Genomic DNA, 108,776 nt, shown 5'->3' with positions numbered 1-108,776 from the left:
AGCAGCAGTTGGTTTCAAAGGAAAGTCTTCCAGAAAGACTACTCTGCTTTGCTAAAGTCACCCTGCACAGCAAAGAAAAGATGGAAACAAGAGGAATTAAGCCCTCCGGTTCCCCACGCGATCTCCTTCTGACTTGGCTGAACTCACGTCCCTGGCTTCCCTAAGAAAGAAGAGAAATAAATGCCTTTTGAGACACCCGAAAGGGAGGCCACGTTAAATTTTCACTGGCCCGTTTTTATCAGTGCATCCCTCGTGAGGATTAAATGAGCTCACTCAGGTAGAACAGTACTGGCTGTGAATTCTATAAAAGTGTTAGTTACTATTTGCTTTATGTTACCTCTTTCATCTCTTTGTTTCCTTGAATATTTTCTTCTTGCCGCACCCACCGACAGATGTGTGGCTGTCTTACCTTTAAAATGATAAAATTCCATTAGACATTACATAGGGATAAAGTGTAAGTGTGTGGGGATGGTGAATGAGTTGTTTTTTAAGAAAATGAAATTCAGTGCTTTGAAAGACTCGATAAAAGCAAACTTTAAAAAAAAAAAATCTGTCGAATGGTGGGCATGGGAAGAGAATCATAAAAATTGAGTGTGATTCTACATTGAGCTTGTTTTTAAAATGCTTGTTTCCCCTTCATTTTAAATGAACCCGAATGAGGAAGCGTAGAAGACAGATTGTCAGAGCAGAAGAAGTCCGAGGCAGAGCTGAATCAGAGGACCCACACCCCAGCGATGGTCCTTGGCCCTGCAGATGTGCATGCAGTACACGAATAGGTATGGTATTAAAATGTTGTCAGGGTGGGGGAGAGGATGGCATTAGGAAAAAAGTCTAATGAAGCTCCTTAGGGGCATAATAAAAAAAAATAAAGATTGAGAAACAGTGCTTTACAAGTGATGTTTAAAGTATGTATCATTATTGTTATGATCCCAGATTTCGTTGGTTTTTCAAATAATCCACCAACTACTATCCTGGTCTGGCGAGAAAAAGAGAGATCTACTGTATGACAAAGGGCGATGGGCACTGAGGAGAAGGGACCTGAAAACACCAAGAAGGAGTCAGAGAAGTCAGCACGAGGTAGGCTTGGGGGACCACGTGTGAGAATTTACTGAATGTGAGCAGTACCACAAGTAATTCAGTTTCGCTAAAGCTTTAAGTATAAAGAAGACAATGACGATGCATAAGGATAGACAGAGAGCCAAAGGCCAGATGTCGAACATCTTTCTTTAATAAGCTCAGGCATTGTAGAATTTTTCTTACAGGTGAAGGCGAGACATCAAAAAATGTCAGGTGTGGTAGTGACATGATCAGATCTACATGTTAAGGTCACTCTCGTGGTTTGGAGCTGATGCGGGCCAAAACTAAAGGAGGAAGAGCAGTAAGATAGTTACTGCAATTCCCTGAGTAGGAGGCATCGAGTCCGAAACTAGGGCAGTGGCAGGACATGGCAAGTTGGGGTACAGTGACCTTTACTGGTTGTCTCCCCAAATTCAATCCCTCCCGGCCTCACTCAACAAGGACCCAAGGATTGACTCTGTCCGCTGCTGTCAGGGTGGACCCTAATGGACCTAAGACGACCACTGGGTCTCATCATTCCAGCCACGGTGTTCGTTTTACAGAGGAGCACACAGACCTTCCAGAGCAGGCAGGTCAAAGGACAGGTTTGCTGGGCGCCTCCAGTCTCTCTTCAGCTAGACGTGAACTGAGAAGCGTGAAGACTGTGGTTGGCAATTGTTTGACAGCCATGAGCTAAGGTGACTAATTTATCATCCAAAACTAGGTCACATTTGAATGAAAGATAGTGCCACAAATAATTAGGACAACGGGTGTAACTGCAGCTGCCCCGGAAAACTGGGATGCATGGTGCCCCTGCCATCGGAAGACGTGGCCTTAGGGGAAGCAAATGCCATTTAAAGCCACGAAGAAATTAAAACATACGTGTGAAGTAAACATTCTCCTTATTCGAATCTTTTATTTTAAAAATCTTAAGCATTTAAAAAGTAGAAAGAACAGTATCATGAACCTTTACATACCCAAGATCCAGCTCAGCAATCGTCAAGATCCTGCCAAATTTCTTCTGTCTTCCTTTTTTTTTTTTTTTTTTTTGATGAAGTATTTTAAAGCAAATCAAAGCACCATGCCACTTCGCTCTGAATATTTCGGTCTGCATTCTTGCTAAATATGGACATTTTCTAATGTATCATGCCGAGGTGACATCTATGAAAAAACAAAACTCCATTGAGTAAATACGATGGTCTATTTGGTTTTATTAAGTGATTCATGAATCAGGCAGCATCCTAATCAGCAATGAGAAGGGTGCTCCCAGGGGCTGTACAAAGTGGAAGGATTTATAGATAGAAAGAGGGTAGGACTAAGAAGCAAGAACATCTTCCCTTAGGCGAAGGCAGGGGGTCTTATGAGGAAAATGCTACATTACTGTGAATCATGAAATTCCAGACTGATTTAATTTAAAATTCCACTCATAGGAGAGGCTGAAACCGCTGTTAGGTAATATATGAAATGTAGGTTTGGAATCAAGGGCTTTTAGCGTAAGTGATATCGTTTCGGACCTGTGGCTTTTCTTTTTAACACACCCTACCAAAATTTTTAGTAACTTTCTGTGTCATCTAATATCTGATTCTTATCCAAATGTCCCTGATTGTCACATAAAAATAAATAAATAAATAGCTAGATAAATAGCTAGATAAATAGATAGATAGATAGATAGATAGATAGATAGATAGATAAATAGATAAATAAATGCTTTAAATAGCTGGTTTGTTCACAACAGGATCAAAAGTCCACACATAACCGTTGATACTTATGTCACATTAGTCTCATTTAATCACAAAAATCCCTTCTCCACGTTTTTCATGTCATTGAGTTTTTGAAGAAACTGTCTCCTGATATTTAAGCCATGTTTTAGTTGGGTTTCTGTATATGCAAACAAAGTGTTCTGGAGAGAGAGAAGAGACAGAAGTCAGGAAGGGGCCAGGGTCATGAAAACCAAAGAAATTTCAAGAAGGATGAAATTGTGAGAAATGCCAGATACCTACAGATAAATCAAGTAAGATAAGGATGAAATATGCCTACTGAATTTGGCAAGTAGGTGGTCACAGGTGACCTGAGCAAAGAGAGTTTCATTCATACCATGGAGATAATGGGCATCACCCATCCCACATTCTAGAACATTCTAGACTATACTCTTTTTAAAAAAAGTTTAGGGAGAGTAATATGTAATCTTATTTCTCTGTGTATAGATATCAGAGAGTTTACATAGCAAGAAGAGGAGGGAAAACTAGCTAATTTGGATTTTATCATCAATCAGATGATTAGGTTTTGAAAATGACTTGCTTACTCTGTAATTGCTTGGATATTTGCTAAAAATGTTCATCTCTTGGAACTGAAAGTAGGAAGACAGTAAAATGCTCTGCCTTCTTCTAAATAGTTCACTAAACTGCCTACCATGAAGAAATACAGCCGAGGAGTGGTTTCAGGTAGGACTGTCTTTCTAATCTAACAGGAGATTTAAAAAAAAAAAAATGAACAAAAGGAAACTTAAAGGAAGTCACTAGGAGATAAACCAAAAAAAAAAAAAAAAAAAAAAAACAACACAACAGAAAACAAAAGTGTTTACTTCAACATGCATCTTCAGGTTCAGTTGCCTGACTGCCAAGAGCTGGCAGGCCGGCTTTGGCTCGTGTCAAAGGCAGCAAATAAGTCCCATTCACGAGGGTGTCTCGGAGAATGGGTGTCTACATTATGTAGATTTGTCTGACGGTCATCCAGAGTAGCATGTGCAGCTCAGGTGCCAGCCGGAGATAATCCCATGAAAGAAAAGCTGGCACCAGCACACATGTTATTTTCTGGAGCCAATTTACATTTTGTGCTTTTGTCCATCAGAGCCAAAACAGCATAAACCGGTGCCAAACCCGGTTTTCCGATTATTTTCAGGCTGATTGAATCTGGCTCATGACATGGTTTTATCTAATTAACCCACATGTGGTACAAAACAAAACAAATTTGAAATGGAAAGCTCTTTCTGCTTTCATAGAAAGACCAAGGCGAATATATAATTATTTTGTCCTTGTCTCTCAGCCAAATTTATAGTCGAGAGAGATTTTTTTTTTCATTAGCGAGCAAAGCAAGTTCTGTATATAATTATAATTAAAATTATGATTTATATTTTCTTAAATCCAGGCTTGTATTTTCACTCTCTGTTCCAAAAAGGAGGAAAAATGTGTAGAAGATATGTTCTTAATTGTAGTAAAAAGTATATTTCATCTTCATCCCTAGTTCCTGGCACCAAGTTCCTAAAACCCTTGGAATTTCGTGAGTGACCTGAGTGTCTTTTGTTACTCCTTGGGAGCTCCTCAGGTGCATGGTTTATGCTAGTGAGGTGGCAAGGCGGGGCCACTAGACAGCCTCAGGATGGGGCTGTTGGCCAGGAAGATTAAGTGATTAGCACTTTGAAACAATGTGGAGTTTGTACCTTGTTCTGGCTACCTGCTGCACACGTAAAAACACTACAGGAGCAGAAACTGGATTATAAAAGGTCACTCAACAATTATGTGGCTCCAGGGAATAAGAAAAGATGACTCACTGTCTGAGTCATGCAAACCCAGCTCCTGTCTCATTTGGCTTTGATGCACACAGGCAAAACAAACCTCCTTTATTTCGGTAACATCACGATATTTGTAGATTTGCTGATTCTTTTTGTGACAGTCAAACTCACAGCTGCTCGTAGTAAAATTATGGTGGCTCAAAGAATAGAAATGATCCACCAAACCCTACTTCCTTTTAATTCAAAATGATTTGAACTCCTCTGCTGCACATAAATTGCTTGGGTATCCACTTGGATCAAGAAGATACATTCTAACTAGGCTCTTAAGTCTGATTGCCTTTTGTCAGTTATGCTTGATTTATTAATTAATGCCTGTACCTTACCTCGACAAGGTCTGTAATCCATTTTAATACAAATGGAATCTGAAATGACTATGAAACAGTGTCCAGCTATAATGCGCACAGAAGCCCAGGCCAAACATCTGTGGGACTATAACAGCGCCCTTGGACTTTGGAAATTTTTAGATGAAAAATGCAACTTATGATGCTGTATTTTAATAGCTCAGGCACCCCAGCAAAGTCCTGAACTAAGATTCTCAATAGTTCGAAGGACCAGTATAAGAACTATTCCTAATAAGATTCAAGTACTTCCAATAGGAAGAAAATGAGCCATATTTTTTTTTTAAATGACAGTATAAGGGAACCCATCTGATTGTCATATTATGAAAATCAAAGAAATAAATACCTATGCCTTCACAATATATGAAGTTACAAATTCACCCATATCCGGCTTATTTTATCTACCCCAACAAACAATACTATATGGTACAAGGGAAAGGGATATATTTGTTGGCAAGGATTAAAGAATTCCTCTGTTATTCTATATAACTTCTATCGCAATGACACACAACAGTACCTACGTTAATGTTTGACTAAATGAGAATCAAGAATCTTAGGAAAGTTACCTTTAGAATTTTGTCTACCACACTATCAATGAACAGAGATAGAAATAGAGATACAGGTGCGTGTGTGTGTGTGTGTGTGTGTGTGTGTGTGAGAGCGTGTATATATATAGATATATCTATATAGATATATATGTAATATATATGTAATATATAGATCTATAGATATATAGATATATATATGTAATCTTCAGAAATCTTAGAAGCCATGATACCTGAGTAAAAATGAGCATACCTTACACTCAAATCCTAAATGTTGGCTCCTAAATATCAGTCTCCACTAAAATGAAACAGGGCTCCTTGGAGAAATGGATAATTCCATGGCCGAAGTAAGGAAAATACAAGACAAGCTTGAAACATCTTGTTATACCAAAAAGTGAGGAAGGGCTCAAAGAATGATGAAGGCATGTCCCTAAGATTCAGGGGCTAGCATGAAGGGGCTGTCATTGGCTAGATGCGACAATCAAAATAAATAATGACGATAATAGATTATAGCTCGCTGCCTAAAATAACTATCCATGAATCTTATTTGTATAAATGAATACGGAAGGGAAAATGGAAAGCTCTTCTTTAAAGCAGACTGCCAACTAATAAATGAAGGAGCGATAGGGTTAGAAATTACTATTTTGCACTCATAAATGATTCAGGCAAAGAATACCGAGGGACATGAAAACGGGTGAGTAAAAGTTTGATGAGGAATAGCATATTTGCAGTCTCAAAGTATCTCCCCACGAATTGCATATCGGTTCCTTATTAATTATTCAGCAACTATTCAGTGGAGAAACCCAGCATGTACCGTCTTAACCAAGTGGTAAGAGTCAGCACTGACAATAACGGGAAAAACTGCCGTCGCATGTTTCCCGGCGTGACGCCCTGAGAAATCGGAGCGTCTCTTCGGCGGCACTCCTGCCAGAACGCAGAGCTTGGGATGAACCTCGAAGAAACACCCGACGGACTCTTGCAAAGGACGCTGCAAAAGTACAGGCCCGCGCTCTTAAAAAAAAAAAAGGTCGAGGTCACCAGGGACAAGGAAAAACTGGGCACAGTTCCAGCTTGGATGGGATTGAAGATGGAACCACTAAATGGTCCTGGATCGTGAAGGGAAAGGGGGAACAGGGAAAAGTTTGCTTCTTTTTGTTTGTTTTAGTTATGATGGATTTGGGGAGAGAACTGGCAAAATTTGAGTGGAATCCGTGGCTTAGATGGTAGTATGTATGGGTATGCTATGGTCACGGGAAGAGCATTTATTTTTAGGAAATGCGCACCAACATATTCAGGATTAAAGGGGCTGTGTGTCTATGAGTTACATTCAAAGGTTTCAGCAAGAAAAAAAAAAAAACCGCTGTAAAACCCTATTGCAGTTCAAATTATGTTCTCTGAAGAGATTCGTTGGGGTCTAACCCTGTACCTGTGAATGCAGTATTATTCGGAAATGAAGCTTTTGCAGATGTAATCGAGCTACGACGAGGTCATACTGGGTCAGGGTGGGCCTTAACTGCAGTGACCAGTGTCCTCATAGGGACAGAGGAGGCTCGGAGACACACGGACACGAGGACGAAGGCGTACAAGGGCAGAGGCAGACCGAGCGACGCCGCTAAATGCTGAGCACTGCCGAGACTTTTCAAAAACCACCAGAAGTTAGATGACAAGCAGGGAACACATCCTCCCTCAGGGCCCCCGGAAGGAACCAACCCCTGCTGACATCTCGATTTTAGATTTCTAACCAGAACCGGGAGAGAATAAATTTCATAAGCTCCCCAGTTTGCGGTACTTTGTCATGGCAGGCTCAGAAATGGAACACGGGCCATTTGTTTGCTTGCTACGGACATCGGCATCTTACGCGTATGATTTTCTGGACTTAAATATTCTAAAAGGGGAACCAAAAGAGATAGACAGGAATGCGTTGCTACGTACACGTAAGAAAAATGCGTCTTCTCTCAATGTACGTATTTTTCATCCCCATCCCTGTGGGGAGACTCGCGTGTGATTTCACTATATTTTCTATGGTCTGAATGTTTGTGTCTCTCACCCCCAATTCATACATTGAAATTCTAACCCCAGCGGTGACGGTATTAGGAAGTCGGGCTTTTGGTAGGTCCTTGGAATTAGTGCCCTTATAAAAAAGATTTCACAGAATTCCCCAGCCTAGTCTGCCACGTGAGAACACAAGAACTCTGTGACTGGGATTGGGGGGGGGGGGGGGGCTCACTCTACCGGGCTGGCACACTGATCTCGGACTCTCAGTCTCCAGCACTGTGAGCAATGACTTTCTGCTGTTCATAAGTCACCTGGTCTGTGGTATTTTGTTATGGCAGCCCACATGGACTAAAATGATCTTTTTTAATCCTTCCTTCCTTGCTGGATAGCATCTCCTTTAAAATGCCCAAAATGATTAGACAGAGTTATTTAGTGGAGAAATCAGTAGGGAGTTATGTGAATTAGATTTGAAGCCTGGTTTTAGAACTAACAATATGTGACACACAGCAGTAGTCCAGTAACTGTGTGTGTAAATGTGTGTGTGTGTGTGTGAGTGTGGCAAAAAAATCTGAGTTGCTTGTCTTACTTTTAAAATTGAAAAACTAACATTCTTCACAGGTTATAATAAGATACGAAATGTAAATTTTCTTTTTAACCTCTAGACCCTCCTGTAGAGAACATTTACATTACCCGTAAAAATATCACCGTCTCACTAATACATGCTACGATACTATTTGCAGATCCAGCTTATAGAGAATACCATTGTTAACTTGTTAAATAACAGCTATAAAAACTCCATGTAATTCCTAATTTTAAAGCGATCACATTTGGCCCTAAAATTGTGTAAAAGGCAATGGTCAGGACAGGTGTTACAGAGGAGGAAACCGAGGTGGAGAGGACTCTAGTAATTCGCTGAAGGTCACAGAGCTTTTAAGAAACGACAATATGGGTAACTTTCTTGTTTAAAATTCCTAAAACGCCAGCGTCGGTCATCTCTTTAAGACACAGTTTAGCGTCCTGGCCAGAATTAAACATCTGTTTTTAAGCACAGATTGTTGATGCTGCCCACCTATTACCATTTATAACACAATGCATTTGATTGCTTCATTTATTTTCCCAGTGGGTTTAAATAAAACTCAGCCTTGGCATTTCATAGTCCAGAAGCATGTTTTTCTGGGAATGACAGCATGATGACCCCAAGGCCTTTTGCCTCAGAAAAAAGCGTTGTAGGCAAACGTAACTAGGAAATGCAAAACATTGTGTTTTTATTTGGGCTCCTGTTTTATTTTTGTGGTCAGATTCTGCATGAATATAAGAGGTTTTGAGATAAAGTCTGTTGGATTGTTTTACCTAATCTCTATCAATTACTGACTTAATACAAACTGTACTCCTTTTCTAGCATTTAACTTATTCTTCCTACATTATAGCCATGCTACTTAATTAAGAGCAAAAGGGTGATGTGGGTTTATTCTTTAAAATAATTTTATTTTTCATGATGTTTTGCCGCAAAACTCATCTTGTGGATGTGACATACCCATACTCCAGCCACAAGAACTGTGTGATTTTTGGGGGGTCAGCTGCATGGGGTCCAAATGGGGCGATACTCTGACAAATCGACGTACCAGAAATGTGTCCAGAAGAAGTTCTAAAAGCAATGTCTAAACAGTTAGAAACTTCTTACATCAATACACAATTTTTATATCCTTACTTTTGGCACATTCTCCTGAAAAGTGTTAGGCGTTAAATTCATGGCCATAGCCTAGGTTTTAGTACATTCTGTGTACATATTTCATTATTCATCATTCACAGACCAGCTGATATTCTGCTAGTCTCTGCAACACCTGCTCTATCACAAACTACAAAACAAGCCCAAATCGTCCTTCTGCTTGCAAACAGCCTTATGGCCCTAGCTTAACAGTTCGAGAAACCGCCTACTAGAAGCAAGTTACAACATATAGAGAGTATACAGAGATCAAATTATAACGTCGTACCCATGGAATTTATGTAATATTAACCAATGTCACCTCAATACAAAAATTCATTAATTAAAAAATAATACGTATGTTCAAGACTTCCCCCTACATTTCGTCTGTTTTTCAGCCTTCTAAGCTGTCGTTCTGTTACAGCTGGACAGTTTTGTCCAGACCCTGGACATGAGCAAACTCAGAGTGGCTCCCAAAGCTGCCGATAGGGATGACTTGCTGTTTTTTGTGTTCCCCGTCACCAAGGTTCTTGGCTGGGCGTTGGAATCCCTCGCAAGCATTTAAAACTCCCAGTGTCCAGGCTGCGCCAATTAAATTGGAACTATGGTGGGTGAGACCCACTCTTCGGTGATTCTAAAGCTCCCCACGTGATTACAGAGGATAGCCAACGCTGAGAACCTCTGAGTGTGGATATAGTGAGTTGGGTTACCAGCTGCTGGTCATCGGCTTCTCTGCCTTGTCCAGGATCATGTTCCTGATTAGACTTGGGATTTGAAGGTTCCGCTGTGTGTTTGTTCTTGCCCTCTCAGTGCTGACCCCACACCGCTGGCACGTTGGCCGGGTTGGCTAATGTCCACCCCTAGAGACCCATGCGTTCTTATTAACTGGCCAGTCCGGACCTGGAGTGAGCAGGGAGAGAATTCTTGCACTCATTCGATATTTTTTTTTTCTCTTCTTCTATAATGATAAAATCGCTTCTGTAATTTAAAGGTAGGGACGGAGACATACCCACACACTCTTTTTTATCTAAACTCACTCCCTAGGTAATCTCGTCCAACCACTTGGCTTTAAACACACTCTAAATGCTGATGAGTTCCAAATTTATATCTCCAGTCTGGACATCCTCCCTGAACCTACACGCACACTTCAAACACTTAACTCTCCTCGGATGTGGAGAAGGTTTTACAACTAACACATCCGAATGTGAGCTCGCGGCAGTACCCCCTCCTCGCCACCACGACCGGAAATGCCGGGGCCGTAGCCAAGTCCGTATGCTTATTTTTGTTAATAAGAACATACCCCAAACTTTCAGGGACTAAAATCTATGTTCGTTATCTACTGCTAAATTACAGTTTATCCCAAATTCAGGGTAGGAAGCAAAAGCATCACGGGAGTCCGTCATGAAACCCGACTCCCTCGGTACTCAGCGATGTCTCACGTGCTGCACGTTTCACTTATTTCCTTCGTCCGTGGCCTCTGCAGAAGGAAAGCTTCATCGCGTCGGGGCCGTTTGATGGGTTTGTTCACTACTGGAGCCTTAGGGCCTGGAACAGCACCTGGTAGACATGAGGAATTCAATATATATGTTCTGAATGACTGAACTAAGACTGGGTTTCTTGGCTTTTCCTGTAACTAGGTGTGGCCATGTGGATTTTGAGCAGTGAAATGGGATCGAATGCCACGTTGAGGCCGTGCACTGAGAGGGCATGGACTCGTCCTCCAGTGTCCTTTCCTCCCTCCCCACGGGCTGGATTATTTACAGACCACGTGCAGATGACAGACACACGAGCGAAGCCAGAGCCGCATAAGGAAGCCCGGGTCCTTGACACCACAGAGTCGCTCTTCCAGCCCCTGGCCTGCCTCTGCCAGGACCGGTAACAGAGAAAAATTTTAAGCTGTTTGAAACCTTTAAACTTTGAGTCTCTAATATTGTGGATGAACTTAGAGTTTAGTTAATATGTTACGTGAGTCAGTGGGGCTATGTAGAAGCACAATGATCCCTAAAAATAGCCCAAGCAAGTAAGATAATGGCCAACTAGTAGTAAGAGAATGACAAATATAGATCTCCTCATGTACAGTATCACTTCGTAAGGATATACTATAACGTATTCATCTGTTGTTGACAGGTGTGTGAGTAGCTTTTACTTTGACACCCCTATGAATTAGTGCTTTGTGGACATTTTTGCATATGACTCGGTGAACACATGTACAGCGGATTGGCTATATATGAAAATGTCCAGCTTTAGAAAATTCTGCTAGTTTTCCAAAAAGGTCATATTACTTTACAAGCCCACTAGCAGAACAAGGGAATTTTAGTCATTTCACAACCTTGTCACAGTCGTGTTTCTCTTTTCATTTTATACATTTTGTTGTGTGCATAGAGGTATCTCGTTGTAATTTTAATTTGTCTGCACCCCATTAAAAATGAAATGGAGCTCCTTTTCATATACTTATGAGCCACTTGGATATCTTTTTAGTGTGTGTATAAAGCGCTTGTTCTGGTGTTTTGCCCAGTTCGCCTTATTCTTTGAATCTAAGTAATAACGATCACTGCATTCATTGAGTATACCATGTTGGATCTATGGCAGTTCGTGCTACCTGGATGTGTACAACGACACTGATTAGTAGGTCTTATGACTCTTTTTTTTCCATTTTACAATTGAAGACCGAGTCCCTGAAATGTTCGGTAATCCACCCAAGCCTCTCGGTCGTAAGTGGTGAAGCCATGGTCTAGACATAGGTCTGCCTGACAGCCTGAAGTTCCAATGGCAGACCTTTGACAGATGACATGGAGATCACTCACTTTCCTCAGACTGCGTGTAACTTTGTCATCTTAACCATTTTCAGGGACTGCCTTACTGGCACCCCAAGGAAAGTAGCCATGTCGTGGGTGAGCTGCTGAGGACTCCTCAGAAAAGCCTTGAACTCTAACCTATGTGGTCTGTCTCTGGGGAATTCCAGCCCAAATCACACTCCCAGAAGCATTCCAAGGCCGTAGGAATCTCTAATATGATTCTTTCCCGAGTTAAGTCAAATAAACCTTAGATTGTGTCTGTAGAAGTGGAAATGTCGGCTTCCAGAAGATGTTAGGGATGGACCTGTGTCATGAAATGTCTGCGGAGTGCCCAGTGCCTTCTAGTTATGCCTATTGAGTTCCAGCTTCACTAGGGACTGGGTTCCTGTGCCAGGTGTTTATATGTCGACAGGTGAAACTGTATTTACTGTTTTATTCTATTATGACAGGGATTTCAAGATAAAGCACAGAAGGATACAGCTCTATAATGTTTTAGCAATTGAAAGCCAAGAGCTGCTGGAAGCAAAGTTAAGAACTCTGAGGACAAATTTAAGTATTATTAGAAAACACATATATGAATAGCTCAAAAACAAACAAACAAACAAACAAAAACAACTTCCATTTATATGGCATCGAGCTGCAATTTGTGACCCACTTTCACATACGTTATCTAATTTGGCCCTCACACACTCGCTCCTAAAGGTAGATTGGCCAGGTGGTGTCAATATGATTAATATATTTCCATGTTACAAATGAAGCAACCAAAGCTCAGAGATTTCCTCTGCCGGGTCTCAAGGTCAGACCTTCTGCCTCTTCCCCCTGTCCTGCACATTCTCTTACACACCTAGCAATATTAGAAAGGACGGTGAATACTCCCAAAGGAAGTTGGCTTAGAGGTAAAACATCAGAACAATTAGGAGTTCTCTAAGAGAGGGCATTTTTGGAAAAGGCACAATGGTTGGGTAAAAAATGGGCAGGATTGTGAAGAGTTCCTGCTTGATTCATTTATCACAGCTTAAACAACAACACACAACACAGTTTAGGGGACTCTTACAGTCTTCAGAAGTTTTTTCAAAGGTAAGGGAAATTCCTTCATCCCTACAGCCAGAAGAGGTCTTGTGACAGCTACTCCCCCGTGCGAGAACCCAGACATGGCTGCAAATATGTACTCCTCAGATGTGAATTTACAAAGAAATTCGGTCACCTTCCAGAGGATAGAAGATATCATTCGAAGCACATTTCTACATTCCTCATGTTCTCAAGCGACAGTACTTGTTGTCATCAGAAAAGTGGAGGGCACAAATGCACATCTTTCCATTCGTAAGTAGAATTCTTTGTGCTACACTGTAAAGCTCACTGTTTTTATACTGTGGAAGAAAGGAATTCTAAGCAAAATTAGTGTTTGTTAGTTATGAAAATTGACGAGTCCTCTAAAGCAGGGTCATCGTAGAGCTCGTTTGGTCATGTAATTATAGGGATGAATATTGGAGTGTCAAGGTTTTTATTAATATTGATTCTGTTAGGTTCAGAAATGTCAACATAACTGTTCTGGATAGCAACACAAAGCTACTCATTGGGAAACTTCAAACAAATGAAAAGCATTTTGAATCCTGAATTTTGTCGAAAGATTTGTTTTGTCACAACTGTCTTCCAAACTGTGTAGAAAGCTAGACTCAGGAGGCCTAAATTCTAGTTCTGGTTCTGCTACTAATTTTTTACGCAACGCTGGCCAGTCACTCGATGTCTCTACGCTCGTTTTGTCATGTCTGAAATGAGGAGGTCCGATGGACTGAACCACGGAGCTAGAATAACAAGGTTCTGTTTATTCCCCACTTTGGCTCCAGGGTCTGAGCGGTGCATGTTTATCATTCACTCAATATTTATCGCACGAACTTCAGGCAACTTATAATTGTTGCGTTCCGTGATTTTGTGGTAGAAATTCGAAGAATTTCTAAAGAATATGAAATTGTCAAGATACAAATACACACACACATACTAAAATGAGACGATATCAGGTAAGTTTCACACAGCTCCTTTGTTAGAACAGGAAAAAAGCTTTAAAAAACTGTAGTCCTAAATCTTTTGAATTAATTTAACTTTCCGCTACAGAACCGAATTTCAGGAAGCATGACTTTTTAGAATTTTTGAAAGCTACTTTCACTGAGATACTTTATGATGAGAAAAAGCCTAGTCTATAGATCTATACCCACACATATTTATTCACGTTAATGAACAGCTCATCTAAGGCGACTATTTACAACTTAGATATATATATTTCCATTTACTTTCTTGGAAGATAAAGACATTCTTGGATTTTAGCATTAGACCAAATCGGTGAAGGTTCTTTTTGATTTAATTTTATCTTAGCTCACTGGGCGAGCGAAAATGGCTCATTGTAGTCCTGAATTGCCATTTTCCATCAGTGTCTCATTTTACACCATTTTCCTTCGCACATCTTTTTTGAATTCTCCTTTTCTTTTCACTCAGCTTCCCTCTTCCCTAAGCACAACATTTTTGCTGAGATTAAACCCCTTTATCTAAAGGAACGAATAAATGATTATTTCCTGAAGGCAGTTACAGTTTTATATATATATAATATATATATATATATATATATAATTTCTTAAAGAAATCTGTAATTGGCCAAAGATTGGGCAATTTAATAATCTCAGGTGTTCCCCGTATCCCTTATAACACATACGTGATAGTCTAGCACAGTACTTTTTCATGCTTTTAAGGGCACAGAATTCCTGCTTCAGACAAAATCAGGCAGCAGTCCAGTGCACAGAGATGACAGGGAATAAAGTACTCTGGTCGAAGCGGAGATGGGGATCCACAACACAACATTCCCCACTCGCCCTGCTTCTCTCCTCCACCAGTCATCAGTGGAGAGGCCCCCTCTGTCCCCCTGCCATGCCAGCACCTCCCCCCCCCACCCTGTCGCCAAGAACTGACCTGGTAAAAGGCCAGCCCATATCCTCACACCAATGCACATGCCTAAAATAAGAGAATGAGGGATATGCAAGTAGATACCTCACTCTCTAACAGCCTAAGGCTGCCCATAAATGTCTATTGCAATAATTAATCACACTCATATTTTTTTAACACGTTGAGAATGTAGCGATATGAGAGGTGAACAGAATACACAATTGGACTTTGCCTATTATTCTCTATTTCTATCCCACGTTTGAAACTTTGGCTTGTTATATGGTTTTGCTGTATAAAGTAAATCTGGTCGACTAAGTGTATTCCTGAGGGCAGCATTATTGCTACTAGCTCCTTTAATAGTACTGGATTTCCCCTAATTCGGGTTTTCCCACACTCAAACTTTGAATTTCATCCAACCACCAAAACTACTGCTTTCTCCTCTGAAACAAAACTTCCAGTGGTATTTTCCCAGCAGAAAAGACTGTGAAGAAGATGGCCGCCAGAAAAACCACCCAGATTTACTTCGCGCATCTCACCCCGCAGTTCCCAAATCAAACTTTCACTTCCCCGCCCCAACCTGTCCCTCCTCCTGGTTAATGGTTCTGCCACCTAACCCATTCACAAAGTCGAAACCTTGGTCACCATAAAAATGGCACCATTAAATTACTGGAGGCTCCGAGAGGCGTAGTATGTAGATCAAGATTTTCCAACTACAGTCTGGTTGACTTTGGAGGCAGGATGATTCTCTCCTGGGGGGGCCGTCCTGTGCATTGTGGGTGTTGAGCGGCATCCCTGGCCTCTACTCACCTGCAGCAGTAGCTGACCCCCGCCCATTTCTAGGCCTCACGATAGAAAATGCCTTCAGGCACTGCCACATGCCTGCTGGAGGCAAACCAACTATGGCTGAGAACCCCTGATGTGGATTCTGTCTTTATTCTTCACAATACTCCCCCAAAGTAAATCTTGGAACTTTATTCCACGTCGTGCAGATGTGGGAACTGGGCCTCAGAGGAATCGAAAGAGCTGGCCTCGGTCACGCGGTGAGGACGTGGCAGAGCTGGGTTTCGAAGTACTCTACACACTGTCCGGGCCTCTCTCTGGGTTTCTGGTGCTCTGTTGCCCCTCACATCTAGTTTAATCCTGTTAACGTTTCACTCTGAATGTCGTGATTTCTCCCCCCCCCCCCGCTTTCTATTTCCCATGCTATTGCCTGAGCTCGACTTGTATTTTTTAATTGTATTGTAATATCTGGGCTCTTGATTTATCTCCCGGATTTTAGTGTCTCTGTGTTTCCATCTCTCTTTTACATTGCTAACAGCGCTAGCTTTGTCAAACAGACATCACATTAGTGCCTCACCGAAAAATCTTCTGTGCTTTCCACATCACCGACAGCACTAATCTTAAAAGGTGGTCCTGGGACCAGCAGCATCTCCTGGAAACTTGCTAGAAATGCAAATCCTTAGGACTCATTCCAAACTTATTGAATCAAAAAAATCTCAAGAATTAGGGCCCAGAAGTCTGTTTTTATAAACCCTCCAGGTGTTTCTGATGCTCACTGAAGTTGGAGAACCTCTAGCCCACCTGATAGGGCTCTCACACCTCAAGGTGCCGTGGAAACCCTGACTTCCTTTTCTACCAGGTGCCCTTCCTGCCCCTCGCGCTTGCCCATCCTCCAATTTTGCTCTTTCATCAATTCTGAAGCAGGTATTTCTGTTCTAAGTGCCATAAGATAGCAAGACAGTCCAGCTCCTAAGAGGTCCACAGGCCAGGGCTGGGGTGTGGCTCATTTTCAAATGCTCCTTTTTCTTGAATTACTCAGAAGACTAGCTTCTCGTTTTCCTGAGCGCGTTAGCTTTACATGCCCTGTTATTTCCCTTATCCCAAGGCACATTAGCACCTGTTTACCTGTCTCCTAGAACACAGGTTAGTGAGGGGAGAGCCTTCTCTCATCATTGCATGGCCAGCATCATGACAGTGGGTGATCAACCTAGCAGACCATCCCTGAGCATTTAAAAAATACCCCCTAGGGGCGCAGATGTGGAATCTTGCAAATCCATATTTTGAAACACTCCGCACACCTTGCTTGAACCATTGCACAGCGTCTTGCACAGCCCAGGTATTTAAGCGATATTTCGTGACAGGCTGGTCAGTCACCTGACGTAGCACAGCGCCCACCCCTGGGCTCGCTCTCCAGTTTCCTGTTTTCTCTGCTTTTGATTTCACTTTCCACTTCCTTTCACTTGAAAGCGCTTCCACAGCAACCCAAGAGCAGTCCTGACTGATAAAGGCAAATTTTTTGCTTCCACGATTTTTAATCACTGACCTAATCTCTGGCATCTGAAAGTTAACCGATTGTTGACATTCTCAAATACCGTGCAGTCATCTCAGATTGGGGTTACCTGTCACGCAGCCCCTAAAGTAGCTTTCAGGATTCCGGTCCCCCCCACCCCCACCCCCCGAGGCTCCTCGCTCCTTAGGTGTCCTTGAGCTTTCCATCCACACACCTGTATGGGCCTGGCCAGCTCGGCAGGTGGGCGCGGCCACGCCCTGCCCTGCGGTGCTGCGAGGTCAGGGGGCGCGGAGGGCGAAAGGGGAACTCCCCGGGGCGGGCACAGTCGGCAGCTGGTGGCGGGAAATCGAAACCCAGCTGTTAAAACCGCCGCCCCTGCTGCTCGGAATCGCAGCTCGAGACCCGCTCGCCCAGCGACCCAGCCCGCACCCCTCCCGCAGCGCCAGCGCCGGCGACTCGGGCCGCGCGGGGCCTGAGCCATGTACAGCCGCAGCAAGGTGGTGGGCGCCGGGCCCGGCGGGTCCCCCGCCCCCCGGCCGGCCCGGGACCTGGGGCCGCAGCCCGAGTCCGCGCAGGGGGCGGAGGCGCCCCCCGAGGCCCCTTCTGCGGGGCCCAGGCTGTGAGTATTCCCCCACCGGTCCTGGGGGTGCGGGTGCGGGTGCGGGTAGGGGCGGGAAGGCGCCCCGGCCTGGAGCAAACTCACAGGCACCTTCTTCGTCATCAGAGTTTGAAACCACAGGTCCCCTGGGGACAGGGTGTTTGAGAGAATGAAGGCTCATTTGCCTAAATGAAACCACCCCTATACATTCAGTCAAGTCCGCGGTCCTTCCCTCGATGTGGGAGCCCCCTGTCCTTCGAGACACCACCCTCCCGGTTCTGGCGACAGGTTTGCAAAACACAGGTGTGTGGAGACTGCCTGGCTTCTCACTACCTTTCCAGGTATCTCCACAATCATACTCTACCGAGTGTGAAAATTTTTTTTCTCTCCTGTTTTCAAAAATTTGCTGTCTTCAATGCTATATCCGCACATCGGCGGCAGGCTAAGCGGGGAGAGGGCGTGCGATGTGGGGTGGGTGCCGCACCCCAGCAGAACTCCCCGGTAAGCAGAGGGGCGCGGCCGAGGGAGGAGGCGACTCGGCTTCCTGTCCCCGACCTTGCTCAGGGCTCCACGCAGGAGCGGACAGGTACGCTTTACTCTCCACCTTTGGCTCAGGGGTAACCGTTGGTTTCCTGGAGACACTTATTATGCCGAGTGTCGGGGTGACTCTGCTGCCCAGTGGAGTGAGCCTCGTAACCCAACACCCCCGACACCTAGTGTGTGAGGCGTGATGGCCTCTGAAGTGCTGCTCGCTGAGATGGAACTGTCATCTTTAGTTCCCCGTTTTGCTCAACTTCTAGCCACGGGAAAGACTGATGCTGGTTGCTAAGGAACAATCTATAACCTTTTGACCGATAAACAGATTTCCTTTCATCCTTCACTTTTGGGAGAATCTGTGAGTGCCAGGCTTCTTCGATTATTCAGTTTAGGGTTACCTTTATTTGAGGAGATGATCTATCTGGGTGATTTTGATGGGGTTTGGCTGCCTGTCTCTCCCCCATCGTGGTGAGAGGTAGTTTGCCACAACAGCAGCTCATTAACTTCAAGTGACCCACATCTCTGTAAGCTGTAGCATTTAATGTAACCGAGGTCACGGACATGGAGTTTCAGGTCGATGATAAACACCCTCTACATGCCTTGTTTTTCTATCAAAAAGCATCTGCTTAGATACAGTCATTTGATTGCAAGCTCATATCATCTAATAAACCTTAGCAGGTGCATTTGTTTTCTTATTTGATTGTAAATTGTCCCAGAATCTTGCTGGACCGAATTGCTTAAAAGGTGGCAATTTTCCGATTAATTTTCCAGGCCTCGATACCTGAAGGGCTCAGTGAAGACCTCACTGCATACTATTTCGTGATTTCTAGGGTTTGCCATAACAGAGTACGTGGGAGAGTTCAGTTACTATTCACGGGACTCTATTTATTTTTTTACATGTGAACCAGTTACAATAAACAGAGCATTTCTAAGATCCATTGCTTTTCAGGTGTTTAACATCGAACATCCTGTTGGCACTGTGCTGGATTCTCACATCTTCCTTAGTCACTTTCACCTACTGTTTATTCTCACCTGTCTTCTTTAACGGATGTGGGAAACCAAGGAAAGTGATTGAATGGCAAATAACATCTCAGTAAAATCAATAACAAAGTCGCTTAGAAGATTTGAATTATGTTTTTGGAGAGCAATAAGAAGCATTTGCTGGTGGAAAATTAAGAAAAAAGGAAGGATAAAATTAATGCTTAACAGTCAAGCTTCATTTGTCATTTGTTCATTCTCGATGTGAGCTTATTTCCACAACGGAGGGTTGAAGTTTGACCGTGTTTTATGCGAGTCCTTCCATGTTTTTGTTAGGGAAGCCTCTTCCCCCACCCTCCACCCGTTTGGGCTTTGATGCCAGGCGGACTTGGGTTCGAGTTCCGGTTCTGCTGTTACTTGCTCTCTGAACTTCGACAAGGTGCTTAGCTACTTCGTGCCTCAATTTCTCATTACTTAAAAGGAATTAATGTCAACCCCTTGGGGTTTCTATTTTAGTGTGAGTGTACACGAAGCATAACTTCAGGACTAACAGAAAGCAGGTGTCCAGTACAATGTCGCATGCTGATAGCCTTAAATTCATTTAACGTATGTTTATCGAGTGAGTACTGTGCCGTCACCCTAAAGTAAAGCGTTGTGCTTTGTAAAAACACGCCAACTTAAAATACCTACTTACATACAAATGTAAATAAATAGATTTTAAGGCGATCTCTTAAAATGATTCCTGAGACCTCTAACAGACTTCAAGGCAAGATTGAGTTCTTGGCTCTATCTGGATTTAGGTAATTACGAGTATTTTCTAATTCATATCGGCTCTCCCAGTTATTTCTAGTTGGTGATTTTATCTTGTCCTCAACTATCAAAAGCTCTCTATGCAGACTTAAAGAGGAAAAAGCTCACACAAACGTCTAATCCAAAATGATCTTTTACCCTCCATTTTGTTATGTTGCTTGTTTATGAATATCTTATTCACCAATTCCTGTCTAGATAACTAGAAGACTAAGGCTTGGGTTTTTCTGGAAGAAGTTTTTACCTGATTTTGTCCAGTTCTGGGCAATAGGGTTCTGCTGCAGGGTTCAGTCCATTCAGAAACTTGGCCAAAACCAAACCCGGAAGTGGTCCTTTGGATGCTGTTTGAGGGAAATAAAAAAGATATTCTGAGAATGAACCTATGATGTGGAATTTTACCACACAGTTAACTTGACTGTAATGTATATACAAATTCAGTTTACTCTAACATATTTGTGGCCTATCTTTATACTGCAACTTAAAGATGAGCAGTACACTTCATAGCAAACACTTATGTCGCGGTTAGCATGCTAAAGTGCATGACATGTATTAACTCAGTCCTCACGACAGCCTTATAATAAGAGAGGATCTCTAGCTTTGGAAGTTTAATTTAAAATGGAGGGACAAATGACAACTTCCCAACAAAAGACAAGCCATTATGAAGCTCCCAGTCTAATTGATGGGGCAGAGAGTTATCAGAAAGCTACACGAATATGTACTATCTGTGAAGGAAACCCAGGGCCTGAGCTAGTCTCGGGAGCGGGCAAAGCAAGTCTAACAGGTGATGTCTGAGCTGCAGTCCACAGGATAACTAGGAGTTGTGTTGTCTTCTGCTCACAATTGTGTCATTCCAACACCAACTAACTACCATTCAGTTTTATTCAATTCTGACACTAACTACTCAGGGCAGATACCCCGAATCTGTCCTCACTTCAGGATCAAGCCATAAGGAGGGTCTCCTGACTACAGCTGACTACAAATTTGGGGCTCCCAAAACTTCTCTCTGTCCCCGGTTCAGTAATTCACTAGAATGACTTGTAGAACTTGTAGAGCTGCTATACTTACGGTTACAGTTTTGTTATAAAGGATATGACTGAAAGAGCCAAATGGAAAAGAGGCACAAGGCAAGATATTGGGGGTGGGGGGCGTCTTTTTGCACGGAGCTTCCATGTTTTAGCTGGACGGGTCACCCTTCCAGCTCCTCAATGTGTTCACTAATCTGGAAGCTCAACAAAACGTGTCGTTCAAGAATTTTTTTTCGGGCTTCGCTGCATAGGAATAATTGAGTAAATGATCGGCCATCGGTGATTGAATTCCATGCCCAGAGATGGGAGTGGGGTGAGCCCGAGAGTTCTAACCCTCTGATGGCGTGGTTGGTTTTTCTGGCACACGGCTCGCATCCTGAAACTATCTAGCGGCTCCCACCAGGAGTCATCTCATTAGCATATAATCAACACTCTTGTTACTGGAAATTTCAAGGGGCTTAGGAGGAACCGGAGACGAAGACTAAATGCTTCTTTTTTATTAGGCCACGGCAGAGAGGCAGCCCGAGAAGCTTGCTGTTCTGATGTCTTTCCAGAGTTGCTACGAGGAGCGAGGAGCGTAGTCAGGGGACAGCCCCCGCGGCCACCCTTTCGGGTCCATTCCACCCTTTCTGCTGAGAGCACACTCACTCTGCACTCTCCCTCGCCAGGGTCGGAGCGTTCCAGGGTACCGGTGCCAGCCCAGTGCTGGCCCACGTGGGACCCCTCTGTTTTGCCAGAGGGCTCCTCATTCATTGATCTATCCAAATTTCCTCAAAAGTGAATAGCAGGCTCTTTTCACTCAATTCTCTCTCCCTATCTCCTTCGGTAGGTATTGGGCCTCGTGTGCTCAAGGCTTTCTCTGCCTTCGCCTGCTTGTCTGACACCTCGTCGTCCGTGGGCATTCTCCCCTGTCACTCTCTTGCTCGTCTAATCCCGTCTCCAGGATGCACTCATGCCATTCAGCATCTGCAGGCAAAAGCTTATTAGCCCACTCTTGATGTCTGCTTCTTGGCGAACCCAAATTTACGTGACCTTAAGATGCACCATGCCCCTGACCCCGCCAGCTTAGACACCACGTCTGCGTCCTGGGAAGAACCACTCTGTTTTCTTAGTTCCTTCCTTGGGGCCCTGGAGACATTACCCAGCCTTCTTAACTCTAACCTCATTACGTTCCACAACTCTTCATGCTATGGGTAAGGAAATAACTCTAGTAATACTTTTTGTCCCTTAATTCTCAAACTCTCAAAAGAGAGTGAAAGGAGAGTAAAGGATGGGTTGGTAACGCCACTTATTAATGGCCAACCCTGGGGTTTCTCTCTTTCTCCTTAAAGAGCACTGTGGTACGTTAGTATTAAACCTTTTGTAAATGTAAGATGTATGGAATGTAAGGTAGGATGTATGAGAACATAATCATTAAGTTAGAGTGTTCGATCTTTAGAAACATCACCATTTAATCATTGTCATGTATATTCTGAACCCTGAAGTGTAATTTTTATCTAAGACAGATGACCAAAAACTTTTAAAGTCATTCTTGACTCACCTGCTTTGAACCTAAACTAGCCATTAAAATAGTTTTAAATTGAGTGCAAGTTTTTACAGACTCACAAGAGCTCGTGAGAACGGCTTTCACTAGTTCTTCACTGCATGCTCTGTATTTTCCTTCGGTCTCTTCATATGACTGTGAGAAAACAAGCTTTTGCCTGAAGATGCTAAATGACGTGACTGCGTCAGGCTGTTATGCCTTCCCAGAGATGGAGAGCCAAGTCATGCCCAACTTCCTTCTAGTGCTACGGAATAACAGTACATAGGAAGAGAAAGTCCATGATCGAGTCTAATGAGTACTCGATGGCTCAGACTAGATGGCTGTTCATCATGGGTCTATTTAATGTAAGATCCAGGCAAGGCCCCTAAGCAGTCAGAAAGTTTTTTTTTTTTTTAAAAGGTAGTATTTAACAGATACTACTTAATGAATTTCTAACTTTCCGAAAACGATAAGGCTTGAGGAGCTGGGTCGGCAGCTCAATGATTGCCAGATTCTACTCCCAAACTAATCAATAGATCTCTGCCTATTTGACTTATTTTTGAACTGAGAAGTGTGCTTGCACATTGCAATGTTGCAGTGGCGTAAAATGAATTAGTCGTGACCTCAAGTACTCGAACTGGGTACCCTGCGAGACTAGAACCAAAATGACGATTGGTAACTTGAATTCTTAGGTCTGGAACTCTTAACCTGGGGCTAAGCATGCGACATGCATTATTAAGGTCTCTTCACAATAAATACTTTGCCGCTTTGCAGAAAGAGAAACTGAGTCTGGAGAGATTAAACGATATCCTAAGGTTTCATGGCTTTTTTTAGTCGCCGGAGCAGCACTCATCCGCGAGCAAATCTGCAAAGTTAGGATCCCGAACGTGACATGGAGCTTCAGCTTGCTGATTTCCTATCAGAGGCCACATTTTCGCATCAAGAAAATGGAACTTCTGTCGGCTGGTGGTTCTGTAGAAACAGCGAGGTGACATTCGTTTACAGCTTTAAAACGATTTGGGCAGAGGAGTTGTGTGTAAGAGCAAAGTTTTTCTGAGGATCCTTTTTTCTCTGCTGCTTTTGAAAAAATGACAGCGTTAGAGCATTTCTCCTACTGTCATTATTTCTGAGCAAAACCTAAATGACACATTGCCTTCTGGTGATGAGATTTCTGACCGTAGCCTTGAGTAAGTGATTCGTGTGATATTCGTGACCCAGTACACATGTGGGTATATATGAGTTTATATATAACCGAAAAAAATTCACAGAACAGTTTTCAGCCTTGCTGTATGTGATTCACTCTTGGAAGTTTTCTCTCCTCATTCATTAAACATAAATTTTCCATTAGTGTGATACCACCTACAGTTCGAAAAGCACAGTTCTGTACGCGGCGGAAGAGATTATTGGAGTACATGGAAGGAAAAGACATTTCAGTTTGATTAGATCAAATTTACCTTCCAGTTTATGCAGGAGGGTAGAAATTATGGTTCTGTTTATAGTGAATTTCCAACTCTTCTGCGCTAGATTTCACTCCCCGGTACAGTATGCGTTTGCAGTCTGCCAAGTCTTGGGGAGTAATCACTTTTGTTCAAATACAATGTCATCGAAATGAGCGGGCATTTCTCAAAAAGCCTTTGACAGCTGAAACAGTGAAACAATAAATCAATAGGATGATGAAAGCCTGAAAACACATAATACCTATTATAACCAGTAGACACATAGCAGAAATGAGAGAGGAAAAAAAGAAACTTAACGCAATTATACATTAAGGTTACTTACTTCAAAGTCAGCAGAGTGCTGTAAGGTTATACATATCCTTAAGGTTAATTGCATCTATTCAGAATGTATTTGAATCTGCAACAAAAGCTTAACAGGAAAAAAACTGATCAAAGGGAGAAGACTGCATTTGAAGGGTCTGTTCTCTATCAGAGAATCAGCCAATGATGGTTCCTTTGTTCTGTAATATTTGTAATTTCCCCCCCACGAAAAATGAACACATAAAAGGCAATCCATTGAAGTCCTGTAGAAAAACCGAAGACATTTAGCATCATTAAAACCCCAGGTTCGTATTGCTCCAGGGGCTGGTTTATTATGGAATGAGCTAAAGCAGAAATCCTGTGCTATCTAATCTTGTATAGAAATCTGAGCCCTAAATCTTCACTTTAAATATTTCCTCATTAAAAATCTTTGGAATATGTTTCCTTGATTGTAAAAGTAAAGTCAGATCTGCTTTTAATGAACACTCAAACATTGCAAAACCGATACACAAAAAGTCCCCTGCAATTCTGGGCTTTGGGATTAAACACTTCAAACGATTGGATACAAACACTTTTTTTTTTTTTTTTCCCTTATAACGTGTAGGTTGTGCTCTTTGACTGTGCCAAGTAGAAAGTCTGCCGGCCATTATGCCCTTAGATTTTCATCTCCAATAGAAGGTGACAGGTAGGAGAAGACATGTTCTCTTTCCAACCCTTATTTTAAAATGCAATTGCTCTTTATCGTACAGGGAGACACTGTTTTCCACGTTGCCTTATTATTTAGTCATACAAGGAAACGGTGCTTGTTCTGACCGTGACGCTTTTTCCAAAAATGCTTACCTGGATATCCAATCGCGAGGCAAACCCTCATCTCCTCAAATTCAGATTGTGAGGCCGTCTATAAATTCTGTAAGACAGTTTACCTGGGGTGTCAGTCAGGGCTCTTCAGAGAAACAGAACCAACAGTATTGGTGTTAAAAGATCTATTATAAGGTATTGGCTCACATGACTAGGGGGACGGAGGAGTCCCATGATCCGCCATCTGTCAGCTGGAGACACAGGAAGGCTGGTGGTGTAGTTTGAGGCCACAAAGCCAGAAAACCAACGGTGTGGATTCCACACCAGGTCTGACGGCCTGAGATTCTGGAGCTCAGAGGGCGGGTGATCAGCATTTCAGCTCTCCAGTCAGACAGAGAGTGGCTTCAGCCTTGCTCGGCCTTCTCATGCTGTTCGTGAAGGCCTGCAGTGAACCGAAGGATGCTTAATATAACGTACATCACAGAGGGGCATCTTTGTTCAGCGTATTGATTCAAGTGCTTCCGTCATCCAGAAATACCCTCGTGGACATATCCAGAGATAATGTTTAATCAGATATCAGGGCATCCCGTGGCCCAGTTAAGGTGACATGTAAAATTAATCATCACACCTGACATTCAAAAATGTCACTCGTGAAAGGAAGGAAAAAGTCAAGGAAACTGATTAGATTATAAGAGTTTAAAGAGAGATGTCAAACAATGGGTGTGTATGTGACTGGATCTAGGATGAGGTGTGGGTAGGGAAGAATATTAAAAAAAAAAAAATGGAACATGTTAGAAATTTGAATATAGACCTACTATCAGACAATCTTGTATTCACATTAAATTCTTTGGGTGTGATAATGTTGTTATGTTTGAGTAGGAGAATGTCTTTGTTCCTAGGAGACGTGCTGTAGTGTTTAGGGATGGTGTACCGTAACTCCGCAGCTGGCTTTCATGTGGTTCAGAAAAAATTAAGAAGAGGAGAGAGAAAAAAGAAAATGAAAACGCATATACTGTTTACCTATTTGTTAATTACTAATGTGGCAAAACATTAACAATTAGTAATTAACAAATTAGTAATTAGTAATTAACAAATAGGTAAACAGTATATGCGTTTTCATGTTACGTATTTTAATTTTGCTTGTAGGCTTAAAATTAAGATAAAAATGTGAGGAAAAGTAATTTAGATGATATCCTGAAGTTCATCGTGCCTCTCCCTTTTTCTCTTTTTTCTTTTGGAATCTGAAGAAGTTAAAAGAAGGCTTACGATGGCGCTGTGCACTTAAGATTTGTGTAGTTTACCCTAGGTATATTAAGCGTCAACAAATAATATAAGGGCAAAAGACGTTGAAAATGATTTAGTAATCTTCAATGAGATACTATTTATCCACACAATTTTGTTCCATTCAGTGGTTCTCATTACTCCTGGGACACATAACAAGGAAAAGAATCAGCAACAAGGATGTAGATGTTAGAGGAAAGAGCCAGAACCAGGAATGTAAAAAAAAAAAAAAAAAAAAAAAAAGACAATCTGAACAACTAAATTACATATGATATAGAAGATGACGCGGCAGAGGGTCAGTCACAGCATGACAAGGGAGATGTCCTAGCGATTCAGGTTCTATCACTGTGCATACAACATCGGTGCCTGTTATACGCTATGTCATATGTAATTATCGCGTTTACATGTAATAAAATAGACATTCTCAAATAGGTGTCTTAATGGATGGCTTTACTGGTTTCTTTCCCGTAGAGTAAGTTCGCAGGTAGGTAGTCCAGGGCCGATACAGTGCAAACAGTAGGCAACCATAATGGAACATTTACTTCCAAGCATTGTTCTTATTTAAGAATTGAGGAGTGTCAGGCATCAGAGCAGAAATTAATCCTATGATCAAGCTGTCTCTGAGATTTTGGAAATGCAAATGGAGTATCTAAAGAAGACAATTTAAATGTAGTGCACCTTCCTGTTCAAAGGACTGATTTCAGAGGACCCTTAGAGTTTCCTCGTGGGTGTCGTTCTGTGCAAAGCTTTTTGTCTTACATTCTGAACATCCTGCAGGATTGTTTGTAATAGCGAATAATTGAAACAACTGAAATGGTTAAGTGAGTGATTGTATTATGATGCATCCATGCCACGAAATATCACGTAGCCATTTAATATTAAGCTTGTTACACGTATAATTGGGAAAAACACTTATAAATGAAAGCAGGGTATAAAATTGGACTTAAGATACGATCGAAACTGCAATAATATGTACAGAATATAGATCGGAATGAAACGTACCCAGATAAAACTGTAATTGCCATTTCAGAGGGGCGGGATTCTGAATGACTTTTAAATGTTTTAAAAAATTTTTCATTTTCCTCTATGAACACGATTCTTTTAAAATTAGAAATAGAAGGTGAGATTCATTTTAAAATGGTCTGATCAGAGATTTAGATATAATTCCCTGTGTCTTACATTTCTGGTTCTCTCCAGATTACGGATAACCTTAAGGAGCATTGCTTAAGACGTGTGCATAATCGGATCTTAGTCTATTAATAATGATAAAAAAGAAAATGCGTAACCCATTTGCTAAATAAGTGGTCTTTATGCAAATGCCAATTTCTTTATCATTTAGCCAATCTTAAAAGGATGTGAATCCTAAATAATCTGTCGTTGGGAAATGCAGTCTTTCTTGTTAGCTTTTACTCTTCTACTTCTTGCTGAGACTGCACACCTGACCATTCCTTCCTTAACCTGGACCATTTCTCAGGGTTGTTATGTGGCTGAGAACTTTCGAGAGATGAGATGCACTCTCCGTCAGGACAGAGACCAGGTTTGCTCACTACCTGCCGCAAAACTCCCCCAACCCAGGGTCCCTCAGCTGCCATGCAAACCATGTGGGCAGTGCGGCCCCCGTAAGACTCGGGGCCAGAGAGGACAGACACAGGCATGCCAGCGTTCATGCCCCTGGTCTGCCGGGAGTTGCAACCCTTTGTTTCAGATCCAGGAGCCTCATAGTCTTCCGGCATCCATGAAACAGGAACGGGCTGAGGTTAGTTCGTTAAGTTAAAATTAGCTGGTAAGTAGGGTCAAGTCGCACCCCAGACTGACATCTCTACCTTCTGAAAATATGAAATTCTTGTAGCTTTTTTTTTTTTTTTTTTTTTTTTACCAAAGAAGCAATTTTACACACTCGGCAAGTATTTCTCCCAGCCGGTCCCCATCTCTACTCCCATTGTTGGCTTTTGGTGTCTTAAAGATGATAGATCTCTATAATATTGTATTTCATATATATTCTTTGTATCTTTAGAGATTTTTAGAGAATCCCTCCTGCTTTTTTTTTTTTTTTTTTTTCACACATATCTGTGTGTGGGTTTTAAGTAAAGAAGTTTGACATTGTCCGGGTCCACCTTGCGTGGTTGTGGGGCTCGGTACCTGCATGAACTCGCCTCGCTCAGGTGATGATTTGGAGCAGAAGTACAGTTAACCCTTGAACATGGGGAGTAGGGCCCCTGACCCCTCGAACAGGCAAAAATCCACATCTGACTTTTGACTCTACGGTTGGCCCTTTGCATTTGTAGATTGAACCAGTCAAAGATCACAGATGGTATTTTCAATTCAAGGTGGGCATCCATGCTTGGGAATGCAAAAATACTGCTTTTGATTCACAGTTGGTTGAATCCATGAATGCAAAGAGCCGAGGGTACTTATTGGAAAAATCCGTGTGTAAGTGGACCCATGCAGTCCAAACCCATGCGGTTCAAGGTTCAAGTGTGTCTACCAAACCACGTGCCCTAGTGTGGAGTTAACTCGGCCTGAAAGAAGAGACATTTTTTTCTAATTTGCCTAAATTTATCATGTCTCAATAAGCCATGGGCCTGCATGGGGATCCTAGTGTGGGTGTGGGTGTGTGTGTATGTGTGTGCGCGCGCGCGCTGACACGCATGTGTGTGTACTTCCTTCTAGTTTCCGTAAAGGCCTCCTGTGAATAAAGGTTCTGATGCCCTTGTGATCTCTAGTTTGTTCATCTTTTCCCTCTGGTCTCTGTTCGGCTCTGCAACCGAAGCTATGACTTACAGAACTAACCAGCTTCGCATCAGCCTCCCGGGTGTGCAGACAGTATTTTGGCCTCTGCAGGTTCTGAAACCAAAGAGAACCCATGAGCCCCTCCACGCTGGACGAGAGTGCTGGGTCAGGGCTGGTGTAACGGGCTTGGGTGTCAAGGATGATTTATTCAGTGTGAGCATGTCATGGTATGTTTTACTTGGAAACATAGTCTGTTTTCAAAAGAACTTTTGGAAACCTGAGCGCCTCGGAAGTTTTGACCCATGTTGCTAAAACTGCTTAGCTTCCGATTCCTGCACTGAAGGTCATATAGTTAAAAAAACCAATATAGACCATCATATCTAGAAAATGAATCTCTATCCAGTGCCTTTGATTAACCAAAAACCCTTCTCTTTTTTTCATTTTCACCTAAGGATAAGATTTTATTGAACTACGAAAACCTCAAAGCAATTTTTTATACAATAGACTTTACCTGTGTACTCTTCTGCTTGAAATTATGTTTGTAAAAACATAATCTTCTACCCCTTTCTGCATTTTTGCTCATGACTGTGTGTGTTTTTAAGTCAAACCAGTGTTGTTGCTAACTAGAAATTTAAATTGCCTCCGCTGCATTTTTTTTTTTTTTGGACACACTAGGGGATATATTTATGTAATACATGTAGCCAGCCAAGATATTTTTCATAGCTTCGACATAACATTTTTTCATAGAGCGCCATTGATGAGACCTTATAAAAACTGTAAGAATGTGCGCAAGCAGGCGTGTAGCTAAGGAGAGACCTCGCCCCCCAGAAAGATTCCTTGAATATATTTTATTTATTTTTTATGGAGCAGGGAAACATTTTTCGCTTTGTCTTGTGCAATACTTTTGTATGCTCTCCTTTAGAACATATCCTCGCGTATCCTCCCAGACATGCGTTGTTGGAAAGTGAACACAATCTTACAAATTGAGATATTTCATTAAATTTCAATGAGTTAATTAAGGAAACTCATTTTCAAAGATATACATTTATTTCAGCAGCTTGAGTGTTGCTTAATCAGGAAATGACCAGAATACCAAATACTAAAAGGTGGATTGTGCCTGTGCTGATGAGCAGATTTCAGAGTGACTGTCGAACGGGACGATGAGGCGGAGGTTAAAACCGAGGGCCCAGAGGCCCTTGCTGTGGGTGGAAACTGATTGGCTGAACACGTGAATAAGTAATATTTGTTATTCACGACAAGGAAAAACTAAGACAGAGAGGCAAATCCTTGAATCTACCGCAGCATCATGCTCTGTCACATGATATTAAAAAATAAAAAGATTCTTAGACTTAAGCTCTTCTTCCTGTAGCAACGAAGAGGAATGGAAGCTCAGTTGCTTGGCAGTGTTTTCTTCTGAATATTATAATTCGAGTTTGGCACTTGCAGCCAATCGAATATTGCTAATGGAGGTTGCTACGAAATTCTCTAAAGGAAAAGAGTTTTTACTTGGGACTCAAGTCCCTGAGCCTGGGATTATGTTGGAATGATTTCAATTAAAGACCTCTGATTTCAGGGTGACACAGGTCTTCCCTCTTTTCACAGCCCCGAGTGGTGTCTGGGTACCTGTGGCCTACGCACATCAGCCCTGGGGTGACCACGGCCCTGTCCCCAAGACTAAAGATTCCAGAATGGTATCACACTGGAATCATAGATATTGTAGAATAAAACCGTTTACGAACAGATTGATTTTACTTTCCAAACCTTTCCCAAAATCTTTATAGGAGAGACCCATGGAACTTGGAAAATTCCCTGGGGAGCTGCTCTGAGCAAAGTTCTTTTTGCCATTTGCGGATCCTGTCTTTTAAGCCTTACCTTGCTATCCTCTGAAGTTTTCTGTCCTCGGAAGGACCTCTGACTCTCCTTTACCTCCTTCCTTCATCTCGCCTGACACTTGTTTGGATATCCTTGGGGTGTGTTCTAGTGGTTTCGTGAATCGTTCCTAGCTAAAGCATAAGCCCGGGTGAAGTCTGTGCTTTGGAATTGTCCCTAACATGGCAAATCCCTGCAGGTGCTCAGGTAATGACATTTTTTTGTTTGGAAGCCCATCGAGAGGCTGAAGTCAAGGACAGTCATATTTTATGCTTACTACGTGGAGCTGGACCGTTAGCTGCAGACACCCAACTGTGTTCTAAGTCAGAAGTCCTGGGTTCGTGTCTCAGCCTGCCGCTCGATTGACCTGGTGACCTTCGGCATAGGATTTATTCTCTGTGTCTTGATCTGTGGTGGATGAATCCCTAACTTTCCTTTTAGCCCAGATGCTCTAAGTCAGCGTGAGTGGAGCACGGCCGTAGTTTTCCAAGTGTGGTGCCCAGATCAAGAGCACCGGCCTCATCTGGCACTGTCGGAAATGCAGGTGATCAGACCTCGCCCCAGGCTACAGCGTCCAAAACTCCACACTTGAACAAACCCTCCACGTGTCCCACCGCACGCTGAAGTTCAAGAATGAGCGATGTGCAGTGTTGTCAAATCCTCAGTATGGTGAGCCCCTCCCTTCTGTTACCTCAGTGGACGCTAAGGATCGGGCGGTCATTTCGTGGCTGGCATTTAAATCGAGGATCTCCCGTTTCATCTTTAAGGCTCTGCAGAATGGCTCACGGTTGCGTCACATTCAGGTCGACAGGGTGCTACAAACCCACAGGATTGCAGCTCTCGAGCGCCTACGAAGTGCTGGCAATCGAGGGGGTGAAAAACCTTTCTGAGGGTGAACAAAGAATCTGCAGTGGACAAGGGATTAATTTCCAGCAGCGGCCTCCTAATTCTGCATTCATAACACTGTACTGATGCTAGGCTACGCTTGCAAAGTCTGCTGATATACATTAGGTAATTGGGCAGCCGGCAGCCCCATTTGTATGCAAAGGGAGTTGCACACCTCCCATTTACAAGTCTGAAATTAGAGCCACTTTGAAGCCGGCTGAATGCTCCCTGCTAGGGACATAAAGAGATAAGGAAGAAATGACTTCTGTTCATGGGCGCTTTTGGCCTCTACTGCTCAGTCTCTGCTAATTTGTCCTTTGAAATTGTACATTCTGTGTTGAAGAGAGACTTCTAAGAGTACCTGTTTTTAAATTTTTTTATTTTTAAGAAAAACCTATATTTGTAAGCCGTGGTTACCCCAACACTGTAACTACAAGTATGCTGCAGTCTATTACCGGGCTATGTTTTGGGTCTATGAACTATTTATGCTCTTGTGGGACCATATCGATCATCTCAAAGAAGAGACACCCAGCACTGACTCACGGCCTGTGTCTTGGCATTGTTCCATTTCAATTTGGCCCACGTTCATCAGGCCCCGACTTTTGCACCGTGCCAGGGGCTGGGACCACGCAGATCAGCCGAGCACAGTTCTTGCCCTCGAAAGCTCTCAATATTGTAACAGCTGCTTGGTATCTCAGAGTAGAATATTTTTGCGTGAATAAAGTCCTCCCTGATAGCCCATGAATCGAAATGACTCCTTGCTTCTTTGAGCTTCTGATTACACTCAACCCGTGTCCCTAAGAGAACGAGGGACCCAGTGGCTCCATGCCAGGAAGAATCAAAGCCTGAAAGCACAAGACTATTGCCAGTCGGCCACTCAGACGGGTCCTCAAGGGGAGAGAGCTGCATCGTGAACGGCCTGTGTCCCCAGATCGTGCGGACAGAGAATGCATGAGTGTTTCTTGTACTCCCAGGGAGGGTCACGGGGAAGAGAATGCCGGTCTAAACCCGTCTCAAGGAGACTTTCCCGTGATCGCGACCCAGAGGAACAACTTCCCGCAAAGACTGTTTACCAAGAGAGCCAACTGTGAAGCAGGCGCTTGTCACTCCCTATCGACTGCTTTATATTCCATGGTTGGCCATGCACATTTGTTTCCCTTCGACAATGAGGTTGTACGCTTCTGGAGAACAGACCCGAGTCTTGAGAAGATTATCTTTCACAAATACGTATTTGATGGTGATGATAGTAAATACGGTCCATTCACAGGTGGTTTGTAGGCATTGGTAGTTCCTTGTGATAATAAGCATTTTTTTCCCTCTTCATTCTAGCACGGGCGCATACACCTTGATAACACCAAATGAAACCCGAAGAAACCAGCTACAGAGAAGTACGTATATTTAGTCATTAAACATTCAGAAAACTTCTCATTTCCTTATAGAGTACAATAGTTTGTTTTGGTCTGAAGTATTTTTATTTTCTGATTTGAGAATACTCACCAGATCTCATCGAGCTTTTTTTTTTAATTTATTTAACTTTAGCAGTTTTAATTATACCTTTTAAAAGTATTCTATTGTTAAATTTGTTCCTCTATGTTAATAGCAGAACTCACAGCATGATTGTAAATCTTAGATTGGCGCTGGGCTTAAACAATTTCACAGCAGACCCAGCTCGTTCCTGTAAAGTTGGGCTAATTGCAGATGTTTTTACAAGTCTCTGAATACTTTTGAAACAGACAAGTTAAATACTGGAAACAATTATGTACTTGAAATAATTTGTCCCTGTCTTGATATGTTCTATCTTTTCTTAATGGAATTCTTTTTAAGCCTCTGCGCTCTCGTAATTGTTTAACCATTGCAATCTGCTCTTGGCTATTTTATTTGTGTACAGTGAGCAAGAACACTTAGCACTGTTGACAAGTTCTGTGACTTTAAGCAAAATAACAGATAATTAAGCCAATGCTGCCACAGGCCGATTGATAAGAGGGAGAACTAAGTCCTCTGGGCATCTCATCAACATTATAATGAAACTGCATTATTGGGGGACCCGGTGTGCTTCTGTTTCCTGCTCTGTATCACTTCCTTGAGGACGGGGACCCTGCCCTACTCACTTTTGTGCTCCTTGTACCTAGGGGGCGTAGCGCATGATTAACTGAAAAATTACGGTAAAGTAAATGCTGTCATTAAAGTTCCAGCCCCTTACGTTAAGCGTGGGAAGGAGAGCTAACGTTAATTTGGTTCAGAACGAAGTTACGAGACTTGTTCAAGTCCAGTTGTGGGCCCCACCCCCCCCCCCCCCCCCCGAGATCCTGTGTCCTTCTGTATTAGATCTTGGTAGGAAAATTAGTTTTGTAATGATGGACGTGAGGGCACACCCGGAAATCACCTCTGCGAAGGGTCTCCACCGGGCAGGCTCCCCCTGGTGGCGACGCTGGGTCACTGCAGAATGTAACAGTCGCTGCTTTGCCGAGTGGCTACTGTCAGCGGTTGACCAACAGGATCCCACGTGTTTTGGCATTTCACAAGGTTTTTATTTAAATACCGAAGTCTCAGTGTGGCCTGGGTTTTTTGAGGTGTTTCAGAAGGTTCCCCCCCCCTTTAACAATAAAAAGATATTCTACATGGACGTTTGGAACATCGGGTCTAATGGGGAGCCTCGGGTGGGCGATGGAAGTCCAGGACGAGTTCCTCTGGCACCCCCTGCCGGCACCCGCAGTGTAGTTTTGGGGAATGAGCGCTGCCGTCCCAAGGGCCCGCAGCCAGACAGAGCAGTGCCCACCCTCACATCCTAGGGCTGAACGCATCTCGGGGACCATTTAAAATACTGAACATGGGCATCAGAATGGCTTGGGGACGCATGTTTACCGATGCGTGAAAAGTCCCTGTCCACACGAACAGTCTAGTTTCGCAAACATCGTAGCAAACTCTTAACGTTCACCTGATACAGGGTTCTAAGGACGCCAGAATGGGAAGAAAGGCTGAGATCGGCTTGTTTTCCAGGTTCGACCCTCCTGTGCAGACTCTCGGAGGGACAGCGCCCCGGGCTGGGCCCGGCGTGACTCCGAGGGTTTGGGTCCAGATGCTGTCCTTCCCTGGGTCTCGCGTCCACGCGTGCTCGCGTGTAGCTACGCACCCTCGGGTGGTTGCTTCTTAGGCTTCGAAAGGCCCCGTTCCCTGCTTCACATTCTGATCATTGACAATTTGGTGTTTCTCACTTGGCTTAGTTGCGGAGAAAGAGTTGGAGGACCTGGAGAAGTGGAAGGAACTGCACAGAGCGAAGCCGGTGACCCTGGCGCCCAGGCGGCTAGGTGAGCAGGCACGCGGCGGTCTGAATGGGGGGTCGGGGGGTATGGGGCCACGCAGGAACCTCGCCTAGGTCTGCCTTGTGCCTTACGGATTTTTGGGTGGCTGTGCTCCTTGGAATGGAATGCATTTAAAGTCGAAACACTTAACATGTATGCAAGTATACGTGTTGTTTCTGATTTTCTGCAAGTAGCAGATGTATGATGCCACAATTACGTGGAAGTAAAGCCACGGCTTAATTGCTAAATAATTTAGAGCCTCTTAGATGATCAACCGAAGAAAGCTTACCTGGGGTGCCGCACGTGCTGTCTTGACCCTAGTCAGGATGGGAGTAAAAGCTCTCACAAGCATGTTAATCACGGCATTTAAATGCTAATGGAAAAAAAAAAATGAATGGAGAGTTGATTCTGAAACTAAGATGGGAGTGAGCTGGGGGGGAGCCAGTGGTGGGTGTAAAGAGAGCCATCACCCGAGTTTTTGTTCTACAAATAGAGACCGGTGGACCTCTGGAGCCAGCGTGGTGGGTTGTCTGGGCTGCCTCTGCGCAGCGTTGGACAGCAGCCGAGAACTTAAAGGGCTGGGTGCACGGTTTCCACAGGTTGGGCTAACGTAAATACGTCTCGCCTCAGGGGCCGCTTACCATCGTGATAGCTTTCGAGAAATATTTTTTCCAGGACATAGATAAAAATAAGCTAATTTGGAAATCATCTAATGCATGGAAGGCATGGTATTATTACTATCACCCCGCTGTATTTCACGAAAGGGGTTTATCTCAAGTGTCACCTTTATGCTGAATAAGCCAGGTTTGAGGGGCATGACCGGGAAACAGCTTTGTCCTTCCTAACTGGTCCCCCTCAAACTGGCTCTGTGGGACTACTTTTTTTCCCCATAATCTTTGGATGAAATGAGATCCTTTTTGGTCTTTCTCAAATAACGAAGTTGTTCAGCCAGATCTAGGCATAAAGGAGTAACGTTCAGCCCTCACTGCTGGTCCAAACTGTTACTCCCTCCGCGCCCCACTCCAGGCCCGTTTTGGGTAGAAAGCTGGCAAAGGGAATGGGTGGGGTGTACACAGCTGAATTCTTCTCCGTTGACTCCTCTGTTCCCACACTCTGGCCCCTCCAGGGTCCAGGGGAGACGGGGACATGAGAGGTAGGGGCCCGCGGTGCGCTGATCCTTGTTTCTTCAAGGCTCGCATGGGCTGGCTGTGCATTCCCTCCCCCCCCTCCCCCCGTGGGGTGCTTGCCACTCCCTGATGGAGATGGGAGGGTTTCCTGCCTCAGCACTGGCCGCGATGGCAGACTCTCTGTTGGGCTCTGCAAGTGACTCACATGGGTAGATCCCCGGAAGCCAGCTTTCGGTTGGCATCCTCTTTCATGACAACCCGATTGGGAGGACGGGCGACACTCGTTCACCCTTTGTCCCCATGGACTCCGGGAACGCAGGCCATTCGCCGTACAGCCACCTCTTCTTGATGGCCCATTTGAGCAGCCAGCTGACAACGGCCTTTTCGGCTTTGACTTGTCTAGGTGCGGTCCCTCCTCAGTCTCCTAGCAACACAGACTGAGGCCTCCAAATGATTTTCATCGATCCTCCCCCGTCCGTCTTGACGCGAAGTTGCCTCCTTCCCCAAGCACAGAGGAGATGGCATTCACGGAGCCATCATCCCCTGGCCGCTGCCCCGTGCTGACCTGGCCAGCCCCTTTTACAGGCTGAAGGTCCCTGCTAGTCAGGGTTCCCCACATGGGTTCAGTTGCCCCCTGGAAGATCCTGCTCAAGGAGCCGAGGAACTTGCCTTGGAATTTGGAACAGCTGGTGCCTCTCATCTTGGGAACTTAGAAACGAACAGTCTCACTTTTGACAAATCTGGGAATGGCCAAGGATATGTGTGTGGGAAGAGCCGAGGGGGTAGAAAAAAAAAATTCTAGAATGTATTAACCTTTGAGATGATTTTTTAACAAAACCTGTGAATGCTTAGCCATCTGACTTTCTCCGTTTACTTTTATTCTCAACTCTTCCCCTATTCCTCTGTCCCTTAAAATAGTGGGGTAGAGTGAGGAGATGCTGAAAGCGGCTATGACATTAGGTAAAAGCTTGAGTAGCCCTCACTGTTCCTCTCCCATCTGCCACCCGCCACAGCAGAGACTGAAGGGCCGGAACCAAACAGGCTTTATGTCTCTTTGGGGACTCAGGAAGAAAAGACTTCATGGTTCTGTGTGTGTGTGTGTGTGTGTGTGTGTGTGTGTGTGTGTGTGTGTTTTATCAGTTCACTTATAAAAACCGCAGCGAATGCACATTGTTTTAATGCATCTCCTGTGGGAGGGAATCTTTCCGAGAACTGACACTTTTAGTGACCAAAACACCAGAGAATCATTTCAAAGGGATCTTTATAACACATACACCAAGCTTGCTAAACACTGAGAATTCCCTGAACGGCAATTCTTAGATGATTGTCAAGCTGCAAGGATTTCTGGTCCCAAATTATTTGGGGTTTAAGAGAAAGCAGGCAAATAATATGACATTCATATTTTTCTATTGAATACCTAAAAAAAGAGCGATAAGTAGTGTGGACTGACAATCAGTTACTAGCTGGATTAGTCCCATTGTGCTTTTAAAAACTGGGTTATAAAGACTACATGTTTGTCTAGCGACGGGAGCACTGAAAATTTCTTGAGTTTTTCTCTCGAATTTAGGGCAATTGAGTCAGAAGAAGAAGAACAATTGAAGCGTCACTGATCATTATCTCTATTAGGTTAAGGGATGGTCACACCTAAGCAGGAAGAATGTTCTAGAATTTCCGAGACAGGTACTATTTCTTATTATTTAGCATGGACCTTCGGGTATGATTTCAATCTAAATGAAAACTTGAATGCCGACATGACTCAAAAACTTCAGTAGGTTTGTCCTGTCCTTTCATGAATATGGCTTTATCTTTCTGGCTAGCTTTGTTTCTCTTTTAAGAAATTACCATTCTTTAATGTCTTATTTTTTTTTAAAAAAGCTGGTTATATCCTTATTTCTAGAAGTATGAAGATGTTAAAGAAACTCACGGTCAACTCATCAAATATTAATTAGTTTTTGACGGCTGACATTTAAGCTTGACATTCATGTTTCGCCTTCATGATGTGTGTTCTTTGTTGTTTGTTTGTTTGTTTTTGCCTTAGGTGGAAGCCAATCAGAGGCCGAAGTCAGGCAGAAACAACAACTCCAACAGATGCAATCTAAATACCAGCAAAAGGTCAGAATCCACCTTTTTCAGTTTAATTCTGGCAAAGAATTTGAACACCGGCACTTTCTAGTCACCAGGAAATAATACAGTAACTTACCCAAAAGCATAAAACCTTTAAACCAATTGCAGAAGGTAACTCTCAAAACCAAAGAAATTAGGAAGTGGTAAGTGAAGAGATAAATATCTAGAATTCTCATTCGGGCCATATATTAGTCAGCAGGGCCCTGATTAGAGGATTTCTTTTTTTCTAGATTAAGTTAACTCTACTAGGTTTTGAATATTTTGGTTCCAACAACACGGATTTGTTTACTTTACAACAGTCGTGAAAATGGTTCCCCCCCCCCCCCCAAAAAAAAAACCCAAAAAACAAAAACCACAATTTAAGATGCTCAGTGATTTTTACATTCAACTCTCTGAGTTTTATAATCAGGAAAAATTATCTACCCACCCTTTCTTCTCCCGCTACCCCATTTCCTGCAGAGGGTAGGGTGGCCAGGGAGGGAGAGAGAGAGAGAGACAGAGATTGTAGGGGAGATACAAAGAGAAATTTCACGGGCAGGAGAAGAGGCCTGACTATTCCCTGTGATCTGAGTCGCTTGAAGTCCGCACCTGTGATCATGGCGAGGCACAGCATAAACGAGCCTGTAATTTGCCTTTCATTGTAATTTTGTGTTCGAGAAGTTCAGACCGAAAAATAATAACTGTTTTTTTTTTCATTTTTGTCCTCTGTAATCTCAATACAATTTAGCTAAAAAGAGAAGAAGCCGTGAGAATCAAGAAGGAAGCCGAAGAAGCTGAAATTCAAAAAATGAAGGCAGTTCAGAGAGAGAAGGTAAGACGGCGGAGGGGTGAACGGCTCAGAGTCACCGGGGGCTGGTTACGTGCCTGGTTCCTTTCTCGACCCGCTCCATAGCCAGGCTCAGTGAGTCCTCACAGTAACACCACGAGGTACGTCGTCGTATTCTTATATTTGCCCAGGTAGGAAAATGAAGAAACCGACACCGGGGGTAGGCCCCTTGCCGGAGGGCTTGCAGCCACTGCGTAGACGAAGCAGGGTTTGAATCCAGGCCGACTGGCCTCAGCGCCGGGGTTCTGAGTCACCACACCGCCTGGCCTGCCCGGGGGGTGATCGAGGCAGTCACCGCACGTGGACTGCAAGGCGAAGCGGTCACAGTGGCCATCGGTGGGGCACCACAGCCCCGGGAACCCAGTAATGACCGGCTTGTCCAAGGCGATGGGAACTAGGAGACCACCCTCTCTTGCTGATGAGAGAGAAAGAGCGCCTTTGTGTTTAACACTCGCGACGTGGTCCATCATAAGCCTCAAAGGGGTGTTCGTGGTTTCGATGCTCATTCTGGGACTCGGGGGAGAATCTCTTACAAATCCTCATCTTCTAGAGAAGAAGGAAGACTGTCATGTTGTCCCCCCACACCCTCTCCTCCTACTGCCGTTCCCCACAAAATCCTAAGCCGCAACAGGTTTTAAGTGTTGGAGGCCGAGGGACCAGGGGTCGACTCGTGATACTGAGTGCCAGGTACGGCACCTGTGCAGGCACAAGTCCTGGGAACACAATTCTTATGCTGTCTGTCTGTCTGTCTGTCTGTATCTCTATCTCCCTCCTTCCTTTTTATCTTTTTTCCTTTTTTTTTTTTTTAAAGACTGAGTGTTGGTCATGATTTAAAGCTGGTTAATCAAATGACAGATATTTTTATCAGAGTTAACGAAGCCGAGAGCTGCTGGCTTATGGAACGCAGAGGCCGAGTGAGGCCTGTCTTCCTCCGGGCGTGCTCTATCTGTGGGCGAGCAGACTGCGTGTTTCTTGGAAGGGGTCCTGCTGTGCCGTGTGGCCTTGAGCAGGCCCTACCCCTCTCCGAACAACTCCCATAAAACGAGTCTGTCAGCCCACCTCCCCTTCTCCCAAGGCCCAGGAGCATCTACAGACTTAGAGATGCTGCATCTGTAGAGATGTAGACTCTGGGGAAGGAGAGGAGACTGGACTTATACACGTTTTGTAAACTTTGTTTACGAAAGTTGATTGAGTAATTCATTCCCAACGCATTAGCTATTACAACTTCGTTGAAAACAATGATTTTACGATAGCTTTTTTTAACCCGTTTTTCTCTCTCATTCGACTTCTCTATTCCCCACTCTCCTTTTATCCAACAATCCCCACCCCTAATTTTCTCCTTCGAAGGAAGGTTCATATTTTGGTCTGGTGATTGTAGCGATGTGTCCCCCTGCAGAGAACGTAGTTGGTTCGCTTTGCAGGTGGGACTAAGAAAATCACCAAACCACCACCAGGAACTGGATTAAGAGGCTCGCACATCTGAAGAATTACTGTTCAGCGACCTCTTCACCTCAAAGTCACTTATTAGTTGTCATTTAATACCTGTAATTGGCCGGCTTGTGGGTTGTTTACAGCTCACTTCTTCATGGGTCAAATAACATACACGATTCAGCAACATTAGTGGCTGAAACAGTTTTCATTAACATTGAGTGAAAGCATCGTTTCTCTCTTTCCAAGTTATACCGTTAACACTCGCTGTATCACAATGACTAACTATAGAAATCTTAATTGGGTTGGCTTTTCCAGATAACTGTGGCGATTATTGGTATACCCTCGTCTGGGAGAGGCGGGCGGGGAGACCGGGTTGATATGTGGATCCTTTACATCAGCAGCGCAGCTCCCGAACCAGCAGCATCAGCATCACTTGTTAGAAATGCAGGATCTCGAGCCCCCGCCCCAGACTTTCTGAGCTAGGATCCGCATCGCGACAGGCTCTCTGGAGGGTCCTCGTATGCGTAAACGTGTGGGAGCATTCATCTAAAGCTACCTCATGAGAGAATGAGCAAGCAGCCCACCGGGTCCGGCCATGGACTTGGCGTCTCTGGCTACTAATTGGCCTGCATGGCCGCCAGGGCCTGGCTCTTCCTGCTGTGTATAAATCCGTGGCTTTTCATGCTAAATGGGAGCCTGTTTTGCAGCTCGTGTTAGTTAAAAGAAAAATGGACATTAGCCGAAGTGGCATCCCTCACTTGGCCAGGGTGAACATGGCCAAGCGAAGCCATAAAGGCTGTGCTCATGGAGCATCCATCCTCTAAAACACACAGCAGATGCGCACATGGACACCTGCCTGCAGCATCCCGCCCGCCGCCCCAGGCAACGGGTTGCGGTCCGGGAAGTCTCGGGGCCAGGCAGAACCCAGGTGGCTTGTCCCATCCCCTCCCCCTAAACCTCTGGCTTGGCCTCTGGTCTCGACCCCATTTCGGTTTGTCCTGGAAGGGTCACCGGGGGACACCGGGTTTCTTTCCGATTGGTCACCACCTGTGCGTGAATGAGGGGCGAGGAAACTCTATTCCCGGCCACACCCGTGGGTGTTCTTTGATCCTGAATAAACACAGGGGTACGGTTGGCGGCTCGCTCTTCAGCATCTAGTCAGGACGGTGGGGTCCAGGAGGCGTCGGTCCTTTCGGGGAGGACCCTGGGGTGCTTCAGTCCAATCTGCGTTCCCTGTCCCAGAGCGTGTGAGCTCTGTAGCCTTCCGGAGCCGTCACTGGTATAACCAAGATCACCAACGGCGCCCTTAGTTGAAAAACTCAACGGGGACTCTTTCATGCCTAACGTTATTTAAACTCCTTGCACTATTGTAAGTATCAAGGGCTCTGTCTTGTTGTTGTTGTTGTTGTTGTTGTTGTGCTTTTAATTGTTCAGTGACAGTTGACTTTCAATACGATATTAGTTTCGGGTGTGCAGCGAGGCGATTAGACACTTACGCAGCTCACAGAGCCATCCCCCAGTAAGTCTGGTGCCCGCCTGACGCCTCGCACGGGTGTCGCGATGTTTCCGACTGCACGGCTCGCGCAGCGCTTTGCGGCCCTGCGACTTCCGTGACTGCCGGTCCGCGCTCGGACCCTCCCTCGCCTTTTTCACCTGCTGCCTCCCCCACCACCCCCCACTTCCCTTCCCATCTGTCAACCAGTTTGTTCTCTGTATCTACGAGCCTGGTTTTTGTTCTATTTGTTTATTTATTTTGTTTTTTAGATTCCACGTGTAAGTTCGATCATTTGGTATTTGTCTTTTTCTGTCTTGACTTTTATGTCACTTAGCGTAATACCATCGCATATACATTCCACTTCTTCTTGATTATTTGTCCCGGTCACCTATTGATGGGAGCCTTGGTTGCTTCCATAATGTGGCTATTGTAAATAACTCTGCGATGAACATAGGAGCGCAGAGCTCTTGATGAATCAGTGTTTTGGATTTTTCCGTATGAATACCCAGAACTGGAATGGCTGGGTCATATGGCTCTATTTTTAATTTTTTGAGGAACCTCCAAACTCTTTTCCGTAGTGGCTGCACCAATTTACGCTCCCACCAGCAGCGCACGAGGGTTCCCTTTTCTCCATTCTCGCCGACACTCGTTTGTTGATTTCTTGGTGATAGCCGTTCTGACAGGTGTGAGGCGCTATCTCGTTGTTGCTCTAATTTTCATTTCTCTGATGATTAGTGATGTTGAGCATCTTTTCATATGTCTATTGGCCATTCGTATGTTCTCTTTGGAGAAATGGCTATTCAGGTCCTCCGCCCATATTTTAATTGGATGTTTGTTTGTTTTTTTTTATGTTATATGAGTTTTTAAATATACTTTGGATATTAACCCTTATCAGATATATCATTGGTGACTGTCTTCTCCCATTCCGTAGGTTATCTTTTTGTTTTGTTGATAGTTTCTTTTGCTGTGCAAATTATTTCAGTTTGACGTGGCCCCATTTGCTTGCTTATTTTTTGTCCCCCTCACCCGAGGAGACGCATCCAAAAGAAGATTAGTAAGAGCAGTGTCAAAGAGTTTACCGGTTATGTTTTCTTCTGGGAGTTTTTTTTTTTAAACTCCTTATATTTAAGTCTTTATTCCATTTTGAGTTTGTTCTTATATGTGGTATAAGAAGGTGGTCCAGTTTTATTTTTTATTTTTTATTTTTTTTGCATGTATCTGTCCAGTTTTCCCAACACCATTTATTGAAGAGACTGTTGTTCTTGCATTGTATATTCTTGCCTCCTTTGTTGTCTCTTAACTGACCATGTAGACGTGGGTTTATTTCTAGGCTCTCTATTCTGTTCCATTGATCTATGTGTCTGTTTATTTTGTTTTTTGTTTTATTTTTTTGTCAGTACCATGCAGTTTTGTTTACTATAGCCTTGTAGTGTAGTTTGATACCAGGGAGCATGATACTTCCAAATTTGTTCTTCTTTCTCAAGATCGCCATGGCTATTCAGGGTCTTTATGGTTCTCTATATATTTTAGGATTATTCATTCTAGTTCTGTGGAGAATGCCATTGATATTTTGATATGAATTGCGCTGAACCTATAGATCGCTTTAGGCAGTGCAAGCATTTTAACAATGTTAATTCTTCCCATCCATAAGCACTATGTATATTTTCCTTTATTTGTATCTTCTCAGTTTCTCTCTTCAGTGTCTTATATTTTTCCACGTAAGTAGTCTGTCCTTTAAATTCCACCCCCCTGGAATGCCTCTGGATTCCTTTCTCCACCTGATTTTCTGCTATTGATGCTTCATCAAGCCCCAACCCTTGGACTCCTCTAATACCCCTGCGCCCATGTCACCCCATCCTTCAGCGAAAGCCCCCACATTTCCGCATGTAAGGAGTTAGTTATTGGTAGTGCTGATGAGCTCTGAAATCCGTGTCTCCAGGCCAGACCACATTCCTGAATCCGGGACCACGCAATGTTACCGTATGCTTGATATTTCTCTGTCGATGTTTCACAAGTATATCTGAAATCAGTCAGTTCAAAATTGAGCTTATATGTTCATTGTGATACTCTTAAATGAGATTCATTCTGTACTCTTCCCTTTTTTCTTGGTCATCCTGTATTGATGTAGTCATACCTTCTATTTCATTTTTCGTTTTGTTTTATTTTATTTCGTTTTTTTTTAATTTTTTCCCCCCTACAGTTACTTCTGTCTCCTACATTTTTCCAGAGTTCATCCTTTCTTCTCTGCCTTACTGCCTTAATTTGGGGTTCATAAGTTATGGCCCGGATTACTGGGAGAATCACGCCACTGGTTTTTATATGTGTTGCCCATCCTCGGTGATGTTTTTGGAGCCGCCTAAAATAACATAATGGCTCATCATTGCCTTCGATGAAGTCCACACTCCTTCACTCGGCTTATAAATTCTTTAATAATTGCTCCCTTTTCCTTTCTCAGCCTTGTCTCCCGCCTGTCTTGCTATAGACACTTTTTGATTTATCCAAAGGAGTTTTTGGGGTTTTCTGAAACAGCATGTTCTCTTGTGCCTTTATACTTCGAAAATAGTGCGAGCCGTGGGAATAACCTTTTCCAATCCAGGGCCGCTACTAGCCTTTCATGCATATGAGACATGATTCTCCATCCAAGCACTCAGTTCTTCTGAGTATGCCCAGATTGGTGATGGAGGGTACCTTTGTGAGAAAAAAACACGAAGGAAAAGACACCTCTGTCACACCGAAGAATCCCATGCAAGACCTGGTGAGCTGAGAGCTGGCTCTATGTCAACCTTTTCAACCCCGTGGGCAGTGAGCAGCAGGGACAATGCATGCAGTAACCATGCTCCCATTGTCCCCTTCTCTGCCTGGGTTACGACTGGTCTCTATCTCAGATTTCTACCTCTCATTCGACCCATGGTCCTCATCGTCTTATTTGATCCTCAGTCCCCTGGGGGATCTGAGGAAAGCTATGAGCCCGTTCATTGTGAGATGAGATTCCTCCCACCACACAGCTCATCCGTGAACCCAAGGTTAGAAAGCGCATCCCAAGCGCCATGCTCCTGCACCCAGGATGGAGTCTGCCGCTGTAGGCACCGAACGGATGGATGCCTGTGGAAGGCGGAGAGCATCCCCTGACCACCCACTTCTCTGCTCTTTCTGTGTGTTCGTGTTACAGGATTTGCAAACCTCTGTCTCCTAACATATTTTGCTTACTGCCATCGTTGCTTTCTCGTCTGTGTCCCCAGCTGGCTCCTGAAATCTTCCTGAGCAGGCGCTGCTCTCTTCATATCTGTATTTCCAATGTCTAATGTGGTATAGAAATATCATAGGCATTTGATGCACGTGTGCTGAGATTCAGTGATGTTGATGATTTAAGGTCACTCAGTCAGTGATAATGCTGATTCCTAAGGCCGATTCCATGATTTTCCTTCTGTTCTTAGATGATTTATGTCTATATTTATGTATATATGTGTCAGTATCTTTGGGTGACTCCTTAACTCACTGTTAAATGGAAAGGAACAGTCCGATTAGATCCAAATTACATTGGTAGGTATAGAATACAATTTCTCAAATACGCTAGTATTTTGCAAAATACTTCTCCATCAACCTCTGTATGATAAACAGACTTTTGCTGGATAGAAGTTAGTACTATTTTTGTGAGATGAATTAAGCAATAATCTATTAATGAAGAAATTAAAACCATTTTTTTCTTTTTTAAATTTCCAACCTTGCTAACGGAGCCCAGCCTTGGTCTCCAGATGCGTGTGTGGCTTTTCCTCACCGCTCTCAAAGTAGCGTCCCCAGTACTGGATTTTTTCCCCCCTTTGGGGGATCCTCACAATTGGGAGCTCATCACAATTGACCACTTTTGGTTTCATGAATCAGGATTTTCGTCTAGCTCGGGCTCATGTTTATTTGGTTTTATAATTCTCTATTAAATTGCTTCCCAGAACCGGGATTTATTGCTAATCCAATTGCTTTCTGACATAATCGATTTGTGTCGATTATAATAAATTTCCTTTTTTTTTTTTTCCCTGAAATCATCCACTTTACTTTTCAAAATGGGACTAGTCAATAGTTCTGTGTGAATGAAGGTTTTCAAAGAATGGACCATGTGAAGCGTCTCTCCCCTTCTTGGATAGATGGAGCCACTCCCGTCGGGGCATGGGAGAGGCGACCCCGCCAGCCCCTGTCACAGGCCTTCCTGACATGCAGACGGTCTCTGTTATTCGAGAAAACTCAGCTGCTCACGCCTCCCTTGGGTTTATTTGAAACGTCAAGTCTCTCCTGTGTTATAGGATTTCTTTCCATTCCCCATTAAATTTGTCATCTAGGAATTTTACTTGTTTTTCGGAGGCAAGATTTAAAAAAAAAAAAAAAAGAAAAGAAAAAAAGACGGTTGTCATAGTGAGCAAAAAGCGAGCGTTCCTGAGACATTTAAGCTGGATTAAAATATGCCAGAGCCGCGGCGACGGTGACATCAGACATGAAGCAGTTTCTCTCTGGGCTCTCCAAACGGCTAATTAAAAAGAGGAGAGGACTTGTTTCCTATTCGAGCGGATCGCGTTTGAATGGCGTTTGCTGTTCGATCTCCCAACAGCTTTACGTTTCTGCTTCTCGGTCAGAAGGGAGTTGGGTTGGCTTACTGAAAATCTTTTCTTGAATGCTTCAGCGGAACGTGAGTGTGTACATAAATTTCGAATGAACTATTTAACCCTGTATTATAATTTTAATGTAACACACTCGGTGTGGACATTTCGTGGTTCCTTCGGAACCTTTGGAAACACTGCTTAAAATGTGAATGTTGCTTTCATTTAGACTAAGGAATTAAAATGTGAAATACTGATTTTGTGATTATACCGTGGAGAGAACTTGGGGCTCCTAGCTTTCGGGGTAGTACCCGCAGGAAGTGAGAGGGAATCTTCTTGGAGGTTCTGGTATGTACCACGTTGGACTAATGACACCACTTAAGCCTAAGGATAATTTCAACATCATGATTCTGTCTAAGCTTTCCTAATAGATTCCATTTCGATATTTGTCATTTCAGAGCAATAAACTAGAGGAGAAAAAAAGACTTGAAGAAAACCTCAGAAGAGAAACATTTAGGCACCATCAGCAACAGTAAGTTTGTGCTTCAGACAGAGCTTTGTACTGCACTGGCATACTGTTCCCTGTGCTTTTAAATTCCAGGTGAGGGTCACTTTCAAAACATTGGGTATTGGATTATTGGCTGGTATATTAATTATGTAATCGAAGTCTGTCATCATGTAAGTGAGGTTCTAAGGTTGGACACATCTATACTCACAAGCGTGTCGATTAGTAGTCAATGGATTAGAAATAATACTGCTAAATTTGAAGACTTCTTCATTATACATAACTCAGAGGGCTTGGTTGTTTGGTGATGCAGGGCGCTTCTTATTATCTTGACTTCCAAAACACTGGCATAAGGAAGAGGGTGTTTGAAAAGAAGTGCCCAGGCAGAATCTGAACTAACTAGGGATTTATCTGGTAATGTGAGGTCTATTACACATGTGTGTTTATATAGACAAGAACTGAGAAATCATTTAGCTATTATTGGCAAAGCTCCCAATTGGTGGTCATATACCAAGGTCCTTTTTCCAGTGAGATTTGTGAATAACGGCAGCTAATACATGGAGGGCAATTAGGTGCTCTACGACATGGATAATCCACTCTGTTATATAGGCTTTAAAGGTAAGCTCCTGCCCTAACTCTAAGCAACTAGGTTACCTGTACGCTGCTTAAAGAATACACAAAACCAAAAGGGGTTCGTTTCTGGCCCTAGGATAGTTCCAAATGTGGTAGAATTAAAACCAAACAGATCTGGGTTCAAAGTCCTAGCTCCATCTCCCAGGTGTGACCTTGGACAAACTACTAAACCTCTTAGAACTTCAGTCGTTGTTTTTGTTTTTAAATAGGGATAAGGATCTCTCCCTTAGGCCGTTTGAAAGGACTAAAGAAAGCATCTTCTGTCGATGGCATAGAGGTGCCTGAATGAAACTTCTTCTGGAGGTTCTTACTGAATGGGCTCAGACAACGGGCGGCCGTCCTGCAGAGGCTGCTTAGAGATTTCTGGCCCAGGGAAACTAGTCACTGGCCACTCGCTTTCGACCACAGTGTTCGTCCTCTGCCCCCTCTTTTCTCTTCCCACTGTCGTCCCTCATTTTTTTGGCACGATTCGAGATTATTCTGATTTGGGGGTGAGCACATTTAACGCCTGAGGCTTGTTCCTCTTCTAAGTACAGCGTGTTCTGGTTTCATCACTCCACTGACGTTATCCTGGCTCTACCCTAAGCAGCTCCTCCTTGCTTTCAGACTCCGGCAGGAATTGGGAAGGAAGTTCCTCAGTGCTTCACTTTGCCCCTGCTTAGCCTGTTGGGTGCTCGGCTTCTGCTACCGAGGCCAGAAACTGCGTGGGAGATGAACGGGGTTGGGCGGAAGTGCTCATGGGTGACATGATCTTCTTTAAATTAAAATAGGCGTTACCCGGTGACAGTAGGAAATTTGACTTCGGGTGGCGAATGCACAAGGCAGTGGACATCTGACGTGTCATTGAATCGCACACTTGAGAACTATTCGATTTTATTAATCAGTGTCGCCCCAATAATTCTGATAGATAGATAGATAGATAGATAGATAGATAGATAGATAGATAGAAACTAGGCATTACCCGCGTGTGTGTCATCGAATCCATACCCTGTCCTTCCTCCCACTCTTCTTCTAAGGCGGGCATGAGGGGCGAGGGACCTGGTGGGAAGCTAAACACCGGGAGAAATTCTGTGTTAGAGAGAGAGAGAGAGATGGCGGGTGGGGTGGGGGGGGAGGCACTAGATTCGGAGTATAAATGTGATGCGGACACTACCCACCTCCATGGGTGGGGAAGGGATGAGAGTTTATTTCTAGGCAGTGGGGGCGATCGGCACCTGGAGGTACGGTAAGGGCCTGTGTGTCATTCATCCCGGGGCATCCGAGTTTTACTCTGGGAAAGGGAAGACCTGCTTCCCGATGAGGCGTCATAGGTACAGGCCTGGCAGGTCGAAAGAGTCCATTTTTCTGGAAAGTTTTAAATGTGTTAAGGTGAAGGGTGAGAGATCCTTAAAGTTTTAAAGGACGTGGGAGGTTATGTCACCCAATCTTTTTCTCATTGTCTTCGGGCTTCTTCGGCTTGTGTTTTACTTAGTGCGAGAGATCAATCATCCCTTTTCTGACAGAAAAAAAAAAAAAAAAAGTTTTAGCTTCAGCCACCCTCAGTGGCGCCGAATTCAATTACATGCACATTTCACTCTCGGTCTTTCTTCTGCTTATCGTGAAAGTCCCAGTTTACCAGAAAAAAAGAGAAGTTGGCTAAAAATGAGAAGTATCTCAAATTGATTTTTAAAGCCTATTGAGAGACACAAGAAGTATCTATGTGAGTTTTTCTAAAAAGTATTTTTTGAACTACTTTTGAAATTAAAAGGCCAATAGCTCCTGAAATGAATGACCATTGTAAAGCTAGAAATATGAAAGGGACGTTTTAGAAAAGATGGACTCTCTGTGTAACTTTATCATACCTTCTTAGACTCAGTGAATAGGGGAAAAAAATCATCTGGGAGAGCCGTTAGAATTTTAATAGCACAAAGAGTTCACCAGACCAAAAAGGCTGTTACCCATCTCCCTCTCCCGACCTCAGCCCCCCGCAGAAAAATTAGATTCTCCTGAAGCTGTCACACCAGGAAACACAAAATATAAACGCAAGTAAGAAATTCTTTTAAACGAGCCAAAACCTTGGATCCTTGTCAGTTTCAGCATGCCGTTATATGTGGTTTGAATAGCAGATCAGGAATGGTGTTGTTTTGTTTTTTTTGTTTTGTTTTGTTTTGTTTTTCTGTAGAGAAGCGTAACTATGGACTTGAGCAGATTATAAATCCCCGTTGCTAGAGACGTAGCTGGTGACAGCATCCTGGGGCACCACCAGCCCCGGAGTCGTAATGCGCTCTTTCTTAGCACCTCATCTCTGCCTGCGTTCATTCGCTTCCGATTATTTTTAGTTGTTGCCAATTATTTAGCTAACGGGCAGAAAACTAGGCTTTTATCGACATCCAAAGGGACTCTCCTGAGTGTAATCACGAAGGCAGTTTATGGAATGCCTGTGAGGTTGCTTTCTAATTGTACGCATTCATCTGCCCAGGCAAGCTGGCTGCAAATACCCCAGCAGATTGCACGTACAGATGGAGCGCACGGGACGGCTCTCACGGAAAGACCTCTGGAACCTACTTCTGCAGTGCTGTCTTTTCCTTAAGAGTCGAATGACTGTGACTATTCCAATTGGTGGCTGAGAGCAGGCCAGATTAATGGTGCATCACGTCTGTCGCGTTGGCTGGGGACAGACTTGAAATTCACAGTATGGAGTTAGTTTTAGGATTCTCGAGCACGGGAACAAAGGGTAGAAACAGACGACTAAGCTCGGTGTGGTTTTCACTATTAATTTTACTCTCTGTACTTGTTTACTGCTTATAAAAAGGCAAATCGTGATACTTTTCAGGATGGCCTTTTCTGTTAATCAATATTATTGATGTTTTTGAGGATTCGAAGTATCAGTTAATAAACCTTTTCTTGTGAGTGTGTATGTATATATATTATATATAATATATATGAGAGGATGTTGTGATTTAGGTAACTTAAGAGTTATAGTCTTCTTTCTAATCATGTGTTTTTGATGGATGTGGACAGATTTAAATTTTGAGCCTACTTAACCAATGGTAGGGGCTTGGGCGGGATGTCTCTGGATGTGAGGAGAAACAACGTCCTCTCAAGGATTTGCTGGAGAGATAAGAGTTGGGTATCTTTTAAACATTTAAAATGTCAGTTCCTATCTAATAACCATTTACATTTGTATAGTTGTTTAAAAAAATACAAAGGATTTGGCTCTTGTAAGTTAAATAATCAAAGTAATAATAAGCTGCTATGTTATTGAGAAACTGTGGCATGTCAGGAGTGTTCTGTATATAATGTACATTTTTTTTCATTTAATTTTCAGATCAGCCCTGTCAGGGGTGGTAGCATCCTTCTTTTACAGGTGGAGGGGTGACTATAAATCGCTCAAAGTCATGGAAACTGTAAGCAATCCAAAAATATCTTGGTCTAGAGATTTGAAGGGTTAGAGAAAATAGGCAATTTGGGAACATGATTTTTGAAGGTCAGGAATACCTGCCCGGGGTGGCCACACGAGGGACCTGTGGGGAAGACTGGAGGACAGGTGAGTTCGGAGAGGAGGCCTTGGGCAAAGCGGACTCCGTTTCTGCCTACCAAGATCTAAATTTTGTCTAGCAAAGGGAAAACTGAGGAACTCTGTCTGCTTCCTCTGATTTTCATCACGTACGAAGAAATGACACCTTCTTCCAGGTCCAACACCGGCTTAGTACCTGACAGGTACGGGCCCTCCCCTGCCTGGGCTCTACTCCCAGGTGCCGCTTCCAATATCTTTGGTGGAGAAGGGCCTCAGTTCTTAAAAGCCCACTCTGAAAGGCTCCTAGAACCAAGCTCGTTTCCACACAGGACCTGCCTCTTCCCACACCGTCAAGCCCGCCCCACGCTCAGCCTGTGGGGTGCCATGTTGGGCAGCGTTTCTGCCGTGGGAACCGTGCATCTCTTACTTCCATCTGAATAATGGTGCGATTAGCCCCTCCGAGGTCGGTCTTCATCTGTTTCAGTTTCTCAGAGCTGCGGATGTAGGCCGGTCTGCTGAATGTGCACACTTAGGCTTCCAGTTTGCCTGCTAATATGCTCGCAAAAATTTCTAATGCCCTTCCTGGGAGCTTCCAAAAGACACTTAAGGGCTAAATGGATCCCTTATCCATACGCTAGGCTTAAATCCAGCCTTACATTTTATAATCCAGGCGAGGTGAAGCGAAAGTCATCCTATTCATAACTTTCTATCTTATGCTAATGAAGTGAACTTACAGATATAAAAAATCCCCTATCTATTTTGTTCAGTACGAGACCGAACATTTTATGAGAAATCTGCTCTGAGTCTCTGCCTCCTGAATGCTAAATCATGGCGATGGTTGAGGCCGTCTCAGAATTCCCACCCACGGTCAGTCCTCCCTGCAGACAGACACCCTCGTGCCTTTCCATGCCCACCGCCACCACCTTCACGTAGGTATTTGTCACAGCCACCCGTGGGGCGGCGTCTGTCTCCTTGTCACCGCCCGGACTACTGGAATGGCTTCATGACAAGCTTGGCCCAGAGTCTCCTCTTCTCTCGACTGGCTCACAAGTTTTGTCAGATTCTATTTTCTGAAGGACAGCTTGGGTCACGCCGCGACCCTGCCCTAAAGACCTCAATTATTTCCCGTGGCTTGGAAAACGAATTCCAGATGCTTTGGCCACACCGTGGGCCACCTTAGTAAGAAGGCGGTAGGAGTTGGCCCTGTGTCAGGTGACTTTGCGGGGAGGTGGCGGGGTTGAGGCAGCAGGGTCCCCTGCTCGGGGTGGGATGCTACCATCGGTGGTAACTGTGATCAGGCGTCTTAATCGGTCGTGTCCGAAAGGAGAGGAAGACCAGAGACGAAAGCCGTAATCGATAAAGAAGCAGCAGTCGCTCATATTAGCCAGAATTTGGGGGGTGTTTGGTCACTCTTGTGGTTAAGACAAGGTTCATGTATTTTTCTTCATTCACGTATATTAGAGGGTGGTCTTATTCCTGTCATGATCTGTCACAATCACAGAGAGACGTCTTCCGATGTTGATATTGTGGGAAGTTACTTTCGGCAGGGGAACACCCAGGCGTAGCTCACGCCGAGGGCCAGGCCAGCTCCTGCATGTCTGGGACAGCCTCTGTCTTTCTCAGTACGTATTTAGTAATCTAATTAGTAATTGGTAAAAGTAAAAGTTGACTCACGCCTTATTTGCAAAGTAGTTTGACTTAGTGATCTCCTCCCTTTGGCCTGGTACCCTCTGGGGCAGATCTGGGATTAGACAGCCTGCCTGGGGTCAAACCTTAACCTCTCTCCACACAAGTGGAAGAACATTATTTAACCTCTTTGAACTTCTGTTTCCTTACGTTTCACATGGGGTGTGGCTAGCATTTGTGCTAACTCAAAAGAAGATTAATCAATATAATCCATGTAAGAAATCCGGTACAGTGCTTGGACGGCCAAGGGAAGCAAAGGATAAAGGAAGGTCAAACGAGGAGAGCAGAGGAGGACCAGCTGACTCTTGCCCTTGACCCCAGGATAGAGAGCCTAGGAACTTTCTGACAGGTGACAGTTCACCGAGAAGGCCCTGGGGTTCAGAAAGTGCTGCTGTAAACACACCACACCTGGGGAGAATGTGTGCCCCAATCCTGGACACGAGCTATCCACACAGCCCAGTCCGTCACTTGTATGTGAGTTCTTAGATCCTCACTGAAAAAAAATCACCACGAAATGAACTCCAGGCAAACGAATAATGAATAGAAAAAAGAATAGGTAATCACATACCAGAACAATTGTAAACAAAGAAGACAGTGACATTTATGGCCAAGTATGTGATTGTTTTTTTTTCTTTCTTTCTTTTTAAATTAAGAATCAACAGAGTCAGCTTAAAATTATAGAAGATTTTAGTCCTAAAAGAGGCCGAAGGTAAAAAGGAGTATAGGAATAAAATAAGTATTTTTTCTTTGTATGAGCGAATGCTTGCGAATTCCAGATATTCTAATAAAAACACATAATTACTTAGTTTTCTATGTTTAATTACATTATTTATAAGAATAAGACACACAAAATAAATACATTAGGAGAAAAAGATGCAACAAACGAAAATTGGATCATTACAGCAAAGGCAGAAAAGAGGGTGGATGTTTTATAAGCAGCAGTCAGCAATCATAAAAGAGGTATATAGGCCAAATCTCCTCATTAAAAGAAAAGTTCTTTGATTGCATAGAAAATAATAAAAATCTAGCTATATGCATAAAAATAACCTAGCTCTATGCTATTACAGGAGATAGCTATAAAGCAAAAAAGTTACAAATTAAGGCATGAAATGTATAACCATAAATGGTAATAAGAGAAAGCAGATGTAGCAATATTAATGAGACAAAATTGAACTCAAAGTGAAAAGCATTCGACAGGATAAAAGATATCTTATGCAGATAAAATATGTAGTACAAAAATAATGTGAACTATAAATCTTTATCGATAGATATAGATTTGAAATGTATAAAACAAAAACTGCTCAAGCCTGTAATGTAGGTCATAGATTTGTCAGATTTTCCTTTTATTTAATTGTCTCTGTAGAAATTAATAGATCAAGTGAATCAAAAAACGACACAAGGAATAGAGGATTTGAATAACAATGACTCAGCATGATTATATAGACATAGTGATAAGTCTGTATAACTATGTCTATATAACTGGTTATAGTTGTAACCAGTATATGAAAATATATATTCTTTATAATACTGACTTAACTACCGATTGCCATGCCAGAGCTCTCAAAGACTCTCTAGAAGTCTTTCAAAACCCCAAAATCCCAGAAAGCCACCATTCCTAAGAAAAGTATAATAAAATTAGATATTAAGCAATAAGACATTTTAAAGTTTATCCAATTAATTTTTTTTTTCAAATGACCTTATGAAATGAGTATTAGGTAGAAAAAAATTGAAATCAAAACTTTAGGTACAAATTACTTTTGGATAAAAGAATACAAAATTCAAAGTATCTCATGCTAAAATTATAGAATGTGGCTATAAAATGATTTAGAAAATGTAGAATTTTAAAAGCATTTAGTAAAACTGGAAATAAAAGAATGAAGCATTTTTCTAAGATAGGATTATAACCATATAATAAATACAAATAAGTAGAAGGAAACAATAAATGCAGAAAAAAGATTAAAACATGATGAAGTAGAAAAAAAGAAATGATTATCTACAAATTAAACCAGGGTTTTTTGTTTTGTTTTGTTTTGTTTTTCTTTTTTTGAAAATTCTTATAAAATAGACAGACTTTGATTTGTCTGAGTAAGGAATAAAGAACTCCAAGGACAAAACAGGAAGCATTACCAAAATTCCAGAAGAAAAAAAATATGTCCTATTTCTATCTGTTTAAGAAATTAGGGTGGAAACATTATTTCCTGGAAAAATGTATACGACTAGCCTTGAAGTCCGAAAACCATAACTGAAAGAGAAAATGTAGTTTGATCTTGCCTAGAAAAGACACGAGGCCCAGTTGTTTTTTTTTTTCTTTTGGGGTCAGATCTACTGAACCCTCAAGTCAGGCACTAGAAGTCAGCTTTCTCAGAGAAATCGAGACCAGGATGAGATGTACGCTTGCTGTTATTAATTAACCCTGATTTTTAGATAGACAATTAGAAACAGTTGCTATTTCTAAAGAAGAAATAAAGAACTAAATTTTGGAAAAGAAGAAATAAGTACCTCTGATTGTCTGTCTCAAGCATCCCAAAGGACCAACTAAAAAATTATTTAAATGAATACAGATAGTCCGAGTAACATGAATGAATCTAAAATCAACATGCAAACATTCCTGTCTTTCCTATATGACCATTAAAAGTCCGTTATAAAATATCATTGAAAGAAGAATCTCATTTACAGTAACTATCCACACTTTAATACAGGTAGGTATAAGTCTAATAAACAGACCTATGTAAAAAGTAAAATACCTAAAAGAAGACGAAAATAAACGTAGACCATCTATTTAATAGGGAAGGAAAAAACATCAAACCAAAGGCGATAACTCCCCTCTTGTGGATATTCGTTGTCTGTAGGAACGCATGTGTGAATGTAAGAAAGGTTCCTTGCTTGTCTGAACCTCATGGTGGCAAAGCTCAGGTGTGTGAAGCCACGCAAGATACAGGAAGGCTGTATTGTTAGATAGTGCTCGTGCAGGTGGTGCCTAAGACACACCGAGGCTTTGTTTCTAAATGCGTTAGAGAATAAGAATTATTCATAAGTCAGAAGAACGGGGACCCGAGATAGTTACGCATATTAAACATCCATCTGTACTCCTGCAGCAGTTCTCAGTGTCGCCAGGAGTGCTTTCGAAAAACAGATTCTCAGGTCGCACGTCAGACACGTCGAATGAGAAAGTCCAAGTCTCGAGTCCAGGAGTTCCTAAGAAGCACCACAGATGTCTCACGGAGCCAGCCCCACGCAGGTCTTCCCACTGGTGTTTTGGAAATTATTGCTCTGTGGACCCCAGAACGGCGTATGCCAATCCTTTTCCCTAGTAAACGCCACAATCATTAGTGAGATTTGATGCCTTTTCACGTGGCTGTTGCTCGTGCATTTATTAACTGTAGGATCTTGAGCGAGTTACTTTTATAAATTGGAGATGATAATGTCGCCCTCACAAGGTTGTCATGAAGTCAATATGTGGTCTTTGATTATAACGGGGCTTGATACATAATAATCACTACGTAAGTCCTAAACTCTCGTTATTGTTCTGTGTGTTATTACTGTTAGTTGGGCTTCTTCCTCTGTGAAGTTTCTACATGCTTCTACCTTCTGTCCACTTTTCTATTGTCTTTTTCTAATTGATTTATTAGATCTTTATATTTCTCACGTTAATCTTTTTATTGTTTTTCCTTTGGTTATAAGTATTTTTGTGGGTCATCTTTTCATCTTACAATGTCTCACCATTGCTTTTCATGTATTAATGCAAATATATATAGTTATAAATTATAAATGAGATATACTTTAGTGTTTGATATAAATATGAAATATACCTCCCGTCTCCTGCTGTTGGCTGATATGCATAAGATACACGGCTGTTTCTAAACTCTCTCTTCAATACTAGAATCCGACCTCGCTTGTTTTTCCTTTTTTATGAATATAAAAGATGTATAATTAAGAAATACACGAGCCAGAAGAGGCAGTAACAAAATCACCTGGTCGAAATCAGGTGGCCTTTGGGCCACGTTTGATGGAGAGGTGTTCTTGTTTGCTTTTGGCCAGCACAGAGTTGTCCCATAGTGTTTTAAAAAAATTTTTGAATTAATCATCCACCTTCTTCACATTAAAAGTGTTTAGCATTTTGATTGCACCTATAAAAACTGGGACATCTGGCCATGCTGGCCTGTGTCCCCATGGGCAGTGATGGCCCACAGCGGAGTAGCAGATGACTCCTTTACGGCGAGGATCACTCTCTCGGTTGTCATAAAATCCTCTCAGCTCTCTGCAGTCTCCTCAAACGCTGACCTGAGTGGCAGTTGTCATTTATCACTGCGTTCTAGGTCCTGTAGCCCTCGCTCCAGGCCCCCGTCACTCGTCGACGGGCCCCGTCTGCTGCTGGCAGTCGTTGAGTTCGCATGTTGGCGAACAGGGGGCAGGAGAAGGTCCAACTGCTCCCTCCGCTGCCAGCAGGACAGAAAAATGCCAGGGTTTGCAACTGGTATTTTTATCCAGTGAGGTTACTTTCCTAATTTTGTCAGTTTAACTTTCAAATCCATAGTTTAACATTTTTTTTTGTTAGAATATTCTTACGTGTCCTGTCATGGTTCAAAATTGCCAGGCGTGGGTACCCAGGTAAGAAGGTGCTCAGCACCTATGGCCTTGGAGTGCAGTGAGTGGCAGGTGCCTGACTCATAAGCTCCTAACAGTCTCAGTTAGTTTTTTAACTGATTCTTTCCCGAACACCAAAAACCCTAGTGTTCTTTCCTAAGTAGCCACAAAGCCTCATAGGACTTGTATTATGCGATTCTTGGCTATTCGATGAGCCAACAGACGCACATTTCACTCTCTGCAGACTTTCCTCCATTTTTGTCCTTTCCGAAAGGTCAAAGTTTGTTCTTTACTGATGACTCTCCATTAACAGATTTTAAATGTGCCGTCACATCACAGTATAACCAGCCATATCTCTTTCCTTCTGGGACTTTCCCACAATGCAGCTTGTCTTCCCAGACCCTCCCCCTCCCCGCCGCCCATTCTCAGATGAGATGAGATGAATATTGTTATTGTTCGGCGTTGATACGATTAGTGGTATTGAGACACATTTTTGTACTCTGAGCCTAGGTAGCTTCTCAGATGCCGGGAGGTTAGCTCAGGGATGAACAAGCCTTTCCCTTTTCCCCCACTAAGGTTCTGGAGGAGCTAAGATGCCTAGGGGATTCTTGAGAACTCTTTTTTTTCTCCTCCTCTTCAACAGATTTTGGCCTCTTCCTATGTACTTTCGGAACTGATCATCTAAATTGAGATGTTATTCCGTGGAAGATATTACTTTACGTTGTATTATTTGGGTAGGCTAGTCGCTGTAATACAGAGACCTCATATATATCATAGCTTGAGTTATACACACACACACACACACACACACACACACACACACACACACACATTACTTTCTTGCTCATTTGGGGCCTGGGTGAACAAGTTTGAGAGGAGGCCCCCTCCGCCCAGATATTCGGGCACCAAAACCAATACAGGCAGTTCTCTCCCATCTTTACTTTGTGACTTTCAAGTTCACGCTGGGGGTCATCTCTCCCCGGTCAGCCAGAAGGAGAACAAGGTACCGAGGTGCACGCATGGGAAGTTTATAATCTGTGAGTCCCCGAAGCGGCACTGTGCATCCCTTCCATTCACACCCACTGGTCAAGGCTCAACCACGTGGCACTGTACTAACAGTGGGAAAACGCCAGTTAGCTTGGTAACTGGGGACTCGTCTTGTTTGCACAGTTAATTACTTGACAGTAATCCGCACTCTCCATAGGCTCCTCTACTCATATTCCCAGGACAGGCCTGTGGCCCTGTCATTATGAATTAATTCCGCGGCTCCCGTGGGGCCGTGGTAACTGGCATGAGGGCCCAGCCGGCTTCGTGCTGGGACTGGCAGGTAGGAAGCGGCCACGAGGACGCAGCGCAGGGCCGCCGGCCGGTACGGCCCCGAGTGCCGTTCTCCTTGTCCCGTTTCTTTTTCGTCCGTTTTCCTCTACGGTTTGCTCTCCACTAAGGGCATTCAGAAATCTCATCCAAACTTCTGGCAACTCTCCGTTTTTTACACTTTTGACTGATGACTTCATAAAGCCCCAGACAGTGGGGCAGCTCCCAGACTCCGCGACGTCATTAGTCTCCCTGTCTATTCTTGGCAAGATAAGCATCCTAGACAAATGGGAAGGCTGCTCGTCTCGACTGCCGCGGCCTCGTGTTCCTGAGGGTTACGCATATCTCTCGACTTTTCGCTCTTTCTTTCCCAGCTCGAGCTTCTGACCTTGTCCAAACGCCATGTTCCACTTAAGTAATTATTTGAAGCGATGTTGGCATCTCTGTTTAATTTCTGGGTCCTTGTTTCGATTTTCACCCCACGGGATATCATTTATTTTTTACCAGGCGGTTTGTGTTTCCTCCGATGCCTGCGCCCAAAGTGCTCGATGAATTGGATCTTACTTAGCGTCAGGCCTAGAAGATTAGGGGGAAATAGAAGGATACCAGAAGGAAGCAGACGGGGGGCAGGCTGCGAGGGTCCGGCGCAATATCAGTTAGGCCTCAATGAAGTATTTGGTTGTCAATGTGGAATAAAGGGATAAAAAACATTTCCTTCGGTTATAAATATTTTTGCTTTCATCTTACAGTGTCTCACCATTGCTTTTTCATGTATTAATGCAAATATGTAGTTATAAATCATAAATGGCATACACTTTGTGAGAGGAGAAATTGGGGTGATGGTTCGTATCTCTAAGAGAAAAACAAAGAACCCCTCGTTAACGCTGAGAACAGGTCTGGGCTCTTTGTTCACAGCCTCTCAGCGCTGACGTGGGGTGTCAGACACACAAACCGGACACAAACCAGACCCCGTCTGTGGAAGGTACACATCGAACACAAAGATGTGTGTGAATCCGGAGGCAGAGGGTCCATTGCTGCTTTCTGAATCCCAAAGGGGTCCGTGACGCATAAATGGCTAGGAGTTGCTGGGTTGGCAGGTCCACGTACCCTGAACGGAGTCAGAGCCACAAGGGAAATGAGAGGACGAGGAGGAAGGAGGCGAAGGGCCCAGGGCACAGCCTTGCAGCGTGAGGCATTGTGGGGGATCGATGGCCGCCTCCACGGTGAAGTCCGAGTGTCAGGCTTTAAACGTTCAGATAGGAAATTAGGGATCTGAGAGAGCATTTACCTCCATGTCAAAGTGCACCAAGTTAAAAAAAAAAATGAAATCATAGGCTCACATTCCACAAACCTAGTCTTATGTTTTTCAAACTGATGTTTTCCAAGAATGCAATCTTGCAGCCGTAGCATTTTGTTTCGATTTTCCGCTCTACTCAACCTAACCTTTCGTTCTACCTTCAGACACGTTCAGTCACCACCCAGTTACAAGCCCAGGCTAGTATCCAAAGGCGCAATAAGTAATGATATTTTTGTGTTTCATAAAGGCATTAACATTTATTTGTATTCCCGCTAGCAAAACTGCCGAGTTCTTGAGCAGACTGGAGACGGACTCGCCACACAGAAGGACCCATCAGATTGCTCCCCGTGACCCACAGCCTTCGACTTGGGTAGGTGGAATGCCGCGCAGGGTGCTGTCTGGCATTTTTTAAAAGAGGTGTTTAGTGAATGAAGATTAAGGGCGTAGAGTGTGACCTGTACACAGAATATTGGAACTAAAGGCAGATGGCCTGTCCTGAAACTCCAACCTCCAATGCTTGTACTCGTTACGTACTCCATGGGCACCTCGGGTAAATAAACACCAGCCTCAGAAAAGCCTTTGATTTCACTCAGTCATCCATCTATCTATCGATCCCTCAAATTTTTGTGTTTACGTAAGGTCCACCAAGCGCGTACAATTCCTGTCTTTAACGACCTCAGTCCAGTGAAGAAGAAAACTGTCGTTATTAAGCAAAAGAGCGAGTGAGTATAGAAAGAGCATCTAGCTAGAAAGCTGACGTTTGAAAGGTGAGTCAGTGAAGTGAGTCATTCCAGGTGTCAAATTAATCAAGAAAAGCAGAAGCGAGAATTAAGGCGTAAGGTCAAGAGAAAGCATGGCTCGTGCTAGGGAGGATTTGGTGTAGCTGCGTTCTAGAAGGCTGCGAAAGTAGGCAAGGGCTGTGAGGAGAGTTTGTCAATCGTGGCGATCTGGGTGGGACAGGTCATCATGTGGCTGTGTCGGGTGCTACGGGATATTTCGCACTCCTGATTCCCGGCCACAAAATGCTAGTCGCATCCCCGAGACATTGAGACGTCTAGAAATGCCCCACACAGGAAGCTGGTAGCACACCCCTGCAGAAACCCGTGTGTCACAGTGGAGAACTTGGACCTCGTTCTGTGAGGACTGAGGGTATCGAAAAGGTTTGACCGGGGCGGGTTCAAGGTCAGATCTGTACTTCGGCTGGATGGCTCTGGGTGACCACCTGAAGGGTGGATCTCACAGCACGGCGAGGCGCGGCGGCCTCTGAGATGCTTCTGTGTTAGCCTCGGGGAGGAACGAGGAAGACTCGGCGTAGGGGGGTGGGTGGCGGGCCGGAGAGGAGGGTGCAGGTCGGAGAACTGCTGAGAAGGTGAAATTGGCTGGGCCGGTTACCGACTGGCTAACTGGGGACAAGAAAAGAAGCGTAATTAAGGACGACTCAGGGAAAGGGTTGTCGTCATGCAAAGAAAAGGCGAATTTAAGTTTTAAAAAGGCTTAGCGTTTGCCGCGTTTGGGCAGGGAAAGTTATAGAAACCCGATTTCGTCTTCTCCACCCCTCCCCCGCCCCCTCCCAGCCCGCCCCCTTCTCTTTAGCGACCACATTTCAAAGTGTCAGGAAGACATTATGACACTCCTCGAGAAAGGGCCGTTTTTCTCTTACCCACAAACCTTCAAGTGTCTTTTTTTGTTTTGTTTTTCCATGTTGCTCATGGGATGTTCCAAAGTCTGAATTTGCCACTGAAGGCTCCTCGAGTCCGGTCACATCTGCCAGTCAGCTTCTGTCCCTCACTGCAGGGTGCTGGAGGAAAGAGTTAGGCTGTAGGTAGTAGAGTTAGATCATGTGTAGGGACCGTCCCGGAAGTCTGTCCAGGCGCCCTGTGGCGGTGGGGGGGGGGCGGGGGGCGGCGCGCGGTGCAAACAGGCGTCGGATGGCCTCGCCAGCTGGGTGTCTGGCCACCAGGACGGCCTTGGCCTGTGTTTCGGGGTTTCCCGATGCCGAGGCTGGAAACACCTGGCAGAACCGTGCGCTCGTGCTATTGATTTTGACTCAATTCTTCAACTTAACAAGATCATCCTGAATTTTAATACTGTCGTCCGGAGCATTAGCGAGAGCTCCCAGAGCTCCATTTTTTTGTGCGGCGTGATGAGTCTGTCAGTCAAGTGATCTTCGGAGTTATTAATAGCAAATAGGGAGCAGGATGGGACCCAGGATGGTTCCTTATGAACTGGTTCAATAACTGCTCCTGTTTTGACACCAAACTGTTAATAATTTGTTGGCGTGCAATATGTTTAACTGACGTTGTACCCGTATCATCCTCTGCTCATTCTGTCTCATCACATGCATAGAATTCGTCTGAGATTGCATCACAGACCCATTTCTAATGCTCTCGGAAAATCAAATGGGTACACCGCACTTTTGCAAAGCTGTGACCGCTGAGGTTTGCCTGAACGGAAGTCACTGTCTGGGACGTGACCGCTGTGTGGTGTCCGGCCACACGGGGTGTGATGAGCTGCAAAGGTCCAAGGATTTTTTTAAGAAATAATTTTTAATTTTACTACGCAATACAACTTTCCCCCAAATCTGTTTTTCTTATAGTTATTTAAATGTGGATCGATCATCGGCAGATAGGAATTCAATAAATACTGTACAATTATGTCAACGAAAAAGACCAGAAGGAAATTCCTTGAGATGTTACGGAAGAGAACTTTAGACTAAAGATGCTTACATAGCATTCGCTTATACACGATTGATGTAATTGGCTAGTGCGTGCATGCGTGCGTGCGTGTGTGTGTGTGTGTGTACATCTGTACGCAGAAGTACCGGCACCCTCATTCCTTCCTCCGTCATTGTCGCTGAATTTCCAGTTGCATGCTCAGTGGTTCCCAGGCTTGAGTCTGCTACCCACCGCTTCCTCTTCCACAGAGAGTAATAACTGTTAAAACTCTCAGCCTGTCCGCCCGCCGCCCTGGGGGCCCTTTATCTTCAAGGATAAAGTCCAAACGCCTTAGCTTGAGCACCAAGCCCTTTCCGCGCGCGCTCTGACCAGCCCCCCACCCCCTACCCCCACCCCCAAGTTACTTCTCCATAGTCCTGGAGTGTTTGCCATGCCAAGTACGGTATGTGCACCAGCAAGGTGGGGGTCACCTGGGACTTGTAGAAATGTAGACAAGTCTCAGGCCCCACGCCAGACTTAAATCAGAGCCTGCATTTTAACGCGGTCCGTGGGTGATTCGTGCGCACATCTGTGTGCAGGGAGCCCTCCTCCGTCTCGTGTGCCTTTATGACCACTTCTTCTCACCTTCCCTACTCTAAACTTAGCACCGTTGGGTTATTTTCATTTTTGTCCGCACGTCATATGTCCTTTAAAAGTCAGCGCTTACGGACGGATGTCCGTGGCCCACCTCCCATCCCACCTCCGCTCCAGTACTTGAAACACCTTGCACTCATTTTCCGCGGGGATTCAATGTGTGGCATGGCGGCTGCGATGAATAAACGTAGCACCGCACGTGTGAAAGTTTCCGAGAAGAGATCTTCAAAGTTCACACCGCAAGAAGGTTTATTACTGTGTGCGGTGACGGATGTTAACGGGACCGCGACGATCGTTTCGCAGTATATACAAATATTGGATCATAATGTTGCATGCACGAAACTAATGTCACGTGATCCGTCGATGATACCTCGGTAAAATAATTCCCATTGCTGCCATGACAAATCACTGCGAACTTAGGGGCCGTAGAGAACGCGCCTTTATTCGCAGACAGGTCTAGAGTCAGGAGTGGGGAGGCCGCGCGAAGGGGCCGCGGTCGGGGTGACAGGCGGCTCCTTCCGGAGGCGCCCGCGGGTCTGCTGCTCGCCCCAGCCGGCCTCCCGTGGCTGCCGTCGGCCGGGCTCCCTGGCACGTGGCCGAGTCGCTTCCATCCGAGCTTCGGGCCTTGCGTCACTCCCTGGCTTTGTGTTCCTCCCCTGAGGTCCCCTTGTGATCGCCCTGGGCCCACGCGGGCCACCCCAGAGCCCCTCCCCGTCACAGGATCCCTCATCTCAGCCGAGTCCCCTTTGACACATGAGGGAACACTTTGAAGCTGGCAGGGCCCGGGACGTGGGCATCTCTAGGGGGCCCTGATTCGCCCGCCGCCCCCCTCGGCTGCCTGCGTCTTGTGTGATTTGCGCCTGTGACTGTGTATATTGCCATCTCCTGATTCATCGTCGGTTTTAGATCTTGCCGATTTCTTCCCGCCCGTCTCCTAACGCGAATGTTCCGCGTTCCGGGCTCCCCCTTGCTATGGGCACCTCAGCGTTTTTCTCGCCGCCACGTCAGTCAGTGTGCCCTGCGTTTTCTCTCTTTCGCGACATTTTAACACTTCCGTTTCAATTCTGCAGTTTCTTCGCGTCCTCCGAGCGTGCGTCTGCCTCCCTTCCACGTCCACGACTGTTCGCAGAGGGCTCCTTTAGGCCCATCCCGCACGGTTTTCCCTTTCGCGCCTGTCCGTTAAGTGGTCAGTTCCAGGGTTTTTTTTGTTTTTTCTTTTTTTCCCCCTCTCAGAAATGCGTGTCCTGCATCCTTCCGGCCTCCCACTTTCAGCCTGAGCCGGCCGTTGTTCCGGAGGCCTCCTGCACGGCGGTTACCCCGGGACTTTCCTCTCTCAGAATTGTTGTCGACCTCGTCTGCCCCTGTAGAGTCACCTGGGGGCCTTTAAAATTCGCGGATGCCCAGGCCCCGGTCACACCCTCATAGATCCGGCCTGGGTTTCGGGACTTTTAAAGCTCCCCAGGTCCTTCTCCTGTGCAGCCAAGGATGCGAATCGCAACTTCAGCGTCACCTGGGGAATTGCTTTTATCGCTGTTCTCTGTTGGGTCCCGTGATTTCTGGGTTTCATCTATATTCTTGGTTTTATTATTATTATTTTTTTTTTGTCTCTTTGTTTTGTTTTGATGGAACATATTATTTAATAGCTTCCCAAGAGAGGATGTTCGTCCAGGTCCTTGCAAATCTGAAACTATCTTTATTCAGATCTCCGACTTAGCTCACGATTGTCTGGTAACTATTCCACATTGGACATAATTTTCCTTCAGAATTTTGACGGTATTGCTCGTCTAATATTGGGTATTGATTGACTGGTTTCCAAGAAATCTGAGACCATCTGAATTTCAGCCCTTGCATGAGGGGCCTTTCTCTGCTTCCCCTGGACGTATTTAAGTATGTTTTATTGTTTTTAGTATTCTGCAGTTTCATAGTTTTGAGCCTTAGCGTGAGGGCTGTTTTCATTTCTTTTCAGCGTGGAAATTCATCTCTAGCTCTAGATGATTTTCGTGTGTTATTTCTTTGATTTATTTCTCCTCATTTTCTCTTTATGGAATTCTTATTATTCAAGCCCTAGGCCTCCTGGATTTATCCTCTAACATTTTTGTCAAAAAATGTTTTTCTCCTCTAATTTATCTTTGACTACTACTTTTTTCTCCTCCTTCCTACATATTGAGTAATGAAAAAAAAAATACAAAACAGAAAGCAGTCCTTTTCCTCCCGAGCCTCTTCTTAACTCTCACACCACTACTGACACCAGATATGGAGGTCGGCGGGTAGGGGGATCCCCACATCGAGCAATTCTGCGGCACCAGCTGGCTGTTGGACAATTTCACTCAGTCTGCCTGGAGATAGAGTCACTTCCCACAGGTTAAGGGCTCAGTCCCGTGAGACCGCCCCCCGCACTTTAGATGCCAGTCTCGAGAAGTGGCTACGAACTGGCATTCGATTAACTCGCTATAGCAGCGTACAGATCCCGAGGTAACACTTACATTGGTCAGTTGATTAAAGGACACGATAAAGGACAAGATGAACAGCGAGACAAAGAGGTATGCGGGGCGAGGTCTGGGAGAGTCCTGAGGGCGGGAGCTTCCGGCCCCGTGGAGCGGGGGGCGCTCCACCCTCCTGGAATGTGGATGTGTTCATCTCTTCGGAAGTTCCCTGAACCCATGCACTTTTGGGGTTCTTACAGAGGCTTCCGCAGTCATTACCTCTGCCTCCAGCCCCTCTTCCCTCTCTGGTGGGTCGGACTGAAAATTCCCAGCTTCTGCTCGTGGGTGGGTCTTCCAGGTGACCAGCCTCCCGCAGGAGTCCATCCTGGGTCACCACAGTAGAACGGAAGATGCCCCTAGTGCTCTTACCACTTAGGAAATTACAAAGATGTGAGGAGCTTTGAGCCAGGAACTGAGAATGTGTGTGCATACGTGTGTGTGTGTATACACATACGTGTATACACACACACACACATATTTTCCCCCATTACTTCACACGTATTTTCTTGAATTTATCTTCTAAATATTTTACTTTTTTTTTTTTTTGTAGAGGGAGGGGAGATATTTTTAATTGCCAAGAGCTTCTTTTACCTCCGTCGCTGTTTAAAAATAGCCCTCTGCTCTCGTTCCGTGGGTGAAATCTCAGCTTCCCCATCTCAGAGGAACCATGCAGACCGTGAGGAGGAGGAAGAGGCCCCGGGGGCTCGCGGCTCAGTGCGCGAGGGTTTTTGCACGATCCTTCCATCCTCAGCCTGGGCTTTGACCGTGGCTGCCTTCTGTCCCAGGGCCTGGGGTGGTGGAGGCAGAGAACACACTTTCGATTTGCCGTCAGGCTTGAGAGAATTAGCGCCTGCGCTTTCGGGGTGGGAGCCAGCAGAGGCACCTTCCTGTCACCCGTCCATCTTCTGCAGTCACTTCTGCAACTGTCCCTTGGGCTCTCACACGGATCCGAGTGATCCTCCCTCCCCTGCCAGTAAGTCAAGTTTACCATTTCCCTCTCTTAGTCACTCACTGTTTCTTCATCTGCTTTGTCTTCAGAGATACTTTTTTTTTTTTTTTGGTCTGAGAATACAAATACCTCTTGGTTTTTGAAGGTAGAGATTGTTTGTTTCGTTTCCTCCTCTGTTTAGGGTAATTTTCGAGAGAAGAATGGGACACAGACATTTTTATTTCACTATGGGGAAATGGAAACTTAATGCTTATCATGACTGGAATTGTGCACCCCCCCCCCCAAATGTCTATATTGTGGTCCCAACCTCCAGCACCTCAAAATGTGACCTTATTTGGAGATTGGGCCTGTAGAGGTAATAAGGTTAAAAGGAGGTCATCAGGGTGGGCTCTAACTCCGCACACAAGGGGAAGTTTGGATACAGAGACAGAGGTGTACAGAGGAAAGACGATGTCAAGAGACAGAGAGAAGACAGCCGTCTGCAAGCCAATGGGGGCAGCGAGGTCCTTCCCTCAAGGCCCTCCGAAGGCACCAAGCTTGCCCACACCTTGATTTTGGACTTCCAGCCTCCAAAATTGTGAGACAACCAGTTTCTGTCGCTGAAGCCACCCAGACTGTGACGCTTCGGTACGGCAGCCCCAGCAAACCAACGTAATGCTTTTTTTTTTCCATTTGTTCAAACGTCCTCCCTACGCAGCCTGATGCGTACTACTGACTCTTTAAAACACAGTATTGCTGACTCTTTAACACCTAGCGTTACCCACTTCGAGACGGCGTCCTTGACCCAGTTTACTTCAATGCCCTTGGTAGTGTCCGTTAGCACAGCACCTGTCATGCTGCACCGTAATCGTGACCTTCCTGTCTGACGTCCACGCTGAGCTGTAAGCACCTGAGCTCCGGGGTCACGTCTCAGCACAGAGCTTACACGTAGGAGGCTTAAATGTTGTTTATTCAATGAATATATTATAAGCATAGCTTCTGGGAGAGGATAAGTAAAAGTGTGTATTTTAAGTCAAACAACAAAATTTAGTATTAATATTAAATTAGTATTTAATGATAGAGAAATCATGTGACTACAATGACATAGGAATTTCTGAGATTTAGAAGCAAGGGAAAGAGTGACCACAAGTTTTTCTCAACCCTATTTTTGAACAGAGACTTCCCACCCTGCCCAGGGATCCCAGCTGGGTAGGCACGCGTTAGGACCGCAAGTCACTTTGAAGTCTTCGTAGCTAAGGTGCCACATGACTTTCCAGTTTCTATGGCCTTCTAAATGACACTTCATGTGTCTAACTTTTTTTTTTTCCTGAACCAAAGACTAGGACCCATATTCTGTTCAAAGAACAAGTGGTTAAGTTTAAAAGAAAGGTCTACAAATAGACAGAGGTTCCTTACTCAAGTTATCAGACCTGATTTAGCTTAGTCCTTTACTCCTTTTAATCTCTTGATCAGAAGACATGCTCTCTCGCTCCCTTCCTTCCTTTTTGGTTTTACGTGGCGTAGCTGTGAGGAAGGAGCCCTTGGAGAACCACTTCCCACCTTCTGTCTTATCGCAGCCCTCTCTGGGTCCAAGGTGTAGATAAGAAAAAGCCACAGGATGCGTTTGCCTGTCTAACGTAGCAAGGTTCAACAGCTACGGGCTTTCTGAACACACCTGGGGCCCCACTATTCTAATTAGTGCTATAGATAATACAATCTCTTTCTGGCAAGTGCTTTTTATTATTTGATGGAATATGGGTTTTGCAGTGACAGAAATGGGAGAATGAATTAAGAAGTGCTTTAGAAAAATTATAGTAAGAGAAAAGGCGGGGACCAGCCCATGTAAGCTTTATTTATGGATTATTAGTCCAAAGAACTAGGTCTGAAATATGCAACCCGCTGCCATGATGCTGCTGGTAGTTTTATGAGAAAAATGGAATTTCCTCACATTAGCTTATCAGGCTGGTCTCTCAGCCGTACGGAGCTTGGGCTACAAATCAATGTGAGAAACAGAGAGAGGATATGACAAATGAACAGAGAGACTACTTGAAATCGCATCGATTCCAGAATATAGCATGTTCAGTGGGGACAGGGTACGTCAGGGGACTGAAGTCACCCTACTGTGTGCGCTGGCTCTCCTAAGACTCCCCCTCGAGGTCCTGGTCCTCATCAGCCAGAAACGGTGACTCCTGCGCTTCTAAACGGGTCTTGTGTTCCCACTCAGAAAACAAACAAACAAAAAAAGCCTCAGAGACAGGTCAGAGATGCAAAGACTCAGAAAGAAATGCGTCTCTGGAGTCATGTGGCATCTGTCACCGGTCGACAGGCGATGTAATAGAACACCATCGGGGAGCGGTCGGCGGGTCAGGGCGCCATTGGGGAGCGGTCGGCGGGTCAGAGCACCATCGGGGAGCAGTAGGCGGGTCAGGGCGCCATTGGGGAGCAGTAGGCGGGTCAGAGCACCATCGGGGAGCAGTAGGTGGGTCGGGGCGCCGTCGGGGAACGGTAGGCGGGTCAGAGCACCATCGGGCAGCGGTCGGCGGGTCAGGGCTTCTGAAGTCAGTGTCACTGTCGCTGGTCTCTGACACTGACTGATCAGCTAGTTGGAATATTCTTGAAAAGTGTTCAACTTGTCTCTTATGTCAAAGCCTTCTCGTTAGAATATACTATGGTGACTACCTCTGAGGGGATATTTTAAAGCTTAGTTAAACAAACATTTAGATTATCCCTCAAAATGCGCTTATGTTGGCCTTTATCATATGCCCCAAGGGACTTCTTCAGACCTATGCATGAATCACTCGATAAGCAAGTGTGAATGGAGAACTGCCTGTATGCTTAGGGCACACAGAAGTTGAATTATTAAAACCAGACCCATGGTAGGCGGAGCAGTTTATTGTTTGTGGTGATGCCTTGTCCTATGACTTTTTTTTTTTCTATGCTTTTACAGGCCAGAAGCCAGGCTTATCGGGATTCTCTCAGGGAAGAAGAAAATCGAAAATTGCAAAAAATGAAGGAGGAACAGCATCAGAAGGTATTCGTCAGACCATCTCTGTTAGTCATTGCTAATTATTTACTTGTGGTGCTGGATAATTTTGAAAGGTTTTTGAACAGAAATATTTACATGCATGAGAATCCTGAAAAAAAAATAACACGGACGTTAAAAATCGAAAGTGAGCTGCAGGTGTGTTTTAAGACCATGGTGGCGGCCGATGCTGGTGGCAACGCTCACAGTACTTTGCCTCAGAGGGGGCCACAGTGTGTCTGCCTGCTGCCCCTGGTGGCGGCAGCTCGCCAAGATGCTAGAACACCTGTGACCTTCTCTTCTACAAAACAGAACCAATGTCACTGCCATTTTTAAGCCAAAGATAGACGATATTACAGGTATGACCAGAGAATACTACAATGCATAACAAACAAAGTGGGTGAAACTAGCTTAAATATTCACCTAAAAATACACGTATAATAAAACCTAAAGGTTCTCTACACGTGTATACAAATATGTGAGGCATTCCAAAATTTTTGAACAATAGAAATTGGTGCACTGAATGCAGAACCTCCTAAGAAGAGTGCTCGAAAGGGTAATCCACACGAGAATATAAAACTTCTGTCATGGGAACGGAAAACATTCAGCATTTTGACTTGATGCTCATGCATGCCTTTGATATAGAGGCTGAGCTAGGACCAGAAGAACTCAGCTTGGCCTGAGGATGGTGAGGAAGACCAGTGGTTAGCTCCAGGGTGTCACTTCATTCCAGGTCCTTAAAAAAAGCAAAATAATGTATTGGAGACAATCATTATCTTCCCCATAATTCTTATTTTCCAAGTTTTCTTCTCGCCATGTTGGCGGTTGACATATCCGTTATTTCTCCCAGGATACCTCTTAAATCTGTTTCTTCAATTAAACAAATTGAATTCTAACTCCGATGTTCATTTCCTTGATTTGATTTGATTTGTTTTTTTCTGTATGTCTTTGCCACCCAAGTAACTTATTACAGCATAATGTGTATGAAAATCACATTATGGAATGGACGATATATAATAATTGTTGTTATCGTTTGACCCTTTCGAGAGCTATCTTCCTTCCAACAGTGGTCAACCCCACACTTGTTCATAGTTTTACCCGCCATACAGTATAACTGACAATGTAACTAAGCTATGTTGTGCACAGTAGGTAGGAGTTAAATCATTGAAAGAATAAATTGCAGATTTACTTATTAAGCTACTATGTAAGCAGTGACAAAGCCATGAAACATTTTTATCCCTTGGTATAGTTTCTTTTTTAACTCTTTTTCTTTCGACAAAGACCTCATGTTGAGATCCACAATTAAATAAGCAATGTTTACAGTACTATTCTAGTAATTAGCAATTAGAAACTAAATCTGGTATATATACTCATATGTTGTATTTTCAATAACGTCTGTCAAATGACATGAAAGTGTTAACCTGTTTCTACGACCTTTTAACTTAATACTGAGTCCTGAGGTATGCAGATACTGAGGAGAGTGTCGTGAATCAGTGTAGATATGATTTATTTTATTTTATTTTTTGTTGTTGTTGTTATTATTATTATTATTATTATTATTATTTTAGGTGAGACAACCCTTGGTTGACCTCACAGATCGCAAGGACCTTGTCAGCTTACGATCCCTTATTTTTTCTATTTTTTATGCCCACAGCACCTGGTCTTCCTAGGTGGTCTCCCATCCAAGTACTAACCAAGCCCAAGCCTGCTTAGCTTCCGAGATCAGACAGTATCGGGCTTGTTCGGGTAGCATGGCCATGGACAATATGATTTATTTTAAAGTAACCTCTAGTGAGTTTTAAGTAGTGTTTAATGAAGTTTGGTGTATATATTTGGAATGCTAAAACCATTAAAAGTAGAACATTTCCCGAAGAGAATGTTCAACAGATTAGAAAATCAGATCGGAGATTTAATTTTCAGGTTGAGCAGTTATTTTAAACAGTGAAAATTAAACTTTTTATTTCTCAATCTTGTTTTTCTTCTGGAGCTAGACAAATGTTGATACATACATCTTTTCTGGTTATTGATTAAACATATTTTTCCTTTACATAAATTATTTCCCTTTACTTTCAGTAACATGAATAACATTAGCATGTAGATAACTCCATCATTAGGGATTTCCATGACAATAGAATACATAAGGGTACTTATCAGATTTTTGTTCAATCTGTTAGAAGATGTTCCCGGCTAGGTAGAATCTGTCGTTCCTTATCACTTCAAGGGGTTAGTTTAAGAAAACAGGAATGACCATGTCTGGAAAGATAGAGAGAACACACATTCATATCGCCGAGTCTATCTGTGTGTTTATTCATTCCCTTCCGTCAACAAGTCTTTATTGAGTGACTGCGATGGAGCAACTTGTAAATACATCATTGAGGTGACAGCACGTTTATTTTGCTCACTACGTCTCTGGCTTTCACATTCTTTCACTACTCTGGTCTCTGGGGACAATAGGTTCTTCCTTAAATTTACATTTGATTCAATTCCCTCTCAGAAATGTATTTATAGTTCCCTTTTCCTTCCTTCAATATGTCCTTCGGCATTGAATGCTGCTTGTACTTTGTCAAGAGATATGCTCACTCTTGTTGTTCTAAAATAAACAAACCAACTAACCCCTTCCTTGATTCTGTTATCCTCAGAGGTAGCAGCTTTTCTGCTTGTACTAAATATATAAAAAGAAATATAAAGGTAATCTTACTGTAATCATATTTTTATGACCCCGTTCTTCTTTAATCCCTTACACTCTGGTTTATAATCATAAATATTCTTCCTGAAACTGCTCTCTAAAGGTAAAACCCCTTCTGAACACACAATTCAGTGGACTTTTTTTGGAATCTCTGTCTTTCTGTAACAGTGTTTAATGCCACTTTAAAGCTTTCCTTTTCTGGCCTTTATTTACTGCATTATTCTGACTATACTAGGAACAATCTATTTCTGGATGCATTCATTCATTCATTCATTCATTCAATCAATCAATCAATCAATCAGCGAAGATATACTGAGCTTCTATTATGTGCTGAGCCTTGTGCAACATGCTAGAGCAGGGTAGACGGGGTTTCTGCCCTCCCAACGTTTCCTTTTTAATGGAGGAGACAGACAATTAAAAGGAGATGAATAAATATTGTACTTTTTATTTTATAGTGATTAATCACTTTGTCGGAGCGCTGCAAAAGAAATTAATTGTGTTTTATACAACACTCTGAAGTTGATTGCCTACCTCTCTCCTACAGTCTTAATTTTTTTCTCGGATATTCATCCTACTTAGCATGGCTTATCTTTCAGAGAAGGCAGACACCCCTCCTGTCCCGGGGATCCCATCTCAAATGGTCCAACCATTCACAGGAATTCCATTCTCCTTGACTGTGATTGGTTCGGCAATGGATACGGAACGTAGTTCCAACCAATGAGACTTAGCGAAAGTTTGCCCTTTCAGTTCAAAATTTTATCAAGGCGAAATGTACCACTCTTCCCATTTAAAGATTTTCAGCTTAATTTTTTTTTATCTTTTTTTTTTTTTGTCTGCTTCTGATATTTTGTCTGCCTGCTATTTTGTTAGAATTTATGTGGCAATTTTTTCCCCCATCACTTAACTTTAACCTCTCTGTCACTTGGCTTAAATTAGATTTCTAGTGACAAGAAAAAAATAGCTAGTTTTTCTTTTACCCAATTTTGCAATCTCTTTTAATAGGGTAAACTTTATGTAGTCTGAGTTATTGTGATTACTAATGTATTTGCATGTGTTCTTGCTATATAATTGACTTTTTAATCACATTTCCTTGTTTTCTGCTCTTTATTTTGTGATTCCTTAAATTTTCCCCATTTCATGTATTTTCTTCACTCTTCTCTCTCTTCTCCTTCTTATGATATTAAATTTCACTTTTTTTTTTCATTTTGTCCGACCTTGGGTTGGCCTCCTTAATCTCAAAATATGTGTCTCAGTCCAGCTCAGGTAAATTTCCATTCCCCTTTTACATTTCTTCCTCTACATGGCCTCTTTTCTCCACTTCTTGGATAGGTAGTAAATAGATTTTGGAAATTCTAGATCCGTTTCCTATATCTCTTAATCGTTTTTTTGTTCCACTTCCTGTCTCTTTGGCCTTTTTCATTGCATTCTGGGAGAAACATGTAGCTAGATCATCCTGCTTACTAACTTATTTCATAAGTTTTTATTTTGCTTATGTGGCACATGTATTGAATTTGTTCATTTACCGAGGTTGCTGATATACTTTTTCATAGCAACATTCTGCTTTATAAGTCTAATATTCTTCCTGATTTCTTCATTGATGACAATTATACAAAACATTAGCACCTTTTATTTACTATTTTAAGAGTATTTTTTCCTTTTCATTTTTAAGTTTTCTCTCTCATGGTCTTCTTTTGCAATTGTTTGGTGATTCTTGGTTACCGTGTCATGTTTCTTTGGGGATGCTGCTAAGTCAGGACACAAGAACAAAACCTCTTGTTCTCATGTAGTCAGTGGGTACCCGGGACATTGTCCTGCTTCTCTGATCTGTCACCCCTCCTCCATTCACCGTTTACCCTGTGGGCCAGGTCAGTGCTGCCTAGGACTCATACCAGTGTGGAGGGAAAGAGCCCACTGCCTCCCAGTGCAGTTCTCCATCTTAGCCACCGCCTCGGTCTTCCCTGCCGGAGCTCCTTTGGAAGCACCGCCACCTCGGCTGTTTTCCCTGTACATTTGTTTCTCTGTATACTTTATTCACTCTCCTTTCCACCTCTTAGGAACTGAAAAAGTTTCTTCTGATAGTCTGATCGCACTTACAGATTTTTGTATGGTTATTGATTTTACATAGTCATTCGGAAAGTGAAGACGAACCAAAAAATAAAAACAAAATATTTAACTTATTGAGTGACAGAGAAAATTATTATAGAACACATAATAAATTATGGTGAGAATACTTTACGAAGAATGCATGCAAAGCTGTTCTCTGAGACCTTGTGCTCAGCAAGATCATAACTTTAAATCCAGTCAGTACTAAAAAAAGAAATGAATTAAAGATCCAATTCAAGAATTTAGAACAGGAACAATAAATGGATAGGGAAGGGAGTAATTAAGATAAGAACAGAAATTAATAATAAACGTCAAGAAACAGCTGTTATAAATATCTGACAGCTTGTTCTTTGATAAGGTCAACAAAATGAGCAAATCTTGGCAAGTCTGATCAATAAGAGATTAGTAAAGATGCAAATATACGACATTAGAAATGAGAGACTAGAACTATAGATTTAGAAAAGATTTAGTTTATATTATATAGGTATACTGTGTTAATAAGTTGAATATGTAGATTAAGTGGTTTCATAGAAAAACATAAATCTCTAAAATAACTCAAAGAATTAAAATACATAAAGACAAATGAAAATACAAGTGATTTCTGAAGTTTTCTGAGAATTACTTCCCTCTAACAAGCTAAACTGGGATGATTTTACAAGCAAGGTCATTGGAATTTACAAGGAACAGATTTTTTTCCCTGTACTTTACAAATTGTTTCATAGTAAGGAAAAAGGTATATTAACGTAGAATTAATATTATTTAACTACCATTCCCACAATGTCACAAACTGATAGAGTGTGCGCACGCGTGCACACACACACACACACAGAAATTTACAGAGATCAACGTCTGAAAGGAAATTCTAGTCAATGGGGTTTTTCTCTTAAATAATTTATCATTATCACGTAAGGTTTATTTTAGGAACGCAAAGATCACTAGCCATATGTTATAACTTTTATATCTTGTAACAGCAATAGGATAAGTCATGAAAGAAAAAGCATTTGAACAAATCTTTAGTTGTAAAAAAAGTGTATATTTTACCTCTACTATCAATTTTTTAAAAAAACTATAGTAAATGTGATATAAATGTTTTTCTTAGCATTCATGTTGCCTTGCAAACCAGTGACCAAATAGCATGTCATTGTTGAACCACTACAGCAGGGCACAGCGTAAATGTACCCGCCACCCCTACCACCGAGCAGTATTATTCTGGAAATTCTAATCCAGTGCCTCTCAAAGGTATTTGATGAGAAACTCATTCCAGTTAAAAAAAAAAAAAATCTCTTAATATAACATGGAATTGTTTTAGCCACTCGCCTAAGACAAAAATTTAAAAGAAGCATTTTTAATGAATGGAAAGAAGTAAAGTTATTTATGGATGAGAGCAAGTTGCCTTTGCAATCCAAGAGAATTAACTGAAAAATGATTAGAACAAATAGAGTTAAATAAGCGAGAGTTGGTTATAAAACCTGTGTACGAAAATCAACAACTTTTTCACGTAACAGCAAAATTAATTAGAAAATATGAGATAAAAAGATCTCACCAATAAGTGACTAGGTAAAAAATTGCTGAATTCCTAAAAAAAAATTAAGAAACAAAAACCCTAAATCATCCTGTGATCCATAAGTGTCAATTTGAATAATGTAGAGATGGATGACATTCCTGAGTTGAGTGGTAAAATTCAGTATTGCAATAACTACAGTTCCATCCAAATTAATTCATGAGTTTAATGCAGTTCTAATGAAAATTTCAACGTAATTTGAGGTAGTTTGAAAAACTCCACATTTCAACTGCGAGAATAATCACGAACTTAAACAAGAGGCTTTAGAAAATATGGGTGATAATTTGTGTGTTTGCTGGGGCGAAGAGAACTTAAACGCTTAGTTATCAAAAAATACTTCAATCTCTCTTGTATTGCTGCTGGTGAGAGGTGAACTAAAGAACTCTGGCAAAAAATCTCATTCTGATGAGTTTCCTAAGAGTAAAATTATTAGAGCTCACAGATGTACGCTCAGTCTGAGGAAATAACCAGGAATGCACTCGAGATAGGTGTATGTACGAGGTCGTTTACCTTTAAAGTAATATTAATGGAAAGTTTGAAATGATTTGGGCAGCAATAAAGGATTTGAAGATTTTCGAGTTCGGAATATTGTGCAGGAATGGCTGCCATGTTTCGATGACATGGGAATGCGCTCGCCTGCGCGAAGATGAAAAGCTAAAGGTTATAACTAGTCTGGGCGAGCTGTGAAACCTACCGCTTCCTGCGCTCTGTGCACACAGTACTTCATCTCTCTACGCCTCGTCTGCTACGTGTGATAGCGATGCTACTCCCCTCATGGCGCCTCCTCTAGGGATACATGAGGGAAGGCAGAAGGAGGGTGTATCCTCATGCCTGGCACGTGTCAGGCCCGGATATGTGACCCGAGGTGATGATAAGACATTATAGTCTACGCGTATATATATAAATCAAGAAATGAGGGTAGTATACTGACATGTTCAAGGAGCTTATCTGTGGGTGGAGAGTTTGTCTTATGTTTTCTTCTATAGTTTCTATGCTTTATGTACTTTCCACAATGAATAACTTCGATGAGAAAAAAAAAATGTTTTCTGAAAGGAGAAAGTCGAGAAGGAAATATTTCTGGGCGGTATACAGAGATCTGTGTGATTCAGTGGTTGTTGTGGCTGGAAGTTCGTTACCCTGTGTATTAAAATAGCAGAACTAATAACAGTAAGAGGGAAGTATGTATCATTGATGCTATTCTGGACTCCCCTACTTTGCCCGTTAGTATTTTCTTCCTCAGGTTTGGTTAGTCTTCTCAATTATGGGGGGGGGGGGGTAGTCTCTGCTTTTTCTCGTAGCCAAGGCCCTTTTTGTCCTTACTATGGGGAACCCTGGAACCAGGACTTCTCTAGACTGTCGCCCCTCCCTCCTGAACTCTCCTGTCCTAAAAACCATGAAAAAGAAGGGGTTCTTTAACTCTCGTGTCATTAATGCTTCTGCTCCTACTGTCCTCTTCTGCTCGCTGAGTTGGGAGGACATCTTCTGGGAGGAGTTCGTCCTGCCCTGTGATGACACTTTAACACTAGCGTAAAGTGGTCACGCTGAAGCACATCGGGGCACACCCCACTGGGATTCAGACATGATTTCAAAGTGAGTCTACCCTCGTCTTCCGACGTTCCAGGACCGCCCTGCTTCGGAGCATGGCTTTTACGCCAGCCTCATCCAGTTTCTCAGGCAGCCAGCCTTGCACGCACCGGTCTGTTGTACAGTTGACCTTTCTATTAAATGAGACCACGGAAGTGATTTCTACAACCTCCAGCAGGAAGTGGTGACCCTTTGCTTCCGGCGGCAGCTGGGGCCCCCAGCACTGTCTCTTGGTCCCCACCTGCAGCTGCTCAGCAGAGCAGCCCCTCCCCCGAGGAGAGTGGCCCTCTCAGAGCCCCTACGGGCAGTGGCACCTTTGCAGGGTTGACCTCATTTACCATACACCACTTGGCCAATGTTTACGGGAAGTTCTGCTCTTGGCACCTCCAAGATGACCTGGTGACCGCATTACTTGAGCATGTCTTTTGAATGGAGCTCTGTCTCAATGCAAGGAGTTGTGCGGAACAGTGAGAAGGCAGCCTCCTTCTTCCTGGAGCTTTCAAGGACGCACTTGAAATATTAAACAGCGAGAAACATTTCATCCTTTTTTTCACTTGCTCATGTTCCTTCCTTCCTATTCCCACTTCAGACGTGGTACTTGAAATTGCGTCCAGCCGTGCATTTCCTTCTGCTGTGTATCACGGCTGTTCACGGGTCTGCCTGCCTCATTCTACTATGATTTCCTTCAGGGTGGAGCTGTGTCTGTCTGTGTGCCTCTGTACCTTTGGCTTGAATCTAGGTGTCTGCACGATGATTGGTGCTTAACACGTAAGTGTTGAGTGAGAAAGAACTCAACAGCGTCTTAGATGCTTGCGTCATGTTCCTGCAGCTTAGACCATTTTGATTTTCTTAATGGCTAAAGCTCAGTCTTGGAACAGAGATGACTTGTTTTGTATCCATCCACCCAGGCAGTGCACTTCTGTGTGCGAACCCCGCAAATGAACCCAGCTCCGCTTCGAAGGCGTCTGGATGCATCCTCAGTGGCTGTTGGTTCAGCAGTTCCAATTAATTATCCTTCGTGATACCAAAGGAATACCAGTTTCTCCCTAGTAAATACATTTTTCTGGTTATGGAATAATAACCCTGAGCGCAGAGCCTCCGCTTCTGCCGTCTGGAGCGGTGTCCTCGCGTGGCGAGGCCTCGTCGGGTCCCCGTCCCCGTTTTTCTCTGATCTGGGCTTTCTCCCGATCTTTGCCTTGGGCATGGGATGCTGCATATTTCTCTCTTCCCGTCCTCTTTTTTTTACTCCCTGACAGTTCTTGGCGTCATAATGAAGTCTTCTGCTCTTTTATGGTTTCAAGTATTAAAAACTATATTCATCGGGGTTTTTAAACAAAAGAAAGCATAAGGCAACGGAAATGGTCCCCCACACAGAAACGGTATGAGGAAGTGACATATTCACATGGTTCAAAAGTTAAAATACTAAAAATGTGTTTAAACTTCCTACCCTGCCCGTCTACCCTCCACGTGTGTCTCCCCAGTAGTAATTACAGTTAATTTTTTACTGTGTTTTTCCTTAAAAATGGGTTAAACAGGATGTACACCAGCATATAAAAATTGAAATGGATGTAAGTGTATTTTTTCTGTTTACTACATGGAGCGGTCCCAGGACAACCGCCCTGCACCTGTTACCATATAATGAATCTGAAGAGCCGCCTGCACCGCCACCTGCCCCACCTCCCCCATCTGCCTCATCCTCTGTGACTGTCGCATGGTGTTCCACTGTGCGGATGCTCTAAGTCGTCGCGCCCGTTCCTTATTAACGAGCGTTATGCCTTTCTCTTGAACTTTTACCCTTTCCGTAATACGACTGTGACTGTCCTCATACAAACATCTTTGAACACTCGTGCAAAGGATGTGTACTTTTTACATGTTGAGCTTATTGCCAGATCGTCCTCCCAAAACTAAATTAATTTCCACTAACCTAGACACTCTCCCAAAGTGCTTGAATGTACCTGATTGTCTGTCAGACTTTTCTACTTTTTGTCCGTAGGCTAGGGGGAAATTTTTTATCTCATCATTTCCATTTATATTTCTTTGAGTTTGCGTGAAGTTGGGGGGCATTTTGAATTTATAGGTGATGTGTAGTTTATCTGTGAACCGCGTCTTACTATCCTTTGGCTGTTTTTCTGTCTGGTGGTGGTTTTTCTCTTATTGGTTTACATGAAGTCTTTAGCCTCTTTAGTCCTCAGGCCTTCCTTGAGATTCTATCTAAAATAGTAACTGAGCCTCATATCAGCATGTTTAATCCTCTGCATAACATGACCACTGAATGTTTCTTTTACTAATTTATGATTTCCATTATTCTATGATATAAACTCTTAAGGAGCAAGGATATGATGTCTTATTCATTAATGTATCTCTATCGCATAGTCCCAAGTCTTTATTCATAATGAGCACTAAGATAATTTTGAATGAATGAATGAATCAGCCTATGTGTGTCATAAAAATTTAATTATTTTAATTTGTTTATGATATTCTTTTCCCACTCGAAGATTTGAATTTTTATTCAGTCAAATGTATCGGTCTTTTTTTTTTTTCTGCCTTTCGCTGTCTTTGAAATGAAATTTAAAACTCAGTCTGCCTCAAGGTAGGTAGTTGAGTATTAGAGAAATCCTGGCACCTAGTTCTTCGGTTTAATACTGAAAACATGGTAACTGAGTTTGGAGGTTAAGTCGCCTCTTCCAAGAGGGTAATCAGAATGTCAGAAGCTAGAGATTCAGCTGCAGTAACGTGATCTCCTATTCGAAGGAAAGTATTTCCTCCTGGGAGTTCAAAGTTCTACAATATTAGAAGTAACAAGTCAATAACAGGTTGAGTGATTATTCTCCAGGCTGGAGAATCTTCCGCTAATGGAATTGCACTGCAGAATTGAGTCCAGTGTTTATTTGTAAGTGGCCATGAGTTTGTTGGGGAAAAAAATGCTAGAGAAATGGCTAAGCGGTAGTATTGTGCGGCATCCCTGAAGGGACTAGTCTGATTTATTTTTCTTTGTTAAGACGCAGGTATATTTGGCTCACATTGTGTTTCTCTCTGCCTATGTGGTACCTATGGGTCTAGTATCTCGAACCTGATTTTTTAATCTCCCGATTTAGGCACAATTATTTTTGCTACCTAGCTATGTAAGAAGATAATCGTGCACGGAAATGGCACTTAAGTAAAAGTGTCAAAAATGAAATGTGGCGCCAGCGACGGTTAAATACGTCACTGATTTAGATGTCTTCTGTGTAACCGCATTAACTTAAAACCGTGTTTTAAAACTTATTGTCCCTAGAGCGAATTACTGGAACGGAAGCGACAGCAGCAGGAGGAAGAAAGAACCGACATCCGGCAGGCCGAACGCAGGAGGTAGAAACGGCTGGTCTGATAAGCACGCTGGGCTAAGACGGCGCCCCGTGAAAGCCTTTGCAGTGTTTTACGAAAACACCGTGGTAGTATCGAATGCCGTCCTAGGATCCGTATTACCTTTTAAATTCTTGTATTATTGAGGCGTGTGTGAGGATGACAGCTGCCACACACACGTGTGTGCACATGCAGCAGCCAGGTTTTCTGGACAGGAGGCATACAGTTACACTAGAAACGGAATCATGCTCACGAGCTACGTGTTTCTTTAAGTAATACTGAGTTGGCCTCGCATGGGAGGACGCACCTTCATCCTTTGAGATGGCGTTTGCCATTTGCAGACGCCTGTAGAGTAATTGGACTTGTGTAGGTGGTGGGATGCGCGTACTTAGATGTAAAAGCTCAAAAACTGCCATAAAGTCGTTTCGTATTGACTAACACATTCGGGGAAAAAAAATATTAAAATAGAACCATTAAAGACTTTTTAATAGTGTAAGTACTCTCTATCCTATTCCTAGTAGCAGACACTGAGTACCCAGGAAAATATCACGTCGGTGTCAGGACAGTGCTAATAGCCACTGAATCTGTCATTATCAGGTTAGGACTTTCTTGAGGGGCACTTGGGTCATTTGAGTTTATTGCCAGTGAGCTTGAGTGTCTCAGGAGAATAATAGTATAACGCAAAGGCTCTCCTGGTTTAAAGGGGCAAATTCTTCTTTTGAAACCGATTGGCTTCTTTTTATGTGTTTAACCTCCCCACTGTCACTAACGAGTATTTTTAAATTCCGGTGGTTTCATTTTGCAAATGAGACTTTAAAAGGTGTAAATGGAAGCTCTGCATTCTGCATCCTGCGGGAGCCTCGCGCTGTGGGTGGGCGCTCCTGTTCTTGTGACTACATTGCACGGCTTCCATAGTCCCATCAAAATCGTGTAAAAATGTCAAATGTGAATTTGTGTGTTCTTCTCTGGTTATAAGGAAATATCAAAACTCTGATACACTGGTTAGACTCTTGTGTTGGGTAAGAGGACACCATTATTGCTATCTGTGTTTTGTAAAATAAGCCATAATTAATTTAGTTTTTTATTGTTTTTTTTCTCATTTTCTTTTTAAAAGTCTTTATTTTAAAAAAAAAAAAAACCTGATATTATACCTATATAACACCAGGTGTTCGTACTAGCCAGTTACTTTTCTGGATTTCTGAGGACTGTAAGCTTAACGCATCTTAAAGATAATGCTATATCACATTAACGGGCCCCAGCGCTAAGAAATTGATCTTCAATAGGCACCCAATACAAATGCAGATTATTCAGTTACAGGCAGAAAGGATTGCATTTTTGTTATAGGAACCTTGAGCTTCATTCTTTAGGTTTGATTCCATGCCACTGAACACCTAAATATCGGTGGGGCTCTTTATTTTCTATACTATATTTTATCTTCGTATTGATTCTAGTTAAACGTAGATCCAAATAGACACATAACCCATGGCGAAATCTCTCTGGATCATGATTTAGTAATCAGGTTCGAACGAACCGATCAAGTCTTTAAACACATTTTTTATATTCTCAATAAGTTCTTGAAAAGCTTATAGCTATATTACCTTTAGAGTTTATAGCAAGCTTTCTCATGCTGTTATATGAAAATATGCATTCAGTGACATCTTAATGACTAAAATGGCTGTGTCTCCTCCTGCCGAGGGCAGCGACACAAGCCTCGCAGACGGCGTGTAGGGGACGTAAGTTAACTTTTTTTCCTTAAGGGGCATTGATTTTATTGGCGTCAAAAAGACGATGTGCTTTCTGTTGTTTAGAAGTTCACGCAGCTGAAAACTCATCCCAAAACTCAACCCTGAGTTTTATCGTAGACAGCTTGTGGGATTCCCAGGGTTTTCAGTGAATCCCATATGACCGAGCTTGAGTGCGCCTGCACCTAGTCGTGGAGACCGTTGGGAAGAAGAGTCGGAGTCTGGAAATGCATTAACTAACTTGGATAAGGGATGAATGGCAATGCTGGCTTCCCCAGCCCTGTCTCCATGGCTTTTTATTCTCTCTCTCTCACAAAACTGGCTTTGTTGTTATTATTATTAGTTACAAACAGATTAGTAATTACAGATTATGGTCAACTCCCAAATTCAGCGCAAGGCCACCACCCTGTTATCAGCTACTCCCTCTCCTTATCCTTACGCCTAGAGCAAGAAGCCCCAGAACAGGTAGGGCGCGTGCGCCCTCCCCGTAGTGTGACCTTGTTGCTCCAGCACCAGGCATCCTGCCAGGACTGCAGGCGCCTCTCACCGCACACCCGACCCAGTGTTACTTCGTAAAAAAAGAAAGTCGAAGCTGCAGAGAGGAGAGACAGACCTTGGAGGTCAAGGGCTCGAGTGGATCTAGACTGCCGGCTGAAAACCGGAATGAACCAAATTGATTTATTGAAACGTGAACCATTCTTGAATAATAGTTTCTGTCCAAATTAACCTCGAGGAAAAAAAAAAATCCAGAGCATTGGTTTGACAGCAATAAAATATATATACTTTCTAACACTAGTACACCAAAATATGAACATACTTTTTTCCCCCTTTCTATTTGAATTCTCGATAGGAATTGAGAAAAGCAATCTCTTTTACCATGATTGCTGGTTGACCCCCTCTGCTGTCCTCCTAGTAACTGATGATAAAGAGGGAATCGCATCACCCCGTGTACACAAGTCATCGGTTTGAGTGAATTCGCAGCAGAGGGCAATGAGCAGGTCTATAGTCTGCACTCACCGCTGTGGGTGGTTTCATGAGGCAGCTGCAGTCACAGAAGCAGGCAGAGGAGGGGCCCAGGCTTCTGGATTATTCATTCATCCATCTTTTACTAATCAGAGCACTCTGGGAAGGCTTTGTTCCAGGCCCCGGGAGTAGGTGTAAACAAGGCAGAGAAATTCCAGAAGACGTGGAAATTACAACCTGCAGTAAAGAAATAGAAGTTCACAATTTAACGGCAAGATTTTTTTCAGACAGTGATCCTAACCGTGAGGACCACATCACGGGACGATGTTAAGAGAGAGACTGGAGGCGATGATTTCTTACAGAAGAGGTGACATCACAGGACAGAGCATGGATGTCCTCTATTATCAGGCATAGGAACCCATGCAGAATGAGCTTGGACTTGTTGAGTTCCAAATGATTGGCTTTTAGATGGCGAGGAAGAGAATGATGCAAAATAAGGTAGGAAAGGTGGCGGGAGCCAGAAAATAACGAGATCTCGGAAGCCAGTGATTTTACCCTCAGACTGATGAGACGTCCTGGGAGGGTTCTGAGCGGTAGGAAGGCAGGACTCGTTTATAATTAGTCAGCTGGCTGCGTGGAGAACAGCTTGGGGAGAGCAGGAGTGGAAGCAGAAGCAAGGTGAGGGCAAGGTGAGAGGGCACGATTTGAACTAGAGCGGTGGCCATGGAAAGAAATGGCTGAATTCAGGATGTCTTCAGCGGGAGCCAGGACTGCCAGGGGTTGGAAGCGAGGTAGTACGGGGCCCATTGAGGAAAAGTCTATTTTTCGTTACTGACCGAAAGACTGGATAAACAGCCCTAGCTGTGTGAGCAGCACAGATCCCTGTCGTTTACAAGGGATCAAGGGTCAGCTTTCTCTTCTTTAATATGCAGATCTCCAGCTAAGTAAGGTACTGCTCAATTTGCATCCTGAGAGGTCTTGCAAAGATGACTTAAACTAAGCTCTGCAGCGAACCAGGCTGGCCAGAATATGGCGCCCAGATGATTTTATGGTGAGAGGAAAAAGAGCTTTCTAATAATGAAGATGGGACCAGTGCCTGATGGGATTTGAAGTTGTTGAGGAAACAGCAACCCGCTGAGCTAGAGAGCCAACCGCGTCGACATGCGCTTGGCGTTTTAGCTAACACTGAGCAAGCACGGACCAGCCAAAGAGAAAAAACGAAAACACCAGCTTCTGACTTTACCACCAAGCAGCCATCATCCTCAAAGCCCGCAAACCTCCCGCAGTCACTGACTTACAGCCGCCCACCATGACCACAGTCTGCCCGTCTCCATCACTGAAAGGGGGCCGATATGGCCGGGGCCAGCTCACCCTGCCCCCGTGAACGCCTGCTGAGCTCCTGCTCTGCACCAGGCACTGCGTTTCTGCCAAGAAGCTCATGGTCTTAGTGGCATTGTTCTTCGGTAGCTCGTTGGCACCATAGGGCACCGTTCCCACGCTGTTTCTCCAGCCTTCGCCTCCCTCACACTACCCAGCCGTACCAAGGCAGCTCAGAGCATGCTGTGGCCTGGAATTTACTTTTTTAAATTAAAAAAAAAAATTTTAGTTTAAAATTTTTAATCCCTTAACAGGACTGGCATGTCCAAGTCCCTGAAACAAGTATTTAGACTACTTAATTATAGACCGAACACCCAGGTCACCAGAAATAGAAGAGAACTGTGACCCTACACTTAAGCCTCTTTCTGACCGTTACGACGATCACTTTCTTGCCTTCTTTTGTGGTCTTACCTCCTCTGCATTAAGCTTAATTTCTGAAATGGGCTGCTGCGAGTCTGAATGAGCATCAGAGGAAGGCGTACCCATTCCTTTTGGAAATTCGGACTTTCCCCTTCCGCTATTTCCCTTTCCCCATCCGTACTTCCCATCTTCCTTCTTTTTTTTCACTTGTGGGATTTACTTAACATGGCTGGCAGATGGGAGGGACATGTATCTGGCAATGACAGCGCCTCGGAGCAATGTTTGGTTTCTCTTCCCATTTCTGTTCTTGCGGAAGCTTCTCTCTTTCCCTCTGCCTCTGGGGTTCCTGGCTGGCATGGCCTTCGGGGGTGGGGGGTGCTTGGGAGAAGAAGGTTCTTGCCGACGTGGTAAAAGATGGAGAGGGAAATCTGTGAAGTTAAGACCTGGGCCCCGTCTGGCCTGAGCCAGGACTGGCGCCAGCTCCAGCAAAGGGCAGTTAACAGCGTGTCAGAGTTAATGTGAGAAGTGTTGGTAGATTTCTGCTGAGCCGAAGGGAAGAGGCGACCCCCATGGTCAGGCAGACGGCCCGCTGGGTTCTCAGAACCCTCGCAGCCCTGCAGCAAGCTTTGCACTTAATACGCATTTTTCATTGTTTTCAAGGGTGAATAATGCTTTTCTGGACCGACTCCAAGGCAAAAGTGACCCAGGTGGCCCGGAACACTTCGGAGGCAATTGGAACCTGAATAGTGGTAGAGGTTGGGTGAGTTCTTCCTTTTTCTCTTAAAAAAAAAAAAAAAAATTCTTTCAAAGTTGAAGAATAAAACCAATGAGAATTTTATAAAATATGTCATGGCCTTGTCCCAAGTATTTTTTTGGTGTGCTGTTCAGCTGTGCAATGGGCAGTCAGCCAGGGTGATTACTGTAAATTCCACAGTAGCTTCTGAGAGAGGGAAAAAGTCCTCATTTCGGCTCAGCCAGTCACAATAAAAAATGACACCTGCCCCGTGACTGCCTGGACTGTAAGGCTTTTTATCACCCCTGGCCCAGGCTCACAACAAAAACAAGTGAATTTATTTATTTTTTTCTTTCAGAAAGATTGTAAGTGAAATATGGTTATAAAAATAGTAAGCATTCTCCGGCAGCACATTCTTTCAGTGAAGCTAGCATATCAAAGAAACCCGTATTTAATTTTTCACTGCAAAATGATTTTTTAAAAAACCCTACAGCAAAAGGCACTTTTCGAAAATGAAATGTCCTTACGGATTTTTGTGAAGAAAACCTCGCAGCTTGTAATATGTATTTAATGTGTCTTTGTGTCTCATATATTACTGAGCCGGCCCCAGATCTTTGGCATGTGTATGACTGTGGGGTTTGCAATGTGTACAAAATCAAAACTAACCACAGTAGGCTTTTACAATTTAACTGAAGCCCAAGTGCATATGTATCTACTCAAAAAAAAAAAAAAAAAAAAAAGGAGCAGATAGCAATCTTTAAACTGGTAAAATACAGCAAAATAACCAAGCGCTTGCTGACTTGGAAACTCTAAGAAAAGATCACTCTTTAATAAACACTTGATGGGAAAAGATCATTTTTCGAGGAGACAGTCTGTTAGAAATCTTATATACATGTTTCCTTAAGATGCATCCAGTAGTTAAAATTCATAGACAGATTTCACGAATGTCTACATATCGAAGATAACTGAATGGAGGCGAATTTGCAGAGACTGCATAGTGGTCGTGTCTGTACATCCATCATGTATGGTCACGTGTCTTACTATGGCCTTCAGAAAAGAGACAACGTGAGAGAGAGAAAAGAGTCTTAATACAGCGTTCGGGCGTTGCGTGTTACCATTTACAGATTATATGCGTTTAAGCCATTGTCCAAGTTCATGGAATTTATAAGTTGTCAAGTGCCATTGAAACTCAGATTTCGGACGGGACTTGGAAACACACCGCACGTTTTCTCCTCCACTTAACCGCTCAGATGTAGAGCGTACCTGGGATTGGGGGGAAGCCGATGGGCCGGAGCGAATGAACAGCGCACGGCAGCTGCTGAGGGAGGGAGGGCTGGGGGCTCCGGCTCGCCAGCAGCCGTCGGCAGGCCTGACGTGAGTGAGCCGAGAAACCTCTGTCGGGTGCCTCACGGATCGCAAAGGGAAAAGCGTTGTTTCCTCGTGATGCGAGGGAGGATGACCGACGTGTCCTTAGTAGGACAGGCATCTCCAAGTCCAAGGTGCTTGCCAACTAGCTCTTCCCTTACTTGAAAGAAGAATGGCCGAAAGGTGAGAACTTCTGGCTCCCACTTCTACCTGTGCCTCTACCTCCCTACGGATATCCCTACCTGTGCGCCTGCTCCTCCTCGTGGACCAGTTTCTGTCTCCTCCTCTGACTCGGGGACTTTGTTCTAATAATACTCCCTCGTTCTGAATTGCCTGATGTGCATCTCGATTAGAAAATTCCCATCAGCACAAAATTTTAATAAGTAACCATTATATTATCACCTTTCCCTGTTCTTCTTCTTCTTGCTGCTGGTGTCCTTTGAGAGCAGAACTCCAAGAGGTGCCTACCCTCGCCGTCTCTAACGTCTTTCCTGCCATTTCCCTTAAACCCGCCCTCATGGGGTTTCAGGCTTTACCGGCCTAACAGAGATGCTGCTGTCGTGGTCACAGGCCACGTCCGCGCTCCACGACCCGACGGCTGTTTCTCAGCCTTCGTTTCGTGACCTGTCAGCATCATCTGCCGTTGGGGGATCAACCCGCGGCTTTCCTTGGCCGCTGGGGCACTGCCCTCTCCCGAGTTTCTGTGCCTTTTCATTCGTCTTTGCTGAGCCCCCTGCATCTTTCCTTCCTCTCCATGTCGCAGCGCCTCGGGGATCCGCCGTGGACCACCTTCCAGACTTTGTGTTCGCGTAATACCTCGGTGGCCTCATCCACGCTCATGCAACTAAAAACCGTATATGCGCTTATTACCCCTGAATTTCTGTTTCTAGCCTGCGGCAGTTCCTCCAAGCCAGAGGCTCGCATCCCCATTCGTCTGCTTAACATTTCTAACTTGTATCGCTTATAGGTATTTCGCCCTCGGCATGTCTAAAACGTAAACTTTAATTCCTTTGCCCCAATGTCCTATTGGCACTTTTTCCCGTTCGCGTAACACCACAGCCCATCTCTCGGTGTCCCCCACAGCTGACCCATCAGGCGCTATTCGGGACTCTTCCTTCCAGATAGATCCAGTCCGGAATCTTCTCGTGACCTTCGCCATTATTATCTTGTTCCCAGCCTCTATCAGTGCTCATCTAGATTCTTGAAAGAGTCTCCCGGGTGGTCTCATTGCTCCCCCACGCCCCCGTCTGGAGTCTGTTCTCCGAACGAGAGCGATGCCTTTGCAACAGTAGTCAGACCCTGTCGCCTTTCTGCTCAAAACCCCCCAGCGGCTCCCAAATCACGTGGGGGGGAAAAGCCAAGGTCTTCCCGGTAGCCGACCAGGTGCCGCGCGGCCTGGGCTCTGCTCTGCCCCCTGGCGCGCTCCTCCTCCAGCCCTGCTTCGTCGTCGTCCTCGGCCACGCTGGCTTTCTTGCTGGTCTTTGAAAACGTGGGGAACCGTAGGGCCGTCGCACCAGCTGCTCCCTCCACGCTCTTCTGCAATGTCTGCACGATTTGCTTCTACTTCAGTGAGGGTCCCTTGGCCATTTATTTAATACTGACACCTGTTTCTTGTCATCTTCTTTCCGGACTCCACGTTTTTTGTTGTTGTTGTTGTTTTGTTTTTTTTTTGTTGTTTTTTTTCCCCATAGCACCCTGCAACCTCTAACATAATTTTTCTAACTTCATTTATTTATATGTTTTGTTGACTATTTACTCTTAGTCTCTCCTCGTGGTGATTTATGTTTCATATTCCATCAGAGCAGGGCCCTTTGGTTATTTTGTTCGCTGGTACATTCCAAGCATAAAACAGCGACTGGAACTTATCACACAAACAAGGAAACAGGTGGCTGTGATTGACGTTCACCAAAATGACAAAGATTTAGAACTGAATGATGTGATATGGTCAAGCGACTAGATATCGAATTTAAAATAGCTATGTGTAAAACATCCGATAAAATAAATACTGGATTTAAAACCATGAACAAGAACAAGAGGCAAAGACAACCAAGAAGATTTGGGGGGAAAAAAAAACACACAGAACTTTTAGGAATAAAAAAACTATATAATCATTGTTCTAATCAAAGCAAAGGACCGAGAATAGCCAGTTCACTCCTAAAGATAAAGAAGTATATATGGGGACTTAGTCAAACACTTAATATGATATGGAATTAGCACAGGCACACCCAACCGTTTCTGAAATTTTGATGTGTGACGAGACAGAGTACAACTCGGGGGGAAAGTGGACTCTCCAACAAATGCGATGGAATGCCCACATGAAATTATGTCCCTACCTAACATCATGCGTAAAAATCACCTCCAGGTAGATTAAAGCTTTTAAATAGAAAAAGAAGACTTTTTAAATTTCAGAAGAAACTAGACTAATTTGTAAAACTGAGCTAGGGAGGGTATCATAAGACCAAACTAAAAACCAAGAAGAAATGATAAATACACATTAAAATAAAACATCTGTTCATCAAAGGACACCATACAAAAGGAAGAAAAGAAGCCATAAACTTTTATCCTGAATATGTTTTGTAAACAAAAAGTTAACAAAAGGTTATTAATATAGAAAACATTGAAAATTGTCATTTATTTAGAAGTCGATAGATGAGACTGAAAACTCTACCAAGGAATAAGAGAGGAGAGATATTCCTAAGTCACATGTGGGGCTCAGAGGAAGTATTGGAACCAGTGAAAATCAAAGAAGAAAGGAAAAGAAGAGGCAGAAAATACGATAAAACTATGAGGAAAGCCGAGGGAAGAAGTCGTTTCTTCAAACATCGTGTAGATACTTAAGCAGTAGGCTTCTGATAAATAATGTGTGTTGGGTCGACAAATTAGATTGATCTTTATTTTCAAACCTTTTAAAATTTAAATCACATTCTTCTCGTATTTCTTAGTATATATTTATTATCTGATAATTTAAAATTGCTTTGTACACATTTAGTTTTCTAGAGTCCTCTAGAAAGTTTCATGACGCACCTAGGTGGGACATTGAGAGTCACTTCAAATGGTCTCTTTTTTTCCATAGCAGCAGTAGATGAGACCATTCGGAATACTAGGAAACTGAATCCTTTGTCTTCAAGGATAGTTAAGTGTTCGCCATGACCTGAGATTTAAGATTTCCAGAGTGTTAGAGAGAAGCAGCAGCAGTCGCTGGGCCCAGCGTTCTGGGAGACTTGCTGGGGATTTCTTGGCTTGTGCACATGGTTGTGGGGGAGGGGACGCATTCGGTCCATCTCCCTTCCTCAAGGTCCCCTGAGAAGCCACCTTCCTGCTGCCTAACACAAGGCAACTATACTCCGTGCATTTCCGTTTAAATTGCTCTGCTCCACGCTGTGTTAGCCCTGTCCTTGCTGTAAGTATGGAGGCAGGTGACAGTATTTGAGAACATTATTATTTGTGACCCGTGTTAGCCTGTCTCCAAGAACACAGCCCACGACATCACTCAACATGCCATTTTATTGTTGGCAGACTATTTTGCAAATCAAATGCGATGGGACTTGAAAAGAAAATCACTTCATTGGGACTTTAAATCATTAACGAATGGTGACCTAGGCCTGATGTAGTAAGAGTGTTCTTTGAAGGAACTTTATTGTGAACTTACAAAGGCTTTGAATTTTGTTTTGCTGCTTGTAGTAATTTTGTTTTCCTTTTCTTCCAGGATATATGAGAAATATTTACTTACATCTGGCCTTTATCAACTGACCTTGAAGACCTTCATGAGATGCTTTTTTTCCCTAACGTGATTTTGCTCATCCTCACTGCTTTTACCTGGACTTCCGTTGCTCGCCCACTCGGCTGAGCCCCCCGGGAGCGACCGGTTTCTCCCTGTCATGGGTTATGCATGTTTGTACGAGCTGATTACCAAACTCGTATTTAACCTCTACCGCCAGTGATGTGTTACAGTATTTTTTTCTGATTGCATTTGCCTCTTAATGGAAGTATAATTACAGCAATGTTAGTAAGACAGAAAATAAGGGAATCAGTTGATGCTTTCAAAATGGCGGAATCTATGGATGCTGCTTGCTTGTCTCTCTGAGCAGCTAATTCTCAGATCAAGTTTGGGGAAGATTTGGCATCTTTTTAGATTTCAATCCCGACTTTCTTAATCCAGTGTACGAATGTGAGCTAAAGAAAAATAAATATTTTATACTCTTTTAAACAAATTTATAAATAAATTTTGAACTACCTTTGTATAACTGGTTTGCTTTTATTTTGAATGAAGAGCTCTCGAGTTTTTCTCTCTTGCGGGGTCTCATTTTTATATTTTCCTTTACAGTACACATAAATCTACTACAGTCACTATAGGATCTGTCTTTGGCCTTGTTTGACTTTCTAATTCTGTCCCTCTGTTTTTCAGAATGGGACCATTTATTTTCTAAAAGGCTAATGTTTCTCCAAAAATTAACTAGATGCAAACATAGACACCACATGCAGTTTGTAGGTATTAAGAAAACTTTGCTGTATGTAACCTATTTGCTATTGCTAATTTAATGGGTTTTTAATTCTACTCTTCCAGCCGTGAACCAGTTTGTAGACCCTACAATGCAAAAGCATTGGTTTTCCCATGCTTTATGCTCCAACCATCCACCCCCACCCCTGACCCGCATCATGTTATGTAGGGGAAGCATTGCATTCGGTCTTAAAATGAAGGTTTTAGGAGTAATTTTTGCAGCCGGACAGCTAATAATACTTTGCAGCCCGAAGAGACCTTTTGTGTTACCAATCGCTCTGTTGAAATAAACTTCCCATATCTCTATATTCGGGGGAAGGTTGGGACTTCCCATTTGGGGGCCAAGACTAGGGGAGGGGCTCGCAGAAGTGGGGCAAGAATGTAGCCTAGAAAGGGCCACATGGGGTGGCTCTGGCGGTGACACTGGCGACAGATGGTTCGCAGCCAGTTTCTCGGGAGTAAATAATGCAGAGACTCTTGGTTTCCCTCTCTGCCAGCTGAAGCGGCATCAGCGTCTGGCCCATTTGAAATCCTTGCCATTGCCTGACATGGGAAAAACAGACCCCTCAGCCTGGGTTGGAAGCGCTTCCCCGCTGATTGTAAATGTGTGATTGCTGCAGAGATGTAACTGCCGTGGCTCGCAGCCCTTTCAGTCTGGCGCCCTGCCAGACAGTCCACCGTCGTGTTCGGGATTTCGTGTGTCACCGGAAGTCAACGCAGGGGAAGGGATGCTTTCTTACTTCGAGAGTTCATGGGAAAGTTGGAGTCTGTCTCTCTTCTACTGCCTGCTGTATCTTGCATTTCCAAACAAAGATATTTTGACCCAGTGTATGGTCTCATTAACTAAAAAAAATCATCGTGCAGGTGTGGACAATTGGGACCTCATGGCCAAAATGCTCAGAAATATGTATGGGGTTGTAAACATCTTCCTTGAGCAATTCTCTATGCAGGTAGAAGTAACCAGAAAATAAGCAAGACTTTTACTGCATAAGGGAGCAGATCATTTTGTTTTTTTCACATTTAATCTGCCTTGTTGAATGATTAAAATAAAATTTAACTCTGGATAGGAATCATGGCTTTCCAATCACCATCTCTGTGCTTTCAAAATTTCTTTTTTTTTTTCCAAAGAAGAAAATAAAAACAAGACAAATTATTTAAAAGAAAATAGGAGTTTGTCATAGAAGCTTTAGACATGTAAGTATAATGAGTAATAGGAAAAAAGCTAATGATCTTTAATGGTTTTATCTGTAGAGGTAATGTTTTATCAGAGTTAATATTTTGGTATGTTTTTCTATCTGTATGTGTATTGAAATCCCTGCAATCAAAATTCTCATAGACACCTGTATGTTGATTGGATGAGGATAAACACCTGGACTTAGACTGGAGGCTTAAGGAACTCCACATTTCTAGGGGTTTTGATATATCTAGTCAAATTCCTTTCCCAAAAGGTCACACTAATACTTTTTATCACCAAAAATATGCTCTGTATTTTCCCCAATACTATTTGTGGTTTTAAGTCTTTACTTACATGCGGAGTGAAAAATGTCATTTGGAGAGAGTAACCCCTTTTTTCCATAGGTTTGCTGGTCATTATTTACTTTGTGTGTGTCTGTGCGTGTAGGTGATTTGTAAAAGATCCTTCTGTATTGAGATATTATGTTGAAAACATTATAATTTTTATATATCTTTTAATTTAGTATCATAGTTTTAAGTATTTGTGTATTTGGACCCATCGATCTTTTTCCTTTGTGATTTCTTCTTGGTATTATGTGGATAGATTTTTTTAAATGTGCAAAGCAGCCACCTGCCCAGGGCCACACCCTAAGGCAACAAAGACCCACCGCTGGCTGTGGGTCTCGGCAGCACTGGGCGGGAGTTCTTATTCCATTCGGAGCACAGACCTGAGCAACCGCACGTATTTTCACACCAGAGAACTATTTCCCGTGGTTCCTAAACACTTTGTTCAGGTTGAAAAAAAAAAAAAGCTGTTTTTTTTTTTCCTTTAGATTGATTTTCTTTAAAGAAAAGCATGATAAAAAGTCCACTACAAGACTATTTTTACACTGAAGATTTGGTTGTCTTTCAGAAAGTATCTTTAGGAAATTATATTATAGTAAATGTAGACACATTTCCTACAAAATAAAACACTCAACATTTATAAAAATGAAAACTTCAAGTTAAAATTCAAGGTTTTGTGACAGCTCTAACTGAAAATTTGAAATTGGTTATATATATCTATATCTCTCTCTATGTAGCTAGAGATATAGATATATACATATAACGATAGAGACAGTGCCTGTGTGTTTAATTTTTAATTTACAGGATATTAAACAGATTGGTCATGATCAGATGGACCTTTTCCTATGAAGGGTGTGTTTGGAGAAGGTAACAGGTGTGATGTTAGACCTGTTAATGGGGCAACAATAGTGAGGCTGTGGGATTTTTTGTTTTTAGCTCTGACCTAGTGCGTATAGTAGCTGGCTATTTGCCGACATGCATTACATAAGATCGAAGTGATCTATAATAATATATTTACATGGAGAAGAAAAAAACGTACCTTTCAAGGTACCGTAAGGATTACAGAGAGAAGAGGTATGTTAGCCGTTTCTTTCAGGAACTCTTTTCATTGTTAATATGACGTTGTTTAACAATGGAGTTTTAAAAGAATCATAGGGGATTTTTTAAATTATAGAATGATATGCTCAGAAGCGAGGTTTTTTTTTTTTATTTTTTTAAGGCACGTCAAGGCAAATGGAGGAAAATTTCATTATGTTTCTTGCCATGTCATTGTGCCACCTGCTGGAGCAGAGGACACAGGGGACCTGAGCTGTGACACTCGCATCCCTGTTACAGCCGGTGCAGGAGCCCGCCGCCCTCCCGCTCTCGTCCCGGCCTGGGGGTTCGCCTCGTGGTCAGCGGGCAGATACTGCGTTCTACATGAGCTGTTAATGCGAGCGAGCAACCCTGCATCACAGCCCGATTAGAAATCGTAATTTTTATATGTTAGAAAGCATAATTGTGCCCACATGGAGCAGAAATTGTGCTTCAATAGTAAGACGGAAGGAACAGATCAGAGAGGAATATTTGAAATTGAACATTATGAATTAAGGAAAGATCTGAAGTAAAAATTTAAACACAATGTTTTTAGTCTTCGTCTGTTTTGAATGTGGCACTATGGAGACACCTTGGAGACACGAAGATCCACGGTACGGTTCCTGTCCTCCGGGCACAGAGCCATCAGGACGGCAAGGTTATGTGACCACCATAAATAACCCCACGTCTCAGTGGATGGTAACACTTGTTTCTTGCTGATGCTGCACACACTTCAAGCACAGGCCAGCACTTGGCTCTGCTCGCCCTTGTCACCCAAGGACCCAGGCTGATGAAGGTTCCATTTCCTCTTGTGTTCTCACGATAGCAAGTGCAGGCGACAGTGTCTGGCACTGGGCAGTTAAGTGCTTTCTCCAGGAAATGACGCGTGCTATTTCTGTTTGTATTTCATTGGCCAGGGCAAGTCATGTGGCTGTTCCTAACAATAAATAGAACAGGAAATACGATTCTACAGTGTTCCCAGAAGGAAGATGAGAACTGGAGTGTTTGTAAGTGACCCTAAGGACTTACCAAAGACGTGTCCAATCCAGTTGAAGCAGTGAGACACGGGACCCTGAAAGCTTAAGGTTAAAGATACATATAAATGCAAAACAATCGCAGAAACCCAGTTCGATTCAAACTTTATTAAGGAGCTAGTATGTGCCAGGCACTGCGCTCAGCACGAAGACGGCAACGATGTAAGAATCAGCCATGGAAGAACGCTACGTTGAATTAGAAACACACACACACACACACACACACACGACCTGGTAAAATTACGAGACGGGAAGTATGCAAAGCATGGAGGCAAGGCATGTAAGACGGACCGATTGCAGAGGGCGTGGCGCCATGATAAGCAACTCGAACTTCTGAGTGGTTATGAGCAGAGGAAGGACCTTACTAGATTTTTATTTTGAAGAAATCGTGAGTGATCCCGTGGAAGATAGCTTTAAGAAAGCAAGACCGGAGGCAGAGCAGCCAGTCAGAGGTGATGACGTTAGTCCCGGCAACCCAGGCTGCGAGTTCCAGGCTAGAGTGCTGAGCAGAGATGGGGAGAAGCAAACGGGCACGTGTGTGGAGTTCTCAGGGCGTAAGAACGCAGGACTTCACAAGCGAGTGAACGTAGGTGGAGGGCGATACGTCAGATACGGATTGCGTATTCCTCGCCTGGGTGAATGTGTTGATGATGGTGATGTCACCACAAAGACAAAGTTTGTGGTGTTTCAGAGGAAGGGCAGCCCGGTGTGGTCGATAAAGAGTTTTAAAGACTATCGAGCTAACCTCGGTGAGCTCAGGGATTTCATCCTGTTCAATGCTGGGTTCCCGGTGCCTTCAATGGTGCCTAGCACATAATAGTGGTTCAATGAATATTTGATAGATGAATAGGTTTGACAGCGGAGTACGGTGTTCATGGATGAAGAGAAACAGGTGTGGTGGTGGTTGGTGGGGGATGGAGACAAGGGACATGAAGGGCACTGGGCCCAACTAGCTGGACCGTTACAAACACACCCCAGCCAGTCACCAGGTATGGGCCGCCCTGGAAGGGCCATCATGTTTGGTGGGGCCACTCTCCGCAGCGGGGGCAGACGCTGAAGAAGCTGACAGTTAGAGGCTGCCTTGCTCACGGTACAGCCCACGGCTCGGCAGCAAGTCCATCTTAGAAAAGACATCTGAGCATCACATTGTCTATCACATACTGTGTCTAGGTAAGATGGGAAAAAGGGAGATAGGTACCTCTGGGCACCCTCTGATCTACCCACAGTGAGAACACGGTATTTGCGTCTCCTGTACTGCTGGACGAGTCCAATGTGCATGGTTAAAGCACCACACGATGAGTGTCAGAGGCTGTGGCCTGCTGAGATGGAGAACAGGGTGCAGGGGGTTGTTAGGGAGGGCACATGGGATCACCGGCGCTGGAAGGGGACAGAGAGGAGGGGCACAGGGCGGAAGCTGGCCTGGGAGGCCACCTTGACACTGACGAACCCCACGGGCGCTCTGAAGTTGCACGAGCTTTGTACCTCCTCATAAACCAGTCATCAGACATAGGGACCTGGGGGAGGGGGTGTGGCTATGACTCAGATGGCACTCTTCATCCGAAACAATTCTGGTGAGGGATGACAGCTGGCGCTGCCCGCCAGAACGCCTTCCAGCGACTGGGGAAATAATCCTGCAGTCACAACAGGAGCTCCGAGAGGCACGTCACAGCATCGCACTGGAAGTCTGCTTCGTCCATCCTCACCAACTCTCATGCTCACAACAGCCACCGCAGTAATAATGCTTTGCTTAAAAAAGTCCTGAAGAAATGCTGGAAGAATTAAGACCAAAGCCAACAGATATAAACTAAGACTGTCCCTAAGCAAATCAGAAAAAAAAAAGGTCACCTTCTCTATAGTGGAGTTCAAGGCAAGATTTCCAGGGGAAAAGAACAACTTACATCCGACTATGTGGAAGGTAAGCCGCTGGTCCGGAAATCGTTTGAGCTGACCTAACTTGAGTTTTCACGTGGGTTTCACTCATATGCAAAGGGAGGTAAGCAGATTATTTAACAGATCTTTTTTCTGGAGAGCAGTCCAGCAGGGCTCTTTCATTTTTCAGCGTCTCCTGCCATTTGCAACAGTCCACATTTAATCGCGGTGTCTGGCGCCCTGTCCCGTTTCTCGGCAGACCCCACCGATGTCGCAGGCCGTCTGGCTGCAGGCTCCCGCCAGCCAAGCAGGACGACCTGGCCCTCACTCTGCACACGGCCTTGTCTCCCCTGAGGCTGTGTGAACAGAGGGCTTGTTCGCAATTGTAAAACACAGCGGCTCATCTGCACTCATCCCTGCACCTCGCCCGAGGAGCCCAGGCTGTCCCCAGCAAGGCGCTTGTGCCAGCACGCCTGGGTGACAGCGGCTGGCTACCGGGGCGGGAGGCGGACGCACTTCGTTCCATTATGAACTCAAACCAGGGTCGAGAGGAGGTCAAAATACCTTGATTTAGCTCTCGATCACTGTTATGGCTGGCGCACAGTGACAATGTGACGGGGGGGGGGGGGGGGGGGGCACAGCAGAAGGAGCCCTGAGCGAGACGCCCCGAGGCCTGGGCTCCAGCCGCTCTCAGCCCCTGACTTCGGGTGGTCCGCACTCAGGTCTCATTGACCTCATCGCTCCTACTGCCCCGGGAGGTTTCTGGTCCACAAGTGTGTGCTTTTGTTTTTAGGGGTGTTTTCCTGCCTGGGTACAGCTTGTGTAGAGAAAGAATAAAATAAGTGTGGAGAAAAACTAAAGAGCGGTAAACGTTTTTCATCCCATGCCATGCATCCTTCTGCCCCCATCCCGCTAAGTGCAGTACCCATGTCCTAACGCCATGCCTTGCAACCCAGGGGAGTGAGCTCATGTCTCCCGGCACCCTAGGGAAATATCCTCTCTGGATTTGTTTGGACCAAGCTTTCTATTTGGGAGAATAGACTTCTGTGATTGGTCAGAAGTAATTCTTGCTTTTCTGTCGTTCTCTACTTCTTGTTATCCTGTTACACGTCTGTTGAATCTTTTCTTCCAATCTTCGTGTTTCTTAATCCCTCCTGAATAATTTGTATTCCTTTATATTTGGTCGTGTTGCAGTTTGAGTCATTTCTTCAAATATATTTGCAGTTTGCTGATTTTTTCTTTAGCTGGTCACGTCTTCTATAACCTACTCGTTGAGTTTTAAAATTTTTTCATGAATTATTTTTTTAAATAAAATAGTTCAGTATAATGTAAACGTGTCCATAATACTTTCTATTGTGGTAAAAAAAATGTATAGCATGAAATCTACCCTCTTAGCAAATTTTTAAGTGTATGATATTTTCAACTAGAGCCACACTGCTGTGCAGGAAATCAAAACTTTTTCTTTTCTAATATTATTTTATTTTTCAATTACAGTTGACATAAAACATTATATTCGTTTTAGGTGTACAACACAGTGATTAAACATTTATATAACTTACGAAGTGGTTATCCCAATAAATCGAGTACTCATCTGACACCATATATAATTATTACAGTGTTATTGGCCCTATTCGCTATGCTGTACTTCACATCCCTGTGAGTTTGTACTTCTTAATCCCTTACCCCTTTCTTACTCACCTCCCCCCCAATCCCCCTTCCATCTGGCCACTATCAAAACATCCTTTGTAACTATGAGTTTGTTTCTGTTTTGTTTGTTAATTTTGTTCTTTAGATACCACGTGCAAGTGAAATCACATGGCATTTGTCTTTGTCTGACTTACTCCACTCAGCACAATACCCTCTAGGTCCATCCATATCATTGCAGATGGCAAGATTTCATTCTTTTTATGGCTGAGTAAATTCCACTGAGTATATGTACCACTTCTTCTTTATTCATTTATCCATTGATGGACACCCACGTTGCCTTCGTATCTTGGCTACTGTAAATAATACTGTAATAAACATGTGGATGTACATGTCCCTTCAAAGTAATGTTTTGGGTTTCTTTAGAAGTGGGATTACTGGGTCCTTCTTTGTCTCTTATTATAACCTGTGCTTTAAAGTCTATTTTATTTGATACAAGTATTACTAGCCCAGTTTTTATTCATTTTCATTTTTATGAAATACCTTTTCCATGCCGTTACTTTCAGTCTGTGTATGTCTTTCAATCTGAAGTAAATCTCTTGTAGGCACCATATGTAAGGGTCTTATTTTTCTTATCCATTCAGGCAACCTATATCTCTTGATTGGAGCATTTAATCCATTTACATTTAAAGTTATTGTTGATGAATATGTAGTTATTGCCATTTTCTTATTTATATTTTTGATCTTCTTCTTCTTAAAGAAATCCCTTGAACATTTCTTATAATACCGGGTTGGTGGTGATGAACTTTTTCAGCTTTTGCTTGTCTGGGAAGCTCTTTATCTGCCCTTCAGTTCTAAATGATAGCTTTTGTGGGTACAGTAATCTTGGTTGTAGGTCCTTGTTTTTCATCATTTTGAATATTTTGTGCCACTCCCTTCTGGCCTACAAAGTTTCCGATGAGAAATCAGCTGACAGTCTTATGGGGGCTTCCTTGTAGGTAACTGTTTTTCTCAGTTTTTAATCTTCGGTGTTTTAATTAGGATGTATCTTGGTGTGGGCCTCTTTGAGTTTATCTTACTTAGGACCCTCTGTTCTTCCTGGGCTTGTATGTTTGTTTCTTTCTTCCAGTTAGGGAAGTTTTCTGTCATTATGTCTTCAAATAGGTTTTCAATTCTTTGCTCTCTCTTTTCTTCTTCTGGTGCCCCTATGATGAAATTTGGGTACTCTTAATGTTGGCCAGCTGCTGCTGGTGCTGGGCTTGGGTCTTCTCAGCAAGAGGTATGGGACACGCGAGGCCAGATGCTACTTGTTTAGGGTTTGAGAGATTTTAGGAAAATCCACAGCATGAGCCAAAAACAGGTCATTCGTGTGGAAAAGCCGCTGGAAGCAACTTGGGTGGACCCATAAGTTGGGTGGAGTGGGTTCTCAGGGAATCAGCAGGGCAGGTGAGTGGGATTAGCTAGGCTGATGGAGACTGAGATATGGCGGCCTTCTGCGCCTGCGCCTGTGCCTGCGTCTGCACCTGCGCCTGCGTCTGCGCCTGCGCCTGCGCCTGCACTCTGGGAGCAAGGAGGGCTCAACGAAGAAGTAACACTCTGCCAGCAGTCCTGTCTGGAGCAAAGCTGCCCCTCCAGCTCTTGCCCTGAAGCCAAACAATTCAGTTTCTGCTGGTGTGTCCCTGGCACCTTTCAAGAGGCTACCCCAGTGCTGGAGCTCAGAGCGAGTGAGTCCATCAACGAGTAAGTCTGTGCGCGGGCCTTTTTAGAAAAGCGCCTTGAACTCCGGCTGCCCTGTGTCTCACTTGGCCACAATCTCCACTGGTTTTCGCAGCCAGATGTCGTTGGGACTTCTCTTCCCATCACTGAAAACTGGCTGGGGAGGTTGGTGGGGCTGGGACCCCTTGCTCTTCAGGGAGTGACTTCTTCAGTGGAGCTATCCCGCCTGGTTCTTAACCACCTCACATGGATGTGGGACCAGCCTGCTCTGTGTCTCTGCCCCTCTCACCAGTCTCAATGTGGCTTCTTGTATATGTCCTTGGTTGTGGAATTTCTGTTCAGCTAGACTTCGGGTAGTTCTCAATGATGATTTGTCTGTAATTTACTTGTAATTTTGATGTGGTCATGTGAGGATGCACATACAGCATTTCCCTACTTTGCTAGGAAGCCCTAAAATTTTTCATCTCACGTAGCTGAAGCTCTATACCTGCTTAACAGCAACTTCTCATTTCTGCCTCTCCCCATAGAAGCAGCCACCATTCTATGTTTGTTACTGGTGTTAGGGTTCTTGCGTTCCCTAAGATAGAAATCAAGAGGAAATCCCAGAAGAAATTCCAGACAGATTTTATTAAGCGTCTGCTCGAGTGCAGGGCAGGCAACACAGTGAAAAGAAAGGTTCTCTGCACTGACTCGGGAGCCGGCTCTGCTTGGCTGCTTTATCAGCTGGGGACAAGCAGGCCTGTGCAAAAAAGGCGGGCTTTTCGAAAGTGGCGGGCTTTCTTTACCAGCTACATTGCCGGTAACTGTGTTGGTGCCAATACTGTGGGAGCGAGATGGAAGGCCGCTCATTATCGCCACTCCCGGAAGGTCATATGCGGGTCAAGCCTCGATCACCTGGGCATGAAGAATAGTGGTTTTGAAATCTGTATCAAAGTAAGCAGTTAGAAGGAAGATAGTGATCAGCTACGTCTGCATTTTTGTGTTGGGAGTGATGAGTCTTTGTCCTTCTGATATTGGCTGATTTCACATAGCATTGTGTCCTTCAGGTTCATTCATGGTGTAGCATATGACAGGATTTCCTTCTTTTTAAAGGCTGAATAATACCACTGTTTTTATTTATATACGTGACATTTTCTTTATTCATTTATCTATTGTTGGGATATTTAGATTGTTTCTACATTTAGGTTATTCTGAATATGCTGCTATGAACATGACGTTGCAAACAACTCTTTGAGAATCCGATTTGAATTTTTTTATTTGTATAAATACCATGAGGTGGTATATCTGGATACCTGGACATGTTGGACCACATGGTAGTTATATTTTTAACTTTTTGAGGACCCTCTATTACTGTTTTCCACAGTGACTGTGCCAATTTATATTTCTTCCACTAATGAACAAGGTTCCAGTTTCTCCACATCCTTGCCAATGCTTATTAGTTTTTATTTGTTTTGTTGTTTGTGACTGACCATCCTAACAGATGTGAGACGGTATCTCATTGTAGTTTTGATTAACACTTGAAGAGACCATCTTTACCCCATTATATGTTCTTGCCTCCTTTGTCATAGGTTAATTGACCATGTAATGTGGGTTTATTTCTGGGCTCTCTATTCTGTTCCATTTATCGGTGTGTCTGTCTTTATGCTGGTACCATACTGTTTTGATGAGTGTAGCTTTGTAATGCGTTTTGAAGTCAGAAAATGTGAAGCTTCCACCTTTGTTCTTCTTTCTCAGTATTGTTTTGGAATAACTACTTTTGTAATGTTTAAAACTAATATGTATTCTTTGTTTTTAACTTATTTTCTCTTTTTCTAATACTCAGCTCTTTTCCTTTAGTTTCTATCTTATTCTATAGTCCTTTTCATGTTGTTTTATCAACTATGCTAGAACTTGTGGTGTTAAATCTACTTATTTTCCTTTAATTGGTTTCATTTCTTGTATGGTTTGTAACTTTTTTACAATAAACTTCTGTTTAATGAATTGGTTTTTCTATGTAAGTCACACACTCCTTTGTATCTCAAGTTGGTATATGTTTGCTTGGGTTTTAGGAATTCACTAATAGTAAGGAGTTTTTACAATCTCTTAGTTTTCATTTATTATATTCCTTAGGCATTGTAACTTCTGATATTATATCTGTATGGGGTTTCAATTTCATGGGAAATTTTGTTCATCTTTTTTTTTTCACTCAGATTCCCAGCAATCTGAAAGCTTTCTATTCCTTTCCCTGAGCTGTGGGTAGAATTATTTTCTTCCTCTTTATCCAGACAGAGAAATCCTTTCAGGAACTTGGCTCCGTGCAGAGTTGTTATTTTCAGCTTCCTGCCTCACACTACCCCTGGGCATTGTCTTCTTTGCCTACGTGCAAAGTAAAGCCCCTGCCCTTAGCATCCAGGGCTGATTCGCATCCATGCCCCTTTGGGCCTTTCTCTCTCCAAGTTATTTTCTTCCTTCCAGTTCCTTATGGTTTTTCTCCCTTCCTTGCTCTGTCCTCCATTTCTTTTCTCCTTCCCTCCCATTCTTCCTTCTTCTGAGTTGACTACGTAATCTACATTATTACTCTATGCTTCTTCCCAACATTCCCGTATGTTTTCAATAGGATCAATAGTACCTCCAGGTGATGGCAATGGTGGCAAAAGGATGTAAATGAGTTCAGTTTACATTGCCTGAGAATCTTGAGTGGTCTTTCAAAAATGAAATAGATCTTGCCACTCCCCAAGCTAGAATCTGCCCATGATTTGCTACTGCACTTAGGTAAATAAACTCCAAGCTCCTTGTTTTGGCTTAAAATATCCTGTATAAAGTGACTTCTATCTCCCTTTGTAACCAGCCCTCATGGTCCATACCTCCTCATTCAAACCCGTCTTCTTGCTTGCCTTAGAGTCATTGTCCTAACTGTTCCTTCTGCCTGAATAGTCGGTCCACAGATCTTCGCATAGACGTTTCCGTCTAGACTTCCAGATGACAGAATTGTCACCTTCCTAACAAATGTTTCCCTGACCGCTCCTCTCCTCTTGTATTGCTCTGTTTCGTAGTCCTTATGACACTTATCACTATGTTAATTGATATTTTAAATTCATACGCCCCATGTATTTATTGCTTATTTTGGAGGCCAGTCTGGCAGAGACTGCCGATGGAGAAGGAAAGAAATAATCAAGGTCAAATCCTAGATCCAGGGCTTGATGCCTGTGAGAAAATAGGTGTGGGAAGAAAATTAAGAGTTCTGTTTTAAAAATGCTTATGTTCGAGATCTCTGTTCTTCATCCTAATGGGTAAATCAAGTGAGAAGTTGGGAATAAAAGTCTGGAACTCAGCACAAGTCAGAGATAGAGATATTAGTTTAAGCGTCATTAGCATATCAATAATATTTAAAGCCACATGAGTAGCTGGGAGTTCTCAGCGGAACAGTGAATGTTGCTAGAAAAGAGAAGGTAATACATATTTTGAAACAATCCCCAGTGTGGTGCTGTCAGAGCTGTGAGGTAGTACCATTGAACAAATATGCACAAAACAGGGGAGGGCCTTTTCATTGAGGAAATTAAGCAGCATGATCAAAACTTTAATTAGTATAACTCTTGCTCTTATCAGTCAGAAGTTTGATGCATGAAATCTCCAGCGACAGATGTTCAGAAGAGGAGAAATAACCTTTCTTGACTCTCTCTCCAACATGTCTTGATCTCTCCAAACAAATGTATACAAGGATTTCATGACTATTGATTCTTTCTTCCTTTTTTTTATAGAAATGGGTGTGAACGGTTCTGACAGAGATGGCACATGAGTATTTTCCAACACAAACAGAATCTTGTGTTAGAAATCTCTGAGAAGCTTTGTCTTGGCAGCCTCCCTGAAGGCCTCTGGGAATGTTCCAGAAGAGAACCTTTTCCCTCTTTAGCTTGGGAAGGCTAAGTTATAGTATCGAGCAACTTATTTGTTGTACTTTAGAGGAGCAGGGAAATGTTGTTAAATTTCTTCAGATGATTTAGTTCAAGGTGGGAATTATGCTCAGATGTTGTGAGATATGCTATAAGGTTGAAAAATAGTCAACCGTGGTCCTGGCTATCTGTCTGCTTTAACTTCCTTGAGCCACAGATCAACATCCCGCTTTTAAATCTACCTTACATACTGTTCTTGTTCTAGACTTACTTAGGCTATAAAAAGTTTGCCCAGAGATATGAATTGTTTATGCAGATGGCATGGCTGCAACTATACAATATATCCATCCCTTCGCTTTATGATTTTGGTCTAAACAAAATTAAAGTTTCGTAATCATTTTGTTCAGGAAGCAATGATAGAAATTTTAAAATTCACATTTCATTGATCTTTTGTCAAGAACAGGACTGAACCTCCAAATACGATGCATTTTCTATACTGTACATAGTGCACAGTCCTGAAATAGCTATTGTCTTTGTCATTCTGACTTGCTGGTCAGACTGTTGGAAATTAAACAATAAAAAATACGTTTTTGTACATGACATTTCATTTTTGGATAACCAGCAACCCAAATTCGTAGGCCTTGGGAATAGTATATTTATCTCCACGGGCATGTGGAAATGAGACAAAATGTCACCTAAAGCAGCAGACACACTTCATCGCTATGACACCCTAAACTTTCCTTCAGTAAAATATTTTATTAAAATTAAATGGCAAAACAAAACGTGCACAATAGTTGCTCAAGCAGTTTTAATGAGCTTTAGGATGGAGCACATCCCCGACAGTTCTTTGGTGGATATTTTATTATGCACAGACAGTTGTTTAAAGACTATTACACTATTCTTTCCTCATCTTCTTAGCTGTGTGTTGAATCAATTAAATTGCAACTTATAAATTTCTGCTTAAAACCTCTGAGAAAATAGCTTTTGTTTCTATTTATAGCTGTTGGATGTGCTTCCCGAAAATGCTTTCCCTCCCACTAAACCATTCTCTCCTTTCTCGTCAAGTTGCTCATTTAGCAAATATTTATTTATATGCTATATTATTGTGTCCGTTCTTAGGGTGACAAGTGTGAGCAAGATAATCAAGGTCACTAGGCCCCTATGGAGTTTATATTTTAGCCAAATAGATAACAACATAACAACATCAACAACAGCAGCTTCTCATATTTATTAAATGTTTTCTCTTTGCTAGATACTGTTCTAAGCAAGGCTGTCTATTAAATCACTTAATCATACAATAAGATGTGAAGTCTTATGAGACAGGTTCCATTACTATCTCCATTGTATGGAAAAGGTTTCAGATGTACAACACAGTGATTAGACATTTATAAATTGACAAAGCGATCACCCCAGTAAATCCAGTACCCATCTGACGCCCTACCTAGATGACTATAATCCTTATGCTACACTCTACATCCCCATGGCTATTTTGCAACTATCAGTTTTTACCTCTTAATCCCCTCACTCCCTTCACCAATCTCCCCAAAACCCTGATCTGGCAATCATCAAAATGTCCTCTGTATATGAACTTGTTTCTGTTTTGTTTTTTTCATATGCCTTCTTCTCTAGATTCCACATATAAGTAAAATCATGTAACATTTGTTTTTCTCTGACTCTACTCAGCACAATACCTTCTAAGTCCATCAGATTCTATTCTTTTTATGGCTGAGTATCACCTCTTCTTTATTCATTCATCCACTGATGGACACCCACATTGCCTCTGTATCTTGGCTACTGTAAATAATGCTGCAATAAACATATGGATGCACTTGTCCCTTCGAAGTAGTGTTTTGAGTGTCTTCAGAAGTAGGGTTACTGGGTCCTTCTTTGTCTCTTATTATAGCCTTTGGTTTAGTCTATTTTATCTGCTATAAGTATTGCTCCCCCAGCTTTTTTTAAATTTCCATTTTCATAAAATATCTTCTTTCCTCCTTTTACTTCCAGTCTCTGTGTGTCTTTCAATCTGAAGTAAGTCTCTTGTAGGCAGCCTATGTAAGGGTCTTATTTTCTTATCCATTCAGGCAACCTATATGTCTTGATTAGAGCATTTAATCCATTTACGTTTAAAGTAATTGTTGATGAATATGTAGTTATTGCCATTTATTCATATTTTTTACCCTTTTTCCTTCTCCTTAAAGAAGTCTCTTTAACATTTCTAGTAATACTGAGTTGGTGATGAGCTCATTTAGCTTTTGCTTGTCTGGGAAGCTCTTTACCTGTCCTTCCATTCTAAATGATAGCTTTGCTGGATAGAGTAATCTTGATTTTTAGGTCCTTGCTTTTCATCACTTTGAATATTTTGTGCCATTTTCTTCTGGCTTGCAAAATTTCTGTTGAGAGATCAGCTAATGGTCTTATGGGAGCTCTCTTATAGGTAACTAACTGCTTTTCTCTTGCTGCTTTTAAGAGTCTCTCTTAGTTTTTAACCTTTGGCATTTTAATTATGATGTGTCTTAGTGTGGGCCTCTTTGGTTTCTTCTTATTTGGGACTCTCTGCACTTCCTGGGCTTATATGTCTATTTCCTTTGCCGAGTTAAGGAAGTTTTCTGTCATTATTTCTTAAAATAGATTTTCAATTCCTTGTTCTCTCTTTTCTCCTTCTGGTACCATTCTGATGCAAATGTTGGTACACTTGATATTATCCCAGAGGCCTCTTAAGCTATCTTCATTTTTGGATTTTTTGTTCTTTTTGCTGTTCTGATTGGGTGTTTTCGGCTACCTTATCTTTCAAATCACTGATTTGATCCTCTACTGCATTTAAATACTGTTTATTCCTTTTAACCTATTTTTTATTTCAGTATCATGTCTTTATTTCTGAGCGGTTCTTTTTATGTTTTATACCTTCATTTTTATATTTTCTATCTCATTGTTGAAATTCTCACTAAGATTGAGCATCCCTATAACCAATGTTTTGAACTCTGCATCTGGTAGATTGCTTATCTCCATTTAGTTTAGTTCTTTTTCTGGAGCTTTGTTCTGTTCTTTCATTTGGGGTATATTTCTTTGTCTCCCCTTCTGGCTGTCTCTCTGTGTTTGTTTCTATGTATTAGGTAGAGCTGCTATGTCTCCTGGTCTTAGTAGAGTGGCCTTATATATAGTAGGTACCCTGTGGGTCTAGTGGCACAATCTCCCCAGTCACCTGAACCAGGTGCTCCAGGTATGTATCTTGAGTAGGTTATGTGTGTCCTCCTCTTGTAGTTGAGCCTTGGTTGCTGTTTGCACATCAACAGGAGAAACTGACCTTCCGGTGGATTGGCTGTAAGGACTGACCGTGACTACAGCGGAGGAGCTGTTGTGCATGGGGCTGACCCGACAAAGTAGGATTTGCTTTAGAAGGACTTGGGTACCTGCCCTGTCTGCCTTTTTGGTGTGTCATTTGTGGAAGTGGTTGGGCAGTGCTTTCAAAAGCTGATACGTTGGTTCTGGGGCCTCCGGGAAGGGGCTCTGGTGCAGGCCAAGAAAAGCCATTGCCTATGTCCTGCCAAGGGCTACTTGCTATGAGCTACAAAGTGATGTGCAGATGGTTCCCACTG

General features: G+C 43.3%; 1 protein-coding gene and 1 pseudogene across 3 annotated transcripts; one reads left to right on the top strand and one right to left on the bottom strand.

Annotated features, from left to right (window-relative positions):
- The first annotated feature begins 17,590 nt into the window (after positions 1 to 17,590).
- On the top strand, positions 17,591 to 92,202 carry EPSTI1 (epithelial stromal interaction 1). Of its 3 annotated transcripts, none has more exons than XM_016158173.2 (11): positions 17,591 to 17,836; positions 33,334 to 33,392; positions 35,226 to 35,309; positions 38,469 to 38,542; positions 39,282 to 39,365; positions 47,348 to 47,421; positions 60,681 to 60,774; positions 70,071 to 70,154; positions 81,354 to 81,427; positions 86,524 to 86,623; positions 91,668 to 92,202. In XM_016158173.2, exons 1-11 carry the CDS (start codon positions 17,697 to 17,699, stop codon positions 91,674 to 91,676), a joined length of 876 nt encoding a protein of 291 aa, XP_016013659.2. In that variant the 5' UTR covers positions 17,591 to 17,696; the 3' UTR covers positions 91,677 to 92,202. The 3 variants fall into 3 exon arrangements, with proteins under 3 accessions (XP_016013659.2, XP_016013658.2, XP_016013660.2); XM_016158172.2 differs by lacking the exon at positions 17,591 to 17,836 and adding an exon at positions 17,868 to 18,156; XM_016158174.2 differs by lacking the exon at positions 17,591 to 17,836 and adding an exon at positions 18,167 to 18,401.
- Positions 71,791 to 71,908, bottom strand: LOC118609762 (annotated as a pseudogene).
- Positions 92,203 to 108,776: the final 16,574 nt, after the last annotated feature.

Source organism: Rousettus aegyptiacus, unplaced genomic scaffold (genome assembly GCF_014176215.1).
Source record: "Rousettus aegyptiacus isolate mRouAeg1 unplaced genomic scaffold, mRouAeg1.p scaffold_m13_p_11, whole genome shotgun sequence".
NCBI lineage: Eukaryota > Metazoa > Chordata > Mammalia > Chiroptera > Pteropodidae > Rousettus > Rousettus aegyptiacus.
This window is presented reverse-complemented; position numbering and strand designations above follow the sequence as displayed.

Coding starts and splice junctions, on each gene's coding strand:
- EPSTI1 (XM_016158172.2), top strand. CDS start 18,005: ATGAAACCACCCCTATACATTCAGTCAAGTCCGCGGTCCTTCCCTCGA. Junction 39,366..47,347: donor AGGCAGTTCAGAGAGAGAAG/GTAAGACGGCGG, acceptor TTGTCATTTCAG/AGCAATAAACTAGAGGAGAA. Junction 70,155..81,353: donor AGGAGGAACAGCATCAGAAG/GTATTCGTCAGA, acceptor TATTGTCCCTAG/AGCGAATTACTGGAACGGAA.